General features: G+C 34.9%; 1 protein-coding gene and 1 non-coding gene across 2 annotated transcripts; one reads left to right on the top strand and one right to left on the bottom strand.

The window, feature by feature from the left end:
- The first annotated feature begins 38,192 nt into the window (after positions 1-38,192).
- Dbx (homeobox protein Dbx) lies at positions 38,193-102,535 on the top strand. Its single transcript, XM_074116672.1, has 6 exons — positions 38,193-39,169; positions 49,605-49,772; positions 61,572-61,712; positions 62,822-63,042; positions 97,168-97,387; positions 101,566-102,535. The coding sequence occupies exons 1-5, from the start codon at positions 38,953-38,955 to the stop codon at positions 97,378-97,380; spliced, it is 960 nt and encodes a 319-aa protein (XP_073972773.1). The 5' UTR covers positions 38,193-38,952; the 3' UTR covers positions 97,381-97,387; positions 101,566-102,535.
- TRNAH-GUG (transfer RNA histidin (anticodon GUG)) lies at positions 98,908-98,979 on the bottom strand. The gene has a single exon. It is a non-coding gene; the product is annotated as a tRNA-His (tRNA).
- Positions 102,536-137,603: the final 35,068 nt, after the last annotated feature.

Consider the following 137,603-nt stretch of genomic DNA (forward strand, 5'->3'; position numbering starts at 1 on the left):
ATAGAAGGGGCTAAAATAGAAATCTCTGCAGAGAATTAAATGATGCAAAAGAAAGCGAAGGACAGAGAAAAGTATATAGAGCAGATTGTAAAAATAACAAGGGGCGATAGGGTTAGACAAATTGGTTAGGTCACAAAGCTAGATGGATGAACAATTAGAGATCATGAATAGAAAAGGGATCACAGGGAACTGCATCAGCCTCGGACAGACAACGGGTTTGCCATAGAAAGGAGGTCTGTACTGTGGTCTGTTATGTTGGCAACAATGTTACACTTATGCACTAACACATGCACAGTTCTTCACTCTTATGCTAATCACCGTATCATTGGAGCAGCGCACCCTTTATAAAAACATCCCTGGACTAGGGCTCCCTCAGCCAGCCAAACCCGAAGTGCTGTGAGATATAATGTGCATGTCCCAGAGGATAACAAAAACTCATTACAGCCATTACTCTTCCCTCGAGTTTGAATAATTTCACAGTTTAAATTAACTGAAATAAATACAATTAATCAAATCATTTATGCTGGCTGTAACTGATTTTTAATCATCTTTCTCGGCCAATCAATCATCATGTGGTCTTGGAATATGAGACTGCTGTGAACACACTTTTTGAAATCCTCTTATCGCAGTTATTATTTTTCTCGTTTATTTGTGCCACAATCAGCGCGTTGGCGCTATAAGTAACAATGATAGAAGTGAATGGCAGATAGAAACGAGTGGAGAAGTTACCGCAGTGGTAACACTCCGAAACATTATATGGTTAGTCGCTCTCTTCACTTGAGATGAGACCACGAGGCCACTATCTCTTAAGGCGTCTTCTTGTCAGGTTATAAGGAAGAGTTCAAGAAGAAAGATTTAGAGTTAGAGGATTTATATGAGATTGCAGGCTGAAGTGGAGTTTTCTGTATCCTGAATCAAAAAAAGGAATGTTAAGGTCAGTGAGTATAGTCCAGGTTGGAGATATAAAATGGAGAATTCACAATAGTTTGAAGTATTCTAGATTGTAGAGATTGAATCCTTTGGAGATTGGTGCGTTTGGTAGAACCCCACAGCTCTATTCCATACACCCAGATGGGATTTTCTAAATAGAAGTATAAATCCCAGACTTTTGTTGTCTAGAAAGAGTTTAAATCTATAGAAGAATTATATGAGATTGCAGGTTGAAGTGGAGTTTCCTGTATCGTGTTTTCAGCGACTTGTGTGGCGATAAAAGGAATGTTAAGGTCAGTGTGTATAGTCCAGGTTGGAGACATAAAATGGAGCGTTTACAATACTTCGAAGTATTTTAGATTGAAGAGACTGAATCCTTTGGAGATTGGTGCGTTTGGTTGAACCCCACAGCTCTATTCTATACACCCAGATGGGATTTTCAAATAGAAGTATAAATCTTAGGCTTTTGTTGTCTAGAAAGAGTTTAAATCTATAGAGGATTTATATGAGATTGCTGGTTAAAATGAAGTTTCCTGTATCGTGTTTTCAGCGACTTGTGTGGCGATAAAAGGAATGTTAAGGTCAGTGTGTATAGTCCAGGTTGGAGACATAAAATGGAGCGTTTACAATACTTCGAAGTATTTTAGATTGAAGAGACTGAATCCTTTGGAGATTGGTGCGTTTGGTTGAACCCCACAGCTCTATTCTATACACCCAGATGGGATTTTCAAATAGAAGTATAAATCTTAGACTTTTGTTGTCTAGAAAGAGTTTAAATCTATAGAGGATTTATATGAGATTGCTGGTTAAAATGAAGTTTCCTGTATCGTGTTTTCAGCGACTTGTGTGGCGATAAAAGGAATGTTAAGGTCAGTGTGTATAGTCCAGGTTGGAGACATAAAATGGAGCGTTTACAATACTTCGAAGTATTTTAGATTGAAGAGACTGAATCCTTTGGAGATTGGTGCGTTTGGTTGAACCCCATAGCTCTATTCTATACACCCAGATGGGATTTTCAAATAGAAGTATAAATCTTAGACTTTTGTTGTCTAGAAAGAGTTTAAATCTATAGAGGATTTATATGAGATTGCTGGTTAAAATGAAGTTTCCTGTATCGTGTTTCAGCGACTTGTGTGGCGATAAAATGAATGTTAAGGTCAGTGTATATAGTCAGGGAGCGTTTACTACGGATGGAAGTATTTTAGATTGTAGCGATTGAATCCTTTGGAGATTGGAGCGTTTGGTTGGAACCCACAGCTCCATTCCTTACGCCCAGATTGGTTTTTTGAAATAGAAGAATACATTAGTCTTTTGTTGTCCAGAGAGAGTTTTGATCTATCATCTAAGAGTCTTTTAAGTAGTCGATAGCGTCTGTTTAGTTCTGTTCTTTTAAGTCTAGTGTGGGGGGTTCCAAGAAAGTCTTCGGTCTAAGTAAAGCCCAAGTTTGCTGTTATTTACCTAACTTTTTCTTGAACTTTTAATTTAAATTACAAAAAAAAGGTATCTTTAATAACATAGTTCGGTAATGCTAACTGTCCGGAAGCTGACAGTGCGCTGAAAAAGCTCTGGTCACCTCAGATGTTAACATGCTTTAAATAAACTAAAAAAAAATGAATAACCAAAAAAAATTCAGAGAAATTCGTGTGGGCGTGTCCTCAGGGCTTTGCTTTCTCAATGGTTTGAATTTAATAATATGGTTTATTAACTCAAAAGGTTCTAACCCACTTGCGTTTTTGTGTTAGAATAACAATATTTCCAGTAAACATAATTTTATTAAATATAAAATGGCTTCCAGTTGTATGTAACGAACTCTTGATATTGTATAATATCTTCATTTTCCCCAACGATATTATTTATGCAAGAAATTTATATGTATTTATATTATAAATTCCCTGTTATTATTATTATTAAATATACTTATAAAATAACAATGTTATACATTGTTAATGGGCCGTAAAGAAAACATGGATAACAATGTTGCCGGATTAACGTCAAGCTCGCAACAATAGTTACCAACAACTGCAATCTACAAACCACTTGGGAAAAAATTGTTTTCTTATTACAGGAGGGGCCTCTCCCTTTACTTGCCTGGGTACTTGATGTTATTTTAAAGGGGTTTTTTTTTTTCTTCCTATAAACCAAAGATATGTTGAAGTTCTTTTGCAAAGTAACTGCCTATTTTTCCAGGTGGACTTGGAAAAAAGTGTTGCACGACCGGTGTGATATCCAGGTATCCCCTGGGATGGAGGCGGGTTGTTAAATAAACGGTGTGATGCTCATGATTTTGTCTTACTGCAATTCTTGAAGTTCCAGTCTGTGATTTTACTGTAAACTCGTAATTTTTAAAACATATTTAACTATTATTCTTATTATGCAGTTGTAGTTGTAAAAACGGTAAATTATAATTCCTGCCCCCCCCCCAATTCTACTCCAGAATTGGGATTGAAAGTTATTATACAAAATAAAAAATTATAATAAAATTTATAGATTTGCGTGCTTGAAATTAAAATATAAAGTTTAAACTAAATCGTGTAAATCTATAAAAAGTGATGAAGTTACTCCGGCAGTGGGCGCCACGGTAGCCGAGCGGTTAAGATACTAGACCCGCAAAGCTAAGATGTATTGTTGGTTTAGTGGGTTCGACTCCCCTGGTCATGGCCTTGTATTTTATTTAATATTTAATATGAGAAATTTATAGTAAAGTATGTTTGCTAGTCGCCTCCGTCCACGACACCTAATTCGGGTAGTTGTACGTAAAGACCAGCCTGAAAAAATAGTCGATTACTTTACTTTTTTTTTACTTTACTCCGGCAGTAAATTGGTATTTCCGGTATAGGGTTTACCTTCAAATTCGGAAATTTAGCAATCCATTTAGTCGTCTTGAATAATGTATGAGTATTACTGAAATGTCACTCTAGCTAGAGGGAAACCTACCTAACCTAACCTTCCATATCCTACCCTTCCCAGCTGTGGCTCTTTATTTATACATTTTGTTTTTTTAATTATTTAGTAATTTGCAATCAGTGAAGCTAGAAAGGTAATTAGTACATCAGTACATCAGGGAAGGGATTAGCTATGAGGTTAGCATACTGGACTCCCACGCGGAGGTCCCGGGTTCGAATCCAGCAGCTGACCCTTAGATTTTCTCTTCCTAGGAGCTTCTTACAGCTCACTGTCCGGTGATGGACAGTGTTGTCTGTAACGAGAGAACACTGTCCGGAGGCCGGCAGTACACTGGAAAAAGCTCCGGGCGCTAATGACCTCAGCTGTTGATGCGCAAAAAAAAAAAAAAAAAAAGTACATCAGTAATTTGTTAGACGTGATAGTCAATTTGCTGGTCAATCCCGAAGGAGATCTCGGGCGCTTCAGTCAGCATGGAGATATTATGGTATTTCCGGTATTTTCCCTTGGCTAGCTGCTTCACGAAAAATTGTTACTAAGATTTAAAGCTTTCATTTACAATATTTTTTTTTTCTATGAAAATAAGTTTTAAAGCAGTTATGGGTTATGGTTGGGAGAGATAAGCTTCTCTCGAAATCATTTCATCGTAACCAACGAGTTTTTATCGAACCTTAATAAGATAAATTCGTGTTATTGTTCACACTAGAATTATTCCTGATAAATATTGGCAATAATAAATAATTTAATATATTGAAAACCTCTTTAAAAAATAAAAAAAGATCGCAGATAAATAACATGATTTTTTGTATTATTAGTCACATTATTATTGCTACTATTGGCTGGGATTATTTACTGCTATTGTTATTGGGTATAAAACCAGAGATAGGTTATGTTGTTAGAGCTTGTTTTGACACGTTGACAATTAGGTCCACTTGAGTTCGCCACTGTAGTGTCCGCTTTTCTAAACAGCTGTTTTACGCACACACGCGGAGAGAATACACCATTAAGTGGGTGGGGATTTGTTACAAATACAGTGGTGAAAGTTAACAAAAGAGTGAAGTTTATGTGTACGTGTATGAGTGAGAGGTAAAATACACAATTCCAGCCACCTTTACCGTGTTTATATTCCCATGGTAACAAATCGTAGAATGGTAACAAAAGTGTAAATGTACCCATTCTTAACCTTTTACAATGTTTATGCTTACAATTAACCTCTTTCTGGTTTTGTTAATAAATTAAAAAAAAAAAAAAATTACAGACCTACACACTTCCGTTTACCGTCGGTCACTGCTAATAAAATACGATAATATATTAATGATTTTTCTTTACGACGCACTTACAGACACATAGGTCTTTACTGGATAAAAAAATTAAATTAAAGCCTATTTTGGGGGGCTTTACATTCACTACTGGCCAGGTATAAAAGTAAAGTAAAGTAATTGCCTATTTTTTCAGGCGGGCTTTACGTCCAACTACCAATCCGTCATGGACGGAGGCGACTAGCAAACATATTTTACTGTAAATTTATTTTATTAACCATTAAATAAAATCCAAGCCCTGACCCCGGGAATTGAACCCACTAAACCAACAATACATCTTAGCTTTGCGGGTCTAGCCTATAACAAAGTACTTTACTGTTAAATTTCTCATATTAAACATTAAATAAAATCCAATGCCTAGAGACCAGGAGTAGAACCCACTAAACCAACAATACATCTTAGTTTTACGGGTCTAGCCTATAACCGCCTAACATACTTTACTGTAAATAAAATCTAACGCCTAGGCGCCGAGAATCGAACCCACTAAACCAACAATACATCTTAGCTTTGCGGGTCTAGTATCTTAACCTCACGGCTACCGTGGCGCCTTATCACTTTACCATTATTGTATTAAAGTTATTAATATAAACATACAATTGTTAAGTTATTGTGACAGGAAATATAACAAAATTTCGATTTTTATAAATATTGGTTCTCCGGAAGTGTAACTGTTCTCGCTGTAAGACTTTTTTTTCTGATATTTTAATTATTTTCTAGATTTACCAAAAAAGTTTAATTAGAATTTGGGCAAAATTTGTTTGTTTTTTTTAAACTTTATTATTTTTTTTTTTTAGGGAATATTGATTGGTTCTGGGAGAGATCGACCATTACAAAGAGAGTCGTGTTAATATTCTCATCAGAATCTTTTTAAAAAAATTTTATTTTCATAAGAAAATAGTGACATATTTCAAGCTTAAACCCTTAGGAAAAAATTAAATCTTCAAAGCATTTTCATATTTGGTTATATGTTTAATATTTTTTTAACAAATGACAAAATAGGAGACTAAGTTGGGCTGTAAAGTGTAACAGGTTTCTTTATCAAGGGTATCTTTAAAGCCCAGTGGAGCCAGAAGATTGGCAGGTAATCAACGGGAGAACGTCCTGGGTGTACCTTGATGAAGTTTTTCTTTATTTTTTTAAAAAAAATATATATTACAAAGTGATTTTTTCTTTTTTTTAAAGGTGGGTTGGTAATATTGGATATCCTATTTTGTTGCTATACCATAGATAGACCGGAATATAAAGAATGGTTGCTAGTATCGTCAGCAAAGGCGGGAAAAAAAATTATGTTCTCATACAATATGTGTATGTGTGTGTGTAAAAGCGAGAGAAAAAAATATCTGTGATCACGTCATAAAGGTGACGCTTGTAATTATAGAGGTGTCACCAAAACATCTGAAAACTTGTTCACACCTTCACACTAACACAACATTTTGTTCACATTTCTGTGGCTGGTAAAGGACCCCGCCCCCGCTCGGGGGTGGTGAGAGTGAGAGAGAGACTGCCCAGTCTCTCCAGAGCCCTCTGGAGGTGGACAAAACTGGAGGCAGCCTTGGGCGGAGGCGGATGGCTATCATTCATATAAGTCTGTTTGTCGGTCGGTCCGTACGCTTGGGATAGTGGATAATTTTTTTCCTAGTTTTACCAGAGACGATCCCTGGGACTTGAAGCAAAACATTCTTCAGGGTCTAATTTAGATTTTGTCAGTAAAAATGGGTAGGCCATCTTCAATTTTCCATACAAGGCGATGGGACTGCAGCATCTAGCTCTGATATGATCTTAGCAATAATACCAACCCACTATTTATTGAAATTCGAAATTCGTTCTATAAATTTATTAAAAATAAAATCCTTACCAGTTTCTCGTATCCGGTTCCTGCCCCCCCCCTCATTGCACCCAAAAATGATGGAAAACCTTTTTATGTACATACGAAACTTCCGCTTTTCAATATTCATAAAGAAAAAAGAAAAATTCAAATGAGGTTCAAACAAAACAAAAAAACAGGGAAAATATATTTCCCCAAACTACACCGTTACCTGCAGAGACTTGCCCTAGGTGGCGCTCCTATAACCTAAAAAACAAAACCTCAAACCCAATTTACCGTGTAACCTTCCTGCACTGTTTGAATTTAATTGCATGAAAATTTTGTTTTGTTTTTTTTCGCGCGCGCGGGTAGAGCGCGCTGTCTAATAAAACCAGCTGTTCTCTGTATCCTCCATTCTTCTACCCCCACCTTCTTTCTCCTGTTGAATATTTTTGCATATTTATTTTTCATTTTTTATTATTACCCCCACTCCAAATTTATTTCAATTACAACACACACACATACAAAATATTTTTTATTCAGTTGAATTTTAATCAAATATATTCCAAAAATGAAAATAAATAATTATTCATACATTTTATTTCGTAATTTATGTTCTAAATTTATTTCCTGTTCAATAAAAATTGTTGCGAGTACAGCCGACTTCCTCTTTTACAATTATCGATGTTCCAACTCAGGGGCCGCCAAACGTTTTTTGATCATGGACCCTCTATATAATTTTTCAGAAATCTCCATCGACCCCCCATAAAAGTAATGTACAGTTAATTAAAAATAAGACTAACTATTAGGTACTGTGTTTCATTTATTTTATGATGTTACACATTTTATTAAAGTAATTTTACATTGTGTAACAAATATTGTAGTTTTTATGAAAAAATATCTTAATCATGTTATTTTAATACCTTAATATTTATTAAATAATAAGTAAAGTAACTACGGTATTGGCTTCTTAATTAATGAGATGGGGGGTGCCTGGTGTTTCTTTGCAAGGTTCCGCTATATTAGGTTCGAAATTGTTTTCCCTTCGACCCCCTAGCTCATATCGACCCCCTACATTTTTTGTTAAATAGACCCCTGGGGGTCTGTCTATACAGGGTGAACAAGTAAGTATTGTCCATAGGCCTACTGCGTGTAGTACATCTAAAGTGGAGTTCAATGACGTATTGACCAACTTCATACTTTCCACTGTTCTTGAGTGACGTCACTTTAATTTTTTTTTCTAAAATCATTACTTTTTTCCAATAGAAATGTTATTACTCAGAAAGTTTTAGTCCGAATTCGATTCTAATGACACGGTTAGAAAGACAGATAAATTTTCTAAAAATTGACACCATTTTGAAGCATAAATTATTCTCCAAACTGGTTTAATCTTTCACCGGTACCTAGGAAAATAAAAATAATCGAAATTTTTAAGAAAACTCATTAGGCTCTTATGTGATCATTATCAGACCTAGGTGCTGGCACTTTTTACAAAAGTTTTCTTGTCTAATGGGCTTTCAAACGGTATATCATTTTCCAGGATTCCTTTTATCTTCGTATGAGAAATTGCGTTTGTTTTGCAAGAAAACGTGTTCACGAGCATATAGCAGTGATATTGTATTGTGTTGTTTAATTCATTAAACTCTTGTGGATGGAGCTGTAGTCAATTCTTAAAGTAGATTGTCTTAAAATAAGGTAGTCTAAGGTTACTTATTGCACATAAAAAAAAACAAAAAAAATCTAAACGGAAATATTTGACAAAATTTTAAACAAGTGCTATTTTTATAATCGAAGGCTAATTTGCTTAGTTTCAAAATCTAACATTTTGTCAAATATTTCAGTTTAGATTTTTTTTGTTTTTTTTAATGTGCAATAAGTAACGTTAGACTACTTTATTTTAAGTCAATCTACTTTAAAAATTGACTACAGCTCCATCCACAAGAGTTTAATGAATTAAACAACACAATACAATATCACTGCTATATGCTCGTGAACACGTTTTCTTGCAAAACAAACGCAATTTCTCATACGAAGATAAAAGGAATCCTGGAAAATGATATACCGTTTGAAAGCCCATTAGACAAGAAAACTTTTGTAAAAAGTGCCAGCAACTAGGTCTGATAATGATCACATAAGAGCCTAATGAGTTTTCTTACAAATTTCGATTATTTTTATTTTCCTAGGTACCAGTGAAAGATTAAACCAGTTTGGAGAATAATTTATGCTTCAAAATGGTGTCAATTTTTTTAGAAAATTTACCTGTCTTTCTAATCGTGTCATCCAGAATGGAATTCGGACTAAAACTTTCTGAGTAATAACATTTTTATTGCAAAAAAAAGGAATGTTTTTAGAAAAAATATTAAGTGACGTCACTCAAGAACAGAGGAAAATATGAAGTTGGCCAATACGTCATTGAACTCCACTTTAGATGTACTACACGCAGTAGGCCTATTGACAATACTTAATGGTTCACCCTGTATAGACCACTTTGGCGACCTCTGTTCTACGAGTAATTTATAATCTGAACGTAAAACACACGATGTAAATGACAGTTTCAAAACTATTTTTCTCCGCCCTCCTCTCCTATAAATGTCCTAAAATGAATTTTCACTAGACAAAAATTATTCAATGAAAATTTTGAAGATTTATGTACACGAAATTTAAAGAAGAAAACAATGGCAGCACTTCCGGAAAAACAAAAACAAACAAAAAATTGGAAATATTTTTTAAAGAAGCTCTAAGCTGTGAGAACCAGAACTCGGCTGTATAGTGCTAATTCAGGAAGTTGTACGACTCCAGCTTAGTTTATAAGCCAGAAATATCTAACACAAAATACGAGTAAACGGAAGTGTGATGGCACAATGTGTTGTTTTCTCGATATTTTTCTGTGATTTACGTAGTCCTCCAAAAGGGGTTATGACGTATGTTAGGTCTATCCCTCTGATTCGAAACTTTTCTTCGAGTAATTTTGTTTTCAACCAGATTCAAGGAGATTTTTAGTTTTCCTACAATAGAATCCTTTTATTATAATAAATATTTGTAGCGTTGTAATCAATAAGTTAAGTAAAAGTAAAGTAAAGTAATCGCCTATTTTTTCAGGCGGGGCTTATCGTCCAACTACCAATTAGGTGTCGTGGACGGAGGCGACTAGCAAACATATTTTACTATAAATTTCTTTTATTAACCATTAAATAAAATACAAGACCTAGAGACTGGGAATCGAACCCACTAAACCAACAATACATCTTAGCTTTGCGGGTCTAGCCTATAACCGCCTGACATACTTTATTGTAAATTTCTCATATTAACCAATAAATAAAATTTAAGGGCTAGACTAGTACCGCAATACATCTTGGCTTTGCGGGTCTAGCCTATAACCGCCTAACATACTTTACTGTAAATTTCTCATATTAACCATTAAATAAAATGCAAGGCCTAGAGACCGGGGAATAGAACCCACTAAACCAACAATACATCTTAGAGTTGCGGGTCTAGTATCTTAACCGCTCGGCTACCGTGGCGCCAATAATTTATAGTACAAATTCTGTGTTTCAAGAAAATTTAATTACCCAATTTCCGGTAGAGGAAGTCGTGTGAGGATCTTAACAGAGTTTGTGTTTTGATTTATTGAAGAAGAAGTAGAAGAAGAAAGAGTTTTAGTAAAAAGTTCAAGGAAAAAAGATTTCCCCGCAGTTTTTTTTTCCTTGAACCCCCCCCCCAAAGTGCTACTAAATGGTACAGAAAGATGGTTATGAGTTGGTGAAAAGTGCGGGGGTGTTTTCCCAGCGTGGAAAGCATTATTTAACAAAATGGATATTAGGGTCTGGGGGATAGAAAAATCAAGCTTGTGGAAAGTTACATTAAAACATATTATGGAGTGTGCTTTTTGGTTTTTTGGAGCTTGTATTAGTGTGTGTGTGTGGAAATCATGGTGATTAGAGTAACTATGGTGAGAGGGTGAGAGGCAGGGAGGAGATTTCAGTTGTGTAACGTTGGCTATTAATAACATCGGCAGTGTAAGTGACAAGATGGTGCCCGGAGGGGACGGTAAATGGAGTCAGTGGTATGGTTTTGGTTTTAGTGGAGGTGTACTAGTTTATAGGGAGAAGTATACTTAGGGATAGGAAGGGGGAAACTCCAGATCCACAGAACTAAGTGCTGCGGAAGAGCATTGCACAAAAAGGAAGAGACTGGAGCTGGAGCTCTGGCGGGTTCTCTCCGCCCCCTTTGAAGGGGAGGCGGTAATGAGTCGGCTAACAGCAGCACTAATTAATAGCAAAAACACGGCCGTTGTGGGCGGCGAACTAGGTGCGCTCTCTGGCGGTAGTTTCCAGAATGACAGCTTCCACCTTCTCCTTAGTGCTTTATAAGCACTAGAACTCACTTAGAATGTAAGCGTAGATATTTTAGGTTTGGGGCCATAATATTGGCCAGAATTATGGACTTGAAATCCAGAATGTAGTAGTAGTCTTCTACGCTCGGATAGACAATAGATAGATCCTTCCTCGGCGGGGAGGGACTCAACTGGGCAACGATACTCACCTTAGCGCTTGGTTTCCCTTGGGAACCCATTCAGGTAAACCCTCTAGGACATTATCTCCTCCTTATTCACCACATCACACAACAACAAAACCCAACAATATGTTTGGCTATGGTGCCAAGTTAGTTTTGGTCGTAGTATATGAACATTGAACGCCGGGAGACCCTCTATTGTCTTATATTACCTGGTCTTGTTAGGTACTAAAGTCCCTTTCTAACCAAGAGGGTGGTGATGGGGTCCTTAAAGCTTCTATTTAATGGGCTCCACTCAGCCAACTTAGGCTCCATCTTGCTCGTTCACCACTTCTTGGTTTATATTAACACCATCCTGTGGAGGGTGGAGCTTTATTAACAACCTAGGATTGCTCGTGGCGTCTAAAATAGCCTCCACGCTCTCTCTCTGTATTCAGAATCTGTTTGTCAACAATCACTTAGAACCATGAGTTTCTACCCTTTAAATAGCACCACTTCAACTCTAACATAGTTCATTATTTACTGGACACTATACAGTTGTCTAATACCTTCATTACATCTTATATACACACATACGAGAGTCGTTTGAAAAGTCCGTGCAAAAATAAAAACTACTTAATTTTTTGGGGTAAACCTTTTTTATTTTTCAACATAGTCTCCTTTTAGGCTTATACACTTCGTCCAACGCTGCTCTAGTTTATTGATCCCTTCCGAATAATAGGATTTGTCCAATACAGTACTCAAAATCTTCACTCAAATTTTGTTTAATAGATTGTTTAACTGGGTGGAGTGCGTGAATCTTCTACCAGAATGTCAATCTGGCTTTAGAAGTAACCGTAGCTGTTTAGATAATATTTTTACCCTCATGACAATGATACAGCAGAAACTCGCTATTAAAAAAGGTTATTTGTACGCCGTTTTTGTTGATTACAGAAAGGCGTTTGACTCGGTCAATCATCACCTTCTTTGGAAGAAACTTTTTAATTTTGGTGTCAGTTCGAAATTTATTAGAATTCTAAAGTTAATATACGATCGAGCTAATATGATTCTAAAGATTAATTCTGAACGCTCAAAGCCAATAAACATCAGTAAAGGGGTACTTCAGGGTGAAATCTTGAGCCCGTTACTTTTTAATTTATTCATTTCGGATATGGAAACCTTTTTTAGAAAGAATGGGGCTTTTGGTTTGCGGATAAACTCGAGTCTTGACATCCTCATGCTATTCTATGCTGACGATCTTGTCGTTTTTGGAGATAGCCACTGCGATTTAAGGAAGAAATTAAAACTGTTGGAAATGTATTGCCTAGAAAATTGTTTAGAGGTAAATCTCGAAAAAACCAATATTGTTAAGTTTTATAAAGGAAGACCCAAAAAAGAAAGACACTTTTTATATAATGGCCGTCCTCTAGAAGTTAAACCAGAATATAATTATTTGGAGGTAAGATTTTCTTCCTCTGGGAGTTTCCATAAAGCGCTTGAGCAAGCTTTATCAAGAGGTAATGCAACTACGGGTGCAGTTTTAAGTACTTGCTCCAAAGCGAGGCTCATGGACTGGAACTCGAGAGAGAAATTATATCAAGCAGTCGTTATACCATCTATTCTATACGGAGCCCAGATTTGGGGACTTGCTCACATAGAAGCTTTAGAAAAATGTCACTTGAACTATTATAAAAGCCTTCTGCGTCTGCACACAAATACCTCGAATTATATTGTTCGTCTCGAGACCGGCTCAGTCCACATTAGTTGGTACGTGTTAAAGTACAGTTTACTATGGTACCTCAAATTACTTAATACTAGTAGCGATAGATACCCTAGAGCATGCCTAGATAAAATGTTGTCCTGCACACAGGGAAGTGAAATTATTTGTTCCCGAAAGTCTGCTAAGTACAATTGGGTTGTACGATTGAAGGATTTATTAGATCAGTTTGACGAGTCTAGCCTGCTGGGAATATCTGACCCTGAAGTTTTCTCACGAATGATTTCTCCAACTTTGGAAAAATATAGACACTTTCTTGTGAATCAGGATTTGGATAGACTACATAGCTCCACTTGTAGTATTTTTTACCCTCAAGTATTCAACCATAGCTCGATCCCGCAACAATATCTCCTTACTCAATTACCCATTTCATACACACGTTTATTTGCTCAACTTAGGACAATTAATAAATACACATTTTCATTAAAATTAAAAAATAGCGCTTACAGGATAGATTCAAACAGTAATTGCCTTTTATGTGGTAATGTTCTAAAAGAGGATTTGTACCACATATTCATGATTTGTCCAGCATATTTTAGTATCCGAGAAAAGTATCAGGACAGAGCTTCTTTCAGTTTACCTTTTGTGTTAACTCAGTGCAGTAGAGCTGCAATGAAAACTGTATTTTGTTATCTGTGTGAATGTTTCTCTTTAAGAGAGGAGTTAATAAGTTGAAAAATTGATTTATGTTTTTTACTTTATTTCTTTTTTAATTACTTTGATTTTATTTATCTTTTTACTTATCTCCAAGGTCTTAAAAAATACCATGAAATACCACAAAGGAGCTACTCCTTAGACCTATTTCAATGACATATTCAAAGTGTTTCTTTCATTTTTTATTGTGCTTATGTTTGTATATATTTATATTAATTTATGCTGTACCCAACTGTTTTTGAGACAGGACGTGAGTCCTATAAATCAAATAAATAAATATAATAATAATATAATAGGATTTGTCCAAGTCTGAAAAATAGCCATTCGTTTCTGCAATCACCTCTTCGTTTGAATAAAATCTTTTTCCCGCCAGCCATTTCTTCATATTGGGGAACAAATAGTAGTCCGAGGGAGCCAAGTCTGGAGAATAGGGGGGATGTGAAACGAGTTGGAACCCTATTTCCATTAATTTTGCGACCACAACTGCTGAGGTGTGAGCTGGTGCGTTGTCGTGATGGAAAAGGACTTTTTTGTGGGCCAATCGTGGGCGTTTTTCTTGCAGCTCGGTTTTCAAACGGTCCAATAACGATGAATAATATGCACCTGTAATAGTTTTACCCTTCTCCAGATAGTCGATAAGGATTATTCCTTGCGAATCCCAAAAGACCTTCGCCATAATCTTTCCGGCCGAAGGAACGGTCTTCGCCTTTTTTGGCGCAGATTCCCCCTTGGTAACCCATTGTTTAGATTGTTCTTTGGTCTCAGGAGTGTAGTGATGTATTCATGTTTCATGCACAGTGACGAAACGACGCTTAAAGTCCTGCGGATTCTTCTGGAACAGCTGCAAACCGTCCTTTCAACACTTCACACGATTTCGTTTTTGGTCAAGCGTGAGCAATCGCGGCACCCATCTTGCGGATAGCTTTGTCATGTCCAAATGTTGATGTAAAATATTATGTATCCGTTCATTCGAGATGCCCACAGCACTAGCAATCTCACGCACCTTCACTCTTCTGTCATCCATCACCATATCATGGATTTTATCAATGATTTTTGGAGTAGTAACCTCAAGAGGGCGTCCAGAACGTTCAGCGTCACTTGTGCCCATATGGCCACTCCGAAAATTTTGAAACCACTTATAAACTGTTCTAATCAAAGGTGCAGAGTCACCATAATGTTTATCAAGCTTCTCTTTAGTCTCCTGAGGCGTTTTGCCTTTCATAAAGTAGTGTGTAATCAACACACGAAATTCTTTTTCGTCCATTTTTTGAAAATCACTCGACTTCCTCGATTCAAACGAATGTCAAACGAATCAAAAGAATCAGCAGATCATAAATATATAAAGCAAAAAATTCCAATAATATTGAAAGAATATAAAGAATATTTAAAATATAATGATGTATGCAGCCTGCAAACTTCTAATTTTAACGCATATTATAAAGAAATTTACAACTGCTTGGAGGATACACAAAATTACCTCACGCAGAATATATCAATAACATTTATTAAACTGATTGCTCAACTTAGAACTGCAAGTAAATATCACATTATATTAACAATAAACGCCATTTCTTATAAAATAGATCAGCAACAAGATTGTGCTCTATGTAAATCTAATTTAAAAGAGAATCTGCACCACATTATGTTTGTCTGTCCGGCTTTCACGCCATTTAGAGAACGCTACCTCGCTCATATAAACCCTGATTCCTCCTGGCCTGGTCTGGTTTTGAACCCCTCGTCGATGAAAGATTATAGAAATATTTATTATTTTTTTTCATCAGCACTAAGGTTGAGATCCTTTATAGAATAAAGAAAAAAATAAAATATAATAATAATAAATTTAGATAACATTTAAATAATTAAAAAAAAAAATTGTATCTTTGCATTGTTTGTACTACATTTGTGATATTGTTCAATATACAATTTACTTGTATTGTCGCGCCAAACTTTTTTCTCCTTTTGTATGGGGCTAGACCCCAGATGCAAATTATAATATATAAATGTAAAATGTATAATTTTAAATGTTCCAATAAAAATACTAATACTACACAAAGAAATAGACCGATCTGGCTGAAACTTGGTGTGTGTTCTTCCAAGAGATGCTACTAACTAAACATAACCTCGATACGCGCCAGTGGTGGTATCTCTCTGACTTTGCACGGACTTTTCAAACGACCCTCGTATATTATATATAACCTCAACAAGAACTTACAGTTCAAAAAGTTAAGTATAAAGGGTTGATTGAACGAAAAGATACACAAATCAGCTAGTACCAATCATTTCATTAATACATTAAGCTCGTAATTTCAATTATTAAGAAACGTAAGAAAAAGTTTATGATTTATTCAAATTTTATAACAATATCATTTAAGTTAGAATTCACTTCAATAATTTCTGGCGACTCATTTTTCTCGAAACGTATTAAATCTACGTTGTAGCTATAATTTTTGGTCTCTACTGATCTCAAAATGGATATTTCTGGTAGAATTGTAGATATAGAAAATTTGAGATGACTCCAATAGTTTTAACTAATGATAGAAAATGGAATCATTGAGTCCTTATGAGTCCCGCTGAGTTCGCAAATGTGGTGACTCAATTTTTAGCTGCTAGCTAAGTTGTATGAGTCTTAGCTACTCTTGGGCATATCAGACCCTTTCCTAAAATCTATGAATATAATGTAATGTAATTAGGCGCTACGGTAGCCGAGCGGTTAAGATACTAGACCCGCAAAGCTAATATGTATTGCTGGTTTAGTGGGATCGATTCCCCGGTCTCTAGGCCTTGGATTTTATTTAATGGTTAATATGAGAAATATATTGTGAAGAATGTTAGACGGTTATAGGCTAGACCCGCAAAGCTAAGATGTATTGTTGGTTTAGTGGGTTCTACTCCTGGTCTTAGGCCTTGGATTTTATTTAATGGTTAATAAAAGAAATTTACAGTAAAGTATGTTTACTAGTCGCCTCCGTCCACGACACCTAATTGGTAATTGGACGTTAAGCCCCGCCTGGAAAATTAGGCGATTACTTTACTTTTAATGTAATTTGATTCTAATTGCTGACCGGTTTCGCACTTTCATCCATTATCAGAGGTACAATCTGTTTGGTGTAGAGATTTCAATTTAATTTTTTTTTTTTCTTGTTATGACTGAGTCACTCAGTTTAGTGCGACAGCTAGAAAGAGAGAGCGAGTGAATGAACCGAGACGTTATATTATGCAATTGTTTACGACAAGTCGATCTTTTTTTTTATGATTGATCTGCTCACCATCCCCCCAGAGCTCTCCAGAAACAGCATCCACATGGTCCATGCTCTCAGAGTATTTTAGCTCTGTATTTAAGTGTTAGGCCATTATTATCAGGTGTCTGTACTGTTCTCGCTCTGAACATAGGCGGCTACTGTAAAAGCGGTGGAGCCGCCGGGATTATGGCATGTGACTATGATGTTTGCAAAGAGGGGAGATGAGTCTGAGAGTGTGTGCATTCGAGCTTTAGGCAGGCTCCAGTAGTAAAGAGAGAGGAGTAATGTATTGATTGTAGATTGTAGTAAGTAGTAATCTTTGATATAGTGATTGAGGCGCTACCCTGGGATGTCAACCACAGGCTTCAAAACATCATACCAAACACTTCAGGGTGTGTGTGTGTGTGTGTGTGTCTGTGTGTGCAAGCTCAATCTGGAGAAGTGTGCAGCTGGAATATGCAGAGATGGACCATACATGGAGAGCAGCCCTATGAATGACATTACAGGACACCATCAATCCCAGATTTCATCTCTCTCTCTCCCTCCGCTCCTACTCTGCAAACGATCCTTGTAAATTGTGCAATCGTCACTCTGGGTAGAACCTCTTACAATATAAATAGCTTCATCCTTATCAACTTCATGGTAAACAAAATCTTCTCATCTAATCATAACCTTCTATTCACATAACCTTCTAAACATTAGCACATCTCATTACTTATTTACATTGCCATATATATCATTTTAATACACTTAGAACACATAAATAAATACTATGATAACCTTACTGTCAAACACAAACATTTTGAATCTTCCCAAGTGTACCAACAAAACAACCAACCAATCCTGTTCGTTCCTACCAAAATCTCTCTACCATCCTTAACCGATCCTAGGCTAAGTGCTTATAACCGGTTCTTGTCATATAATAATATATGCTTTCCCATTTGATTGCCTAATTTATATTATATTATGGTATATATATTATATTATGTACTATACACTATATATTGGATACATTGAATTTTCAACTACATTTTCTTATATCTTTAGAATACGTTCTTATACGGGGAAATTATTTTATATAGATATATATGTCAGTCAATTTTCTTGAAATTTTTGGAATTCTGGTTACATACGCTAACCACTGAACTAATCCTGGGTATCAGTCTTCTCAACGAATTTCTGTATAATATTATGAGAATTACGTCATTTCTACATGCTGCTTCAAAAAGTAATCGAGAATTCTCATACATACAGGGAGAACCAGTAAGTAATGTCCATAGGCCTACTGTTGTGTGTGGTACCTACATCTATAGTGTAGTTCAATGACGTATTGGCCAACTTCATATTTTCCTTGTTGTTCATTGTTTTTGGTGACTGATTTATAGTTTCAATAGGATGAAAAATTAAATGCCATTTCAAATCGAGTAAAATTTATTTTACCTAGCTTTCGACCTAGGGACTAGGTCATCTTCAGGGCTAGTTTAGAAAGTAATACTTTTACATTTCAGGGTTGGTGTGTCTTCTGTCTTGTCTGTTCATGGACCCATCACACCAACCCTGAAATGTAAAAGTATTACTTTCTAAACTAGCCCAGAAGATGACCTAGTCCCTAGGTCGAAAGCTCGGCAAAATAAATTTTACTCGACTGAAATGGCATTTATTTTTTCATCCTATTGATTCATATTTTCCACAGTTCTTGAGTGACGTCACTTAATATTTGTTTCCCCATAACAACATTACTTTTTTTTGCAATAAAAATGTTATTACTCAGAAAGTTTTAGTCCGAATTCGATTCTGATGACTCGGTTCCTCAAGAGTGCTCATAAACACGTTTTCTTGCAAAAAAAAAAACAAACGTAATTTCTTCGTACGAAGATAAAAGGAATCCTGGAAAATGATGTACCGCGTTAGAAAGCCCACATTAGACAAGGAAACTTTTACTAGAAAAGTGCCAGCACCTAGGTCTGATAATGATCACGTAAGGGCCTAATGAGTTTTCTTCAGAAATTTCTATTACTTTTATTTTACCAGTATCCAGGAGGAAGATTGAGGATGTTTGGAGAATAACTTATGCTTCGAAATGGTGTCAATTTTTAGGAAATTTACCTGTCTTTCTAGCCGTGTCATCAGAATCGAATTCGGACTAAAACTTTCTGAGTAATAACATTTTTATTGCCAAAAAAAAAGTAATGTTTGTAGAGAAAAAATATTAAGTGACGTCACTCAAGAACAGTGGAAAATATGAAGTTGGTCAATACGTCATTGAACTCCACTTTAGATGTACTACACACATATAGGCCTATGGACAATACTTACTGGTTCACCCTGTATAAACAATACAATTTAAGGGAGCCCCTCTCTGAATAAAAACAAGATTCTGCATGATTGTTGGCTTTACAGTCACTCTTTTTGACGTAAACATTAGCACCGCCTAGAGCACTTAAAGCGACGAAACTTTTAATTAATTAAAAATTCTGATATTAACTAAAAGTCGGTTTGAAATTAGAAGTTAACGGGTCTGTAAATGGAACATAATGACAAAGTGGTCAACCCGGAAGTAGAGGAGTGTAAACATTTCAGGATTGCTTTTATCTATCCATTAATTTCTACGAAAATTAGTGGAGGGTGGTCGAGTGACAAAGAGCAAACGGAACTCAGGGAGTTAGCGAGTTAGAATGCGGCGCTTAAAGAAGGAGGAGAAGCGGAAGGAGTTAAAATTAGGGAGAGTCTCCGTTTGTGTGAAAGGAAGTTGAATTTCAAACGCCAACCGGAAATAGGAAATCTCCCTATCTCCTGTGTTATCCTGGGGGGCCTCTCAACACTGTCTTTGTTGTGCCCGGGTGACAAGCGCCAACAGAAGGCATACTCTCCACTTCTTCTTCCTCTTCCTCGCCTCACTGTAGATCGTCAATTACAGAAGGCGGGTTTCTCCAGTACCATCTTCTTCCGCGCGTAGATTCATCATTTAGGGAACAACCGCCACTTCCTCCTGGCTAGACTAAAATTCATCCATCATTGGATAGTTTGGGGCCGCTGTCAAGATTATTCGCCAGTAATTGTTCAATTTTGACGCAAATCTAACAATTTAATGAAAAACATTTGGTATCTTTAACAAAAATTGAATCAGATGCTGTATATAACTTAATTGCATTCCTGAAAATTCTGAGTGGAAAATTTTCAACTCCTTCCGGTGGGAAAATGATTTACTGTTTTAAGAGGGAGTGATGATGTCAAAGATTGTTAAATTGGGTTTTCATCGCTCCACTTATAGTAAAAAGTAAAGTAATTGCCTATTTCTTCAGGCGGGGCTTAACGTCCAACTACAGAATTAGGTGTCGTGGACGGAGGCGACTAGCAAACATACTTTATTGTAAATTTATTTTATTAACCATTAAATAAAATCCACGGTCTAAGACTGGGAAATCGAACCCACTAACCAACAATACATATTAGCTTCGTAGGTCTCTACACTTGTAGTAAATCTACACTTATCTGAAAGAAATTCAATTTCCTATAAGTCGTTGAAGTTATTTCTAATTTTATACAAGAAACAAGTCTAATATTATCCTCAAACCTATGTGGACTTACTGACTAGAGCTTTAGGATTCAGACAAACCTACAAACATACGGACTGTACAAGACATTCCAATCAAAAGCTACTCCGACAGATAAGATAAGATTCTAATAGGGCGGCCTTGAAGGTCTACGCCACTGCGACCCTTTTGGATCTATTGTGGCTCCCCCACTCTAAAGCTCGCCCTCCAGACCCGTCCGTTTAATCAGATTCTTAATTCTGGAGTGCGACTCCTGGGTAAAGCTCTCAGGACTCCGACATATAGTTGACGCTTCTTTCTACGGTAACTAACCACACTCTTCCACAACGATCTCAGCATCCCATCCCTATGTCCTCGCTCCACTTATGCTCCTCTCCTCAAATACGATCCTATTTTCGATGCCCATTCCCTTCAATCTCTCGTTGACTCTTCTGAATCTTGGAAGATAAGATACTAATAGGGCAGCCCTTAAGGCCTACACCACGCGACCCCTTTGGATCTATTGTGGCTCCCCTACTCCAGACCCGTCCGTTTAATCAGACTCTTAATTCTGGAGAGCAGGCTCCCTGGGTAAAGCTCCTCAGGCCTTGGTTTTTCTACTCCCCTGAGAAGTAACATCCTTAGCCAGACAAGCCCCTCGCACTGACACAACACGTGCAGTGCCCGTTTCTTCCTCCTCCTCCTCCTGACAGGACCTACAAAAGCTATCATCCGCCAGGCCCATGCGATGCATGTGTTTTCTGAGCCTACAGTGGCCGGGTTAATAGGCCTACAATTATCCTTATAGCCCTACGGCCCTGAATCTTGGTAACTTATAGTGTCAACGAATATAAACTTGGCACAAAGTACATCGCCTTTATCAAGAGCGGAGTGCTCTTCTTATTGTACTTCTCAGTAGTTCCTATTCCACAGCTGGCCTTGTACGGTACCTCAGACATGTACCCTAGATATTGTACTTGGAAACCCAATAAAAGACATAACTTCTGATACTCAGTTTGATTTTATCTTTTAGATAGGGTATTCCGCCCTATTCAGATTATTCAGGTTTATTGTGTCTTCTCATATTAGTGTCAGGGGAAGATTTCTGCCTAAATATTCTTGAAAGAAACTTCTTCCAAGAGGGTCTTTAAAAAGAATATATTCTGCTCACCAGAAAGCCCCCTGATAGAGCTGAAAGAGCGGCAGTTCAGTGGCTCCCCATGCCACCCCTAATGGCTCCCCAGATATCAGGATTCTAGGTTTTTCTTCTAGATGAAGAAGACCCAGACTCTTCAGGGAAGTGAGCAGAGAGTTTTACCGCACATTTCTTCCTGCAACCTTTTAAACCCAGATATTTCCAAGATACCATCCTACATTAGAATGCTACGGATGTTGTAAGAAGACTATTTGTACCCTATTCCAAGCCCAAAAACCATCAGAAGACTAACAATGACGTAATCGTTTTTTTTTTTTTTGCCCATGGCGAATTTCAGCCTTATAAGATTACTTTCTTTTCAAATTCAAGATTTGCCTTCCAAAATCTGCCATCCTCACGCACATTAAAACTTTTTCCCATCATTTTCGCATATTTACGCGAATACTTTGTGTAAAACAGGAAGAGAGATGAAAATCCATAAGGAGATGACGTGTTTAAAGATAAAGGAGATTTGTACGTTTAGAATGGAGTTGCGCGTATGGTTTGGTTACATGCATGAGTACGTTATTAATAAAGGGGGGCTAGGCAGCATGGAGGCGGGCTGGAGGCGGAAAGCGCACATGCAGTGAATAAAGAGGGAGAACTTTGGAGGTGGGCCGCTCTCTGTCGGAGGTGTCAATTGCATCTGTGACTGTCTATATGAGCTGTTTCTCCTATTCTCTGTCCCTTCGCCTAGTTCGTCACTCTTCCTCCACAGATTTTGTTCATATCCGTTTCCTGTTCGTCAAATCTCTTCATCGCTTCATTTTCTTATATCCTCATTTTTTTTGTGTGCTGGTCGAACCCTTTTTTTTTTTTTAAATCGATTATTGAAATCGTATGTAATATTAGCCTCTCGTAATTCATAGAACTCTTTTCAACTGATTCGTTTTATTTAATCGATGTTAGACAAGTCTCACTATATTAAATTACTTTAATCGAATTAAAAAAGAGCGTTAATTATGGATCGAAGTATTTTAGACTGGAGAGATTGGATTCTTTGGAGATTGGTGCTCTATTTAACACACTCAGATGTCTTTTAAAATAGAAGTTTAAATTAGTCTCTTGTGGTCCAGAGACAGTTTAGATCCAGGTTTTGAAATCGATAAATCAAAATAAACATATAAAATTCAAAATCTGATCCAAATTTTTATCTGGTAATTTATTTATTTGGCAACTGTATCCTATACAACAAGCAAAAGAGATGGGAGATAAGGACAGCGCAAATACACATGCACGTATATATATATATACCTGTATATCCATACACATGCATGTGCACCAAGGGCGTGAATGGAGTGAACGACGACCATCCAGTGATGGAAGCCGTTAGTTCGCCAGATTGGCAAGCTTACACAGCAAACCATCCTAGGAGGTCGGCATTATGTGTTGAGATGATCGCATGGTCACCGCCGCTTTAGTCTGCGCTGTGGATTTGAAGGAAGTGTTGTAGTAGACATGTTGTGGGATCAGAGGGTTGTAATGATTGTGTAGATTTGAGTGGAGTTTTGAGTGTATCGAGGTTGGGGCTATTTCCAGAAACGGGAGGAGTATCTAGATCAGAGTGTATTGTGTGATTGGAGACGTAGAAGGGAGCGTTAACTATTGTTCTTAGAAGTTTAGATTGTAAGGTTTGAAGTTTGTTGATGTTCGATTTTTTGGCACTTCCGTAGAGCTGTAGTGAGTTAATTTTAAAAAACAAGAGTGAATTTTATTTTTGATCAACAGCTGAAAAAAAAAAAAATCATAACTTGATCATTAATTCTGAGCGCAATCACAATTTGGCGACTGGATAAGGCCGCATTTGGAAGTGTATTCGGTTTTAACCGGGGTTTTAGTTTTCCGGTGTGGGTATAACCGGTTGTCAGCCCGGTTGTTAATCGAGGTTGTACTGTATTTTATTATTTTTGGAAAAAATAATTATCGATTTCAAATCTCTTGTTTAGATATATCGTCGTAAGAGTATTTTTTAAGTTGTGAATTATTGAATAAAGGCTGTGAAAACTAAACAGTTGATCGGAAAAATGTAGAAATCGAAACCGGAAATCGGTTTCAAAAATGCAATTCGTATTTGTTTTGTTTCACAGATTACTAACTCGTATATCTACTTTTCAACGTGGATGTTGAACACATTTATATGTTTTTATATGGAAGTCCAATACACCATTTAACTTTAGCTCTCCCCTCACTCCCTCTCTCTCTAGCCCCTCCAAACTCGATAGCTCTCTCACTCTAACGTACACGCGCACATCATTGCGATCTGAAACAGTAAAATGTTAGTTGAATCCTTGTGTGGCAGTTTAATTGCTTTTAATCTCGCTGAACAGTTTTTCCTTTTCAGGCTATGGGGATGCATTATATATATATATCTTGATGCTGATTGTGATGATGAAGAAGGGAGAGCAATGATGGGGATGAAGAAAGTATACGAAGAGAGATGTAGTTACCGGGATGGAGGGGAGCAATCAGGGAGTGAGGAGGGGCGATAGGGAGAGAGCTTGATATCAACTTTTTAATTAAAAAACTGTCTTTCCGTTGGAAATGACGTAGGAAAGCTGTGCGGTGTTCGCCCTGATATTCGCACACTGGGAGGCCTGGAAAAGGGCCTTCACTATGGGATAGTGTGGCCAGGGGGCGGGAATTATATAAGTTTACTGGTTTACGGGAACATATATAATATATATATATATTTTTATTCTTTGTTAGACGCAGCTACTTTGAGCTGTTGATTGACAAATTTGTCAAAAAATTGTGTTTATCCCTGGCTTTTTCCATTTTTTTTTGTTTTTCTTTTTTTTGCGGGCCTCAATTATTTTGCTATTTAAAAGGATATTTTTTGTTTTTCCCAATTTTGCTGAAGCTTTTGCAGGTGTCTGCAGGCAAAATTTTTATCTGCAGAAAGATCTGCATTGTTTATTTAATAAAGAACATCACCTTATAAATCAGTTGATGATTCTTGCAGTTGGCCCACGCGGTACGATACAAGATATCACACAATATCAGGATGCTCATCCTGTGGGATAATAAATTGGGGGATATTTTATTTATTGGGGGATATTTCGACTGTAACAGGTCGGGTGAAACTACAGAATAGGTACATTACATAATGATTTAAATGTAACATAAACAACCTGAATACAGTGTTTTGTCATTGAATACTAACTAGACATCCGCAAGATTAGAAGATCTGTAAGAGTAAACGAATCAGGCGGTAGTGGAGGTAGCTCTTGGCTTTACATGAGAAATCTAACAATAATCACATAGTTTGGGTGTGGGATTAATACGATCTCAAATTTTCTTCAGTATAATTTCCGCGGTTAGTGTTCTATCTTTTATGCATTGAGTTGGCATTTTTCTGCAGTGAATTGGAAACTGAGCCAAACTATAACAGAAAAAAAGTAAAAATAATTGGCCATCTATCCCTACTGTTTGATGGCCATCTGTCCCGAATGCTAGGGAGAGATGGCCAACATGATAAACATAACTCAACGCGTACTTTTTGACAGTTTTAGCAGTTAGGATTCATTAATGTATACTGTACTTTCCTAATATGTAGAAAACAACACTAAAATTTCGACACATACATTCGCTGCAGCACGCAATATGCAACTATCATAAAATTTTTTTTGAGACGATAATGTTTTTATTCAATGAGTTAATTAATAACGCTTTGACGCAGACCAAAATATACTCACCGTTGTCAGACATGAAGGTTCATCACTTGAGAGGTCACGCAGCGCCGTCGGACGACATTTCGGTTAAATTTCGGCTGTTGGCCATCTCTCCCGATTGGCCATCTCACCCGACTTTGTAAACTTCATTGAGCTAATTCTCTTTAAGTACTTTCTAAGTTATATTTCCTGAAATTTCGCATACCCATATACTCGAAAGATCAGATACACGTCCTTGAATGAAGCTGATCTACGAATCGTTAACAATGGAGTCATACATACATACATACAAAAATACATTTTGTTGGACTCAAGGTTCCTCAACCTCGATATTTCCAGCTGATAAACTGAAAATCTAAACTCTATACGTTTATAGAATACGTTCCCTTAGTTGAATAAGAGGAAGTGAAAATGCTCGCACTAGTTTTGATAATTTTCCGATTCACTTTTCACTCTATTAATTGAACAAATGAAATGGAAAAGGAATTAATATTATTTTTTAATTGAAAAATTAAAGCCGAGGGTTGAAAATGGGACAATAAAGGAAGCAATGATGAAAAAAAAAAAAATGGGAGGGATGGACTAGAAAGAGAGAAGGGGTGCTTTAATATTGGTAAAAGGAGAGAGAGGAGAAGAACAGAGAGCGAGGAAAGAACGAAAGCATTATCAAATAAATAACTCCGGGTTATTCTTGGCGAGTGTGGGTTTGGGGTGGGAGCGCGGTAGAAGATGATGGCATTGTAAAGTTGAAGAGAACGAACGGTGAAGTGGATATAGTAGCTCCAAAGGATAACTGGGTGTTATCGCTGAAAGAATTGTAATTCGGCTGGAGCCGCTGGAGGAGGTGGCAGAATATTAAGTTATTACGAACGCTGGGAAATTAAAAATAGAAGGATCCTGGAGAATTTGCTCTGGAGGTGTATTGCTCGCTCTTTTTTTTTAGAAGAGAACCCATAACAGTCAATTATAATTTTTGTTTTGGACGCACAGAGGGCCCTTCTTGCTATTGGGTGATATTATTGTGTTGTGAAGGGGCAATGGAGTTAAGGAATTAGTGGCGCCCTGGAGGGGGGTCTTTAGGATCAGTTGAGTGGTTGGCTGAGAGGGATTTCTTGTGATAACAATCCCTCTCCTGTGTGGCTTGAAGGAAATTAAATATAGGGAGAGCAAGAGGAGAAGATCTGGAAGCTGAAGGATAAGAAGAGAGCACGGCCAGTCAGTTTTTCTTTTTCTTTATTTCTGCAAGAAGAAGACGAAGAAGGGCTCCCCAAAAGGAAGAAAGCAGGAAAGAGGGACGCTTCAGGGTGCGTTCACGTCACTTCCAGGAAGAAGAACCCAAGGGTTTTGCCCCGTTTAACCGCTTCCCTTCTTTCCTCTTGGTTTTCTTTTTTTCTTTTTTTTTTTAATTCTTTTTTCTTCCAGCCGCCATCTTATAAAACTGAGAGGAAAAATGTCTTACCCTGAACACGGGAGAGGGAGTAAAGAAATAGATAGATTGAGAAAAAGAGGGAGAAATTGGGAATTAGGGAGGTTATAAGGAGAGAAGGAAATGCTCTTCCTTTATTTCTCCCCCACCACACACACACACACACACAGGACGCCTGTCATTACTTTTTCCTTCCCCATCCTCTCGGGGGCGGGGGCGGCCGTCTTATCCTTCCTTTTTTGGAAAAATGAGTTTTATAATACCAACACTGTGTTTTCCTTGTGCCACTTTTCTTTTTTTGAGAAGGGGTTCTCATGGTTTTGGGATGCTTGTGCTTCTTCATCTTATTTCATCCATTTGCTCCCACAATATTTTCTCTCCCATCCTTTTTAATCTTCTGCAGACCCTTTAGTCACCCACCAATATCTTCTTCTTGGGTTTTTTTTTGCTCAATTCCCTTCCTCCGTTCACAGCTTTTTCTTCCTTCAAGTTTACTCAATGGAGCTGCCCTGTCCAGATATGATGTTTTTTTTAAAAAAAGATCTCCACGAGAACTTATCTGTGATAAAGAGAGAGAGAGAGAGAGTGAAGCAGAGGATTTGCACTGTACGTCTCTAAAAAAAAAGCTCAAGCTCAGTCATTCTCAAGTATTTAAAGTACAGAAAGAAGTGAACAGCAAAGTCCTCGCGCCCTTCTGAACTTTTTTTCTCCTTCTTCTAAGAGAGAGAGAGAGAGAAAGAAAAAAATTAATTAAGATTGATGCAGCTTCCCGGCATGTTTCTGAGAGTAACCTCATTGTTGTTGCTTTCACCCCACCCTCCATCTTCCCCTACCCTCTCCACCCACCCACCCAAAAATTAAATAAACTCACCAACAGTAAGTTTGTCTGAGTAAAGCCCAGAGACCGAACTGGGGCCTTCGTAGCTGAACTTCTTACAAAATATTCACACTAAACTCACAAAAGGAACAGAAAATTGAGGATATATATATATATATATATACAACTTTTCCTTAAGAGCCACTTCTTTTCAGAAAAAAGAAAAAAGTAAAAAGTCTGGAAAATAAGTTTTCCTTTTTCCCAAACAGAAACACTGTGGTGGAAATATAATTAAAAGTTTGGTAATTAATGGTTGGCTAAACCAAATTTATCTTCCCCGTGCGCCTGGCGTTTTTCTTTTTTTTCTCTCTCTCCATTTTCCAACCTCCCACTACTGCTTACTTAGATTTCTACGGGTTTCCTTCATTAAATGTATAACCTTTTTTTTATTTCCTTTTAACCATAACTAAGTAGAAGGAACTATTGACGTGTAAGAGGGAAGAAAGCTCTCTTATAGACTGTTTTTTGCAATTTTTTAGTTTTATAAACGTATAGTTTAAAGTGCTTTAAGGCAGCTTTTCCCAACCGTGGTAGTTGCGAGATGCTGGTCCGTGGTACGTGAAAAATAATCAGTATGGCGGACTTGAAAAATGTTTTCAAACTTAAGAAACATGTTTTCCTATAATACATATAAATTATTTTAATTAATAATATTATACAGTAAAGTTGTTAATATGTACTATAAGGCTGGTCTGTCTCATGATATAAGAGAAAATATAGTAGCACATTTAACGGGATTAAAATTGTTTTTCTTGGAGTATTTTCCAAAACCCGAACAAAACACAAATGAGAATTGGATTTCAAACCCCATTCTATAAAGAAAATTTAGGAAAAGCTACAACATTATCGATAAAAGATAAAGAAAATTTAATTGAACAGAAAATTGTAAATTTAGCTCCTCTTACTTAGAAAAACTAGGTTATTAAAAAACATCTTTACGTCTATATTTGATTACTAGATATCTTTAGATTTCCAAATTTCATGCGTTTTAATAGTCATTAGTTAATAAAGTTAATAATATCAGTGATTGTGAAATAGATCAAACACTTAAACAACCAAAATAGGTAATAAGAACTATTAACCATTCTAGTAAAACGACTATAGAATACTTCAATTACCACTCAGTAAATTTGTGGTTAAAAAAGGACAAGAATAAAACTATAAAAACAAATTTAATAAAACATACCTACACTAGCACACCACTTAGTTAATTTTCTGAATTACCATAATTTTCGTTTTATTTCATATTCAAAATAAGGTCATAATTAGATAATTAGAATTATCATATGACAGAACGTAAATGATAAATATGTAAAAATCTGCTTAAAGAGACTGATTGTAATGAGTAAGCTCTATCCAAGCCACATTAAATTTAATTGGTACTTACAGGTAGTTGAAGCTTAAAAGTAAATTAATTTAGAAGATTTGGGCACAAATATAATAATCCTAAAGGAAGAACTTTGTAAATTAATTAATAATTTTGAAGAGAAAAATATGTTAGCAATTTTTGATTATTTAAAAAAAACGTTTTAAAACTAAGATCTTACATTTTACAAAGTTTATAAAGTGAACATGAACTTTGGAACTCTTTGTACAGATATACTGTATCTCTATACAAATAAAGATGATAATAATAATAAGGTAACACACTCGGAATTACAAATTTCACGAAATACATTCATATTTACGAACTGGTAGAATTTAGCATGATGTACTACCAAGTGGTACGGTGAGCCAACAAAAGGTTGGAAAAACTGCTTTAAGGTATTGGTATGAGCTTAAAACTTGAACATACCTACACTAGCACACCACTTAGTTAATTTTCTGAATTACCATAATTTTCGTTTTATTTCATATTCAAAATAAGGTCATAATTAGATAATTAGAATTATCATATGACAGAACGTAAATGATAAATATGTAAAAATCTGCTTAAAGAGACTGATTGTAATGAGTAAGCTCTAATGTACTTCTATGTACATTAATTTGTGTTTTTATTGTAAATATTGTGAAAAAAAGATCCATCTATCTAGTTCGAAAACTAACAGTAAATATTGCAGTGTTTTTTTGGTTTCGAGTTTCCACCGTATTTAGGTCGTCACCTGAGTCCAAAAAGAAAAGCGGTTCCCAGGAAATTGGTCTGTCCGTGTGTCAGTTGGGTCAGATCGACCCCCTACTTTTGTTAAATAGACCCCTAGGGGTCTATATAGACCACTTTGGCGACCTCTGATTTAAAGTACCGTTTCAATGTAATTGACTTAATGACTTTTCCATGGCATGACTTATTAAATCTTAATAGGGGTTCAATGTGAAAAACGGAAGCCAAGTTTGTATAAAAATGGCTAAGCGGAAATGCTATTTAAATGAATAGATTTTTTTGAACTTTATATTGATTTTTTTTTTTTTTGTAAATCGCAAAAAAATTCAAACTAAACATCCGATTTGGGTACCACAACGGGAAGTAGTCTCTGTTAAATCAACCCAAGCGGAAGTGCCACTTCACTGAATCAATTTTTCCAGTTTTTTTTTTTTTTTGTCTTTCGATTTTCCCGAAAACCGCTGTTACGATTCTCCTTAAAACTTGGGTATAGTTATTGCTCGCACATAGTTCTACAAACTGTTATTATAGTAAGATTTTTCCGGAAAAGTTTGTGCATTAAGGGCTTTTCTGGGGGAGTGGTTGGGTTTTCCTGGAAAGTATCGTCTCAGTGAATATTTTTAGACTAACCTAACCTAACCTTTACTCCTGCAGACGGCTATACGCCATGCATTTCCTAAGAGTATTTTTTGTTTATCTATTTATTTATTGTATTTTTCATTTAATTATAAATAAAGGTTTATTGATTGATTGATAACCTAACCTTTACAGTTCTGCCAACATAATTATGTATCCAAGTAAAACTGGGTTAGATAAACTGGTAAGAGGTAAATATAAATAAATAAGGAAATAAATAAAATAAAGTAGATTATTTTGAAAGAAAGAAAAAGTATAATAAAATAAGTAACTTTCCCCCCCCCCAATTTTTCTTTTCCTTTGATAAAAGAGGCAGTGGAGTATAATAATGTTGTCGTCATATATATGTGAGTGTGTGTGTGTGTGTGTGTGTGTGTGTGCAAAAGACAGGAAATACATTACACATGTTTAGCTGTATATAAATATTATGAGGACATGTCACTACCAATTACACATATGTACTACTTGCGCACATATATAACTTTATCCTCTCTCTATCTCGCTACTCTGGGTTCTCAATCTGAGGCAAGCTCCTGTTCCCTAGATTGAACCAACAGACTATTATTCCAAGTTACTTCTTCTTCTTCTTCTTCTTCTTCTTCTTCTTGATGGCTTGTAAAGATATCAGCTCGTAGTATTACCTGACTGTAATATGGTATATTTCAATTTAACTCACTGTGATATATCATTTTTTACTTTTTTTGCGTCCACCCTACCAAAAAAAAAAAAAAATAAGTTTTTCCTGCCATGAGGCATCAAAGTGAAGGTTATGTAGATTATGTTTTTTTTTTTGTAAAAGCTGGGGTACGAGGTGGCTGTGGGGCTACACAGTACGAGGGGCAGACAAGGGCGACCGAGGCTGCTGATACATATACTAGAAATGTAAGGAATATTTTATTTACTGTACGTATAACATAATCTCCTGTTCTTGACATCTACTGATAACAGGAGCACATTCATTATTCCAATAAAATGTTACTGTTTTTTTTTTTTGTTTTTTCTATTGTTACTTTTGTTATTATTATTATTGTTGCCACACAAAAAGAGTTGTCTTTAAAAATTAATGAACAAATAAAGCTGTTATCCTGTCTTTGAAATTTTACCCGCTTCTCACTAACAAAGCTCCTGTAGATGGCGCTTACTTCCTCTTTCTCCGCGAAGTAGGAGAAGATATTGCAATTGTTCACGTAGAGTTTCCGCCGGAATTATCTGGTTCGAGCTCCATTGTTCTCTCTCTCTCTCTCTCTCTCTCTCTCTCTCATTATGTGAACCGGTAATTCGCGTAACCCCAAAAAAATGGAAGAACATTTTTTTGATATTTCGATGTACATCGTCGAGACCCACAAAAGGCACATTTAACTAAAATTTCGAATCAAATGACACCTCATTCATTAAAATCGATCCACGCGTTTAGGCAAAAAAAAAAGGTAAGAACAACAACAATTAGTCCCACGCGGAGGACCCCGGGTTCGAATCCAGCTGCTGACCCTTAGTTTTTCTCTTCCTAGAAGCTTCTTACAGCTCACTGTCCCGGTGATGGACAGTGTAACGAGAGAACACTGTCCGGAGGCCGGCAGTGCACTGAAAAAAAGCTCTGGGCGCCAATAACCTTAGATGTTGATGCGCCTTAAATCATTAAAAAAAAAAACAAAAAACATCGATTTCTAAAAAAGCCGTTTTTGCTCATTTTCGGCAACTTTTTTCTCGAAATCTATTAGATCTGGGTGGTTGCAAAAAAATTACAGTTATAAAGGAGGGTTTGCCCTATAATTTAAAGAAAATTTGGGAATTTTATCTTTTATAGAAAAAGAGAAAAAAATTGTCAAAGTTGGGTGTTTTTCAACGTTACGCTTTTTCGTGCAGTTTTTGATGATCAACCCTTATACAGCCCCATCAGGTTCCGTTTATTCTAAAACTTTTTTCTCCTTGTTATTGGCCACTTGAGCTTAGTACGAGTATATCAGCCATTTAAATTCTTTTTTCGAAGCTTGTTTAGAATTTTGAATATTTGACTGAGTTATCTTGTTGTTTTATTATGAACTCAAAGAGCTCTGTGTAAATGCTGCCATCATCAGATGCAAGAATAGTATTTATATTGGCAGGTAAAGGGACATCCTGTCGCTAGAACAGTCTTCCATAATCAGTTCTCTTCCTTTATTTAGTATTGTTAGCACATTCCAGGATTAGGTGGTTGGCGTCTGCTATTCATCCAGAAGTACTGGAACATTTGTGCGTTGTTTCTACACCAATCCTGGCTAGATGGTCAAATGATTAGAATTTAAGATTGACTGAAACCGCTCACACTTTGATGAAAAATTTTGTGATTTAGAACTTTGAGATTAGACTTATCAGGAAGTCATGAGAGTCAAAGTCTTAAGAGGTTGTTTATTTAAAAAATGTATTACATAGAGATACAATAAATATGATGCAAATAAGTGTATTCGTTTAGTGATGAGCGTAGAACAGTTTTTAGGGCCTGAAAAGATAATAAGGGAGTGTATGGTGTAAAGAGTTCAAGTGGGAATACATTAGGATGTATGTGTACAGGATGGAAACGGAGCACGGGATGAGCGAAAAGCTAGCAATGGAAGGAGAGGAAAAGGTTGGGAAACTTTGAAGAAGGAGGTTGAGTTGGCATGGACTTGGCAAAGTCCTACTTAATGGAGTTTTATCTTTGGTATTAATTTTTTTTTTTTGGTTCCGGCGGAAGTGACAATTTGTACTCGTAATCATCTTGGTGTGTAAATAAGAGATGTGCCATTTTCCGTTGGAGATTATAGGAAAATAACCCTGGAGAAATGGAAGAAGGTTTAGTTTTTAAGAAGGTTATAAGGTGGTCTACATTTTTCTATGGTTGTATAAAGAGTAAAGGCAAGGTAACTGTGTAGTGTGCCTGTGTTCGTGTATATATATATATATATATATATATAAAAAGACTAAAGGCGGCCAGAGGGATCTTTGCCGTACAGAGGGAACAACAGAGGGAGCCACAGGATACACGGGGTGGAGGCATTGATCCTCCCTAGAATGGGTGTGGCCTAGCCCAGCCAATCATATCACTAGCTTTTAAAGCTGTACTCAGTTGGCACCACTATAACCATTCTTTTCTACGTCACACAATCAAGCCTGTGCTTTACCTTGCGCACACACGTATTCATCTACTTTGCTAGCCCTTTTTTTTGCGGCCTGCTCATATGTGTTCCTTACGCGTTGATAAGGGCTCCCACTCTCCCTTCAGGAGTCACACATAGTGGCAGAGTATGTATTATAAGACCCCCCCAGTATTAGTAAGGCAACTTTCCTCCTAAGAGCGTACAGTATGCTTCCATTGGGCCTCGTACGAATGATGACGAAAAACGATGATGTCAACTACTAGAACCTCCCTCTACCGCTCCTACGTGGAGGCTCCTAATATATGGAAAAGGTAGAGCTTGGAGTTCTAGGATAAGTGGGATTCACAAGCAGCTTTACCCTCTCTCTCTAGTCGCTTTTACAAGCGCTCTTTATTGCTTATACGCTCTCCCTTTCCTTACGATAATACGCTTCATACGCTCACAATCTATACACGAACATTATATATATATACGCTGACTCTTTATTGCTACGCTTTTCAATATATAACGTGTAATGATGTGGTCGTTTATTTTTACTTACACACGCTCATTTCTATCTCTCTATCTCTCTCTCTCTCTCTTTTACTACGTCATCACATCCACTTCGTCACTTCCTTCGCCACCAAAACTACGTCAACTATACCTTATTTCCACATTCCTGGCTTCCACACACTGGCCCATTAGCACACATTAATACTTCTAGAATCCACCACCACGTAGATCAAACGCGTATCTACGCGACTTCCTCCTTTATCGCTACAAACAAATAAATAAAAAAAAAGCAAACAACAAAATGAACAATAAGTTTTCTAAGTAAAGTAATCGCCTATTTTTTTCAGGCGGGGCTTAACGTCCAACTACCAATTAGGTGTCGAGTACAGAAACGACTAACAAACATACTTTACTATAAATTTCTCATATTAACCATTAAATAAAAATCCAAGGCCTAGACCGGGGGAATCGAACCCACTAAACCAACAATACATCTTAGCTTTGCGGGTCTAATAAGTTTTCTAATTCACCTCTATTTTACTGTTTACTTGTATCGCGCAATATACCGGAAGAGAAGATATCAAAGCTCATGCGGACTTTCGATTTTTTTTTTAGTTTACAACGGAAATGTAATATGCAATTCAGGTGAACTGGTGGCCCCGAACAGATTTTTCTTAATGTAAATGGGTAACATATACACATTATTTTTTTTGCCACCTACCAGAACTTAGGCCCTTAAGGCCTACGCCACTGCGACCCCTTTGGATCTATTGGGGCTCCCCTCACTCTAAAGCTCACCCTCCAGACCTGTCCTTTTAATCAGACTCTTAATGCTGGAGAGCGACTCATGGGTAAAGCTCCTGAGGTCTTGGTTTTTCACTTCTCCGAGAAGTAACATCCTTAGCCACACGAGCCCCTCACACTGACACAATACGCGCAGTGCCGTTTCCTCCTTTTCCTGACAGAACCTACAGAGGCTATCATATGCCCAGGCCCATGCGATGCATGTGTTTTCTGAGCCTGCAGTGTGGCCAGTTAATAGGCCCTACAATTATCCTTATAGCCCCACACGGTCTTGACGGATTAATTCTGCAGTCGCCTCGGAGAATAGCCTTTAATAAACTCCTTCGCCTGTCCCTGCCCAATGGTGGCATCAGTGAATTTCTATCTTAGTACGTGAATAGCTGCCTCATCAGTTAATTACTATTTTAGTACGTGAATAGCTGCATCATCAGTGAATTACTATCTTAGTACGTGAATAGCTGCCTCATCAGTGAATTATTATCTTAGTACGTGAATAGCTGCCTCATCAGTGAATTATTACCTTAGTACGGCTCTTGGGACCGTACATTGACAAGAGACTAACCTCGAACCCATCACGTACTCGAATTGAAACGAAAAGATGTGGACGGGCGCCTCAAAACTACTTGACCGCAGATCAAGATGAAGACTTGATCGCTTTCGTTGTTTGATGTTGTTTCCAAGGAAATTGATTGAATGCGAACTTCATGGAGAGATATTACGCTTTCCTTAGTAGCTAGCATTCAGCAATAACATGTGAAAATTAAAGAAAATCTTACGGTTGTATCTTATATGGTCTTACTTTTGTCCTTAGGTCCTAATGAGATTTAGATTTGATCTAAGATCTACACAAAATCTTAGAACCATTTTCCAAAGCCAAGAAAAGTTAAATAAATATAAAAATTCTCTTTTAAAACCTTCAAAAGGTCATTGACCAACTTCTCTTAATAATAGTTCACCAGACGTCCAACTTGTAGTTACTACTACTACAGCCCGGACAGTGGCGAACAAAGAACTGAAAGTACTATTAAGCCAGCCGTATTATAGTTGAAAGCTGTTAACAGTTCAAATTAGAGCTTTCACTTGCAGACCTGTCGTAATCTGGAGCTTTATGAGAAGGAGACAGGGGAGAAAAAGCTGTAATAAACTGTTATGATTCATCTAAGGACTTGATTTATATTGTAATTATAGTACATACTGCGCTATCTCTATTATAAAGTTATAGTAGAAGGGACTAGAGAGAACTGTGGAAGAGAATGAAGGCAACAGTTCTTGTGAAGTCCGTTTCTTGATGATCTGCTACTTTAATGACTTACACGCTTCTTCAGTAAGCTCAGAGCAAGAGGGAATAACAATAAGCCCAAAGTTCAGTGGTACTTTCTTTTGCGTCTTCGTGGTTAGAAGTAAATCCACCATGTTAATCGCTGCAAAATTCAAAACTGCTTCAATCCAATATTTTCGGCTGTGTTAGCTAGGCATGACCAATGTCTTAAATGCTGGCTATTCATAAAGTAAAGCAATGTCTATTTTAGCTGGTGGGTATTACATCCAACTACCAATTAGGTGTCGTGGACAGAGGTGACTAGCTAACATACTTTACTGTAAATTTCTTTTATTAACCATCAAATAAAATCCAATGCCTAGACTACTACCGCAATACATCTTAGCTTTGCGGGTCTAGCCTATAACGCCTGACTTACTTTACTGTAAATCTCTCATATTAACCATTAAATAAAATCCAAAGCCTAAGAACGAGAATCGAACCCACTAAACCAACAATACATCTTAGCTTTGCGGGTCTAGTATCTTAACCGCTCGGCTATCAAGTATTGTTACTAGTAGATCACTAATTATGCGTAAGATATAGGTACGGTTTTGTTTATTTGAAATACTACTTTATTGCACAGATCTTACAGCATACAGGGCATCAAAATTTTTCAATGCTCAGCCTAATCAAGTTAGAATCAAAATGCATTTAACCAGACATGTTTTAATAGCTACTGATTCAAAGATATTGATATATTTTGAGTTAGAAGGGGATATACAGGTTTAATAACTGATTATTAAAAGAAATTGAATACAAATAAAAATTATTGCGTAATGGAGGTAGAGCCTAACGGAAATGCAATCGTTAAAAATGCTTTTCGAGTTTTTCCGAAAATTTCTAGTCAGTCGCGAAGAGAACTTAATTTGTACTTCGATTTAAGGTATACTTTGGACTTGAAATCTTTTTCAAGTGGAATATAGATTTTTAAGTAGTGCTCTGGTAGAACTATGACGTCACCCTTCCTTCAACCATATCAACTTATTTTTGTGAAGATTTTTGCCTCAAGAGCAGGTGATGTGGGAGCTGAGACTAGAGTTACTTTAATACAGCAATATGGTTGCATGATGTCATTATTTAGAAATGAAATAGAAGAGAGAGAAATAATCCAAGAATAAAATAATCTCCTATTTTCGGGTTTTTGATATATTGAAAGGAAATAAATAACATTTGGGACCCGAGTGGGAGAAATAAGGTGGTGAAGGGCGGAACCATGTAATAAGAGACGATGTTTCCAGACGTTTAGTTGGGAATAATAAGTGTGGGGGTAGGGAGAGAAAATCTGGGTTTCTGGATAGAATTGATAGTGAAGCAGGATACCAAGGAAGGAGGATGGTGGTCCAGAGCTCTCCCTAGATCGAATGTCGGCAAGTAAAGAATCACGAACGATGGACGAAGGGAAAGGAGAAGGCACAATATAAATGAAGTTCCCTCAACGCCGCGCAGATTCCAGGGTGTGGAAGCGAAAGAGAGCGATTCTCCCTCTTTGTCCTGGAAAAAGGCAAGACGGGGGAGGGGAAAAAAAGGAAAAAGTTAGCTTTCAGAAACACTCTCCTGTTAGGGAAACACCCTTCAGGACGAGAAGGAGAGGTACCTTTTTTTTGGCGGGGTAAAAAAAAAAAGAGGAGACCTGGGAATGGACTGAACTCAAACCACGACTTGGGGGGGGGGGAGGCCTTACATCCAAGGGAATATAAACCCGGGATCTCCTCCCCCCCACTTTAGCTGGGAAGAACACACGCACCCAGAATCCAGGCCGACGGAGAATGGCAAGCCGTGCACGCGCGTGAGAGAGAGCGCCAGCCAGCCAGCCCCTATTAGGCACTGGTGGGGGAAATTGTGGGGCGGAGCTTACAGGGCAAAAATCCAACCCCCTTTTTCGGGGCGAGCTGAGAAGGAGAACCAGCATCGGGGTAACTCAGCCGTGGCCCCAATGAGTGTGTGGAGGGGGAGAACTTCTCTACAATATTACACCCCCCCTGGACTGTGTATGATTACATTGGATATTATTATTAGATTATTCCGTTAGGAGGTTTTTCTACTTCCAGGGTGCGCACCCGGTCTTTCTCTTTTGCACTCCAACTCTCTCAGTAAATCTCTTCACCATCATCTCTTTTTATTTTAACTAGTGTTAGCGTTAAACCAACCATCCCGAAGTGCCCCTCGCTACACCAGAACGATACCACCTCTTTACCCAAAAATTTTTTTTTTTTATTTTCCCCCCCAAAAAAGCTTGATTTTCTTTCTTCACAGGCTAAGCTGGTCCCCCCACCCTCTCTGTTTCTCTCACCTCCCGTCCCACCCACAGGAAGCACCCCTCCTAGACCCTGGTTCAACAGTGTAAGGGGTAGTGATTGCTATGTATTCAGTATGAAGCATGTTCAGTGACAGTGCGATGCTAAATATCATTCGATGAACACAAACTTTAAGACAGTTTCAATTTAGTTTAGTTTAATTTTATTTTATTGTATTAAAACATTTTTCAAATAAAAACAATAAGTGCCAAATCAATTAATGAACAATTAACGATGCTTATTAAGTAAAAATGCCAAAAACAAAAACAATACGTGGTGTAACTAATAATTGAAAAAGACAAAACTCCTTAATTCAACTAATTACAAGAAACAAAAATGGTGTAGTGTTTCCGGGAAATCCGGAAAAAAGTATAATAATGATGTTACCGAACGTTTTAGTGCCAACCGCTGTAATCGGTCGTCATAATTCTGACGAAGGACTGCGTAAAGGTATACTGTCTTCTTCGCAATTCTTAGTGGAAAATCTACTATCAGAAAGAAGTCTTTCACCGCCGGATTCAGTTGGTACGGAAAGTCCTCCTCGCCGACAAGTTTCACCAACACCGTCTGAACATGATGAAAAAGAATGGACAGGTAAGTTCCGGGAAAACTGACTTTATTTTAGGTTTTAACGTAGTTAATTTAGAAGAATTAGTTTCCGGAGAGCGTTACCGTAACTACTTAATCAACAATACCCTTTATGACTTTTCCATTTTCAATTTTCCTCCTTTAAGTGGTAAGATCTATAACGGAAACTCACATAACTTTTTCTGAACCCAAATAAATTCTCTAAAACTTAGAAAATACTTGGAAAATAAACAAAAAAAAAATTATACCATCAAAATCGAGACAAGTGACGTCACAGAACCCCACCAAAATAAATATTGAAATTCATAGTCACTACCGCAGTGCTGGAAACCCATCATTGTTTTCCTGACCGGATTCGGACTTCCTTCCATCATCAGAGGTAAATTAAGATCAGTGATTTCCGACTTCCACTTCCGTTTCCCACACACATACACTCGCAATACACATGCTGACATAGTGATTGAGGTAAAATAGAGGTTACGTGGTGTGTTATTCAAAAAAGCTATTGAATCATAAAACATTTCTTTTGTGAAAATAATTAAACAAAAATTTGATTAAAACCTTAAATTTAAGGGTTCTGAAATGTTTCAGAATTGTAAAGTTTGGAGTTGAATTTTGTAAGGAGGGGTCGCCAAGCAGAAAACACGAAATTATACTTAGTTTCTTTCGTATTGGGAAATAATTATTGCTAAATGAAATATTTGATTCGAATCACTTCACCAAGTAAAGTGTAAATAAGTAAAATTTTAAAAAGAAATCTAGAAAACGTGCTTGCTATGGCGGATAACATAAACAAAAATTAATATCTTCAAGAAAAAATATGTGCAAAAACACAAACAGAAACTCAAACTCTCAAATAAAGTCTACATCTAAAGTACCTTGTTGTGAGGCGCCTTGATTGGGGTACATGTTTTCCGCTAACGGTCCATGATTGTGTTTCCTGGAGAGAGTTCTTTCAATTCCAAATTATTTGAAATTTGCAACCATATATGGTGGTGTAACAAGGGAATATGATTACAAAAGGGAACGATTTGAGTGGTGGTCATCCGGTGTTACGGTAGCCGAGCGGTTAAGATACTAGACCCGCAATGCTAAGATGTATTGTTGGTTTAGTGGGTTCGATTCCCCTGTCTCTAGGCCTTGGATTTTTTTAATGGTTAATTTGAGAAATTTACAGTAAAGTATGTTAGGCGGTTATAGGCAAGACCCGCAAAGCTAAGATGTATTGTTGGTTTAGTGGGTTCGACTCCCCCGGCCTAGACCTTGCATTTTATTTAATAGTTAATAAAAGAAATTTAGCAAAGTATATCAGACGGTTGTATGCTAGACCCGCAAAGCTATGATGTTTTGTTGGTTTAGTGGGTTCGATTCCCTGTCTCTAGATCTTGGATTTTTTTAATGGTTAATTTGAGAAATTTACAGTAAAGTATGTTAGGTGGTTATAGGCAAGACCCGCAAAGCTAAGATGTATTGTTGGTTTAGTGGGTTCGATTCCCCCGGCCTAGACCTTGCATTTTATTTAATAGTTAATAAAAGAAATTTACAGTAAAGTATGTTTGCTAGTCGCCTCCGTCCACGACACCTAATTGGTAGTTGGATGTAAAGCTGGCCTGAAAAAATAGGCAATTACTTTTCTTTACTACTTTACTTCTTGCAATTCCAAATTATTCGAAATTAGCCACCACATATGTGGTGTAACAAGTGAATATGATTACAAAAGGGAACGTAACGGGATTGGTGGATTTGAGTGGTAGTCATTCGGTGATATTACACCACTAAACGTACCTATTTATTAATTTTGAAATCTCAAAGAAGGCCATCTTCGTATCAGCCGCTTTGACTGGATTACCTGGAATGATATAGAGAAATTATGATGTTGGCTTGATTATAGAATTAGGGTGGGACTAAACGGGAGAAAAAAAGGGGATTTCGCTATGTCGCGGATGATGGGGGGGGGGAAATTTGAGGTCATGGACCAATGTTGCTGGTACACATTCTAAAGAAAATCTTAGGGTCCACTGGCAGTGGGTGTACGGTATTTTGTCTTGGCGATTTGTTGTACGCCAGGAATGTTGAGTTCAGAATGAAGAGAATTGTCGGTGATGTAAAAAGGAGCATCTGACTATCTGTCGGACTAACCTAGACTGGAATGTCCCTATGTTTGTCTGGAACCCCCAAGGAATAATTGTATTCTATATTGGTTCCTTCAGTAGTCTAGAACGTCTTCCCCAGAAGTCGGAAGTGAAGTTGGTCACGTTTAGTTATTGCTTGTCCACTTAGGTCTTGTGAGTGAGTTCCAAGTGAGTCGCATGTCCATGGATGAGCGGAGAATAGCGCACCGTACAAGGAAGAGAAGATTGTTATTAGAGCAAAACAGCAGGGCAGAAGCTATAACCGGCAATGTACGTAATTTATGTTGTCAAAACTTACGTACAAAAAGATTTGTGTTCACTGTGTACGTATTATATTTAGACGATTAAAATGAAAATAAATTAAAACAGAAAACTAATCAAGGAGTTCTTTGTATTTGATAAAACAGCTGATTTTAATTATGTCACAATGAATGTCGCCATGTGTCCACCTCAGAAGGTAATAAATTTAAATACAATAAAATGTAATGAAATAATACTGCTTTTATCTTATCTCTTTGGAAACTGGGTGGATGGTCATTTAACTGAAATTAATCTTCAGACAGATGAGAGAGATTTGTAAATACATTATATTTAAACTCCTTAACAAAAACTTACAGTTTTAAAAGTTAAGTATAAGGGTTGATTAAACGCCAAAAGGTACACAAATCAGCAGTTCCCAACATTTCATTAATACTTCATTGATATAATTTAAGTAATTTTACTGCATTAACTTTTCCTTCACATTTTTTAGAATTTATTAGATGTCACAGACCCTTATGCTGGCCATTTTCGTCTACAAAATATTTACTCAAGTAGCACACCATTTAACTTAGATTGACTGTAATATCTATTTATCTATAATAATCAAACTATTAATCACAGGTGAAAAAAAAAACGTTATAAAAAATATAAAAAAAATAAGAGGCTAAAAAATTCTTAAACTTTTTTTACATCAATGATTTTATGCATTTATTTTTATTTTTAAATAAAAATCATTGGTTTAAGTTCATTCTTCGATTAAAGTAATTGTTATTTTATGTTGTAGTCAAACGTTTGTAATAATAAGTAATAAATAATCTGGCTTTATCGCAAATAATATAGTTTTCTTCAATTACATTCTCAATCTAGGTGTTCTTCCCACAATGTTATATATATGTAATATAAAATAAAGAAAATAAAGATATGCATATTTTTAGGACAGCTAATCATTCCAGTATTTTACCATAAGTAAAATTAGGTGGACTAAATTAAATTACAATTGAGAAATGAGTAAATATTGTTGAATAATCTACTTGTTATTAACTGTATGTTATTTGTGCTCACGAATATTTCGGTAAGACGAATTCAAGACTGAAATATTGTTTTGAATCTTCCGTGATTGAAATTTAAAAAGTGGCCGACTCTAACTTTGTTTTTTTCTACTTTAACATGCATGTATATGTGACTACTCAGAATAATTCATCACTCATTTTATCATAATTATAATAAAAAAATATTATGAATGAACTGGCCAGCATAAGGGTCTGTGACATCTAATAAATTCTAAAAAATGTGAAGGAAAAGTTAATGCAGTAAAATTACTTAAATTATATCAATGAAGTATTAATGAAATGTTGGGAACTGCTGATTTGTGTACCTTTTGGCGTTTAATCAACCCTTATACTTAACTTTTAAAACTGTAAGTTTTTGTTAAGGAGATTTTTGTACCTTTTGGATAGATTTTCCTTTTTGTCTATTTGCAAAGTTACGTCTGCTTTACAGATTTTTTAAAATTTGGAATAAGCTATTCTATCATTATAACCTGATAAGGTGTTAAATCGGAACCGTAACTACCACTGGAGAGATCTTTTTAAAGAATGATTATAGTTGCGGTCCCCAAACCATCCTCAATAACCATTTTTTTGAGAAAGCGTTTTGAATAAAATAGGAAGGTATTTGTACGTAAATAGCAAAATTAAACTGCGATTTCAGTACTTCCTTTTAAGAGGAGCAAGAAAAATAAACTGCGATTACAGTACTTCTCCCTAAAAGGCAAAGATTTTGAATCGAACGACAATTCATTGATGTAAATCGGTTCACTCATTGATAATTTTAACGATTGCAGTACTTCCTCCTAGTAGGTGTAAGAGCATGATGGCACTTCACAGCCACGTAGAGGAGCTTTAATCACTTCTTCGTGCTAAATTTTATCAAAATCGGACTAAGCTTTGTAGAAATATTGGTAATAATAGTTTTAGAAAGGGCCTTATTTGGGTGGGGCGAACTCCCCTCCTTATGAGGCATAGCGTCGAGACTTTTAAAGTACAAATCTGTACAAAATTTCGATTCGAATGACACTTCATTCATGAAAATCGGTTCACGTGTCGATAATTTGAAACGATTGCTATACTTCCCCTTAACAAGTGTAAGAGCAGATCGTCGCTTTATTGTTAGGTAGGGGAGCCCTAACCCTATCATCCTACCAAATTTTATCAAAATCGGGCCAAGATTTACAGAGTAATTAGTAATAATAATTTTGGAGGGGGCCTTACATAAAGGGGGCTAACTCCTCTCCCATTCGATGCACAGGGCCGAGACCCCCAAAAGGCACATCTACATAAAATTCCCAATCGAATGACACCTCATTCATGAAAATCGGTTCACGCGTTTAGGCGCTACGTTGTTTACAAAAAAGGTAACAACAAGAACAACAAGAACAACAAGAAGAAGAACAAGAACAAGAACATTTTTTGAAAAAGCGGTTTTTGCTCATTTTCGGCAACTTTTTTCTCGAAACCTATTAGATCTGGGTGGTTGCCAAAAAATTACAGTTATGAAGGAGGGTTTGGAGTAAGATTTAAAGAAAATTTGGGAATTTTATCTTTTATAGAAAAAGAGAAAAAAATTGTCAAAGTTGGGTGTTTTTCAACGTTACGCTTTTTCGTGCAGTTTTTGATGGTCAACCCTTATACAACTGTCCTACCGGACAGTTTTAATAAAACTGAAAATATTTTAGTAAATTTGAAGGTTAATCTATGGCTAGAATAAATGGACACTACGCTTAATAGATAATTAGTAGTGAAATTGATTTTAAAACAAGATCTAGTTGGTTTTATTAAAGAATACCTCTTGATGCAGCATCTCTTGAAGTAAATATGAATAGAGCGTTTGAGTTTCAAGGGTATTAATTGATGGAAAAATCTTTTAAGAGATTTGATTGGTTATTTGTCAAAAAGGAACAGTTAGTGTGGAATAAAATTATTTCAATTATGCATTTTCATTTGTTGTGAATGAATGAAAATATTTATTTCTATGAGTACAGATACATAAAATAAATACAGAAGTATAATATGTATAATACATTTCAATCTTCTTAACAAGTGAGGAACGTGAAAGGTTAAATAAGTAGGATAGAAATGCAGGGACAAAAGGAGAGGAAAAACCTGCAGCTAAATTTGTTGTGAATTGTTAGGGATGACTTTTGAGAGCGGGCAGTGACTGTACGAAAGGATTAGAGCATATTCTGAGAGCAGTTTGGGAACTTGAGATATTTCGTCTTGGCGAGTCATAGGGATGGGATGCTGAGGTCGTTGTAGAAGAGTGTGGTTAGTCACCGTAGAAAGGAGCGCCAACTATCTGTCGCGAGTCCTGTGAGCTTTACCCAGGAGTCGCTTTCCAGAATTAAGAGTCTGGTTTAACGGACGGGTCTGGAGGGCTAGCTCTAGAGTGGGGGGAGCTACAATAAATCCAAAAGGGTCGCAGTGGCGTAGGCCTTAAGGGCCGCCCTGTTAGAATCTTATCTTATCTGTCGGAGTAGTTTTTGATTGGAATTTCTTGGTACTGTCCGTTTGTTTGTAGGTATGTCAGAATCTCAAAGCTCTAGTCTGTAAGTCCAAATAGGTTTGAGGATAATATTAGACTTTTTTCTTGTCTAAAATTAGAAATAATTTCCACAACTTATGGGAAATTGAATTTCCTTTAGATTAGTATAGATTTACTACAAGTGAAACCGCTAATGGATAATAGGCGTGATGGATTACCCAAATTACAAAATAGCCGCTTTCTCGAAAACGGTCCAGAATCTAACCATACTCTGTACTAACTTTTTTTTCTTCTCACAAATAATCTGTAAAAACATCTCTTCTTTCAACTTCAGCACTTCAACGTGTTGCACCATGTATTTAGTGATGCCTGGAGGCAAATTCCTGTCTCCGGGATGTGTTCTTTCGTGACAGACTGTCCATTACCGGACAGTGAGCTGTAAGAAGCTCCTACGAAGAGATAATCTAAGGGCCAGCAGCTGGATTTGAACTCAAGACCTCCCCAACGATAACCAGTTTGCTAAACACTGACCTAAATCTCTCCTAAATCCAGATTAGTGGCTCAGAACCATTTTTTTTTTTCGGATCCAAAACCTGTGTGCTGAAAACTCAATATAACCACAATCGCTCACAAAAAAAAAAAGTTACATAAACGAAATCTTTGTATTCTCTTTCAATAAACCTTCGCTAAAAATTTAATCGATTGTGCCTTAAAACTAGAACTCCCGGTCTGCTGAAAGCAATAAAAGAAATATTTAATCGATATAAATGTACTAAAGGCTTATATGACCCTATAAACCATGAAATGCATATGTTACTAATCTTTGTACAGATCGCAATAAAATTCCTCTTTAGTTATTTTTAAGGATGTAATAAATAAATTAATGATGGCAATTAATTAGGTCATTAAACATTATTTTAATTACAATCATAATAATAAATTTTATGATAATGATAAGGAAAAATGTTTTTTCAACTATTTTTTGGAGGGCCATTAAATTCAAAAAGTTTCTGTACCCTAACAATCCAAGGAATAATCGTTTACAATTTTTTTTTATTTTTTTTTTTATATTATACTTTTCAAACAAAATATACCATTTAAAGAGATAGTTCCTTTGAAAGGGTTAAATTCAAATTTAAAAAAGGTATTATTACCAAGTGGTTACAATCTTTTTTAGTTATACTATAATTCATGAAAGAAATACAGGAACGCATTGCGGGTCAAGTAAACAGTGGAGAAACGCAAAGCTAAGGTGTATTGTTGGTTTAGTGGGTTCGATTCCCCTGTTCTAGGCCTTGGATTGTATTTAATGGTTAATATGAGAAATTTATAGTAAAGTATGTTAGGCGGTTATAGGCTAGACCCGCAAAGCTAAGATGTATTGTTGGTTTAGTGGGTTCGATTCCCCGTATACTAGGCGTTGGATTTTATTTAATGGTTAATATGAGATATTTACAGTAAAGTATGTTTGCTAGTCGCCTCCGTCCACGACACCTAATTTGGTAGTTGGACGTAAAGCTCGCCTGAAAAAATAGGCATTAATTTACTTTTACTTTCGTTCAATTATACAGTGGAACCTCTTATTTGAACGAGAAGTCTTTCTAATTTTGAAAACTCCTATAATGCCAAATTATTTTGGGCGGTTATAAAACCAAATTAAAATAAAGTATTCTCAAAATGTAGTTCTTAATTAACTGTTCGTCCATTAGGTAGAATCATGTGTAGATCCCAGTTTAAACAACAACAACAACAATCCATTTTAAATGTGCGTGTAGATTTTTTTTACAAAACTTTTGTTAGGGCTTGAAGGTGTTTCGAATTTTGGGCAGCATTTCGATCACAGTAAAGTAAAGTAATTGCCTACTTTTTCAGGCGGTCTTTACGTCCAACTGCTAAATTAGATGTCGTGGACGGAGGCGACTAGCAAACATACTTTACTATAAAGTTCTCATATTAAATATTAAATAAAATCCATGACCTAGACTAGGAGACTCGGACCCACTAAACCAACAATACATCTTAGCTTTGCGGGTCTAGTCTCTTAACCGCTCGGCTACCGTGGCGCCTCCGCATTCCCATTACAGTGGTTCCAATTATCATTGTAAATCACAGTAAATAGGATGTCATAAGTTCCACTCAAATTTGCATTGATATACCTTTAGGAGGCGCTAATAAAATTACTTGTAGTGGGTTTTGTCATAAATGAACCACTCTTAACGGGAGAAGATATTGTACAATTTTTCAGAAAAGTTGCAGTGGACCGCTTTTCTCAAGTTAACACCCAATGTACGATTCATTAAACATGACGATAATCGTCTTAACTCGATTCTTAAGCGAACATTCCCCAGGCGCCTTCATGTACGCGGGGATGATCTTAGTAAGACATTCCTCCAGATTGTCATTTCAGGGATTCTAACGGTTCTAACATCTGTATAAAATTCTATTAAGCAAATTCCTAACCAACATTCCGAGTAGGCAGAATATCGGTACACCAGAAGTGCGATTTTACAGAAAGACTCTTCTAGCGTTGTCTGCAAATTTCCTAGGCAGCTCTCTATCAGTTCAGCTTAAAAAAGCCTAGAATTCTGGAGGGCGGGTGCCCCTACAAACAATAGCAATAGTGAAATATAGAATGCAACTATATTTTTTAACTACAAATGCCAAGTATTGAGAAAATTATATAAATTTTTTAAGAATTGCCCATCATTTTATTTAAAGAACGGCTATTTTTTGAGGCCAGTTTTAGGTCGAACTACCAAATTAGGTGTAGCGGACGGATGTGACTAGCAAACATACTTTATAAATTTCTCATATTAACCATTAATAAAATCCAAGACGTAGAGACAGGGGAATCGCACCCACTAAACCAACAATACATCTTAGCTTTACGGGTCTAGCCTATAACAGCCTAACATACTTTATTATAAAGTTCTCATATTAACCATTAAATACTCGTAAAATCCAAAGCCTCTAGACCGGGAATCGAACCCACTAAACCAACAATACATCTTAGCATTGCGGGTCTAGCCTATAACCTCCTAACATACTTTACTATAAAATTTCTCATATTAACCATTAAATAAAATCCAAGATCTAGACAGGGGAATCGCACCCACTAAACCAACAATACATCTTAGCTTTACGGGTCTAGCCTATAACAGCCTAACATACTTTATTATAAAGTTCTCATATTAACCATTAAATACTCGTAAAATCCAAAGCCTCTAGACCGGGAATCGAACCCACTAAACCAACAATACATCTTAGCATTGCGGGTCTAGCCTATAACCTCCTAACATACTTTACTATAAAATTTCTCATATTAACCATTAAATAAAATCCAAGGCCTCTAGACCGGGAATCGAACCCACTAAACCAACAATACATCTTAGCATTGCTGGTCTACCATCAGTTTCTTTATATTCTCATTCAAATTACACAGCTGCTACACTTTTGGCTTGAATATTGAACTTGTACATTGTATTATAAAGACGCGAAAGACTTTATTCCAGGTTTAGGAATATATAATATAATATGAATACACCACAAAACTTTTCGTTATAAATAATTATTTATTTATTTGCCAAAACAAAAAACAAACAAAAAATCTATCTCAAAATATTTAAATATATTCAAAACAATATATCTGGCGGACGGTTTTTTGTGCAGCAACTTCCGGGCTAAAGAGAACGGTTCCGGAGAGGGGGCGACTAAATTGGTGACAAGTATTAGTTCGGGAAACTTCAAGGTCGAAATGTGTTGGCATCATTAATGTCACTGCTTATTAATAAATTATTGTTAATTAATAAAGTTTGATGATATGTTGATGATTATCGCCATAATCATTATAATTTATTTATTAATAAAAATAAATGTCAATTTTTATAATTAGTCTTTATTGATTGCGTATTTAAAAATTTATTCTTAAATTCGTATTGTTAAATTGTTACTTATAATTTTGGAATAATCTATTTTTCTTCCTCTAATTTAAGCGGAAGTTTAAAAAGGAAAAATAACAGGAAGTTAATTTAGCTACAATCGGATCGGAAATCATTCCTCCGGAAAGAGCACTTTACTGAATCGATTGTTCAGTCTTTCGAGATTTTCTTGAAAACTCCTACGATTTTCACAAAATATACCAGATATCTAGTTTCACAACTTTAATTTGAAAGATTACCCGGGGAAAATTGAATTACGGCCTTTTTATAGGAGGGGGAAGAGAGGATTAGTTGGGTTTCCCTCTAAAGCGCTGTTTCAGAGTTATGCGCGGACTCGCCACCTATTAAACATTAAGTATTGAACATGATTTATTCTTTTGTTAGGCAATTTTCTAAATTGGAAGTTTAAATTTCAAAATCATTAAATAAGACCGGAAGAACCGTACTTCCGGAAGTTAGTTTTTAGTGAGCTATGTTGGACAACTCTTCAAGAGACTTCTTTCTTCAGATGGGTGGAAGATCAAACTACTTGAACTGACCTACATTTACCCGTGCTTTTTTCCATTTCAGAACGTGAAGTCATATGGAGACCCGGTCCTTCGCATCTTTCACCAGAGCCGGCCGCCTATAGGACAACCACGGATACACCTACCCAATCAGGGCCGCATAAACCACCGCTTAAATTCAGCGTGAGTGCAATTTTAGGACCTGATCATGCTAAACAGCAGCCTACGCAAGGTGAGTCATGATTTTTGTTCTACATCAATAGGAAATAATGGACTATCCCAAATTGTGGGGGGAGGGGGACAAACATAGCAGTATTTCCGCATTTAGTGAATACACTATAACCATTTCCTGTTAAATCTCAAACGCACTTCCTCAGTCCACTTCCTCTTACTCCATTTTTTTTTTTCGATTTAAGGCGAGTCAATATTTGACGAGCTTTCCCAGAGCACAGCCAGCCTCCGGACATTGTTCTCTCGTTACAGACTACACTGTCCATACTATTAGAAGTTCCTAAGGAAAAGAATTTACTGCCGCTCCAAAATTCTTAAAATTTTAATTATATATCTTCCCATTTACAAAATTTTTATGTTTTATACTAAATTTCACTGCAAGTATTTAATTATCTATGTAACGGAAATAGACAAAGTACTGTGGCAAGAACGGAAATCACTCTAACCAACACCGTACTGTGCCACCGTCGAAATCTGAAATATCCCTAATGCCTTCGTAACACAAGAAAATTAAGTTATTTCGGAGAATAGTTCTACATAAATAAAAAAGTGAATGTGAAGCCCGAAATCCCTAACTCCAGGAGGTCGCCAAACTTTTTTTGATCATGGACCCCCCTTATAATTTTTCAGAAAACTCCATCGACCCCCCCATAAAAGTAATTTTCAGTTAATTAAAAATAAAACTATCTATTAGGTAGGTACTTGTGTTTGTACAATTTATTTTATTATTTGTTAAACATTTATTTATTTGTTTAAATCTTTTATTGCAATTTGCCACTGCAACAGTTGTTGCAACAAGCAAATATGGTGAAAGAAAAAAGAAATAGAAGAAAATCATGAGTGGAGAAGGCACCAAGTGGTGCCACTCCAGTAACGTGCTTTGCTCTCACGGTAAGAGTAGATCACGAGGCCATCTTCTCTTCAATCTCCTTAGAGGATTACCTGGCGTAATGTGGAGGCAGATAGGTGTTCTATGAGAGGGTTCGGATGAGCTACTGTACGTAGAGGAATGAAATTTGAAGAAACGAGTGTTAGCAAGATCTGTAATGAAAGGGATTTTGAGGTCATTATGGATAGTGAGGTTAGATACGTAGAACGGAGCGTTAAGAAGTTTTCGAAGTATTTTTGACTGTAATACCTGGAGGCGTAGTGCGTTGGAACGCTTAGTCGATCCCCCGTACTTCGATGCCGTATGACCAAATAGGGTCGCAGTAACAGTAGATATAAGAGTCTTTTGTTATGTAGGTTAAGTTTCGAACGTTTATCAAGTAGTCTGGCCGAGAAGTTTTGTAGCGTTGGTTAGTTTCTTGTCTTTTCAGTCTAGTATGGGGGATTCCATGTCAACCGTTTGCTTCTAGGTACAGTCCAAGGTAGCGTACTTTGTCCTCAGTTGGTACATGGGTTTGGTTCAAGATGATGGGAGGTAGGATTTTCCGTCTGAGAGTAAATACTATAAACTTTGACTTCGTAACGTTGGTTTTGATTCTCCATTTGAAAAGCCAGTCCTTGTAAGTGGTTGATGTGTGTTTGTAGAGTTCGTGTAGCGATAAGAGGATCGGAATGAGGAGATAAGATTGCAGCACCGAAACATTTATTAAAGTAATTTTTACATTGTGTAACAAATAGTTTTATGAAAAATATCTTAATGTTGAAAGTTAAATACCTTAATATTTATTAAATAATACCTAAGTAATTATAAATAAATAAAGTAACTACAGTATTGCTTCTTAATTAATGAGATGGGCGAGTACCTGGTGTTTCTTTGCAAGGTTCGCTATATATTGGGTTCGAAATTGTTTTTCCTTCGACCCCCCTGGCTCAAATCGACCCCCCTACTTTTTTTGTTATATAGACCCCTTTGGGTTTATATAGACCACTTGGGCGACCTCTGCTCTACACTAAACTCATCATTCTACATCTGATTAATGATTAAAAGACCGAAACCGTTCTGGGATGCCATAAATGTGGCTACTTCGAAACCCTGAACCATCTTAACCCGGCCAGTCTTCCAATACGCTGGAATCAAAGATACTAGTCACTGGTACCAGAAGCTGCTCCCCAGCTAGGTACCATCAACTAACCACAGATTTGACCGTTAAAGTCTCTGTGATAAGTAAACATTTAACTCAAAATTATCACTTAAGTTTGGACTGTTTTGAGTTCAAAGGAAATGAAAGTCTTTTTTGGTACTATTTAAAAAGGGTTTCTAATTTTTGATAATGTCGTCATTCAGTAATTATTTTACTTAAATAAGACTAAGACTGACTTCCGCCTCCTGCAAAAAAAAAGAAGACTGTGTTTGCATTGTTTGGGCCTGCTGTTCTGGAGGAGAGGAAATAATAAGAAAATAGGAGGGTTCATAATTCTGGAGGAGGTATTAAAGTGGAGGATAAGTGGCGATGGAGCTGGAGAAGTAACGGCCAGGGACAAAATGATTTAGTATAAAGCAATTAATGTGGACCCGGAGGCGGTTTATACACTGGCTGGTGGCAGGCCTGCCTCTCCCACTCTCAATGTCTGCCTCCAGCACAACAAACAACACACACACACACCATCGCCTTCCCACCACCATCTCCTCTCTGGAGGCGTCAACTGCCTCCGGCAACAAAGCTGAAATTTCTATTATTTCTGCTTTCACGCTTATACACAGAGTATAACTTCCCTCGCCCGCCAAGTTCATTCCACCTCCACTTAGTCGAGCATTTACTGCCGCTTCCGCCTCCCACTGCTGAAATCTCTCAGTTCCTTCATCACGTCACCGAGCGTAAAGGTGGTGGTGTTCATCCGGATTTCTTTATATGAGTGAGAGAGAACGAGTGGATAAAATCATGCCTCTCAACGAGTTGCTTTCCGACAAAACGAATCCTCTCCCCCACACATAAGCGGAAGTTACTCCCTCGTGTCACCTTCAACAAAATAGTATTCAACCATCACAATAAAACAACTGGAATCTTTTATATAATCCTTTCTAATCAACAGACAATAAAATCTTATATTTAAATCGGGTAATGAGATTCCATTACTCTATTATTGTTTTGTTATTATATTATTATTATTATTATTAACGATTTAAGGCGCGTCAACATCGAAGGTTATTGGCGCCCGGAGCTTTTTCCAGTGCACTGCCGGCCTTCGGACAGTGTTCTCTCGTTATAGACAACACTGTCCATCACCGGACAGTGAGCTGTAAGAAGCTCCTAGGAAGAGAAAATCTAAGGGTCAGCAGCTGGATTCGAACCCGGTACCTCCGTGTGGGAATTCAATACGCTAATCGCATAGCTAATCCCAATTATTATATTATTATTATTATTACTATTAAGTAAGTAATTGCCTATTTTTTTCAGGCGGGCTTTACGTGCAACTTGCACAATTAGTTATCGCGGACGGAGGCGACTAGCAAACATACTTTACTGTAACTTTCTCATATTAACCATTAAATAAAAATCCAAGATCTAGAGACCGGGGAATCGAACCCACTAAACCAGCAATACATATTAGCTTTGCGGGTCTAGTATCTTAACCGCTCGGCTACCGTGGCGCCTTTATTATTACTATTATTATTATTATTTCAATTTAAGGCGCCCAGAACTTTTTTCAGTATACTGCCAGCCTCGGACAGTATTCTCTCGTTACAGACAACACTGTATATCGCCGGACAGTGAGCTATAAGATGCTCCCAATGAAGAGAAAATTAAGATTTACTTAAGAGTCTAGCGACTGGTTTCGAACCCGGAATCTCCCCGCTTAGGAATCCTGTACGCTAAGAGCCCTGGAGCTAATTCTCTCCTAAAAGCCAGTTCATTGTCTCAAAACCATTTTTTTCGGATTCAAAACGTGTAAATGTAAATGAAATCTCAATATTGAAAAAAGAGGTTACAAAAAACGATATCGTCGTATTCTCTTACGATAAACCTTCGCCGGAAAATTTACCGGAAATGCTCATTTTCAGGAGTCCTGAATCCCTCCCTTCAAAAAAATAAATTGGTTATTTACTAATTGGTCTGTATCTGTGTCTGTTAGTTGGTGGTCAGCAATTAGCAGGACAAATCGCAGGAAGTTCATAGCTGCTAACACCGGAACTGACAGTGAGCTTTTAGACCAGAATGGCCACTTCACTCAAACGATTTTTCTCAAGAACGACTCCAACGACTTCCCCCAAAAAAAAACTTGGGCTAGTTATTGCTTATAAAAGGATCTACAAAATTTTTATGAGGACCATATCCTCATGGCCCAAATTTGATTAAGGAGAGACTTCCTGCGTTATGGTTGGGCTTTGCCCTGAAGTGCCACTTCCCGGAAAAGTATGGGTTAATCATTGTAACGAATACAATTAATGGATTCAATTAAGTAACCGAAATTTCAAATTTTAGAAAAATTAGCTGTCCAGGATTCAACCACTGCTTCGAAAAATTAAAATATATGCAGTTTTTTTTTTTATTCTTTTCGAAAAATAGAAATTCATTTTTTGTTTACTACAAACTGAAATTGATTGCGAAAATGGAAAAATCGGGTGAGTTTTTCCCGCAAGTGTTTTTTTTTATTTTCTAACTTTTCACGCGGGAGGAAGGGGACGCGTATTTTCTTTACAGACTCTAAAGAGTCTGTGAGATCTGGTTTTAATGCTTGTGCGTTGGTATGTGCAAGTGTGCAAGTGGGAGAGAGATGCTGGAGGATCTGATAGTGTGACTGCTCTATATATATATATATAGGGTTATGCCATGCGTCATATGTTGGGCCTCTTAGTAATGGCAGGAGGAAGTGTCTAGTGTAGTCTCGTCGTTCTGCACGGCAAGATAGCAGCACATATGCTTTCTTGCTTGTACTTCCGCTCTCTGTCAAAGCTCCTCTCTGGGCGGCTCGTACGTTCGGCTCGATCGTGCTTATATGCCATGTTTATAACACTGTTGGCTAACTCATTCTCTCTCTCTGTCTCTCTCTCTCTCTCCGTTTACAACTTTGCGGAAGCAATATGGCAGGATATAACTAGCAAGATGCTGCCATCTACCCGACCATTTCCGCGCCCGTACTCCACTGTGCACGCCTAGCCTCCTGGCTCAACATCACATTCTCCTTTTATACGAAACACGTCGCCATAGACTCCTCGTCTCGTTGCCATACTATTCTATAAGTGGGAGGAACTTACAACAGCACACATAATCTCCCTAAACACCCTTCCTTGCATATCCATCTATCCTTATCTTCCCCTCAGATCTACAGAAAGACCTCCTACCACCACCACCCCCACTTCCACTCCCATCTTTGAAAACCCCTTCTGCAATCTGATGTTCAACTCTCAACATGTTCATACATGCATTAATACTTGATAAATATCTCCCACCCTTAAAACTTTTCAACTCACTTCCTGTAGATTTAGTTTATATTATTTTCAGTGGGAATGATCTCTTATTCACGCCTTAGCTGTTATAACCATCTGTGACGTCACATCTATAACCACATTGTCTTGTATTAGTTTTAATGGTTGCCAATGCGGTGAATAATGTTAGGCGATAGTTATTTGATCTCTTACAGGTATTAGATCGGTATTTAGCAACCAGGTACAAGAAAACCAATCAAAGCTCCTTAACCAGTTAAGCGCGTTTGACGTGTATGCACGTCAAACCAAATCTCTGTTACGGACGTGTATACTCGTTGTGAAAAATATAAAATTGTCATTAACTATAAAAACTCGAAATTTTAATAAAATACAATAAGAATATTATTTGGTGGGATGTTTCCTTCATCTTACCTAATAGAACTGCGGTGGGAGCCAGCCAAATGATAAGTGGTTGGTACATGTTTGGTCTCCGCATTAGAGATTGGGGAATTACGCACACAAATAGAAGCTCTCAATCCTTGTGTAATGCCGTGTTTACCTTAGTTTGAGATTCAGATCTAAGTACGAGCATGATTTCATTTTGCACAGAATTCGAAAAGCTCTTTTCGTCCTCGTAAAAGCTCTTGTGCGTCCCTAGTTAACTAGAGCAATGCTGCTATACGTGAAGAAGCGGTGCAAGATTTTTGAAAGAGCACAGAATGCTCTGGTAATCTCCAGCCAGAAAAATTGCAGAAAAAGTCGCTTGGATTGACTATTATGACGTTGTAAACTTTTGGTTGTTTTACCCTTGGTTCGACACGTGTACACACGTCATTGTCATGATTTTAATTCCGCACACTGTGGGGGGGGGGGGGTTAAACTAAATTCCACGCTTAACTGGTTAATAATAATAGGTAAAGTAATTGCCTATTATTTCAGGCGGGCTTCACGTCCAACTACCAATTAGGTGCTGTGGACGAAGGTGACTAGCAAGCATACTTTACTAAAAATTTCATTTATTAACCATTAAATGAAATCTAAGGACTAGAAAACGGGAATCGAACCCACTAAACCAACAATACATCTTAGCTTTGCGGGTCTAGTATCTTAACCGCTCGGCTACCGTGGCGCCTCTCAAATCATTGAGTATTTTACGTAGTTACTAATTGGGGCCAACTTGACCAATTAAATGTGGGGCTATAAACTTTGACCTTAATTGAGTTAATTAATCACAAAAAAAAAGACTGTAATTGAATTTGTATAGGAATCATCTAATTAAAGAATTCCTTTTAATTAGAAATCATCGTGTTAAGAGGTCGATTGTAATAATTGTACAAACAATTGTTTTACTCTTAATTAAATACGTGCCAATTCGGTAAAAATTCCTGCAGGCTTTAAATAATTACAAGAGAATAGCCGCGGGGGGTGTGGCGATGGAAACTGAGTTTGGTAACTTTGGTAAATTGTAAAGTTTAAACTTTCTTCTCCATCAGCAAAGTCAAAGAAGTGGTAGTAAGTAGAGACACTCTTGCCAACTTTATCCAAAACTTGGGTGCAAACACTTCCGGCGGCCTCCACCCCCGGGTCCCATATTATCTTCGTTCATTGGATAGAACCAGATTCCATTATCTTCTAATTTATATAGACGCCGATCTAATAGTTGTTTTCCTTCTTATTTTGGAATTTAACTACATTGTCAGCAAAGAAAAAAAGTCTCTCGTTTTAATTAATCGAATTAAGTCCTTATTTACAGGTAAATACTCACAATTTCTACCTTTTACATACTGTACTGATAACAGGTGGTACTGAGATCATGCACATTTTGATATCTCGAATTATGATTACATTTCTTTCAGCATATTGTTAAAAAAAAACTGTTATTTTTCCAGATATTTTCTGGAGAAGAGGATAGAAACCCTAAATCCTCCCTGACTATGACAGTATCAGCTACTTAGCATAAAGAATGTGCTTAGCAAAGATTAGGGATGTCTACAAGTACATAGCGCTTTATGATACAGCCTAGCTCTAGCCAGTTTCGGAGACCTAAAGATTATCGATGCTCTACAGCTTCATGATTAGAACGCTTCCTTCAAAAAAAAAATTCTTAAATTTCAACGACATTTAATGACCTCAAGAGAGGAAGTCGTGTTAGTCAGATTTGGTTGATTCACCCGGGAAGGAATTTTTAACTTCAGCAACCTTGAGTTGTTATTGCAATCTATAGAACACATAGTGCGCAGATCTTTCCCACTCTATCTCCACTGAGCACACAATGTTGTTTGTATGTCTGTTGACGATTGATTGAATCGTGCAGACATGTTGTCGACAATTCGTGCAAGTGTCACACATTGGCTGCAAATCACCGCCGTACTCCACAATGTGTGCTACAAATCTCTTCTAGTTCTGTCTCTCTCTCTCTCTCTCTCTCTCTCTCTCTCTCTCTCTCTTCCCTTTACAAACTGATTGCAGCTCCCCTCCACCACCCTTCACGAAGAAAAGCAAAAACTAGTTCAAGCTTATTTTGTATCCCTTACTTGCAGCGTATCATCCCTTCTGCTTATATTCTGTCTACAGCACTATCTTTTTTTGTCCAACGTAATTTTCAACAATATTGCTTTTCCCAACAATTTTCCGCAAAAAAGTGTTTCAAATTGAAGTTCTTGATCTAAATGTGTACAGGGTGACCAGAGTTGTATGCTCCACCCACTTTTTTTTTTAACGGCGGGAAATTTCGAAAAAATAAAATACACGTATTTAATCAATTTTAGTCTAGTTTATTTTCAGTGATTGACCCATTTTTTTAAACCCCTGTATCTCGAGATACAGCATCCAACTTTTGTTTTTCAAATGGAACGTTATATTTTTTGTTGCATATTTTTGTAGTATTTGAGCTCCTAAAAACAACAAAAAAAATTTTTTTGAAATCGGTTAGGTTTTTCAAAAGTTATGGTAATTTAAAATATGAAAAACAAATTTCAGTTTACTGTCAAAATTACTTTATTTTTTTAAAGAATCTATTCAAACTGGGCACAATCAACGGATAGGCAAGCCAAAGCTCTGGACTCCCACGCTTTGCTTGTAGCAGCACTTATGGTGGCAAAGTCCAAGATCTAGGGAGGCTAGAATTATTCGACGTTCAAGTTGTTTATTCAACAAACGTTTGGTGTGGAGTTTTAGGAAATCAACTAATCGGTCCATACTTCTACAAAGAGAACTTAACTGGTGCAAGGTAACTTACTTTTTTTAACAGACATTTTGCCAGTTCTGCTTGAAGATGTTCATCTACAACGTCGGCTAGATATGTATTTTCAACAAGATGGTTGCCCGACACATAATGCGAGAGTTGTTTTACGTTACCTGGACAGAATTTTCCATGAAAAGTGCTTAGGGACTCATTGTCCCATCCAATGGCCACCTCGATCTCTGGAGTTAACCCCAATGAACTATTTTTTGTGGGGATATCTAAAAAATAAAGTGTACAGTAACCTTAATCCCGTGGCTTCAGTCGATGACCTGAAACGTCGAATAACTCTAGCCTGCCCAGGTCTTGACTTCGCCACCATAAGTGCTGCTACAAGCAAAGCGTGGGAGTCCAGAGTTTTGGCTTGCCTATCCGTTAATTGCGCCCAGTTTGAACAGAATCTTTAAACAAAATAAGGTAATTTTGTCAATAAACTGTTTGTTTTTCATATTTTAAATTACCATAACTTTTGAAATACCTAACCGATTTAAAAAAAAAAAAATTATTTTTTTAGGAGCTCAAATACTATAAAAATATGCAAAAAAAAAATATAACGTTCCATTTGAAAAACAAAAGTTGGATGCTGTATCTCGAGATACAGGGTTTTAAAAAAATGGGTCAATCACTGAAAATAAACTAGACTAAAAATGATTAAATACGTGTTTTTTAATTTTTTTTCGAAATTTCCCGCCGTTTAAAAAAAAAAATGGGTGTAGCATATAACTCTGGTCACCCTGTATAATTAATACATCAAGTTCGGAGGAAATCATTGAAATACGATAATCGATCGCGTAATGTGGTACATCCGGTTAACCAATTTGGCCAAAACTTTATCGTAACATCCACTAAAGAAAAATATCAAAAAAATCTACCAAAATCTAGTAAAAATCACATTTTCCTCCACTGAGGAGCTAAATACGAGCTGTTAAAGAATTATTAAACGGAAGCGGTCGCTACAAAACATTTGTGCCGAGTGATTACAATGCACGAATGGACAGGCGGCCGTTCATGTCGAGCCCTAGGTACTGTCATGTTGGCAACAGTTTTTCCTACCCCGCGCCACCTCCTTTCTCTCTCCGCACAAACTGAAATAACATCGCTACACTATTGTTGTAATTGTGTTACAGTTTGTGTAACTACTTAGTGTAGTTATTTATTTTTTATTTTTTAAGTTTCACCAATAATCCTTCGTCTTTTTTGGGGGTACAACTATTATTTTATTGTTCTCTCTCTTTTTTGCTTCCTTCGTAATCCCTAAACTGGCCGGGCGGTTGTTATTCCAGGATGTCCGATAATCCTTTTCAAGTGGTTTGTTTCCATTTCTACTTTATCAAATTCTTCTAACTATTTGTGGTAGGTCATTACTGACGGCTCAATGGGTTTGTTTATCTTCAATATAGGAGCCATTCGCAATTGGCCATTCATGCATTAGAAACATAATGCTCAATGAATGGCCAATTAAATGTTATTTTAAGAAATTTTATTGAGAAGCTTTATTTATATCCAGATGTATTTTTATACTAGTTTATCCTCAAATAGAACAGAGTTCAACCAAAATCTGCTGTAAAAACTTTATTTTTATGTTTTCTTACACTTCTATGGAGGGAGGAGCTGCAGTCGTGCAGATTTGGGATTTTCCACCGGAAGCACCTGATTTGAGGTTTCCAGAGTTAAAAAAAAAAAAAGGTTTCGAAACATTTTATTGAAGACTTCAACAATGTTTCCGTCTCACACAGCATCGGCTAAAGATCAGCGTTTCCCCGAATCTTTCTTCGGCTCACGTTTTTATACAAACTTGGCTTCCGTGTTTCACATTTAATAAGTCCTACCATGGAAAAGTCATTAAGTCAATTACATTGAAGCGTTACTTTAAATCAGAGGTCGCCAAAGTGGTCTATATAGACCCCCAGGGAGGACTATTTAACAAAAGTAGGGGGTCGATCTGACCCAACTGACACACGGACAGACCAATTTCCTGGAAACCACTTTTCTTTTGGATTCAGGGGACACCTAAATACGGTGGAAACTCGACACAAAATAAACTGCAATATTTACTGTTAGTTTTCGAACTAGGTAGATGGATTTTTATTCACAATACTTACAATAAATACACAAATTAATGTACATAGAAGTATGAGCTCAAGTTTTAAGCTCATACTAATACCTTAAAGCAGCGTTTCCCAACCTTTTGTTGGCTCACCGTACCACCTGGTGAGTACAATCATGCTAAATTGTACCACTTCGTAAAAATGATTGTATTTCGTGAACTTTGTTATTCCCAGTGTGTTATTCTATTATTATTATCATCTTTATTTGTATAGAGATACAATGTATCTGTTTCAAAGGAGTTTCAAGTTCATGTGCACTTTATAAACTTTGTGAAGTGTAGGATCTTAGTTTTAAAACTTTTTTTAAATAATCCAAAAATTGCGCACATATTTTTCTCTACAAAAATTATTAATTAATTTACAAAGTTCTTCTTTAGGATTACTTATATTTGTGCCCAAAATCTTCTAAATTAATTTCTTTTAAGCACTCAACTACCTGTAAGTACCAATTAAATTTACTGTTGCTTGGATAGAGCTTACTCATTACAATCCAGCCTCTTTAAGCAGATCTTTACATAGTTATCATTTAAGTTCTTTCACGTGATAATTCTCTTAAATTTTCTTTATCTTTTATTGATAATGATGTAGCTTTTCCTAAATTTTCTTTATAGAAGGAGTTTGAAATCCAATTATCATTTGTGTTTTCAGGGTTTTGGGAAAATACTCCATGAAAGAGAATTTTAATCCTGTTAAATGTGGATTATATTTTCTCGTATATCTTGAGACAGACTAACCTTATTACTGTGTACATATTAACAACTTTACTGTATAATATTATTAATTAATATAATTTTTATGAAATAGGTAAAAACGTTTCTATGATATATTTATGATTTTTTAAATTTTTTGTGCAGTATTAATTATTTTTCGTGTACCACCAACGCACCAACCAGCAACTCGCAACTACCAAAGGTTGGGAAACGCTGGGCTAAATGAATGAAATTCAGCGAATACTCAACACCAAACTGACTTAATCTACCTCTAATGGTGGATGATATACCGAAATCAGTGAAAAGATGCCCATAAACATGCTCTCGCCATAAAATCAATGATAAATTTTACAGTACTCCATTACAATAGCGTGTACATTTTCAGTTCAGGTACAAAAAAAAATACTGATCAATTTTTTGTTAACAGGTGGACTGCTGATGAGTAGTGGTCACTACCTTGGGTTCAATGGGTACATCGCTAAACCCATACCCAGGCCGACTCCTGGGTTTACAACGGCCGCCCACCTACATCACAGTCTGCTGGCATGTCGGCAACCTTATCTTACAGGTAAATTGGGCAAGATTTTGTTTTTTCTTTTAATTTTTAAGAATCAGGTAGTAATAAAGGAATAAAATTCAATTTTTTTTTTAAGGCGCATCAAAATCTAAGATCTTTGAGGAAGGGAGCGCTCTTTTTGCAGTGCACTTCCGGTCTCCGGACACGCTGCCGGTGGATTCGAATCTGCAATTTCCGGAATCCAATATACGGCTAACCTCTTTCCTTTCAGTTTGTTAAACAGAGAAGTTCATGTTTTGCTTTTGTATGAACTTGTAATTGAATCTAAGAACATGAGAATGGTGACCATTCTTGACTGATTGTCAAATCTGTCTTGGACGAGGCCTTCAAAAAGGAAGAACTGCACTTGGCAAAGATATTCCCACTCTCCAAGATAAACTACTCAAATTAGCCCTAGATTATTAAAGAACGTCCTGAGTAGAAACAATCAAGAAATTCTATCCAAGAATAACGACAGATTATAGTCTTTTGCTGATATAAATTCCTTTGATTGATTCCCAACAGATAATGATTCATTATCTGCCATAAAAGCATTGATTTGATTATTTTTTTAACATGAATTCCTAATTTAAAAGATTGTTTTAATATAAATGAGCATAAATTTTAATAAATAATAACTCATTTTGAGTTATGCACTGACAAACAAAGCAACATTCGGACCGGTTTTTACATAGAAATCCACTCCATTAATTACAGTGCGCGCTGGAGAGAGAGAGAGAGACAGAGCGATGAAGGGTGGGGCGAGTAGATAGATAGAAAAGGATCCATCCCATAATACACTTCATCAATGAATAATTGAAAATGTAAATCAAATGGAAACAGAATTGTTATCGAATCCTAAATATCGATTGATGCCACAATACCCCCATAAATATCCGGCTAGATAAGTTCCAATCACAATATCAGCCACCACCGCAAAATCCAACTCAGCCATTGTATCTATGATTATACTCGTATCTTTCCGGTTTTAAAAAACAACTACGTCATAAATCATCAACTTCGCAAACAGGATTATTTCCTATCATCTTCATTTTTCTACCATTTTTCATTGATTGTATATCCAAAAAAAATAAAAAACAGTTTTTCTTAAATTTTTACAGGAAGTGGCCACGGACTTGGCGGTACAACGGTGTTCCCATTGCCGGGAACATTCCCTTGGGCACAAAGTCAAAGAGGGAAACCCAGAAGAGGGATGATGCGAAGGGCTGTGTTTTCAGATTTACAAAGAAAGGGACTGGAGAAAAGATTCCAAATACAGAAATATATTTCGAAACCGGATAGAAAGAAGTTAGCGGAAAAACTTGGACTGAAAGATTCACAGGTAAGGGTCTTATTTTGAAAGGTATTTCTTCTAGATACAATGATTCTCAACCCTTTTTTTTTTTTTGTCGCGGCGGCACACTTTTAACAATTTCAAAATTTGGGGCGCTACACTAACAATAAGATAAGTTTAAAAGTATTTTTTCTGCAACCGCTGTGTAATGCCAAACATTACCTCACTAGTGGGGAAAAATTCCCATTAGTGTCACTTTCCTCACTAGTGAGTGAAAAAATTTTAAAATAAATGAAAATGAAAAAATTGAAAAACGAATATTAAAAAAATAAAATAAAAATTGAAAGGAATATAGAAATAAAAATAATATTTTAATAAATAATTAGATATTTTTAATTATAACAGTTAAAAAGGTTATAGTGTTACCTTATAGAAATTTAAAATGGATTCTAGTGATTCCTGTTTAGTTTTTTTTTTTTTTTAGTTAATAACCCTAATGGTTGCAGAAAAAATATAATATTTAACTCGAGTGTAAAGTATTTTCCACACTTGTTAAATAAATAACTATTACTTACCCATCATAATACACTGTGTAAAATAGTTTTTTGTTTATTTTCAATATAAAATAAAATAATATTGTACTACAAAAAACAACAGTATATGTTTATTAAGGGATTAATTACAAGTTAATAATAAGAATACTTTTAATGAGAAATAATGCATTTCTAAAATTTGGGCGGCACACTTCAAAACTTTCACGGCACAGTGGTTGAGAATCACTGTCCTAGAATATAGAAAGTTAGTTTAATTTAATAGTTAAGTTGAAAACACGTTTGAGACCTAAAGCACGCACCGACTGGCCTCTGGAGTTTTAGATGATATTAGGAAGGAAAAAACCTAAGAGTAGTAATGCCAAGATTTGAACCCAGAACCTTCACCTTATTAGTCCATTACGCAACCAACTGAGCTAATCCTACCCGCTGCTTTATTATTATTATTTTGCAGTGAAGAACCTTCTTTTTTTTTCTTTCTTTTTTTGGTGGAAGGTTAGCACCAGTAACTTTTTAATTTAACAATATCTGCTGAACAAAACTGTCTCCCTAAATCTAATCGAAGTTACCAAATCGAAACAAAAGTTATTATGATCACCCTCTTTATTGTGAAAGACCTCCGTAATTATTTCTGGATAGAATTGATTAGCCCCCTAACTTGCAAATCAAGTTTAATCTGAAAAAGGGATTTATTCCAGAGATTTATTTTTTTTTTAAAAAAAAAAAAAAGTTAAAAGAAATGAAAAGCCAATCAGAGAGTTTGTTGCTGGACAATGAACATAATTGGTTAATGGAAAACCCGTAATCGAGAAGGCCATGTTATTTATTTCATTCTTACTTCCTTTTTTAAAACGAAATCTCATATAAGGGAATGAGTTGATGCGGAGGAAGCTGTGAGAGGGGGCGGGGGCTATAATAGATTGAAAATTCAAAAGCATCACTTACAGATAAACCGGTTTGTCATTAGCAGAAACAGGCCTGTCATCTAGCCAACCCCTTTCTTGTAACAGGGATGCTGGTTGGTTCCCCTTTTTTCCCATTTTTTTACAGTTTTGATTGGGATAGCCTTAGATCTATTTATCATCAAAAGATGAAATGTGAATTTGAAGGAGATATATATATATATATATTAAATGCTTCCTTCCAGTCAACTGGAAGCATTGATGCTTGATTTGTGAACGGGGGCAAGGAGGGGAATGAGCTGTGGTTTTACTGCTGGAGAAATAGGGGAAGGATTTAGCTGGTCGCATGTGTAGGGGATTGCGAAGGGAGGCGAAGAGGTAGTGGTAAAAAAAAAAAGAAGGAAGGGCAATCCTAGGAGATGCAGGTTTTATCAGGAAAAATGATTTTACAAACTTTCAATTCTGAGTCCTTCGCCAAAGGGGTCTACTGGAGGATCTGTTTTTTTTCTAGGACGTGCGGCAGAAACCACCTCCAGGGTTTTGTGAATGTCTTTGAAACGCCAATCTAGCCACTTTTCTGTTCATGACATAACCCCTTGGTGGCTTGGTGGTACATGTCTAGAGATTCCCTTGCCCTATTTTGACCTGCTCTAAAAAGCCCCCGGGTGGACTTCTGGACACTCCTGAGTTCTGTCTCTTTCTCTCTCTACACTTCTCCTACACGCACACCCCCTCTACGGTTTCTAGTTATTGAACTAAATGGTATAAATCTTAGTTTACAAAACTAAGGCTCTTGAAAATTTCTCTCCCTCCTAATATATCCCGTTACCAACAGATTGACCAAAACAAAGCGAAGAGAAATGGGGGGAAACAAGAGAATATATTGATAACTGACCATAAACTTGGTGGTGGAGGTGGTGGTGGGGGGATTGATGGGCGGTTTTAGCTTTAGGGGTGAACTGGCCCAGCATACACTCTACCATACTACTACTAACCCCTTTTATCAAACAAGCAAATAACTTAAAATAAACGTTGTTTATCGCTTTGTAACAAGCTACAAACAAACAATAACACAGGGTTAACCTTTTACCTCGTTTTGTAACAAAATATTACAGAACACTATTTAGTGACGTCATCAACAGCAGCTATTACTTCACTACTATAACGCCATTAAATCTTCTAAATAATATCAAATTGTGGGCAACAAAATTCTGTTTTTGAAAGTGCCAAGGTAAGGCAGGGGGATCAGTGATCAGTAAATCAGGGTGATGTAAAAACCACTTTAGCCACTTCTAGTGAAGTAAATTGAAATGAAATGTAGCCTTTAATTTTGCTGAATTAATTGGCACTTTACTGAGCTTTTACAATTGTAAAATGTTCACTTATTTAAATAAGCAAAATCTGGCTCTTATCAGTTTATATACTAGGTAACTGTTGGGATTTAAGAGAAGGCCGCGCTGCTGGACGAAGCTCTAAATCCAGATGCTTTAATAAATTAAAGCACTCTTTACAATACCATGACTTTAACAAATCTCAACAGTTGAGGAAAATGGCTTTCGCAGAATTATATGTTTTCCTAGGCTTAAAGAAAACGATTACAAACTAAGTCTAAGACATCTGAGGACCATTCACGATTTCGTCAATAACTTTAAACAGCCAGAATTCAGACAACCAGATCGTCCATTACCTTATCACCTCACTTATCAAACAATTGGACATGAATGAATACATGTTCTACTTTATGCCGGAACCCCTCCAAAAGGAGTCTTGTAAACAGTGGCGTAGTTGGCAACATTAAAAAGAAATAACATGATATCTATCTCTTAGGAACTGGGGAAGAAACTAATTCCGGTATTGACTAATTAATTGCGTAACATGTAACCTAACGTTGGACTTTTGGGACTGCACCCCCTTACAATAAGCCTTGGAAACGATTGTAAAGTAGAAGCGGGTGTTGGTCTAGTGGTCAAGAGCTTGGCTTTGTGTGTGTGAGATCGCTGGTTCGAATCCCGCGTATGAATACTTTTTATTTGTTAAAAAAAATTGTTTACAGTAAAGTATGAGCTCCTGTCCCCGTTCACCGACATCTAATTGGTAGTTGGATGTCCCCACCTGCAAAAATAGGCGATTTCTTTACTGTAGTTAAGTAAGAGAAAGTCGTGTGAGTGTTAAATCACAATTTCCTTGATCTTGAATAGAAACTACACCCCGGCAAAAAAAAGGAAAATGGCAGAAGAAAAGCTGAAGGAAAACCCATGGTTGGCCGATGTGGTAGCTGCTGCTGTTTGAGGAGGGCAAAACTTGGTGTGGAAAAATGAATATTTCACGCACCAGTTTTGAATTATGCATTGGCTATTTAAAGGAAAAACTAGGATGGGAGAGAAAAAACCCAGAGTTTTCCCAACAACTTCAGCTTTTACCAGCCACCATCTTCTACCGTGGAAAAACCCATCTGGGAAACCTACCACGGTCAGCTCTTTCATACCATTTTCCTTAGTACTCGTGCTTGAGTGTTCTAGCCAATAATTTTGTTGGAAAATTCAAGCCCTGAGATCTATGTGGTTGTAGTTAGGAAAGTTTTCCCCAGTTCAATGTTACATTATGTATTTCTAGTGAGTTATCTCTCCCTTCCACAACCCAATGGCGCTTTCTGTTTTCCCAGTTAGGTTATCATGTTTCCAGGTGGAATAATGCATATATTCATGTCCATGTTCAGGATTGTGCGCGGCGCCCAAAAAGATGCCTAGATTAAAGGTCTGACCTAAAGTTACAAATTGTAAAGGTTATGATTGTAAAGCCTCTTCATTCTTGAGCTTCTCCTTAAAGAGATTGCCGCTTATCCCACTGAAGGGTATAGGGAGGGAGATGCAGCGCCTTACCTCATTTCCCGGTACGATAACATGTCCTGCTCTCTCTCAAAATATGGTGACTTTATTTTTCTTGCCTAGGCTTTATGGAAGCTTGCTAAGGCTTTCCATTTTTTTCTTGTTCAAGCTGAACCTAGCGTTTTAATGATAATGGAAAGGATACCCCAAGAAATCCAACTCTGGATCCAGTAAGAGGACCTTATAAAAAATTTGGATAGCCCCAAAGAGGCTTTGGATGCAGTTACAGCAGGGGTCGCCAAACTACGGCCCGCGGGCCACATGCGGCCCCCTGAGGCCATTTATCCGGCCCTCGCCGCACTTCCGGAAGAAGCATCTCTTTCATTGGCGGTCAGTGAGAGGAGGAGCACTATAAGTGGCGCCGCCTCAAAGCGCTGTATCGCTCATGTTCAGTACTACTTCCGGTGACGCGGGACGGACACGTAGAAAGCCAGAAGTAGGAAGAAAGGCAAATCACTATAACTAAACCGGATATTGATCATCTCATTAGCCAAAAGCAGGTTCATAATTCCCACAGAAATACTGGGCAGTTTGATGATTTAAATTTACTTGTTCTTTATTTGTTCCCGTTTTGTTTCTTTTTTTACTTTAAAATAGTTTGTTTTATAGTGCGGCCCTCCAACGGTCTGAGGGACAGTGAACTCTGGCCCCCTGTGTAAAAAGTTTGGGGACCCCTGCAGTACAGCTTTAGACGCTGCAATCTTGAGCTAACATAAATGAGCTCATCGTCTAGACTAGGAATTATTTGGTAAATTAAAACTCGGTTTAAGTTCTAAAATTGCTCTAGATTCCTCATCGGATATGGCAACATTTGTCGCCATAAGGCAGGACCATAAATGATTTAGAATTATATGAATTAAATTGCCAGCAAAGGATGCTACGAAGATTATTGCTATAAATTATTAGTAGCCATATTGCTCGTTCCAATTTGACCATGCTATAATTTCATTAATAGCCTAAAGTTATTAGAGAAAAATTAATAATTTCTAGTGAAAGAAATCTAAATGAATCATTTTTGATTTATAGCTTGCTTCTGTTTAGCAAATCAGCTGATTTATTTTATTCTTTACTGTATCAGTGTTGCCAACACATTCGTTATTATGAAAAACATTCGTATGAATGGACTTGCCGCTCTAAGCGGCTGCTACTTCTTCTTCATCCATCCATCCCTCACCTCCTTCACAAAACTCAATATGCCTTATATATAATAATGTTATAAGAGAAGTGTGACGACATTGGAAATCTGTTATTATACCGTCATACTGTGTGTGTGTGTGTGTGAGTGACTAAAAGAGGGAAAGCCAACACGAAAGGGGAAGGGGAGAGGAAGTAGCAGACCTTGCTGACTGCCACAGTCCGGCCCCGGAACGGAAGAGAATAAGCGACGGGCGTCATATGTTGCTGACAAATCGAGAGTATATTTCAGTAATACCAACCTTCCAACATTTCTCCAATACACTCTCTCAACTCATTCTTCAACACTGAGTGCAATTTATATTGCTTTCTTCTTCTAATAATAATAATAATTTATTTATTTATTAATATCGCTGTCCAAAAGATTTAAAAATCAAAATCAGTTGTCATTTATTTATTACTCACACACAACTTTTTAGTATCTCTATTTTTATTTATTTTTGTCAACGGAAGTTCAGCGATTTTGACAAAAGTTCAACGGAAGTGAGTTTTTTTTTAAAAAGAGACAATTTTACAAGCAAAATTCATATTACGTGTACTAGCAGGAAGGGGTTAGAGGTTGCTGCTCGCAAAGTGGTCGATTCCGTGATCGATTACAATGTTTTCCGATAAATTGAGGATTTATTGATCATTTCTTTTTTCTAACGGTAAAACAATTTCGTGATATTTTATAGTATTGTTTGACCAATAAATTGAAAGTTTGATAGAAAAGATGAGGCGATATTTCATTGTTTAAAACAGTGGTTCCCAAACTTTTTTGTCCCATGGACCCCTTTTTATAGTCAAAACTTGCACATGGACCCCTTTTTATAGTCAAAACTTGCCCATGGACCCCTTTTTATAGTCAAAACTTGCCCACGGACCCCCAAGTGAAAAAGCTACATAAATGCATAGTATAAAAATAACAAATTTAAAAAAGCATTTTGTTAAAGAAGTTTTTATTGAAATTATAACTTTTGTTTGAAATAAAATTTTAAAAAATTAATAATTTTGATGAACGTGATGAGATGTTGTGAGTTTATTTATATCCGGCACAATGTTAGTGAGTAGCAACCGCAAATCCCCACGAGTAATCTCTGGTTCAGGTCTGCATGAAGAGCCGTTAAGTGAGCAAGCAAATCTTCCATCTCTATTTTACAATTTCGAAAGATTTGGAAACTGTGAACATTCTCCTCTTCCCAAGTTTTGTATTTACAGAAAACGTTTTGCAACAAACGCAGATTTTACGCTTTTAGTTTTGATTAAATTTAATTGGTCACCCGTGTCAGTTTCTAATTTCCATAATAATAAAAATGGATCACAGTTTTATTATTTTATATTGAACCTTGCGCGGACCCCCTGACGTTGTTCAGGGACCCCCAAATCAATTTTAATTTTCCACGGACCCCCTGAATGATACCGGGGACCCCTGGGGGGGGGTCCGTGGGGACCACTTTGGGCACCACTGGTTTAGAAGATGAAGAATACCTTGTGAAGTGGATATTTAAAAGAGGGTTTATATACCCCCGACAATCCCTAACAGAATTGCCCTAACAATAATTTTCCTCAAATTATTAAAATTAAATTTTTAACGAAAATCTTGAAAAAGTGAAACATCCCTTGTGTAAAATGGGTACTTCCGGTTGTAGATCATTTAAATGCGTTAATCAAATTTTCTTGGAATAATGTTTCAAATAAAAGAAGTTGGAAACCTATATGAACACAATTAGGACGCCATCTTTAAAGAAAATCTTTAAAAAAAAGGGGAAATTTATTCAGTGAAGTTATACTACCGGTACACCGATATTGATTAAAAACATTATTGTGGCATCCATTGTTAAGCACCTAAATAATAACAATAAATAATAAATTTTTATTTATCGTGATTTTGGATTTTTCATTGGAAAACACGCTAAAACTCACACTATTTCGTGACAAAGAAAATTGCACGATTACAATACTTTTTTTTTATATAAAAGTAAAAAACAAAAATAGTAACAATGAATTTCAAAAATTAATTCTGAAGGAAAGTTCGTTCAGAGTAGCTCAGTGGTTTAAGTAAGCTGTATTTCAATGCTAAGATCACGGGTTCGAATCCAGCTGTTGCCCTTTATATTTTCTCTTGGTAAAAAAAAAAGTTCAACAATTTAAAATAAAGGGTTGATTAAATTATTATTAAAAAAAAAAAATGAATTGGATATATTTGTTAATAGTAGAGTAGCACTAGAGCAATTTATATACATATATATATTATAAATAAATTTGAATGGGAGCCGCCATTGTCCATTGTTACTGAATAAATCAATCAGAACGTTTATTTAATAGTCTATATATGTATATAGGTACGGGCCTAAATGGAGTAAAGAGTGATTCTAAATGTATTTTGAAATAGGTTTGCGATTGAGTTGCATCCATCAGTGCACTTTACAAACATCATCTGTATGTGACACTGCCTCCCCCACTGCACACACTCACAGTCCCCTCCCAATGATTTATATATCTATATATATATATATATATATAGAAGCCCCAAACAAATTCACAAATCTATATACAACATATATTGTTACATATACGACCCCAGTTTTCTTTATTTTGTTCTACAATATGTGACATTTAATACACTTTTATTAATATTTATACATATACTCATTTATTTATTTCACTTTAGATATTTTTATTATCTCTTACTAATAGTAAAAATCCAGCTAGGATCTTCTAGGAGCTTCTTACTGTTGACAGTCCAGTGATCTAAGGCGAGAGTACACTATCCGGAGAAAAAAAGCTCCCGGCGCCAGTAAGCTCAGATGTTAAAGCGCCTCAAATTAAAAACAGAAATAAACAGCTTTTCTTGGACGAACTTTCAACTAATTAGTAGAATGGAGGAAATGTCATTGCAGAGGTTAAATTTCTGACTGAACGGGGTATGCTAAAGGAAGAATCAATAAAGCCCGTTGAAAGAAAATGGAGGAATGTTATATCTTCCAGAATATTGAATAAATAGAATAAAAGCAGAAGAGAAAAAGATTCATGAATGCAAGGAGAGTATGAGACGTGTGAGTAGCAGCAATAGGTGGGAAGTCAGACTGGAAAGGAATACAAGAACATAAAGGATAACCACCAGTCAGCCCAGTAGGGAAATAAGGGACATTCTGGGATCATCCAACAGAAGATTTAATATTTTTGGCCCCGTATGGCGGCGCCAACGGTGGTGAGCTCTTTACGATTCTAAGGTGAACGGCAGGCGACGTAGAAGTAGTAGAGTGTAGAGGATATGATCGTTTTTATTGGGGCTCTGTTATGAACCTCTCCACCACTGAGCGTCTCCTATCTACACTGCTGGAAGGAGGCTGAGTTACACTCAATATATATATATATCGCCCTCATTCCAATTCCCGCCCCTTTCTCTTTCTCTGCGAAGAAGCCGCGCGCGCGGTGAATATGGCAATAAAACAGTTTATCGAGTGAACAGCAGCGCTGCCTATACTGTTGGGGACTGAATTAAACATGCGCTCCTGTGGCTGACAGGCCTGATTGAGGTAGCAGAAGAGTGAGGTATGGTGAGAGGGCTGGGGGAAATAGAGAGAGATTAGGAGACGACAACGGCTGCTGTCGTCTGGGTGCGGGTGCGGGTGAGAGGGGACACCTCCCCCCGATGGGGGAGGAATCCGCCCCGAAGATGAATTGACGCTTGGTCGCATAAAATCCTGCTCTGGCGTTCTTCGCCCTTCTCTTCTTGCTCGTTAAATTCTACTCCCTTTTGTCTCCTTGGACCGTTTCATTCAATTGCCACCTTGATTAGCTTAGTTTATATCGCAGGACCTCACATTAAAGTCCTCTTTCATCACCCCACCATATCCATTGCTCTTACTGTACACAGCAAACATAGCCCCATTTATTATATGACTTTCAGGAGATCTAAACAACTTCTTGGCGTGCTGCGCGCGTATATGTGCAGTATTTTGCAAGCTCTCTGTTCGGTATAATAATAAGCATTATGAGGAGCCCTCAGCCTTCTCTCTCCCCTCATCGGCCCTTTATTTCAGCCCTTAATTACTACTAAATGCCCTGCTTAATTAATGTTCTCATCCATTGTCCCTTAGTTTTGTTGGTAAATTCACTAAAACGTCCAATAGACGGCAATTTACTTGAAAACTTGATCATTTCCAAGAATAACTATTGCATTTTATTGTTTCGTATAATTGTGTGGGTGGGGTAAAGATCCGTAAAATTGTCGGCTTTCCGCCTTCAACACTTCGCACAGCTTTTGATATGCTCCCCGCTATGTCGGGGAGGCAAATAGGAGCATTGCCACAGCTCTAGCTATGTCTCGGATATAGATATGAAGAATTTTCAAGGCCGACCGTGCGTGCTCAAACAAGCATTTGAACGCTGCTGATTGCTTTGACCAGAAGTAATCGCCTAATTTTTTCAGGCGGAACTTAATGTCCACCTAGATGAATTAGATGTCGCGGATGGAGGCGGAAGCACATACTTCACTACTGATAGTTTTTCTATCAAATAAAAAGTAGCTTCACGCGGGATTCGAACCTAGGATCTCCCACTTACCAAATCCTTGCTTTAGATCCAGCAGACTAACATCCGCCCCATTTGACCAGAAGCAGGTGCATCGTAACTAAAATGCTGAAATATTCCATGAAAGACACTTCGCTCCAGCGATGGTTTTACTTTCTCTCAACTTTAAAGAGTTTTAGCGTCATTTCCTATCTATTGATTTCACTTAATTTATTCATTCATATTGATGGTGCAGATCCAATTGCATTTCTGTATTCTCTTGTGGGCGATTGAGTCGCCATGTTCCCTAGTGTCCTGTCACTACTTCATTAGTTCATGTACTGTTAATCTTTAGCCGGATTTGTTGGTCTTGGTGTTTCTTATGAGATGATTGGGTGGGCGGGGAACAATTTCGGGGGCATTTTGGATTGCCTGCGTTCCTTACCCCATTTTTGGGGGAACCACCATTTTAAATACAATACAATTCTCTTCTGATCCCTTTACTGCGGAATACCCTTGCGGGATTGTAGATGACAATGAAGCAAGTCTTGACGCAACGAGAAGGTGGTGCTGTTCACGAAAGATGGAGATAGTACTGATTTTTAGTGCTGAGTAATATCGGTAAATAATAGGAGAGTTAGAATATATCCTCATAAAACGCCTAACTCCCTTCGTCCAAATTGAAGATGTTCTCCAGGTCCCTCTAGAAAGTATGACAAGATGGCTTACTTGCTTAGGCGTCTACTTTATTAGGAACTTCTTCTCCGGACAGTTAGTAGAAGGAGGCAAGGATGTTTAGTTGACTTCTTCAGGGGTAAGGGATTCCTCGACTCTATTAAGAAAAGCTTGGGAAGGTGGAGACAGTGATGAAGATCAAGGAAGAAAGCTAGCCGAAAAAATATCGTTAAAAATGATTTAATACAGAGGCATTACTTTTTGCTTCCAAGATATTAAGGAACGAAGCAGATGTTGCAGCTTTGGTTTACCGTCCGTTAGTGCGTTTTGATTGAACTCCCGTTGAACATAGCATCCATAACTGTTCATACTTTTCTTCACAAAACCCATTCCCGGAACAACCCAACCACAATCGCTGTTAATACACGCCCACAAAATTTCCAATTATTTCAATATAATGCTTTATTGATACCACTGCTCTGACAAAATGACAGATTGCCCATTAATGGGTCCAGTGATTTCGTCATGTTTTCAAGCTTTGTTTTTGGGACTAGGAGAAATACCGATTCGGCGTGTGGGTGGACATTTGGAACATGGGAATGGTGCTATAGGAAAAAAAAGAACCCTGTGGAACAACCCTGGTAACATTGGTATTTTGTTCACAGAACTCCACCCTTTCCAGAGGCATTCATACTGTACCAACTTGGTGAGGAGGGGGAACATAGGATGACAACCATTTTGTGCATATATTTTAATAGTTACAGTTGATTTTGTTGTTTTTTTTATCAGCAGATCCGGTTTTTTCCATCTTGATTCTTTCCTTCTCCTGTTCGCTCTCTCTATCTATCAATATCCTTTCTTTCTTCAGGAATCCTGGTTCGATAACCCTATCGATGTTTTTTTTGCTCTCCCAATTTCTGCCTGCTGCTTGAAAGGATTTTGAAAGTTTCAGCCATTGTAATTTTCTTAAACCCTCATCTTTCTACGTATCGATTACGCGATAAAATCAGAAATCTTGTTGTAAACTATAGACTAAAATGCTACAGCTGAAGATCTAGGGCATATACTGTGAAGTTGACGCTAGCGAAGACAAGCGATGAAAATAAAAAAAAAAATAAACACAAGCGATACACAAATTTTTGTAACCGTGTAAACCGTAATCGTTTTACAACAACCAAGTCTTCTTCACTTAGGTCTTCACTATACTTCTTCTGATTCGCTAACTGCTATAAACCTGAAGACTGGCCAAGAACATCGCATGTTGATTCAAATTAGATAGAATGCTCTCCGAACAAGAATACGCTTAATACTAGTAACAGCTACTTCTTCGTCACCACATTATGAAGGGAGAGTTTCGGCCCGCAGGGATAAGAAGACACGCTTAAAGAAAATTACAAAAAAAAATTCAGATAATTTTATTAAATAACCACTGGACTGAGATCAATTTTAGATTGAGATTCTGATGCAGACTAATAAAGAAAAGTTAAAAAAAGATGGAGGACCATATTTAGGAATTTATTAACAAAAATTACAATTTTTCAAACTAAATAAAAAAGAAGATAAAGAAAATTCAACAAAAACCCACTAGAATTTTAAATGAAATGGATGTGTAAAAGAGATAAATCTACAGAGAAGTCTGACCGAGGAGGTGGGAGATATGGGTATAATTTGTATATTATGATATGAGTACGTGCGGGACGCAATGTAAATATGAGTGTGTGGGATTGGTGGGGGGCTCGGTCCACGAGAAGTAGGGGAAAGAGAGCTGGCCGTAGTGGTGGGTGTTATTTAGCATGCACCCCTCCCACAGCAGGGGTTTATGGTACACACAGTGTGGCACTCATTACCACTGACCAACCCGCACCCAAGGGTTTACTGGTGGTGGGGGTTATGAGGACCCAGACTGCTTCCCCCCACCACCCACCCAAGGCTTTCGAGTACCTACCCACCCACCGCACACGGCACCGCCTATCTACAATCTGACCACCCTTATGCACACCCAACATTACATACTTAACATTATTAAAGCACAATTACTCCCGCCACAATGGCCAGTTTACACTCACCTCTAATGAGCGTCACGACCTCATAAATATACACTCATATATATATATATATAGATAGATAGATATATGCACATAATATATACAAAACACTGCATTTAACAGGTACTTAACTTCTCTCATTGTTGGCATAAATTTGATAATAGTTTGCAGTGATCTTACTACAAGTTGGAGTGTATTAAGTTCTGTTCCTAATATTTACATAGTAAATCTTTTAAATAGGTTTTTCCTCTTCCGCCACCAATCTTGTAATCGCCATCTTTGAAGCTCACATTACACGCCATTAAATAAATGCATTTGATTAAATAAAACTTTTATTCAACTTTCAAAATACAGCCCAATCAAACTGATTCCATAAATACAACAAATTTAAGAACAACCAAAAACACTGATAATTCAAAAAGGAAGGTTCCCTTATAATACATCCACGTTAACTGTTCAATTAGCCCATCAAATAAAAAACATATCCGTAACCTAGTAACCTTAAAAAACAACCATCCGTAACCCAGCAACCTTAAAAAACAACAATGCGTAACCTAGCAACCTTGAAAAACAACAATTCGTAACCTAGCAACCTTAAATAAACAAACTCCTTTAAACAGTTGTGTACTACTTAAATCAAAAGAACGGCTCCAACTGGTACAACTCGATAACAACTGCCTAACTCAAACGCATTTCTTACTTCTTTTCTTCCTCCCCCTTCTTCTACTATCGCATCCTTTTCTTTCTCTTTTCTCACATATATTGGGTGAAATCTGTTCAATTAGCCAATCAAAAAGTAAACTAAAATTAAAAAATATCTGTAACCTAGCAACATTAAATAAACAAATTCCTACTACTTAAATCAAAAGAACGTCTCCAACTGGTACAACTCGATAACAACTGCCGAACTCAAACGAATTTCTCACTTCCTTTCTTCCTCCCCTTCTTCTCCTATCCCATCCTCCTCTTTCTCTTTTCCCACTTATATATATATTTTGACTCAGAAATATGTCTTATACTAGATATTTTACTTATTTTTGATTGGATGAGGAGGTTACAAAAAAAGAGCGGGCTATAACAAGATTTGTGTTTGGAGTTAAATGTAAGAGAAGAAGAAGCATTTAAGTGAATATAATTGGGAAGTAAACGAAGGGTTGTTACTATGCTAAAGTTAATGAGTAACCAGCCTCAACACACACAAATGAACTTCTAGGGTCCTCAGAAACCACCAATAAGGTGGTGTGGTTTTAACGCAGTGAATAAGTGAATGTGAATTGACCAGTTGGTGTATTGGAGAGTGGAGAGTGGACAAAGAAGGAGGGTGTTCCTGGAGCGCACAGAGGGCGCTGTTCCCACGAAGGACTGCTGGTCAAGTAGGCAACCATCATTCCACTGCCTACTGATGACCTAACCTCTTGTTTACCAGGAAATTCTACACCAAAATGAAAGATTTCTATCTCTTGACAGAACAAGCATCAACTAAGCAAACATTCGTCCCAAATTGTAAATCTGATAGTCTCTTCTCGGACAAGGTTTATTGCGAATGACATCAGAGCACAATCTACATCTTTGATTGATTAAGTAGATTTTGATGACTTTGTATTTTAACCTCTAAAAATACAAAAATATCTATTATTATTTTCACGCAAAAAAAGTATTGGCAGTCGTTCAGTTTTCTGGTATTAACTATTCACCACAAATATCTGATTACAGGAAAAAGTGGTATCCAAAAAAATTGGAGTTTGTGTGCCCACCACAACTCAGTGAGTATAAGTTGATATTACGCTCAGGTGTTTACAGAGGACGCCATAATAAGATTTTTGTCAAAATCGGTTTGGAATCGATTTTTCAGTTTTTGTTGGTGGGGGCTAATTCTTTATCTGCAACTCTAAAATTCCAAGTTTGAAGTAAATTTCTTATCCGGAAGTTAATGGTGTGTACGTCACATTAAGATTTAAGAGTTTCTGGGCTGAAGACAGGCTTACGCCGATAAAATCTGATCTTATCCATTTCGGAAGGCTCAATAAACAGGAATACTACTGCCTGATAGTGTGCGCGTCCAGCCAATGACAGGGTGTGGAGAGCAAAATGTCTGTTACATCCTGTTTACTCGTAGGAGACATTAACATCCATCACTTAGGATTACAAAGAGAACCACAAAAATATAAGAAATATATCAGAGACGGTAAGAGGATCTACCTCAATTGACTATAAAACAGGCCACGAATAACTTTACCCATATTTAAAACTCCATTAGGAAGGCAGTAGCAACAGCCCTATCTGATTATAACCACAAGTTAGGCGCCACGGTAGCAGTTAGAGGCGAGATCTGCGAAGCTAATATGTATTGTGGTACTGGGTTCGATTCCCGGTCTAGGCCTTGGATTTTATTTAATGGTTAATAAAAGAAATTTACAGTAAAGTATGTTTGCTAGCCGCCTCCGTCCACCGACACCTAATTTGGTAGTTGGGCGTTAAGCCCCGCCTGAAAAAATAGGCGATTACTTTACTTTTACTTTTTTTTATAACCACAAATGAGTTTTTAAACCCCACATGGTTCCGTTACTTCTTTTGAACAGCCACTGATGGGAACACATATTCTTGTTCGAGAACGTTTTGCAAATAAAGAAAGAGGAGTTTTTTAAGAACTTAACTCAATTAACCAGAATTTTTATTTGTTCGGGCGCATCTCTTTTCTTAAACTAAAAAGAAGAAAAAGAAATGGTGAACATTGACTTGACACAATCAATATTGTTAACAACGTTTAGCTCGTTACAGCCGATTAGAATGAATGGGAGAAAATGATTAGAGAAGGATTACGGTGATTTTAATTTTGGTTAAGCTATAAGGATGGCAGGAATATAGGAGTACTGATCCATCCATTAGTTGTAAGTTTGTATGTAAATAGTTGTATATAGTAGAGAAGCGAATGTATTTATAAGTAAGAATGGGGAGTGAGTGACATTCTAGTGATAAGCACCTAGACGATGCTGGCTGTATGGCGAAAGCCAATGCCCAAAAAAAAAAACATTTAGCTTTGAAAAAAGGACGATAGTCTGGTTCCAATCAATATACGAAATCAACGGGCACGATTAGACTATATGCATACGATACAATTTTAGAAATGCATACAATAACATACATCATTAATCACTCTGAAGACAACGGCGTATACTGCAATCAATTATTGCGCTTCGTTAAAACTAGTAACCTGGTGTATTAAAACTGTCCTGTAGGACAGTTGTTATAAAGGGTTGATCATCAAAAACTGCACGTAAAAGCGTAACGTTGAAAAACACCCAACTTTGACAATTTTTTTCTCTTTTTCTATAAAAGATAAAATTCCCAAATTTTCTTTTAAATATAGGGCAAATCCTCCTTTATGACCCTTAATTTTTTGGCAACAACATAGATTAAATATTTGATGAGATTTGTTTTTGTTATTTTAACAAAGTAGTGAGTGAAATCCGAAATGAACTAGTGATTATTTTAGGGTGAAAAGGCGTTGATACGAATGCAGAATCCCTTGCATAGTTAGAGAAACTAAAAACAAATGAAAATGAGAGATTTCAATTTTACTCTTTGTAATTATTGTCCATCATATACATTGTTTATGTAAGTGTGAATTGGGTAAAAGTCAAAAAACTAGACACTACGTTATACAGTTATGTTTTAACCTGGATGACAAGAGGTTGATTACAAAAATGGTCATTGTACCGCTCATTACACACACGTACGCTCTGAGCCGAGCGGTTTGTATTAACTCTGGACCCAAAAAAAACAAAAAAAAACCGCTGATTCTGTAAGCAGCGTATTTTAGTGCGTGATGAAGCACCCATTCAAGCGATGTATGTTTTTAACACCGAAACCCCACCATACGATCTGCGTGCATACTCTCTCTGGAAAACCCTATCCCATCCATGTTACATACAATTGTTACAGAAGTTTTAAAACAACCACAAGCCAAAGTACCACAAAATGGAAAAACATGGAACCCCATGTTCAAAACCAGACCATTAAATACACAGCCAGCGAGGTGCCACTACAGTGGATATGCTATATTACCCCCTCTCCCTTTAGATAAAAATAAAACCATGTCATATACATCACACATCTCCTGCCACATTACATGAGTCTGTTTTTCCTACCTATCATCACTTGACTGGAAACCGTTTCCCTTTATTACATTTACAGTACTGTTATTTTCCATTTGAGCTTTAAATGAAAAGTATTTAACAATATCCAGTTAAAATATTCAAGAATATATACTGACTTTAAACCGCAAAGAAACCTCTTCTGTTAAATTCTCAAGTCGTATCGGAGAGGGGCCTCATTGACAGTGTTGCCTTTAGTTAACGCTTTGGGGAAATTTGGTCTTAGGAAACGAGAGTCATTTGAGTGACTGTTATCTTCTGCGCTGAGTTCATGTTTTGAGTTTGTAACAAGTGTTAGTTAGACCAATAAGTCTATAAATATCAATATTAATGATTATTTCCTTGGCTAAAAGAAGCTATCGAGTGAATAAAGCGCGACTGGATATTGATGTAAGTCTAACAATATCTTTGTCTAATTGAGTCTATGCCTTATTGAGTTTTTGTCAGATTACATTATGTTAATTAAGACTTATGTTTTTTTGGAGGGTCGATTTGAAACCTTTCTGAGTTATATCGTCTTAGAATTACCTCTCATATTGCCCTCCTTAATTTCCAACACTCTTTTGCTTTCCTTATCTTGCTCTCAGACATTCAGCTCTCTATTTACTCAAGGCAATAAAGAGCATCTCAGAAGGAGTCCTAACCAAAGTGGTACAAAGTGGGTGAAAATTCATTGTTGACGATGAAGTTCAGAAAGACCTAGAAACTGATGATATTCTAGCTGAAGAAATAAGTTTTTCTTGAGCATGAAAATCGTTGATAACAGTTTTTAGCAGAGTTGGGCAAAAATTTAATCAATTAAAAAACAATTGAATTAAAGAAATTTAATTTTAATCATGATTAAAATTAAAAAATTTAATCGGCCAAAATTAGTTGATTAAAATTAAAATCACTTTTAATTTAATCGGAATTTAATCAATTAAAATTTTTAATCATAACTAAAAATTAAGATTAAAATTAAAATTAAATAATCGTAATTTTAATTGATTGAATTAAATTCCAAATTTAGTTTTAATCACTTTGGACGATTAAATTTTTTAATTTAATCAAAATATGAGAGATTAAATTTTTAAAACCAAACATTGCCAATGGTTAAACCAGAATCGGACCAATGCATCTTTATTCCGCCTAGGTGGTGCCTCTTCTCTATCAATATTATCACCTTTTCCAAACTACTTCATTCTACCAGTCTGGTTTCTCATCTATACCATGTTGGTGACTCTCAAGACTTATATAGGACCACCTTACACTCACATTTAACCAAGTTGGCAACCCACTACACTTTATATCTTCTAAAATTATAGATCTGTGCACAAAATAACTTTAGTTTGTAATTCAGAAAAACGAAGTGTATAAGAGAACAAAATTCCATACCAAAACGTTGTTCACAGTGGGAGATATAAAACGGCCATAATTTTACAGAATTATATCGTCTACATTTATAGATCTGTGCACAAAATAACTATAGTTTTTAATTGAGAAAAACAAAGTGTATAAGAGAACAAAATTCCATACCAATACGTGGTTCACAGTGGGAGATATAGAACGGCCATAATTTTACAGAATTTCATGACCCAAAAAATTTTCAACCCTTTATATCTTCTACATTTATAGATCTGTGCACAAAATAACTATAGTTTTTAATTGAGAAAAACAAAGTGTATAAGAAAACAAAATTCCATACAAATACGTGGTTCACAGTGGGAGATATAAAACGGCCATAATTTTACAGAATTTCATGACCCAAAAAATTTTCAACCCTTTATATCTTCTACATTTATAGATCTGTGCACAAAATAACTATAGTTTTTAATTGAGAAAAACAAAGTGTATAAGAGAACAAAATTCCATACCAATACGTGGTTCACAGTGGGAGATATAGAACGGCCATAATTTTACAGAATTTCATGACCCAAAAAATTTTCAACCCTTTATATCTTCTACATTTATAGATCTGTGCACAAAATAACTATAGTTTTTAATTGAGAAAAAAAAAGTGTATAAGAGAACAAAATTCCATACAAATACGTGGTTCACAGTGGGAGATATAAAACGGCCATAATTTTACAGAATTTCATGACCCAAAAAATTTTCAACCCTTTATATCTTCTACATTTATAGATCTGTGCACAAAATAACTATAGTTTTTAATTAAGAAAAACAAAGTGTATAAGAGAACAAAATTCAATACCAATACGTTGTTCACAGTGGGAGATATAGAACGGCCATAATTTTACAAAATTTCATGACCCAAAAATTTTTCAACCCTTTATATCTTCTACATTTATAAATCTGTGCACAAAATAACTATAGTTTATAATTGAGAAAAACAAAGTGTATAAGAGAAAAAAATTCATACGAATACGTGGTTCACAGTGGGAGATATAGAACGGCCATAATTTTACAGAATTTCATGACCCAAAAAATTTTCAACCCTTTATATCTTCTACATTTATAAATCTGTGCACAAAATAACTATAGTTTTTAATTGAGAAAACAAAGTGTATAAGAGAACAAAATTCCATACCAATACGTGGTTCACAGTGGGAGATATAAAACGGCCATAATTTTACAGAATTTCATGACCCAAAAAATTTTCAACCCTTTATATTTTCTACATTTATAAATCTGTGCACAAAATAACTAAAGTTTTTAATTGAGAAAAACAAAGTGTATAAGAGAACAAAATTCGATACCAATACGTGGTTCACAGTGGGAGATATAAAACGGCCATAATTTTACAGAATTTCATGACCCAAAAAATTTTCAACCCTTTATATCTTCTACATTTATAGATCTGTGCACAAAATAACTATAGTTTTTAATTGAGAAAAACAAAGTGTATAAGAAAACAAAATTCCATACAAATACGTTGTTCACAGTGGGAGATATAAAACGGCCATAATTTTACAGAATTTCATGACCCAAAAAATTTTCTACCCTTTATATCTTCTACATTTATAAATCTGTGCACAAAATAACTATAGTTTTTAATTGAGAAAAACAAAGTGTATAAGAGAACAAAATTCCATACCAATACGTGGTTCACAGTGGGAGATATAGAACGGCCATAATTTTACAGAATTTCATGACCCAAAAAATTTTCAACCCTTTATATCTTCTACATTTATAGATCTGTGCACAAAATAACTATAGTTTTTAATTGAGAAAAACAAAGTGTATAAGAGAACAAAATTCCATACAAATACGTGGTTCACAGTGGGAGATATAAAACGGCCATAATTTTACAGAATTTCATGACCCAAAAAATTTTCAACCCTTTATATTTTCTACATTTATAAATCTGTGCACAAAATAACTAAAGTTTTTAATTGAGAAAAACAAAGTGTATAAGAGAACAAAATTCGATACCAATACGTGGTTCACAGTGGGAGATATAAAACGGCCATAATTTTACAGAATTTCATGACCCAAAAAATTTTCAACCCTTTATATCTTTTACATTTATAGATCTGTGCACAAAATAACTATAGTTTTTAATTGAGAAAAACAAAGTGTATAAGAAAACAAAATTCCATACAAATACGTTGTTCACAGTGGGAGATATAAAACGGCCATAATTTTACAGAATTTCATGACCCAAAAAATTTTCTACCCTTTATATCTTCTACATTTATAAATCTGTGCACAAAATAACTATAGTTTTTAATTGAGAAAAACAAAGTGTATAAGAGAACAAAATTCCATACCAATACGTGGTTCACAGTGGGAGATATAGAACGGCCATAATTTTACAGAATTTCATGACCCAAAAAATTTTCAACCCTTTATATCTTCTACATTTATAGATCTGTGCACAAAATAACTATAGTTTTTAATTGAGAAAAACAAAGTGTATAAGAGAACAAAATTCCATACAAATACGTGGTTCACAGTGGGAGATATAAAACGGCCATAATTTTACAGAATTTCATGACCCAAAAAATTTTCAACCCTTTATATCTTCTACATTTATAGATATGTGCACAAAATAACTATAGTTTTTAATTGAGAAAAACAAAGTGTATAAGAGAACAAAATTCCATACCAATACGTGGTTCACAGTGGGTGATATAGAACGGCCATAATTTTACAGAATTTCATGACCCAAAAAATTTTCAACCCTTTATATCTTCTACATTTATAGATCTGTGCACAAAATAACTATAGTTTTTAATTGAGAAAAACAAAGTGTATAAGAGAACAAAATTCCATACAAATACGTGGTTCACAGTGGGAGATATAAAACGGCCATAATTTTACAGAATTTCATGACCCAAAAAATTTTCAACCCTTTATATCGTCTACATTTATAGATCTGTGCACAAAATAACTATAGTTTTTAATTGAGAAAAACAAAGTGTATAAGAGAACAAAATTCCATACCAATACGTTGTTCACTGTGGGAGATATAAAACGGCCATAATTTTACAGAATTTCATGACCCAAAAATTTTTCAACCCATTATATCTTCTACATTTATAAATCTGTGCACAAAATAACTATAGTTTATAATTGAGAAAAACAAAGTGTATAAGAGAACAAAATTCCATACAAATACGTGGTTCACAGTGGGAGATATAAAACGGCCATAATTTTACAGAATTTCATGACCCAAAAAATTTTCAACCCTTTATATCGTCTACATTTATAGATCTGTGCACAAAATAACTATAGTTTTTAATTGAGAAAAACAAAGTGTATAAGAGAACAAAATTCCATACAAATACGTGGTTCACAGTGGGAGATATAAAACGGCCATAATTTTACAGAATTTCATGACCCAAAAAATTTTCAACCCTTTATATCTTCTACATTTATAGATCTGTGCACAAAATAACTATAGTTTTTAATTGAGAAAAACAAAGTGTATAAGAGAACAAAATTCCATACCAATACGTGGTTCACAGTGGGTGATATAGAACGGCCATAATTTTACAGAATTTCATGACCCAAAAAATTTTCAACCCTTATATCTTCTACATTTATAGATCTGTGCACAGAATAACTATAGTTTTTAATTGAGAAAAACAAAGTGTATAAGAGAACAAAATTCCATACCAATACGTTGTTCACAGTGGGAGATATAAAACGGCCATAATTTTACAGAATTTAATGACCCAAAAATTTTTCAACCCTTTGTATCTTCTACATTTATAAATCTGTGCACAAAATAACTATAGTTTATAATTGAGAAAAACAAAGTGTATAAGAGAACAAAATTCCATACAAATACGTGGTTCACAGTGGGAGATATAAAACGGCCATAATTTTACAGAATTTCATGACCCAAAAAATTTTCAACCCTTTATATCGTCTACATTTATAGATCTGTGCACAAAATAACTATAGTTTTTAATTGAGAAAAACAAAGTGTATAAGAGAACAAAATTCCATACCATTACGTGGTTCACAGTGGGAGATATAAAATGGCCATAATTTTACAGAATTTCGTGACCCAAAAAGTTTTCAACCCTTTATATCGTCTACATTTATAGATCTGTGCACAAAATAACTATAGTTTTTAATTGAGAAAAACAAAGTGTATAAGAGAACAAAATTCGATACCAATACGTGGTTCACAGTGGGAGATATAAAACGGCCATAATTTTACAGAATTTCATGACCCAAAAAATTTTCAACCCTTTATATCTTCTACATTTATAGATCTGTGCACAAAATAACTATAGTTTTTAATTGAGAAAAACAAAGTGTATAAGAAAACAAAATTCCATACAAATACGTTGTTCACAGTGGGAGATATAAAACGGCCATAATTTTACAGAATTTCATGACCCAAAAAATTTTCTACCCTTTATATCTTCTACATTTATAAATCTGTGCACAAAATAACTATAGTTTTTAATTGAGAAAAACAAAGTGTATAAGAGAACAAAATTCCATACCAATACGTGGTTCACAGTGGGAGATATAGAACGGCCATAATTTTACAGAATTTCATGACCCAAAAAATTTTCAACCCTTTATATCTTCTACATTTATAGATCTGTGCACAAAATAACTATAGTTTTTAATTGAGAAAAACAAAGTGTATAAGAGAACAAAATTCCATACAAATACGTGGTTCACAGTGGGAGATATAAAACGGCCATAATTTTACAGAATTTCATGACCCAAAAAATTTTCAACCCTTTATATTTTCTACATTTATAAATCTGTGCACAAAATAACTAAAGTTTTTAATTGAGAAAAACAAAGTGTATAAGAGAACAAAATTCGATACCAATACGTGGTTCACAGTGGGAGATATAAAACGGCCATAATTTTACAGAATTTCATGACCCAAAAAATTTTCAACCCTTTATATCTTCTACATTTATAGATCTGTGCACAAAATAACTATAGTTTTTAATTGAGAAAAACAAAGTGTATAAGAAAACAAAATTCCATACAAATACGTTGTTCACAGTGGGAGATATAAAACGGCCATAATTTTACAGAATTTCATGACCCAAAAAATTTTCTACCCTTTATATCTTCTACATTTATAAATCTGTGCACAAAATAACTATAGTTTTTAATTGAGAAAAACAAAGTGTATAAGAGAACAAAATTCCATACCAATACGTGGTTCACAGTGGGAGATATAGAACGGCCATAATTTTACAGAATTTCATGACCCAAAAAATTTTCAACCCTTTATATCTTCTACATTTATAGATCTGTGCACAAAATAACTATAGTTTTTAATTGAGAAAAACAAAGTGTATAAGAGAACAAAATTCCATACAAATACGTGGTTCACAGTGGGAGATATAAAACGGCCATAATTTTACAGAATTTCATGACCCAAAAAATTTTCAACCCTTTATATCTTCTACATTTATAGATATGTGCACAAAATAACTATAGTTTTTAATTGAGAAAAACAAAGTGTATAAGAGAACAAAATTCCATACCAATACGTGGTTCACAGTGGGTGATATAGAACGGCCATAATTTTACAGAATTTCATGACCCAAAAAATTTTCAACCCTTTATATCTTCTACATTTATAGATCTGTGCACAAAATAACTATAGTTTTTAATTGAGAAAAACAAAGTGTATAAGAGAACAAAATTCCATACAAATACGTGGTTCACAGTGGGAGATATAAAACGGCCATAATTTTACAGAATTTCATGACCCAAAAAATTTTCAACCCTTTATATCGTCTACATTTATAGATCTGTGCACAAAATAACTATAGTTTTTAATTGAGAAAAACAAAGTGTATAAGAGAACAAAATTCCATACCAATACGTTGTTCACTGTGGGAGATATAAAACGGCCATAATTTTACAGAATTTCATGACCCAAAAATTTTTCAACCCATTATATCTTCTACATTTATAAATCTGTGCACAAAATAACTATAGTTTATAATTGAGAAAAACAAAGTGTATAAGAGAACAAAATTCCATACAAATACGTGGTTCACAGTGGGAGATATAAAACGGCCATAATTTTACAGAATTTCATGACCCAAAAAATTTTCAACCCTTTATATCGTCTACATTTATAGATCTGTGCACAAAATAACTATAGTTTTTAATTGAGAAAAACAAAGTGTATAAGAGAACAAAATTCCATACAAATACGTGGTTCACAGTGGGAGATATAAAACGGCCATAATTTTACAGAATTTCATGACCCAAAAAATTTTCAACCCTTTATATCTTCTACATTTATAGATCTGTGCACAAAATAACTATAGTTTTTAATTGAGAAAAACAAAGTGTATAAGAGAACAAAATTCCATACCAATACGTGGTTCACAGTGGGTGATATAGAACGGCCATAATTTTACAGAATTTCATGACCCAAAAAATTTTCAACCCTTATATCTTCTACATTTATAGATCTGTGCACAGAATAACTATAGTTTTTAATTGAGAAAAACAAAGTGTATAAGAGAACAAAATTCCATACCAATACGTTGTTCACAGTGGGAGATATAAAACGGCCATAATTTTACAGAATTTAATGACCCAAAAATTTTTCAACCCTTTGTATCTTCTACATTTATAAATCTGTGCACAAAATAACTATAGTTTATAATTGAGAAAAACAAAGTGTATAAGAGAACAAAATTCCATACAAATACGTGGTTCACAGTGGGAGATATAAAACGGCCATAATTTTACAGAATTTCATGACCCAAAAAATTTTCAACCCTTTATATCGTCTACATTTATAGATCTGTGCACAAAATAACTATAGTTTTTAATTGAGAAAAACAAAGTGTATAAGAGAACAAAATTCCATACCATTACGTGGTTCACAGTGGGAGATATAAAATGGCCATAATTTTACAGAATTTCGTGACCCAAAAAGTTTTCAACCCTTTATATCGTCTACATTTATAGATCTGTGCACAAAATAACTATAGTTTTTAATTGAGAAAAACAAAGTGTATAAGGGAACAAAATTCCATACCAATACGTGGTTTACAGTGGGAGATATAAAACGGCCATAATTTTACAGAATTTCATGACCCAAAAAGTTTTCAACCCCTTATATCGTCTACATTTATAGATCTGTGCACAAAATAACTATAGTTTTTAATTGAGAAAAACAAAGTGTATAAGAGAACAAAATTCCATACCAATACGTGGTTTACAGTGGGAGATATAAAACGGCCATAATTTTACAGAATTTCATGACCCAAAAATTTTTCAACCCTTTATATCTTCTACATTTATAAATCTGTGCACAAAATAACTATAGTTTATAATTGAGAAAAACAAAGTGTATAAGAGAACAAAATTCCATACAAATACGTGGTTCACAGTGGGAGATATAAAACGGCCATAATTTTACAGAATTTCATGACCCAAAAAATTTTCAACCCTTTATATCGTCTACATTTATAGATCTGTGCACAAAATAACTATAGTTTTTAATTGAGAAAAACAAAGTGTATAAGAGAACAAAATTCCATACAAATACGTGGTTCACAGTGGGAGATATAAAACGGCCATAATTTTACAGAATTTCATGACCCAAAAAATTTTCAACCCTTTATATCTTCTACATTTATAGATCTGTGCACAAAATAACTATAGTTTTTAATTGAGAAAAACAAAGTGTATAAGAGAACAAAATTCCATACCAATACGTGGTTCACAGTGGGTGATATAGAACGGCCATAATTTTACAGAATTTCATGACCCAAAAAATTTTCAACCCTTATATCTTCTACATTTATAGATCTGTGCACAAAATAACTATAGTTTTTAATTGAGAAAAACAAAGTGTATAAGAGAACAAAATTCCATACCAATACGTTGTTCACAGTGGGAGATATAAAACGGCCATAATTTTACAGAATTTCATGACCCAAAAATTTTTCAACCCTTTGTATCTTCTACATTTATAAATCTGTGCACAAAATAACTATAGTTTATAATTGAGAAAAACAAAGTGTATAAGGGAACAAAATTCCATACCAATACGTGGTTTACAGTGGGAGATATAGAACGGCCATAATTTTACAAAATTTCATGACCCAAAAATTTTTCAACCCTTTATATCTTCTACATTTATAAATCTGTGCACAAAATAACTATAGTTTATAATTGAGAAAAACAAAGTGTATAAGAGAAAAAAATTCATACGAATACGTGGTTCACAGTGGGAGATATAGAACGGCCATAATTTTACAGAATTTCATGACCCAAAAAATTTTCAACCCTTTATATCTTCTACATTTATAAATCTGTGCACAAAATAACTATAGTTTTTAATTGAGAAAACAAAGTGTATAAGAGAACAAAATTCCATACCAATACGTGGTTCACAGTGGGAGATATAAAACGGCCATAATTTTATAGAATTTCATGACCCAAAAAATTTTCAACCCTTTATATTTTCTACATTTATAAATCTGTGCACAAAATAACTAAAGTTTTTAATTGAGAAAAACAAAGTGTATAAGAGAACAAAATTCGATACCAATACGTGGTTCACAGTGGGAGATATAAAACGGCCATAATTTTACAGAATTTCATGACCCAAAAAATTTTCAACCCTTTATATCTTCTACATTTATAGATCTGTGCACAAAATAACTATAGTTTTTAATTGAGAAAAACAAAGTGTATAAGAAAACAAAATTCCATACAAATACGTTGTTCACAGTGGGAGATATAAAACGGCCATAAATTTACAGAATTTCATGACCCAAAAAATTTTCTACCCTTTATATCTTCTACATTTATAAATCTGTGCACAAAATAACTATAGTTTTTAATTGAGAAAAACAAAGTGTATAAGAGAACAAAATTCCATACCAATACGTGGTTCACAGTGGGAGATATAGAACGGCCATAATTTTACAGAATTTCATGACCCAAAAAATTTTCAACCCTTTATATCTTCTACATTTATAGATCTGTGCACAAAATAACTATAGTTTTTAATTGAGAAAAACAAAGTGTATAAGAGAACAAAATTCCATACAAATACGTGGTTCACAGTGGGAGATATAAAACGGCCATAATTTTACAGAATTTCATGACCCAAAAAATTTTCAACCCTTTATATCGTCTACATTTATAGATCTGTGCACAAAATAACTATAGTTTTTAATTGAGAAAAACAAAGTGTATAAGAGAACAAAATTCCATACCAATACGTTGTTCACTGTGGGAGATATAAAACGGCTATAATTTTACAGAATTTCATGACCCAAAAATTTTTCAACCCATTATATCTTCTACATTTATAAATCTGTGCACAAAATAACTATAGTTTATAATTGAGAAAAACAAAGTGTATAAGAGAACAAAATTCCATACAAATACGTGGTTCACAGTGGGAGATATAAAACGGCCATAATTTTACAGAATTTCATGACCCAAAAAATTTTCAACCCTTTATATCGTCTACATTTATAGATCTGTGCACAAAATAACTATAGTTTTTAATTGAGAAAAACAAAGTGTATAAGAGAACAAAATTCCATACAAATACGTGGTTCACAGTGGGAGATATAAAACGGCCATAATTTTACAGAATTTCATGACCCAAAAAATTTTCAACCCTTTATATCTTCTACATTTATAGATCTGTGCACAAAATAACTATAGTTTTTAATTGAGAAAAACAAAGTGTATAAGAGAACAAAATTCCATACCAATACGTGGTTCACAGTGGGTGATATAGAACGGCCATAATTTTACAGAATTTCATGACCCAAAAAATTTTCAACCCTTATATCTTCTACATTTATAGATCTGTGCACAAAATAACTATAGTTTTTAATTGAGAAAAACAAAGTGTATAAGAGAACAAAATTCCATACCAATACGTTGTTCACAGTGGGAGATATAAAACGGCCATAATTTTACAGAATTTCATGACCCAAAAATTTTTCAACCCTTTGTATCTTCTACATTTATAAATCTGTGCACAAAATAACTATAGTTTATAATTGAGAAAAACAAAGTGTATAAGAGAACAAAATTCCATACAAATACGTGGTTCACAGTGGGAGATATAAAACGGCCATAATTTTACAGAATTTCATGACCCAAAAAATTTTCAACCCTTTATATCGTCTACATTTATAGATCTGTGCACAAAATAACTATAGTTTTTAATTGAGAAAAACAAAGTGTATAAGAGAACAAAATTCCATACCATTACGTGGTTCACAGTGGGAGATATAAAATGGCCATAATTTTACAGAATTTCGTGACCTAAAAAATTTTCAGCCCTTTATATCTTCTACATTTATAGATCTGTGCACAAAATAACTATAGTTTTTAATTGAGAAAAACAAAGTGTATAAGGGAACAAAATTCCATACCAATACGTGGTTTACAGTGGGAGATATAAAACGGCCATAATTTTACAGAATTTCATGACCCAAAAAGTTTTCAACCCCTTATATCGTCTACATTTATAGATCTGTGCACAAAATAACTATAGTTTTTAATTGAGAAAAACAAAGTGTATAAGAGAACAAAATTCCATACCAATACGTGGTTTACAGTGGGAGATATAAAACGGCCATAATTTTACAGAATTTCATGACCCAAAAATTTTTCAACCCTTTATATCTTCAACATTTATAAATCTGTGCACAAAATAACTATAGTTTATAATTGAGAAAAACAAAGTGTATAAGAGAACAAAATTCCATACAAATACGTGGTTCACAGTGGGAGATATAAAACGGCCATAACTTTACAGAATTTCATGACCCAAAAAATTTTCAACCCTTTATATCGTCTACATTTATAGGTCTGTGCACAAAATAACTATAGTTTTTAATTGAGAAAAACAAAGTGTATAAGAGAACAAAATTCCATACAAATACGTGGTTCACAGTGGGAGATTTAAAACGGCCATAATTTTACAGAATTTCATGACCCAAAAAATTTTCAACCCTTTATATCTTCTACATTTATAGATCTGTGCACAAAATAACTATAGTTTTTAATTGAGAAAAACAAAGTGTATAAGAGAACAAAATTCCATACCAATACGTGGTTCACAGTGGGTGATATAGAACGGCCATAATTTTACAGAATTTCATGACCCAAAAAATTTTCAACCCTTATATCTTCTACATTTATAGATCTGTGCACAAAATAACTATAGTTTTTAATTGAGAAAAACAAAGTGTATAAGAGAACAAAATTCCATACCAATACGTTGTTCACAGTGGGAGATATAAAACGGCCATAATTTTACAGAATTTCATGACCCAAAAATTTTTCAACCCTTTGTATCTTCTACATTTATAAATCTGTGCACAAAATAACTATAGTTTATAATTGAGAAAAACAAAGTGTATAAGAGAACAAAATTCCATACAAATACGTGGTTCACAGTGGGAGATATAAAACGGCCATAATTTTACAGAATTTCATGACCCAAAAAATTTTCAACCCTTTATATCGTCTACATTTATAGATCTGTGCACAAAATAACTATAGTTTTTAATTGAGAAAGACAAAGTGTATAAGAGAACAAAATTCCATACCATTACGTGGTTCACAGTGGGAGATATAAAATGGCCATAATTTTACAGAATTTCGTGACCCAAAAAGTTTTCAACCCTTTATATCGTCTACATTTATAGATCTGTGCACAAAATAACTATAGTTTTTAATTGAGAAAAACAAAGTGTATAAGGGAACAAAATTCCATACCAATACGTGGTTTACAGTGGGAGATATAAAACGGCCATAATTTTACAGAATTTCATGACCCAAAAAGTTTTCAACCCCTTATATCGTCTACATTTATAGATCTGTGCACAAAATAACTATAGTTTTTAATTGAGAAAAACAAAGTGTATAAGGGAACAAAATTCCATACCAATACGTGGTTTACAGTGGGAGATATAAAACGGCCATAATTTTACAGAATTTCATGACCCAAATATTTTTCAACCCTTTATATCTTCTACATTTATAGATCTGTGCACAAAATAACTGTAGTTTGTAATTGAGAAAAACAAAATGTACAAGGGAAAAAAAATCCATACCAATACGTTGTTCACAGTGGGAGATATAGAACGGCCATAATTTTACAGAATTTCATGACCCAAATATTTTTCAACCCTTTATATCTTCTACATTTATAGATCTGTGCACAAAATAACTGTAGTTTGTAATTGAGAAAAACAAAATGTACAAGGGGAAAAAAATCCATACCAATACGTTGTTCACAGTGGGAGATATAAAACGGCCATAATTTTACAGAATTTCATGACCCAAAAAATTTTCAACCCTTTATATCTTCTACATTTATAAATCTGTGCTTAAAATAACTGTAGTTTGTAATTGAGAAAAACAAAGTGTATAAGAGAAAAAAATCCATACAAATACGTGGTTCACAGTGGGAGATATAGAACGGCCATAATTTTACAGAATTTCATGACCCAAAAAATTTTCAACCCTTTATATCGTCTACATTTATAGATCTGTGCACAAAAAAACTATAGTTTTTAATTGAGAAAAACAAAGTGTATAAGAGAACAAAATTCCATACAAATACGTGGTTCACAGTGGGAGATATAAAACGGCTATAATTTTACAGAATTTCATGACCCAAAAAATTTTCAACCCTTTATATCTTCTACATTTATAAATCTTTGCACAAAATAACTGTAGTTTGTAATTGAAAAAAACAAAGTGTATAAGATAAAAAAATTCCATACCAATACGTGGTTCACAGTGGGAGATATAGAACGGCCATAATTTTACAGAATTTCATGACCTAAAAAATTTTCAGCCCTTTATATCTTCTACATTTATAGATCTGTGCACAAAATAACTATAGTTTTTAATTGAGAAAAACTAAGTGTATAAGAGAACAAAATTCCATACCAATACGTGGTTCACAGTGGGAGATATAAAACGGCCATAATTTTACAGAATTTCATGACCCAAAAAGTTTTCAACCCTTTATATCGTCTACATTTATAGATCTGTGCACAAAATAACTATGGTTTTTAATTGAGAAAAACAAAGTGTATAAGAGAACAAAATTCCATACCAATACGTGGTTCACAGTGGGAGATATAAAACGGCCATAATTTTACAGAATTTCATGACCCAAAAAGTTTTCAACCCTTTATATCGTCTACATTTATAGATCTGTGCACAAAATAGCTATAGTTTTTAATTGAGAAAAACTAAGTGTATAAGAGAACAAAATTCCATACCAATACGTGGTTCACAGTGGGAGATATAAAACGGCCATAATTTTACAGAATTTCATGACCCAAAAAATTTTCAACCCTTTATATCTTCTACATTTATAAATCTTTGCACAAAATAACTGTAGTTTGTAATTGAAAAAACAAAGTGTATAAGATAAAAAAATTCCATACCAATACGTGGTTCACAGTGGGAGATATAGAACGGCCATAATTTTACAGAATTTCATGACCCAAAAAATTTTCAGCCCTTTATATCTTCTACATTTATAGATCTGTGCACAAAATAACTATAGTTTTTAATTGAGAAAAACTAAGTGTATAAGAGAACAAAATTCCATACCAATACGTGGTTCACAGTGGGAGATATAAAACGGCCATAATTTTACAGAATTTCATGACCCAAAAAGTTTTCAACCCTTTATATCGTCTACATTTATAGATCTGTGCACAAAATAACTATGGTTTTTAATTGAGAAAAACAAAGTGTACATGAGTACAAAATTCCATACCAATACGTGGTTCACAGTGGGAGATATAGAACGGCCATAATTTTACAGAATTTCATGACCCAAAAAATTTTCAACCCTTTATATCTTCTACCTTTTTAGGTCTGTGCACAAAATAACTATGGTTTTTAATTGAGAAAAACAAAGTGTACATGAGTACAAAATTCCATACCAATACGTGGTTCACAGTGGGAGATATAGAACGGCCATAATTTTACAGAATTTCATGACCCAAAAAATTTTCATCCCTTTATATCTTCTACCCTTTTAGGTCTGTGCACAAAATAACTATGGTTTTTAATTGAGAAAAACAAAGTGTACATGAGTACAAAATTCCATACCAATACGTGGTTCACAGTGGGAGATATAGAATGGCCATAATTTTACAGAATTTCATGACCCAAAAAATTTTCAACCCTTTATATCTTCTACCTTTTTAGGTCTGTGCACAAAATAACTATGGTTTTTAATTGAGAAAAACAAAGTGTACATGAGTACAAAATTCCATACCAATACGTGGTTCACAGTGGGAGATATAGAACGGCCATAATTTTACAGAATTTCATGACCCAAAAAATTTTCAACCCTTTATATCTTCTACCTTTTTAGGTCTGTGCACAAAATAACTATGGTTTTTAATTGAGAAAAACAAAGTGTATAAGAGAAGAAAATTCCATACCAATACGTGGTTCACAGTGGGAGATATAGAACGGCCATAATTTTACAGAATTTCATGACCCAAAAAATTTTCAACCCTTTATATCTTCTACCTTTTTAGGTCTGTGCACAAAATAACTATGGTTTTTAATTGAGAAAAACAAAGTGTACATGAGTACAAAATTCCATACCAATACGTGGTTCACAGTGGGAGATATAGAACGGCCATAATTTTACAGAATTTCATGACCCAAAAAATTTTCAACCCTTTATATCTTCTACCTTTTTAGGTCTGTGCACAAAATAACTATACTTTATAATTGAGTAAAACAAAGTATATAAGAGAACAAAATTCCATACCTGGTTCGCAGTGGGAGATATAGAACGGCCATAATTTTACAGAATTTCATGACCCAAAAAATTTTCAACCCTTTATATCTTCTACCTTTTTAGGTCTGTGCACAAAATAACTATACTTTATAATTGAGTAAAACAAAGTATATAAGAGAACAAAATTCCATACCTGGTTCGCAGTGGGAGATATAGAACGGCCATAATTTTACAGAATTTCATGACCCAAAAAATTTTCAAATTTTTATTCAGTGGTTCTTAACCTTTTCATAGACCCGGAACACAATTATATTTATATATTTTTCTCGCGGAACACTAACATTAAATAATTTGAAATTCGGTATTTAGCAAGAACTTAAAATTAAATTCAAATTAAAAAAAAGGAACAATTCTTTGTTTTCGTGTCTTTCCTATTTTCTAAATTTCAATACATTTAAAATTGAAATTTCTCGGAACACTTGGACCATATTCGCGGAACACCGGTTAAGAACCGCTGGTCTAGAGACTCGTGAAGAAGTTCAAGTCTACAAAAATTAACCGAAAAGTATTTATTGAAGACGCTTAGAAAAAGGGCCTCGCCAAAACGTGGTTCGAACCATTGGTTGAAAAGCCATAAAAGTGGATGATTAAATTAGTTTGATTAACGATTAAATCTGTTTAATTGATTAAATAATATGATTAAAATTACGATTAAATTCGCCGATTAAATTCTGATTAAAATTAAAAATAAATTCAATCAATTAAAAAATTTAATCAATTTTTAGAATTTAATTTTTTTTTTAATCAGTGCCCAACTCTGGTTTTTAGAGAACTTCTAAGGAATATATTAGTTTAAATGGGTTAACTAATACCAGAATCTCAGAAGAAAGGCACCAAAACTTTGGAAAAATATTGTGTGACCACGATAATGCATTCCATGTTTGTTCAAACTGAAACTGAACTTTTTAAACTGAAATCCACAATAAATGAATTTGATTGAATTCCAAGTTTAACAGCAACTAATGGTTCTTTAAAACTTAAAAGTTAGTAAACCAATTTGGATACTTATTTTTCCTTGTTTCTATTGTTTTTTTAGGTTAAAATCTGGTTTCAAAATCGACGAATGAAGTGGCGAAATTCTAAAGAACGAGAACTGTTGGCTAGCGGGGGTTCTCGCGAACAGACATTACCCAACAAGAACAATCCACATCCGGATCTGAGCGATCCGGGAGGAGGAGGTGGACTACGGCAGCCTGACACTGAAGAGGAGGGATCTCCGGAAGAAGATGAAGAGATAAATGTCACGTGACTGATAGGTGAGTGTTGTTTTAAAATGGATTTTCAAGGAAATGAAGTCGCGAACTTGGATTTGATGGAGGTGCTTCTGAACTTAATACCGCCCTCTTTAAATTTGAATTCTTTGATTACTTTCCATCTTAGGCAGCAGCCATGGATGCAGCGCGAGAGATGTTCAAGATCATGTTCATTACTCTCTCCTCCTAGTTTCTGTAGTTAGCTGCCCAGATTTCTGTTAGTAATAAGTCAATGAAAGAGGAGCAATCGGCTATCCCTACTTTAATAGTGTTACAGATCTTTCAGCTAAGATTTTGCAACACATAATGCTCGGCCACTTGCCTTAAATTCTCCAGCGCTTGAAAACAAGGCCCTAAACAATTAATTTGTTGTTAATTCTGAGATATTAATTTTTTGATAATAAAACTCAATATTTTTTGCAACATGCTTGTTGAAGAACGTGTTGCTGATGTCAAGCAAGTCGTTTCGCTTACCGCTCTTTCCCAGTCGAGCGGGGCCGAGTGCACGAGTTATGAATTACAAGAGCGAAAGGGCGTGAGTAAGTGAGAGAGAGCAAGGAAAACAGAAGAGGGGAAGAGGTTTCAGTGGCGTAATACACCCCGCACACTCACAACTCCCTTAAACTCAATATGGCGTCTTCAACAGCTGATGACTATGAAATAATGGCCCTCGATTTGCATGTTGAGTTCCGCGCGCATAGACTTCCGCCCGTGTACCCTTGCTGGCCTCCCCTTGGTCCTCCAATCCTACTCTCCTTACTATCACAAAGAAGAACTCCTCCGTCGGCGGCACCTCTCCTCCAGCTGCTCCTTCATCTGGAGACGAGCGGGCTGGTTATTCCAGCTGACGTCAAGAAGCCATTTTTATTATTCCTTCTCGCCCACCTCTGCCAGGCCCTAAGCTCTGGGCACCTCCAACCAGTTGTCTTCATCGGTCCCGTCTACACAGAATTCCTTTAGCAGCTTACTCCTATCCCTGGCTTCCGCTACGGCTATATAAGCTTCTTGATTTCCAGCCTCCAATTTTTCCTCCTTCTTAATTCATATCCACCAAACACGTCGCCGACACATTTGTTGTGCTGCCCTCCGTTAGTTCCCCTCTGTTATGTTTTACTCTACAGTATTTAAGAATTCTAAATTTTTAATATCCTACTTGCTGCATATTGTTTATCCAATCCATTCTGTCGCTCCAATAACTCCATATCCGGTTTATTCATAAATACTTTCACTTCACACGTAAGAGGAAGGATTTGAATTGTGCTGGTTTTCGCGATAACGGAAGACACCGGAAAATTTGGACCAAAGAACCGTCTAAAAGCTTTCGGTTAGTTGTTCCACCAAATTGCGAAATACCATAATTTTAACGAATCTAGTTTTTTCAGTTGGTTTCTCTTAATTTATGAGAAGCTTGCAGATTTATATTATAATTAAATATAATTTTTAAACAGTTATAATATAATATTTTTACTATTTTATTTATTATATTATAATATAATTTAGTTTAAGAAAAAAAAAAAAAATTGTGCCGTGACCAGGATTCGAACCTGGGTTATTGCGGCCACAACGCAATGTCCTAACCACTAGACGATCACGGCTATCCCGGCTGGGTGGTGCCCGTGAGATTAACTACTGTATTCAGTGTAGTCCACATAACTGACTAAATTTATAATTGGTTAAAATCGTTGATGTTCAGCTTCACTTATAAAATTTTTCAGTTTTTTAAGAATTACCCAAAATTTGTTCCTACGATATTTTTAAATTCACCAGTAAACGAGTTGAATTTATTTAGTCCTAAAACGTTTCTCTGTTTCCAGTAAAATATTTGATTAAGGGGATTGGTCAATTTTTGGCGATATTGCCTTCTTAAACGATTGCCTCCGATCGTCTTTAAATTTACATGCAGGATTTTGGGATCAGTACTTTTTCTTTCTTTTTTTTTGGGTGGGGGATGCTGAGTAAGCTGCGATGACAAGCATTTTTCTAGAGTATCGCACACGTATAGAGTAGTACCTTTTAGTAAAAGTTTCAGGAAAATGTTTTTTTCTTTTTGAGAAAACCCCCAAATCTGACAGGCATAACACATTACTGATCTAGTGGTGGCATTAAAAATTTCATATTTATTATCTAAACTAATTTTATTGTTATAAACAATTTCAGACCATGAGCTATTAATGCTAAATTTAGAGAGAGCAAGTTTTTCCTTTAAATGAACATTCAGTGCAAGACTCGGGGTTAAATTCATTCCTAAATACTTATAATTGCGTACAACCTCTATAGTGCTATTTCTAAATTTCCAAGTTTCATTTTTTGCTCTTTTCCCACCTCCAGGCTTACGAATCATGATTTTAGACTTGGACAAATTTACTTCAAAATTAAAGGTATCACAATAATTTTCCAGATCTTTTATCATTCTTTACAAAGAGACAGGATCCTCAGCCAAAAACACTACATCGTCCGCAAAGAGAAGCATTTTTACTGTCTGCCGACCCACCCTGACTCCACCCCAATCAATGGAGTCATTATGATCGTTAAGGAAAAGCGAAAAAAGGAGTGGGGATAACATACAACCTTGCTTTACTCCCATATTGGTTTCAAAACTCATTGAGAGACTTTCCTTAGTCCATATCGATGCTCTTGTTTTCTCGTAAAGCTTTCGAATAACTTTAACAAACTTACTAGATACTCCATAATTTAAAAGTTTATACATAAGTACACGCCGATCAATACAGTCAAATGCTGCGCGAAAATCTATAAAAAATAAATAAACTTTCTTTTTTTCCTGGAATTTACAATGGATAATGCTGCAAAGATTAAAAAGGTTATCGTTTGTGGAATACCCTTTTCGGTATTCATTTAATATATGATTCTTTCCTACCCACATTTCAAGTCTGCGCTGTAATATAGAAGCAAATAATTTGGCGATACTATCGATGAGTGAAATGCTGCGATAATTATTTACGATATTTATGTCGCCTTTTTTGTGGAGAGGAAAAATAATAGCCTCCTTAAAAGTATCAGGAATTTCACATGAATTCCACATTTTATTGAAAATATATCTCAGTCTCTTAATGCACTCCGGTGGAGCGTACTTATAAAATTCATTAGGGACTCTATCTTGGCCCGGAGCCTTATTATCTTTGAACAAAATTGCACTAAGGGGGGGGGGATTAGAAAGACAAAAGGGCATTAAAATCAGAAATTGGGAGAGCAGACTGGAAAAGGAGAATTATGATAAACTAATATTAAAGGTTGGGAAGGGTGGGGGACGCCACCAACACTCAGAATACCTTTGACACAAATACCACAATATATTATTTTATTAAAAAAGATTATTGTTTTACAGTCATTTACAAGGTAATACCAATTGAGGTACAAGAAAACAGACAGATACAACGCAAAAGTAATAAAGGGCAATGTCTCTTTATAATCAAATATAATGCTCAAAGGGACTCCTGACTTAATTGTTTTAATACACCAGACAGTATAATACAGGAACAAATGTCCATCATTAGTTACAATAAAGAAATATATATATATATATATCTTACAGGTGGATGAAAAACAACATAATCATGGGCATGACCAATTCAGTATTGAGTTTTAACATAAAAAAAAGTGCACGAGGTTTTTAAGACCTGACCGGAAAGAAGCCAACATGGCGGCACAGTCACACTTATACACTACTGCCCATAAAGTCATTCGACACTCCTGGCTCAGTTGAGTGCCCATGGGCAACTGGCTAGAGCTCCCAGGCACACGCTGGAGCCCCTCTCCTTCCTCTTCTCCAGTTCTGCCAACTGGGCAATGATACGCTATTAGTACCAACAGATAAATTCTAGGCCGGGGGGGCCGCACATCCCTTCGAGGATCGAACAATCTTTATTAACTTTTTAACCACTTCCAAAATTTCCGCGCTCGAAAACTCTTTGTCCAAATCTAAATCTATAGTAAATACTTCAGCATATGAAAAAGCACTAGCATTCAAAGGAGGATTTAGTAAGTTTTCAAAATAGTTGGCCCAAGGAAAATGTAATGACTTTAATTTTAAGAGAAGGTCAAGTGAATTTTAACATCGCACTTTTTCTTTTTTCCCATATTATACCATTCTTGTTGATGTACATAAAATTTGAATCAGTAATTAGATTCAGTTAAGTAAAGTCTCTATTTTTTTGAATTTACAGATGGCTGACCGAGACATACATTGTCCAAGTACTTCTTGGAGTCCTTGCACTTCATGGGAAGATTTCTTTGTGGAAATACAAAAAATATTATTAATAAGGTGAAAAAGCAGCAAAAACAAAGATATATATTCTGTTTATTGTTACCAAAGAAGAGAGACAAAAATGAAATGCTTTTATTAAATTTGAAAAATGCGCCATTTGAAATTGGCCACAGTTTATTAACGTTAAATTCAGTATTTAGTTTCATTTCTGACCACCAAAGCGTGCAGGTCAACATACAGTTGCATAGACAGGCAGTAAACCTATATTTGTCAGTTTTTTCAAATAAATAATAATTATTATCAATTCGGCTGGGATAACTAAAACTAAAAAAACCTTTTACTTAATAAATTACCAAAGAATAACAAAAAATATATTTACCTATACACGCAATTGTTTTATTTAATAACCAGTAAATTCTGTCAGTGTGTATATATTGAAATGATACATATGTATAAATACAAATACGTTATATATATGTTTATGTATTTATTGTAAACAAACATTTAAAAAAAAAGAAGAATTAATTTAGTGTTATGTAATAATAATAAAAAAAAAGAAACAAAATGTGAAAAAATGAGAGATAACAATCTGTTAACCTTCTTTTTATCCTCATTTCAGGGTTTCTCCTTGTCCAGATCTTCCTTGGATTCCAGGTGAAACAGAATTAAAGCGAACGATGATCTTAACCATAGGCTTGCATCTCATTAGCTGCTAACAGATGGCCATCAAATTTTGCTCTACCTCTTATAATTCTAGCCACCCAGTAACTGTCAATACGACATTCAATACAATTACAATTATTTCGCTCACAAAGCAATGCAAACACTGGCAAATACAAAACCAAAGTAACGTTACAAATTTCTCAAAAAAAATGTAGCACTGTTCCTGGCACATGACTTCATCAAAATTAGCACGCTTGTTGCCAAGATGCAGATCTACAACATTATAGATCATTGTTGTTCATTCATTTTGGTGACTGATTCATTAGTTCCAATAGGATGGAAAAATAATTACCATTTCAGTCGAGTTTTTTTTTTTTTTTTTTATTGTATATATTTATTTATTTACAACCTGTATACATATAACATTCATCAAGTAAATGTGTTCATCAATTTGTTAGGCACAGATTGTAGGCTGAACCCGAGGATCCAGCCCCACAATCGGGAAGGCATGGTGAGAGGGGCCAGCCAATGCTGGAACTCTCTAGGGGTTGGAAGGAAGTTCAGGAAATAGGTAAAAGGTCACGGGGCCAACGTCGTTTCAGGCGTCGTGGAGGACTGTCGGGATGGGTTGTTGTGGATAAGGCTTGTGCTGTGGGATTAGGATGTATGGTTATGCTATTATGGAAATTAAGGAAGCAAGAATGGATTAGGTCATTGACAAAAGGGATATTGAGGTCTGTGTGGAGGGTTAAATTGGATACATAATAAGGAGCGTTGACGATATGCCGAAGGACTTTAGATTGAAAGGATTGGATTCTTTGAATGTTGGAAGGTTTCGCAGAGCCCCACAGTTCAGCTCCGTAGGTCCAGAGGGGTCTTAGTAGTGTCTTGTATAGAGTCAGTTTGTTATGTACGTTCATGGCTGATCTCCGGCCTAGCAGTCTTCGTAGTTGTCCGTATCGTCTATTGAGTTCTTGTCTTTTCAGTCTAGTGTGCGGGTTCCATGTAAGTCGACTGTCTAAATACAGTCCTAGGTAGCGTACTTGTGTGGAGGTCGGTATTTCTCTGTTGTGTATGAGTAGTGGGGGGCAAGTTTGTCTACGTAAGGTGAATGTTATCTGTTGGCATTTGTCTTCATTCAGTCTCATTTTCCATTTTTTGCACCAAGAGGAAATGAGATCAAGGTGTTCTTGGATATATGTGGAGGCTTCAGATGGATTGGGATTTGAGGATAATATTGCGGTATCGTCTGCGTAGGTTGTAATTAAGGTATGTGGGTGCGTGGGGATATCAGCAGTGTACACTAGATATAGGACTGGGCCAAGGATGCTTCCTTGCGGGACGCCGGCTAGGATACGCTTAGCATCAGAGAATTCAATGCCACATCTAACCTTGAAGTAGCGACCTGTCAAATAGGATTGAAGGATTTGGTAATAAGGAGTGGGAAGGAACTGCTTCAGCTTGTACAACAGTCCTGGGTGCCACACCCTGTCAAAAGCCTGTGCTACGTCCAGGAAGGCACCTAGACAGAAATCTTTCAGTCGAGTAAAATTTATTTTGCCGAGCTTTCGAGACCTAGGGACTAGGTCATCTTCAGGACTGTGGAACATGTTTACAGATTGTTAACAAAATAGAAATGATATACATATCTAAGACAGAAAACAGACACGAACAATTTAAACAACATATAGTTACGCAAACTTACTACAAAATACTTGACAATTGGCAACACTGACTTCCACACAATCTAACACATATCACACACAGACCGATCACACTCAGTCCATGAACAGACAAGACAGAAGACACACCAACCCTGAAATGTAAAAGTATTACTTTATAAACTAGGTAAATAATTTTTTGTAAATTTCATTATATTATACATATTCAATTTAATAGAATCATTGTTAACAATCTGTAAATATGTTCCACAGCCCTGAAGATGTGCCCTAGTACCTAGGTCGAAAGCTCCGGCAGAATAAATTTTACTCGACTGAAATGGCAATTATTTTTTCATCCTATTATAGATCACAATGTTCCACATTATAGGATACAGGAAACAAGGTAATTCCAGTAAAAATAATTAAGATAACGCAATTTTTCTATTTTTTAAAAAATAAAACCTTTACATCCAAAACTAAGCGACCAAAATGTGTACAATCTAATACTAGGGCATAAGAATACTAAGTTATAAATTGGAAACAAGGTAATTCAAGTAACGCTAACAATGATTTTTGTATTTTTCTCTACTTGTAGAAGCTCTACATCCAAAACTAGCCAACAAAAAAGGTGTAGAACGCATGGCTAGCTTAAATATGTGCAATGTTAGCAAATGGAAACAACGAAATTGCAGTAAAGCTGAAGATTTCCCTAAAGTTCTCTTTATTTCAAAACCCATACATCCAAATCTAGCTGACCAGACATAACATGAACAATATTTTGCAAAGCTGAAGAATACAAAGTTTGAAACAGGAAATAAGTGAACTGAGGTAAAATAAATGATCATTTCTCTAGATTGCTCATTTTAGAGAAAACTTCTACAAACAAAACTAGCCGACTTAAGTTCAATAATGTTAGCCAGGCTTAAAAAAAAAAAAAGACACGATTAGAAATTGTAAGCCAAGAAATTGCAGTAAAGCTAACAATGGATCTTTGTATTTTTCTATAATTTGAGAACCTCTAAATCCCATAACTAACAGGCCTTATTTGTACAATGTGTTCCTCGAGTTTAATGTACGAAATAGAAATGGAAAACAAGGTAATTCTAGTAAATCTATGTAAGATTTTTGAGAAACACTATATCCAAAATTAGCCTACCAAATAATGTGTATAATGTATGCCTGGCTTAAAAATACAATGTTAGAAACAGAAAACATGGTAATTCAAATAAAACTAAGAAAGATTTCGGTTGCTAGCTGGTTGTGCTAAAGTGAACACGTTAAAAAACTGCTCTGTGTTTTAGTGGTGACTTATGCGGTTATACATATTTTTCGTGAATGAAAGTTGGTATAATTATTGATCAATAATATTTAAAGATTTGTGTGAAATATTAAAAAAATCTAACGATTAGTTTTCGCTTAATTAATTAAAACTCGTAATTATATTTCATTAAAATAGTGTATGTTGGTGCAAAGTTTATTGCAGTGGGCATATTTTTGTTATTAAGTGAAGTATAGAAGAGAAGAGAAAAAGATTATTCTCTTTGCTGTCCCACTCTGCATAGAGTTCTCTATTCTGCTGTCCCCCACCACCATTAGTCAGACACATGCACACACTCACGCTGACAGATCCGATATTCTACTTAATATACTGAACAGCTAAGTATTTGTACAATATAAGGAGTACTGAATAAGTAATTATATTTTACTGTTGTGTTTTCTGATTATTTGGCTATAATGGAAGCACATTTTAAAGAATTAATTCAAAAACTAGAGGAGGTGAAGGATAGTTTACAAAAACAAATACAGGGCGTAGATGAAAAAATGTGTGGCATGCAAAGCCAAATTAACGTATTTGTAAACAGAATTGAGAAAGTGGAAGCTGACTATAAATTAATAAACAAAGAAGTTGAATTATTTAAAACTAGGATTGATGGCTTACAAAGTTATAACAGAGCAAATAATGTTATACTAAATAATATGATGGAATGCAATAATTTAAATACTCAGGAATTAGAAATTAAAGTCTTGAATTTTTTAAAAGATATCATTAAAGTTGATGTATCATTAAATGATATAAATTTTATCAGAAGAATTGGGCGTAACTCATTGGAGAAAAAACCTATATTGATAAAATTTGTGTCATTTCGTAAAAAGATTGAAGTATTGAGACTTGCGAAAAATTTGAAGGGCTCAAGTGTGAGTTTATCTGAGAATTATTCGAATGAAATTCGACAATCGAGAAGGTTATTACTGCCTTTTTTGTATAAAGCAAGAAGTATACAATGCAAAGCTTTCTTAAGGCAAGATAAACTCATAATAAACGACAAGAGATTTTATATAGAGCAATTGCAACAATTGGAACAAGAAGACAAATTATCCACATTGACCTCAGGTGCCTCGGGAACTTCGGAAGTGGGGGAATCTGATGCTGAGGTGAGGGCCAGTCAAAAGAGTAACAGGGTGTTAAGACAAAGAACAGGACAGGGAAGAATAGATGGGAAGAACAAATGTGACCCAATCCTGAAATGGCTTGGCAAGGAGGAATCAAAGAGGGCCACAAGTAGTGGAAAAAATAAAGGAGAAACTAGTTCTAAGCAAAAATAGCGTCAACTTATTCAATATGAAACTGCTTCCAATTTGACACTGGCAACTACAACTGGACTCATCGAAGGCGTACATGCAAATGTAATTGGTGAATCTGATAACGAAGGTATTGGTGCTCATGATGGTATGTTACCTTTAGTAAACCCTAACAAAAATAAATTAAAATCATTACGCATTTTATCCTATAATATCGCGGGTTTTAGAAATAAAGTGCATAATTCTGAGTTTATTGATTATGTAAGTAGTTTCGATGTATTTTTTCTGTTCGAATCATTTTTATTAAACAACGATGCTTATTTAGTTACGAAATGTTTTCCTGAGTTTAAAATTATTTTTATTCCAGCTGAAAAATCAAAAATATTTGGTAGAGCAAGTGGGGGGCATATTTATGGAGTTAAAAACACAAAATTTTTACTGAAAATAAGTAAGGTTGTTAAATTAAATGAATTTCATGTAATACAACTGTTAATTGGTAATAGCAATCTGTATATATTACCGGTATATTTAAACTGCAATAAATGGTATGAGGATTATGAAAAACTGTGTACATTTCTATATGACTCAATATTTCAGTTTTATGTTAATAGGTGATTTTAATGCTAGAATTGGCAGTTTACAGAATATACCATCTAAAATGTTTTTTGAAGAAAGAAATGTAATATTTCCAAAAAGAAAGTCAAAAGATTTAATTGTAAATAAGAGTGGATGTCGCCTGTTAGAATGCTTTAGTGATTATGACTTGCTGATATTAAATGGTAGAACGATTAAAGATTGTAATGGAGAATTCACATTTGTCAGTGCTGTGGGATGTTCCGTAATTGATCTTTGTGTGGCTTCTAAAGAATGTATTCCATTGATAGATAATTTTGAAGTAGATACTCAGTCTTTTTCGGACCATATGCCAATTGTTGTTTCTTTTGAAATTCGTGGTTACGGTGTTTCGGATGGTAATGTTCTCTCTCTACTCCCTAAATTCAACTGGAATATGCAAAATAAAGTTAATTTTCAAAATAAATTACGGATAAACACAGAAGATTGTAGAGCTAGATTTGGATCATATCTACAACCTGATATCGGATTCCTCCAATTTGCAGCTAAATTATAATGCAAAGGGTAGTTATAGAGCGCGGAAAAATCAGAAATGGTTTGATAAGGATTGTAAAAAATTGCGTACATTGTCGCTTAAGGAACTAAAAAAGTTTAGGAAAACAAATAATGATGAGGATAGAAGTTTGTACCAAAAATTTAATAAAGATTATAAAGCTCTATGTGATCAAAAGAGAAAGGATTATTACACAGATTTAGTAAATCAGTTTAAAACTATTAAGGATACCAAAGGGTTTTGGGATTTAGTGAATAATTTTAAGAATAAGGTATTTATAGTTGGAGGGGATATAGATTTAATAGAATGGATAAATTACTTCAGGGCTCTCTATAATCCGCCGCTACTGACTGTCCGTATTTCTTATGCTTCACCCTTTGTGATAAATGAATTTCTGGATAAACCGTTCACAATGTCTGAATTAAAAGTAGTACCTTAACAAAAACTTACAGTTTAAAATGTTAAGTAGAAGGGTTGATTAAACGCCAAAAGGTACACAAATCAGCGAGTTCCCAACATTTCATTAATACTTCATTAATAGTCAAGTAATTCTACTGCATTAATTTTCATTAATAAGTTATTTTTTAGAATTTATTAGATGTCACAGACCCTTATGCTGGCCATTTTCGTCTACAAAATATATGTTCAAGTAGCACTGTAGATTGACTGTAATATCTAGTTATTTATAATAATCAAACTATTAATTACAGGTTAAAAAGAAAAAAAAATATAAGGCTAAAAAATTCAAAACTTTTTTTTATAAAAAATTTACATCAATGATTTTATTTTATTTATTTATTTTTATTTTTAAATAAAAATCGTCGGTTTAAGTTCATTCTTCGATTAAAGTAATTGTTATTTTATGTAGTAGTCAAACGTTTATAATAATAGGTAATAATTATCTGGCTTTATCGCAAATAATATAGTTTTCTTCAAATACATTCTCAATCTAGGTATTCATCCCACAATGTTGTATATATGTAATATAAAGTAAATAAGATATGCATATTTTAGGACAGCTAATTATTCCAGGATTTTACTATAAGTAAAATTAGGGGGACTAAATTAAATTACAATTGAGAAATGAATAATTGTTGTTAAATAATCTACTTGTTATTATCTGTGTATTATTTGTGCTCACGAATATTTCGGTAAGACGAATTCAAGACAGTAGCCGATTCTAACTTTGTCTTTTTCTACTTTAACATGCATGTACGTATATATATGATTTATCATAATTATAACAAAAAAATATTATAAATGAAGTGGCCAGCATAAGGGTCTGTGACATCTAATAAATTCTAAAAAATAACTTATTAATGAAAATTAATGCAGTAGAATTACTTGACTATTAATGAAGTATTAATGAAATGTTGGGAACTCGCTGATTTGTGTACCTTTTGGCGTTTAATCAACCCTTATACTTAACATTTTAAACTGTAAGTTTTTGTTAAGGAGATTTTTGTACCTTTTGGATAGATTTTTCTTTTTGTCTATTTTGCAAAGTTACGTCTGCTTTACAGATTTGATTTTTTTCAAATTCGGAATAAGCAATTCTATCATTATAACCTGATAAGGTGTTAAGTCGGAACCGTAACTACCACTGGAGAGATCTTTTTATAGAATGATTATAGTTGCGTTCCCCCAAACCATCCTCAATAACAATTTTTTTGAAAAAGCGTTTTGAATAACATAGGAAGGTATTTGTACGTAAATAGCAAAATTAAACTGCGATTTCAGTACTTCCTTTTAAGAGGAGTAAGAAAAATAAACTACGATTGCAGTACTTCTCCCTAAAAGGCAAAGAGGAAAGATTTTTTAATCGAACGACAATTCATTGATTTAAATCGGTTCACTCATTGATAATTTAAACGATTGCAGTACTTCCTCTTAGTAGGTGTAAGAGCACGATGGCACTTGACAGCCACGTAGAGGAGCTTTAACCACTTATTCGGGCTGAATTTTATCAAAATCGGACTAAGCGTTATAGAAATATTGGTAATAATAGTTTTAGAAAGGGTCTTATTTGGGTGGGGCAAACTCCCCTCCTTATGAGGCACGGCGTCGAGACTTTTAAAGTGCAAATCTGTACAAAATTTCGATTCGAATGACACTTCATTCATGAAAATCGGTTCACGTGTCGATAATTTGCAACGATTGCTATACTTCCCTTTAAAAAGTGTAAGAGCTGATCGTCGCTTTAATGTTACGTAGGGGAGCCCTAACCCTATCACCCTACCAAATTTTATCAAAATCGGGCCAAGATTTACAGAGTAATTAGTAATAATAATTTTGGAGGGGGCCTTACATAAAGGGGGCTAACTCCTCTCCCATTCGATGTACAGCATCGAGACCCCCAAAAGGCACATCTACATAAAATTCCGAATCGAATGACACCTCATTCATGAAAATCGGTTCACGCGTTTAGGCGCTACGTTGTTTACAAAAAAGGTAACAACAACAAGAACAACAACAAGAACAACAACAAGAACAACAACAAGAACAAGAACATTTTTTGAAAAAGCCGTTTTTGCTCATTTTCGGCAACTTTTTTCTCGAAACCTATTAGATCTGGGTGGTTGCAAAAAAATTACAGTTATAAAGGAGGGTTTGGAGTAAGATTTAAAGAAAATTTGGGAATTTTATCTTTTATAGAAAAAGAGAAAAAAATTGTCAAAGTTGGGTGTTTTTCAACGTTACGCTTTTTCGTGCAGTTTTTGATGGTCAACCCTTATACAACTGTCCTACCGGACAGTTTTAATTAGATAACTCTAAAATAAATAAAGCACCGGGGACTGACCAAATTCCATATGAGTTTTACAAATATGCGCCTGAAAATTTCCATGAAATCCTTTTGAGCTATTTTAATAATATTTTTGAAAAGGGATTGGTACCACTGGAATTTAAAAAATCAGTGATATATCCAATACACAAAAATGGGGATACAAACTATAGAGGAATTGCATTTGAAAATACCATTGGGAAAATTTTTTCAGGTTTATTATTGCGAAGATTGACGCAGTGGGTGCAGGATAATGACATTCTGAGTGAATTTCAAGCAGGTTTTAGACCAGGGTATTCCTCTGTCGATAATCTATTTACCTTATCAAATATTATAAATATTAAGTTGGCGGAAAAAAGACGGAAAGTTTATATATTTTTTCTAGACCTCTCTGCGGCTTTTGATCGAGTGGATCGTCACGCTCTAATCTATAAATTACAAGAAATCGGAATTTCCACAAAAATAGTGCGTATTATAAAGGAACTTTTCGAGAATACAGAAGCAATGGTATGGTATAGAAATGAATATTCTGATAAATTTGAGACAACAATGGGTGTAAAACAGGGGGCATTGTTGAGCCCTTTATTGTTTACTCTTTATATAAATGATATTGAAGATGATCTTATAGGAGGATATTAACCGAAATAAAATTAAATTGTTAGCCTTTGCTGACGACATAGCGGTGATTGCATTGGATCCTGTTGAGTTACAACATAATATTCATGCTTTAGAAAAGTATTGCCTCAAATGGAACCTAAAGATTAACACAAATAAATCAAAAGTGATGGTATGTCGAAACGGCGGAAGACCGTCTAATAAAGAGCGTTGGTCTTTAGGTAATGAAAATATAGAAATAGTCAATTGTTACAAATATCTTGGATTGCGCATAACTCCTCAGTTAAATTTAAATAAACATTTAAATGATAAATTATTAAAGGCAAAAATAGGTCTAAATTCTGTTTGGAAATCATTTATAGCAAATAGCAAAATTCCTGTTTCGGCCAAGCTAGAAATGTTCAACGCTGTTTCTCGTGCAATCATGTGCTATAGCGCGCAAGTTTGGGGTGGAAAGTCTTATAGGCAAGGAGAACAGTTATTCACGTACTTTATTAAAAAGTTATTAAGATTGCCTAGGAACACCCCAAATTACATTATCACCTTGGAAACAAATATGCCTCCATTGTACATCCATACATTGCAGTTACACCATAATTACATTATAAAAGTACTGAGTATGCCAAATTATAGGTACCCTAAGATAGTAGCATTAGAGACAATTAAAAGACAAATTTATTGGTATAAGGATCTTTGTAATGTAAATTCTGAAAATGGCTCAATAATAAAAATCAATTTTGATAATGTAGGTGATTGTAAGAAGGAGTTAAATTTATTAAGAGAACAAATCCACAGAAATCATATAGAAGCATGCATAATTAGAGCACAAAATTCTCAGTTTAGTATAATTTATAAATATCTAAATTTCAGTTTCGGTGATGAATCATTCTATGTCTGCGATAAATATACAACTGACAATATTAGTTGGATAATTAAAATAAGAGGAGAACTATTGAATCTAAATTATAAAAGATACAATAGTAATGAAAGACACAAGTCTGTTCGCTATGCAGTAGGGAAGAAATAGAAAATATCATTCACTTCATTTGTATTTGCCCTGCTTATAGAGATCTCCGATTGAAGTTTTTAAATAAGATTATATTGTCCCAACAAGAATTAATACAGTATCTAAATGGTGATTGGATTTCTTTATTGAATTACACCAAGCGTGCTTGGATCTTACGATATGAAAAGATACATAATTAATCTATTTGTGTAAAATAAAGAATTTATTTTATTTAATATAAAAAGTATTTCTTTTAGTTTATTATCGATTTACTAAAATACATATTATTTACTCGTATACAATGTTTTGCATACTTATTTAGTTAAGAATATTTATTTATATATATGATTTATTATTGATATATTGAGTATATTTACATATTATTTATTTATTATTTGTCCTTTATTGGGAATGGTATATTATCAAAGAACATTTATTTTGTATTTGCTAGCTAGCACCCCCGCTGATGGTTTTGTACCAAGCGTATGTCCTTTATTTGATAATTATTGAATAAGTTGATCTGTTAATTTTGAAATTTATGTACATATTTAAATAAAAGACTTTATCTATCTATCTAAGAAAGATTTCTCAATTTCTGTTTTTTTTTAAACCTCTAATTCCAAAACTAGCCGACCTAAGGTGTAAAATGTATTTAGTTTTTTTTTTAATTTTAAATCGCCATAGTTTTTTAAAGGCACGTTTGGTATTTTGTTTGAGTTTTTATTATTTTTATTTTGTTTTAAGAAGGATTTCAATTGAATATTGGGAAGAGTAGATTTTAAAAAATAATTTAAATATGCTTTTAATTCCAAAGAAGTTGAGATGTGGTGGGGTAGTTTGTAGAGTCGCCTGTAGAATGCGCTAGCCAACAGTAGTTATGTCCGCCATGATTTGTCTTTTCTTCTATCAGCTGCAATTTGATTTTTAAAGTTGGACATAATTATGCAAAAAGGAACCAACCCACATGTATGCTGAAATTGAGTTTATGATGAATATAGGTTGCTAAAAGCCTATTTTAAATTTAGCAAAAAAGAACCAAGCCACTACTATCGTTTTTATGATATAAATGACATTGTGAACCAAACCACAAATTATATTTGAAGATTTAAAGTTTAACGAAACAGAACCAAGTTACTTGGCTCTTCTTTGCAAAATAATATGGAAGTTATATAAAACAGAACCAAACAGCTTGGATCTATTTTGCAAACTAGTGAATTACTGCATGTGGGTTGGTTCTGTTCAATATACAATGAGAACCAATGCACGTTTTAACATTTTAACATAGGATCTCTACGAAACGCGTTAATATTGCACTAAGATGAGATCACAGTTTCTATGGTTTGCTAAAATAGTGAATTTACAGAAAATATTTTCTTAGCGTTCAATATTTAATTTAATCATTTCAATCGTTTTTGGTGCTAATTTTGAGCTTAAAACATTTATTCTTAGACTGGGTGTATCTGCGGTTGATTGCGGAGGATCAAAGTTGGTCGTGAGTGATATTGTCCGTGCGCTGTGGTTTTATTTGTGTTTGTATATAGTTATTTTCCGAGGGTGTTACATTGCCTCCGAATTCTCCCCATAAATCTTAGTAAGTTTCATCGATAGAGTGAAATGTTCGGCAGACAGCGGGGGGCCAGGGCCCCCGGATAATACCAGTTTAAACTTAGATAAGTCATCTTTAACTAACAGTTATCAATCAATGAATTAAAATAGTACTAACTTATTTGCAAACATGTTGGAAATGCTACGAGGGGGTACCCAAAAAAAACCGGAATTATTTTTTAAAAGCTATTTATTTACAAATTTTTTTACAGAACAACCTTATCCCCTTCAAAATACTCTCCATTACAACTAATACATTTGTCCCACCGGTGCTTCCACTGTTCGAAACATTTTTTGTAGTCATCTTTAGAAATGGCTGACAGCTCCTTCTTCGTTTTTTTTCTTGACCTCTTCAATGTTGTCAAATCGGTGACCTTTCAAGCCCTTTTTCATGCGTGGAAATAAGAAAAAGTCGCACGGAGCCAGGTCAGGCGAGTAAGGTGCGTGGGGCAGCGGAACCATGCCATTTTTAGCCAAAAACTGTGTAACAGAGATGGCTGTGTGTGCAGGTGCATTGTCGTGGTGGAAGAACCAGTCTCCTGTTTGCCACAAATCGGGTCTTTTTTGGCGAACACTATTGCGCAATCTTTTCAAAACTTCCAAATACAAGGTTTGATTGACGGTCTGACCTGGGGGGACAAACTCTGAATGGACTACGCCTTTGGCATCAAAAAAGCAAATCAGCATTGTTTTGATGTTTGACTTGACTTGACGACATTTTTTTGGTCGGGGTGAAGATGACGTCTTCCATTGGCTCGACTGTTGCTTTGTTTCTGGGTCATAACAATAGCACCATGACTCATCACCAGTAATGACCTTTGACAGAAAGTCTGGATCAGTTTCAAGCTGTTGTTTCAAAGCACGACATGTTTCAACTCGATGTTCTTTTTGATTGTCAGTCAGAACTCGAGGAACAAACTTGGCAGCAACCCTTTTCATCCCCAAATCTTCCGTTAAAATTCGCTGAACCGAGCTCCAAGATAACCCACTACTCTCTGACAGTTGATCAATTGTCTGTCGACGGTCTGTGAACACCAGCTCTCGAATTTTTTCAACATTTTCGTCGATTCGGGCAGTTGATGGACGTCCAGAAAGAGGTTTGTCATCAATCGACATGTCGCCATTTTTAAACCGAGTAAACCACTCGTATACTTGAGTTTTTCCCATAGCGTCATCTTTGTAAGCTGTTTTCAACATTAAAACACTTTCAGCAGCATTTTTGCCGAGTATAAAACAAAATTTCAGAGCTGCACGTTGTTCACTTAAACTTGCCATCATAAAAAACGAAAAAAGAACAAAACAGCGCTGGTAAAAACAATCACCGCAGATGAACAGAACAAGCCAGGCAGACAACACAGGCAGGACTGAACTGGCAAGGAATTGCGCTATACACGTCTAGCGGCAGAAATGCGTACTACATAAGCTCCATGCGCGGCAACGCAATTCCGGTTATTTTTGGGTACCCCCTCGTAAGTACTAATACTTTGGATAAGGATAATAATACAAACAAAAGTATTCTAAAGGCAAATGAACGCCCTAATGAAGAAAATATTGCATATTGAAAGTCTAAAGTTCATGTACTAACTCAGCTAACTAAGGTCCTAAAATAAATTCAGCACCTAAAATAAATGATATAAAATCTATTTTGCATTTTATTCCGAATGATTGTCTTCCTTTTTACCGCGATTTATTTGCTGATAAGTACGAAAAAGATTATATAGATGGATTTGGCGCTAACCTAGATTTCACACCAGAAGATGATTAAAATAATATATTTTACATGATTTTTTAATTTTAAAATTTAATTTAGTTTGGAAAGATGGAATTCTGTTCAGTTTTACAAAAAATTATATGAAAATTTCGATAGACTTTTATTTTTCTCCCTATATTGTGTTCTGCAAAAAAGAACCAAGTAACATTTTCAGAAAATTTAAGAAATAAACTGATAGTAACTGAAAATGATTGCACTCTTTAAATAAGTTATAATTATTGCTCAAAAAATGAATTAACTGTAAAGAACCAAAAGTTAGCTAGAATTAATTATTGCAGTTAAACTTTAAACCTCATTTACTCGAAAATGAGTTTTTGTTGGTTGGTTCTTTTTTGCATAACTATGTCCAATTGATACTTAAAACTATTGTAAACCTTATCTGTCAAACATTATTGTTTTACAAGAAATAAAAAGAAGTATTTTCGCAAAATGGGAAGATGAAACAGGCAATTTTTTTTGTTAAATATTTCAATAAAATTCTTAAACGTCTTCGGTTCTTCACATTAAAAGTATTATTTTAAATGTGATATTTTAATTTTATTGATGCATTAAAAGAAGCCAAGCAAGAAATATCTTTTTTTCTAAACCTCTTTATGTAATTAAATCAACAATGCATTCGTAGCAACGTTATTAATTGCTAATTTTCACAACTAAAGATACCACCAATAAATTTTAACGTTTGTACTATAAATATTGCTATAATGTTCTCTATTATAAGCCTAAAATAAGCAGGTAAGCTTAGTTACTTTTTCCTATTTTATAAATTGTGTTTCTTTTTTTTTATCTTTTGATAGCCTTTTCTTTTTGCTAATATTTCCTATATTATTATTTCCATGTCATTACCCTACTTGTACAACTGCATTAGTTTCATCTTGATTTGTTTTTTACATTTCTCTTTTTTACTCGTATTTCTTATCATCTTTTAACTCCTTTCTTTTTTACAATTCCACAAAAAGATTAGCTTCTTTATCATTTAATTTTATTCATTTGCTATGTCTTCTTTCTTCAGTACTGTATTTTTGTAATTAGAATGCTATTTTATCCAGTTTATTTCTTATTAATTCTTTAGTTTTAGAAAGTTTTTAAAATTGTATTTTTGTTAGTTGCAATTTTGTTAAGTATCTCTTTTTATTCTTATTTTTTCTTATTCTAATATCATCACTATCTCATTGTTTTCTGCTATTGAAGGTCAGCTTACTAATTTCATTAAATCATATTCGTTTAGATTTATATATATACTCGTATATAATTATTACTCATTATATATTTTTCTTGTTTTTATTAAAGAACAGCTTCAATTAAAGACTCAAGTGAAGAACGGCCCAAATTAAAATAAAATAGTGTTTTAATTCATATTTTAGGGAAGCAAAAGGATCAGGTAGTTTGTAGAAACATCACTAGAGTGTGTTAGAGTGCAGTAGTGCTGTTCTCCGCCATTACTGATTTTTCATTTCTGTTTTAAGTTTATTTAATAAAAAAAGACACAGTTAACATTCTAATAGCTATATAATCATTTCTTATCAACTGCAATAGATTTTACAAAAAAAAAAAAAAGTTTTGATTCAGTAGAAAAGTTACAGGTAATATTTTATTCTACTGTTTTAAAATAAGTTCATGCATTAGTTGGATTGGCTAACAACAATTTAAATTTATTGGTGATATGATTATTTCATACTAAAATTTGTATTCAATAATAAATTCCAATGTTTATAACATAATTTTGTATTGATCAGCTATTTAATCAATTTTATTAGATTTTTAATAAGATTAACTTCTGATTTAATAAGATTTCACTGTTTCAAACAAAACCAAAATTCAACTTTAAATATCTCGTTTCCTACTCGACAGATTTTTACTACATTTTACACAATTATAGACAATAGTAGTCTCCATATACAGGTAAAATATAAAAAATTTTATCGAGTAGTTTTCGAGATATTGAAAGTTAAAGTTTTCACTTTATAAAACTGAAGCAAACTTTAACTAGAAAAATCTCGAAAACAACTCGATAGATTTTTACTACATTTTACACAATTATAGACAATAGGAGTCTCCATATACAGGTAAAATATAAACAAATTTTATCGAGTAGTTTTCGAGATATTGAAAGTTAAAGTTTTCACTTTATAAAACTGAAACAAATTTTAACTAGAAAAATCTCAAAAACAACTCCATAGATTTTTACTACATTTTACACAATTATAGACAAAAGTAATCTCCATATACAGGTAAAATAAAAACAAATTTTATCGAGTAGTTTTCGAGATATATGAAGTTAAAGATTTCACTGTCTTCAATGAAACCAAAATTTAACTCAAAATATCTCGAAACTATTCGATTGATTTTGTTTATATTTTACCACTATATGGAGACCACTATTGTCTACAATTGTGTAAAATTTCGTAAAAATCTGTCGAGTAGGAAACGAGATATTTAAAGTTGAATTATGGTTTCGTATGAAATAGTGAAATATTTAATTTGAAATATCTCGAAAACTACTCGATAGATTTTCTTTATATTTTACGTCTAAACAGACAATAGTAGTCTCCATATACTAGCAAAATATAAACCTATTCTATAGAGTAGTTTTCGAGATATTTGTAGTTAAAGTTTTCACTTTATTGAACGGAAGCAAACTTTAACTCTAAAAATCTCGAAAACTGCTCAATAGATTTTTACTATATTTTACACAATTATAGACAATAGTAGTCTCCATATACTGGTAAAATATAAACCTATTCTATAGAGTAGTTTTCGAGATATTTGTAGTTAAAGTTTTCACTTTATTGAACGGAAGCAAACTTTAACTCTAAAAATCTCGAAAACTGCTCAATAGATTTTTACTACATTTTACACATTTATAGACAATAGTAGTCTCCATATACTGGTAAAATATAAACCTATTCTATAGAGTAGTTTTCGAGATATTTGTAGTTAAAGTTTTCACTTTATTGAACGGAAGCAAACTTTAACTCTAAAAATCTCGAAAACTGCTCAATAGATTTTTACTATATTTTACACAATTATAGACAATAGTAGTCTCCATATACTGGCAAAATATAAACCTATTCTATAGAGTAGTTTTCGAGATATTTGTAGTTAAAGTTTTCACTTTATTGAACGTAAGCAAACTTTAACTCAAAAAATCTCGAAAACGGCGCAATAGATTTTTACTATATTTTACACAATTTTAGACAATAATAATCTCCATATACATGTAAAATATAAACCAATTCTATCGTGTAGTTTTCGAAATATTTGTAGTTAAAATTTTCAGTTTATTGAACGGATGCAAACTTTAACTCAAAAAATCTCGAAAACTACTCGATAGATCTTTACTACATTTTACACATTTATAGACAATAAAATTCTTCATGTACAGATAAAATATAAACAAAATCTATCGAGTACTTTTCGAGATATTTGAAGTTAAAATGTTCACTTTACAAAACAGAAACAAACTTTAACTCAAGAAATCTCGAAAACTACTCGATTGATTTTTACTACATTTTACACAATTATAGACAATAGTAGTCTTCATGTACAGATAAAATATAAACAAAATCTATCGAGTACTTTTCGAGATATTTGAAGTTAAAATGTTCACTTTACAAAACAGAAACAAACTTTAACTCAAGAAATCTCGAAAACTACTCGATTGATTTTTACTACATTTTACACAATTATAGACAATAGTAATCTCCATATACAGGTAAAATATAAACTAATTCTATCGAGTAGTTTTCGAGATATTTGAAGTTAAAATTTTCTCTTTATAAAACTGAAGCAAACTTTAACTCAAAAAATCTCGAAAACTACTCGATAGATCTTTACTACATTTTACACATTTATAGACAATAAAATTCTTCATGTACAGATAAAATATAAACAAAATCTATCGAGTACTTTTCGAGATATTTGAAGTTAAAATGTTCACTTTACAAAACAGAAACAAACTTTAACTCAAGAAATCTCGAAAACTACTCGATTGATTTTTACTACATTTTACACAATTATAGACAATAGTAGTCTTCATGTACAGATAAAATATAAACAAAATCTATCGAGTACTTTTCGAGATATTTGAAGTTAAAATGTTCACTTTACAAAACAGAAACAAACTTTAACTCAAGAAATCTCGAAAACTACTCGATTGATTTTTACTACATTTTACACAATTATAGACAATAGTAGTCTTCATGTACAGATAAAATATAAACAAAATCTATCGAGTACTTTTCGAGATATTTGAAGTTAAAATGTTCACTTTACAAAACAGAAACAAACTTTAACTCAAGAAATCTCGAAAACTACTCGATTGATTTTTACTACATTTTACACAATTATAGACAATAGTAATCTCCATATACAGGTAAAATATAAACTAATTCTATCGAGTAGTTTTCGAGATATTTGAAGTTAAAATTTTCTCTTTATAAAACTGAAGCAAACTTTAACTCAAAAAATCTCGAAAACTACTCGATAGATCTTTACTACATTTTACACATTTATAGACAATAAAATTCTTCATGTACAGATAAAATATAAACAAAATCTATCGAGTACTTTTCGAGATATTTGAAGTTAAAATGTTCACTTTACAAAACAGAAACAAACTTTAACTCAAGAAATCTCGAAAACTACTCGATTGATTTTTACTACATTTTACACAATTATAGACAATAGTAGTCTTCATGTACAGATAAAATATAAACAAAATCTATCGAGTACTTTTCGAGATATTTGAAGTTAAAATGTTCACTTTACAAAACAGAAACAAACTTTAACTCAAGAAATCTCGAAAACTACTCGATTGATTTTTACTACATTTTACACAATTATAGACAATAGTAGTCTCCATATACAGGTAAAATATAAACTAATTCTATCGAGTAGTTTTCGAGATATTTGAAGTTAAAATTTTCTCTTTATAAAACTGAAGCAAACTTTAACTCAAAAAATCTCGAAAACTACTCGATAGATTTTTACTACATTTTACCCAATTATAGACAATGGTAATCTCCATTTACAGGTAAAATATAAACAAAATCTATCGAGTAGTTTTTGAGATATTTGATGTTAAAATTTTCTCTATATAAAACGGAAGCAAATTTAAACTCAAAAAATTTCATTGAATAAAGTTAACAAGTTCTATTAAAAAACGAATTGTTGGGGAGATTTTATCATTTTTTTTCTTTATTAATATTTTCAGTTTTGTGAGTGTACCTAAATTTGGAATACTACTATAAGGAAAAAGTCTTCTGTTCTAGAGAAATTAAGTCCTATATCTTCAATTTGTACTACTCTATGGACACACCTAAACCTAGTATAATGAATGTTAGCTACTTATGAACAGAAAGCCATTCACAAAAGAAGAAGACAACGCAGACATCCAAATCCATCACAAAAAACAACGTAAGAAAACTATGAATGCTAATTTTAGAACTTATAGTCAATTAAAAAGAAAATTAGGTATATTGTTTTTGTAATGGATTTGTAAACCTTTTTTTTATGTATTTTTTATTCTGTTCTTTTTAATCGAGTATAAGTTCAAAATCAATTTTGGTTTCCCACAATTCATTTCTAAATCTTTTTGTAATCTTTTCTTTTTTTGTAATTGCCTATAAGTTCTGAACTAGCGTTTATGGTTACCTTATATTGTTTTTGTAATGGATATTTATTTTACCTTTTTTATGTATATTTCTAAATCTTTTTGATGTAATATACTTTTTTTCTGCAACCATGTAGGAATGTTCTCATTACTCAATTAAAATCAGCTGTGTAATTCCCAACTTTACCTCACTAGTGGGGAAAAATTCTCATTAGTATCACTTTCCTCACTAGTGAGTGGAAAAACTTTATTGTTCTTCCTTGATATAAGAAGTTTTGTTATTAAATATTTTCTGTAAAACTCTAATAAGCTTATTTAACGTAACTAAATAATTAAAAAACGAATATTAAAAAATAAAATAAAAATTGAAAGGAATATAGAAATAAAAATAATACTTTAATAAATAATTAGATATTTTTAATTATAACAGTTAAAAAGGTTATAGTGTTACCTTATAGAAATTTAAAATGGATTCTAGTGATTCCTGTTTAGTTTTTTTTAAGTTAATAACCCTAATGGTTGCAGAAAAAATATAATATTTAACTCGAGTGTAAAGTATTTTCCTCACACTCGGCAATTTGCACTTGCACTCGCCTCGCTTCGCTCGCTCGTACGTGCAATACCTGCCTGGTGTGAGGAAAAGTACTACTTTCCACATTTGTTAAATAAATAACTATAATCTTTTCTTTCTTTGTAATTGTCTATAAGTTCAGAAGTAGCGTTCATGGTTATCTTATAAATGCCGTTTTTACTCATTTTTGGCAACTTTTTTCTCGAAACCTATTAGGTCTGGGTTGTTGCAAAAAACAAAATTACAGTCATAAAGGAGGATTTGCCATATATTTCAAAGAAAATTTGGGAATTTTATCTTTTATAGAAAAAGAAAAAAAAAATAATTGTCAAAGTTGGGTGTTGTTTTTCAACGTTACGCTTTTCCGTGCGTAGTTTTTGACGATCAACCAATCCTATCGGACATTTGAATCATTTCTGTTAAGTTTAGGAGTTATTTTGTTTGTGTTTTTGGTTTTCCTTTTATTTTTTCCTATTTTCCACTTCATTTTCTCATTAGCACTATCGCTTCTTTTGACACTTTTTTGTTCCAATTGGAGAATATTTCATTTAACCTGGTTTATGAATAAAACGACTAAAATGAATGGTTGGTTCTGTCACCAGGCGCCAGCTGTACCAATTCCAGTGTTCCATCTATCTACTAAGCCAATAATATTGATTGAGAATGTTTAGGAGGGTCATTTTCCGGTAGGTTTCTTGGTATAATGGATAGCATTTAGTTAGGGTAGTTCTATAAGAAGAGTGAGAGGTGGTGAGGGGGGGGTTAGAGGAACTGCCTCTATGATCTACCCAGTGTTACCAGTTCCGTCTCTATTGTTACACACACACACACACACACGTACCTTTCACTTTCATTTCTGTCGTCTACACACTCACCTTATTACCTTCCCTTTTTCTATAGACAGCATCCCATTGTCCATCTAGACACCTCCACGTTTTATTGACATCATGATCTTCTTCTATACAACACGTGGCACCTTTCAAAAGTCATAATCATAACTTGGAAGTGATTTCTTTTTCCATGACTTGAAATAGTGAAAATGGATGTTGAAAATCATCTATCTATCCGGCCCTCCCGAACAATTTTTTTTTTTTCTTTCGCTACAGAGACAACACTGTCCATCACCGGAAGTGGTATAATTATTTATTATTATTTTCGCCACATTGCCCACTTATCTTAAGTCAAAAAATCTTTATTCTAGCCTTACTTGTGCCCCCTTTAATAAGGTCAACATTTACTCTGATCATATTCTAAATAAATCTTTATATCTGAAACTTGTAAGTCGTCTATGTGAACGATCTTTACTTCAAGATGAGGTGATGATGCTAGATAAGCTGTAATTATGTTTTCATTATGGATGCTGGAACTATTTCATCATACTGAGATTACGCTTCCAGCGAATTTCTTCTGACAAAATAATTTTTATTCATATATTATTATTTTGTTGATGCATCTTCAACATAATTTAAACTTCGAATTCATAATTGGTTAAATAACCTTGGAACAAAACTATTTCGAAACAAAATTTTTACGCTTAAAACTTTGAACAGCTTCTTTTATTTTTTTTAGTTTTTACCGGAAGTAAACGTTTCAAGGTCACCTGAACCCAAAGGAAGTGGGTTTTTTTCCGATCCAAGGCTCCCAACCGGATGTTTACCACTTCAAGAATTGCATTTTCCATTTATTTCGAACATTATCTTTCTGGAAAATTCCAAAAGAGGGTACTTCCGGGGAGAGTGGGGTGTATGCTTTCTTTAAAAGTGCATTGTCAGTGTTGTGTGGTGTTAACCAAGAATCGGTATTACCAATTTATTGAATGTATTTTTTCAGCTATTTATAAAGATTGATTTTTGAAATGGCTCCACTGATTCCCCCCCTCTATTCCCCCTTATAATGAAAGTTCCCGGGGGTTATATAAGGGGACGAATTTGCCAATTTTCTTTTGAATTTTCTTTGAGATTCCACAGCCTCAAAAAAGTGCCATTACGTAGTAATGTGAGGGTTTTTTTTATTGCCTAGAGAATGTTTAGCAATAATTGGTAGTTTGGAAAATGTGGAATTTAGAGACAGGCGGAAAAATGTTTGTTCACTTTTTGGGAGTTCTGCTTTTCTGCTTCTGCGGAAAGATTGATGACGTGTTGAAGTTTTCCCTGGATAACTACTGTGGAGCGCTGTCTTGAAAACTCTATTTCTGACCACTAGATTAGATTAGATTAGATTAGATTATCGAGGTGGGACCCATTGACCTACGGCACTGCAGCCAAAAGAGGCTTATTGTGCCAGCTCCCCTTTGGATCTAGTAAACGAAACCTCTCCTACTAAAAAGGTTGAGGACTTTCCCTACTAGTTATTTTTGCGCTACTATCTCCTTGGTCTCAAACAAACAGCAGGTGAGAGGCCGTTTCCTTCTCATCCTGACACAATCTGCACAACAGTTCCGGGCTAATAAGCCCCCTCCTTGGACACAGATGACTGGGCCCTATGTAGTACACTGTGTAAATGTATTGGCGTGTAACAGTATACGAGTATGTAGCTCATGTTCATGCTGTTAGACTAGTATACCCGCAGGGAGCCAAGTACCCTGAAGATTTGGCTAATCCACTTCCCCCCTACGGGGTTCTGACCACAAATAACCTCTATGACTCTATTTCCACTTTGACCACTAAATCTCTTTGGGAGCTAGTTTCTTCATGATCCAACTTACCAAAAGCTATTGTCAACTTATCACACTGTTCAGAAATTAGGCTACCATAAATTTGCTCAATAATATATTTTTTTTTGACCAACATTGCGGATCCAATGATGCCATTTCCTTCCGGATTCAAACATCTAGTTAAGGGGTCCCCCAAACTACGGTTTGCGGGCCACATACGGCTCCTTGAGGCCACTTATCCGGCCCCCGCCACACTTCCGGAAGGGACATCTCTTTCATTGGTGGTATGTGGCGGCGTCGCTCACGTACATTACTACTTCCGATGACGCGCGGGACGCACGCTTCAAGGCTCCGGAAGCAGTGTAAAGTAACAGCAGAAGTAGAGGAAGAAAGGCAAAGCACTCATAACTAAACCGGACATTGGACCATCTCATTAGCTAAAAGCAGGCCCATAGTTCCCACAGAAATACTGGCCAGTTTGGTGATTTAAATTAACTTGTTCTTTATTTGAAATATTCTATTTGTTCCCGTTTTGTTATTTTACTTTAAAATGAGATATGTGCAGTGTGCATAGAGAGATTAGTTCATAGTTTTTATTTTTATAGTTCGGCCCTCCAACGGTCTGAGGGACAGTGAACTGGCCCCCTGTGTAAAAAGTTTGGGGAACCCCTGATCTAGTTCATTTTGATTAGATCATTTTTTGGGTTACAAGTTCTGTTAACGGCTTAACCGTACGCCTGAAACTGTGGAAGTCAACAAGCCCATTGTGGATTGGTTTCAATTCCAAGACAAAGTTGAATAGTTGTGAGCAAATCGTTCGCGGGAATAGTTTTTGTGTTATAAGTTATCCAGATAAGAGAATCGAAATGTCCCTTTTTCTGTTTCTATTGATCGAAAAATGAGAACGAAAAATAGAAAAGAAAGTTATTTTCTGGACAAAAAGGAGAGAGAAAGGAAATACAGTTGGTATTGGCTACTACTCGGCTGAACCGGAAGCTACAGTCCTCAGCATCAACTCCCACTCTACCCTTCGTTCCCTTTTTCTTTCCTCTTCTTCCTGTCTTTCTTCTTTTTTTTTGGAGTTTTAGTTGAACAATTGTAGAAAAGACAATGGGAAACAGGAACTAATTAACGATCTGGCAGCTGAGGCGTTGCGAACTTTAATTATGTTAACTTCAGCTTGATTGTGTTACAAAGTTTCACAAGTTAAGGGCCTAGGAGACGGGGAACTTGTGTACTTAACTTTTCTTCTTCGCCAATTTAAATGCAAAAATTGTCCTTTTATTTTATCACTATTCCTTACCCCAACCATCCCATTTATTTATTAAACTTTTAGGTGGAAAGAAAGTTTAGGGTTAAAATATTAGGTGGGGGTTTATCATTCTCTCTCTCTCTCTCTCTCTTCCGGAAGCTCGGAAAAAAAGTATCGCGATTATTTTAAACCCAAAATTAATCAAATAAATTAAATAATTTTACTGAATTGGTTTTTCATTATTTTTTGAGATTTTTCTCATTCTACGTCTGTTGGACTTTTCTTTTTATATTTTGGAAAAATAGAAAAAGAAAAAAAACCATTTTATTACGATATTTGCAGATGAGGAAAACTATTCATTTTCTTTTCGTAAAGAATCAGATAGATGTGGCGCTGCCGTATTTACTTTACAACACGTGGATTGAATGAGTCCACGTGGATTTGGAAAAAAATTTCCACCACCGGAAGTAACAATTTGCTGACAAAGTTTCTGAGATAAAAGTTCCCCCCCCCCAAAAAAAAAGAAATTTAGAAGTTAAACTTCCAGAATCGTGGTTGACAGGAAATGGCGGAAGAGGAAGTGTTCACCATTATGTTCTCTTTTTATATTATTTACGTCTTAACATTTTGCAAACAAAATAACCGTACCCATTTCCGCTTTGTACTCATCCCTAATATTCCATTGTTTTTACTTCGGGGGGGGGGGGCACAAGTTTCGAAATTTTTTGAACGTGACCTTCTTCAAAATTTTTTTTTTATTTTATTAGTTTACTAAATTTAAGGCATGATCGCTTACAAAATGAAAACATATTGCAACATGAGCGGTAATTCTATGATGGTAAATGAGTGAGAATAGGCCTTGTTAATATAATTTACTTTAATCAATAATATGTATGATAATTTAGGACCCCGCTCACCACCAAAAAAAATCCATAATTGGTTCTAATAACCGGAAATAGGGTAGAAGAAGGAAATTGGAGCTATTGGTGCGAGTAAAATTGTAATCAAAAACATTTTTTGGCGCATGACACTCAGTTGAATTATATTTATTATAATATAAACAATATAGGTCCTCGCTCCTCTTTGCGTAGATTGCAATGAGGAGGAGGATTTCAAGACAATATAATAATGGATATGTCCACGTTATGTGGTAGAAAGAAAACGAATGTTTGACGACTTATACAGGTATTTAGATGCACCATTTCGTTACGAAGACGGTAATATTCTCCAGCAACATCTATGCGCTTAAATCTTGAGCAGAGCTAGCTAAGAAATATGAATGTATTTAAAAGTTATAGCTGGTTAGAATGAATGGAAGAAAATGATTAGAGAAGGATTACGGTGATTTTAATTTCGGTTAAGCTATAAAGATGGCAAGGAATATAGAGAACTGATCCATCCATTAGTTGTAAGTTTGTATGTAAATAGTTGTATGTAGTAGAGGGATGAATGTGTGAAGCGAATGTATTTATAAGTAAGAATGGAGCACTCTCCATTACTCACTAGTGATATTCTAGTGATAAGCAGCTAGACGATGCTGGCTGTACACATAGACGATGCTGGCTGTATACATAGACGATGCTGGCTGTATACATAGACGATGCTGCCTGTGTACATAGACGATGCTGGCTGTATACATAGACGATGCTGGCTGTGTACATAGGCGATGCTGGCTGTAAAAAGTAAAAGTAAAGTAAAGTAATCGCCTATTTTTTCAGTCGGGGCTTTAGGTCCAACTACCAATTAGGTGTCGTGTACGGAGGCGACTAACAAACATACTTTACTGTAAATTTCTTTTTATTAACCATTAAATAAAATCCAAGGCCTAAAGACCGGGAATCGAACCCAGTACCACAATACATATTAGCTTTGCAGGTCTCGCCTCTAACCGCTCGGCTACCGTGGCGCCTCGATGCTGGCTGTATACATAGACGATGCTGGCTGTATACATAGGCGATGCTGGCTGCATACATAGGCGATGCTGGCTGTGAACATAGACGATTTTCTTTGTGTTAACAGGAAGTCATGTAGCGTACTTAAATTTTTTGTACATACCAGCGGGGGGTTACCTTGATAAACATTATGTGGAATTATTCGATTTTTGGGTACGGAAAATTTCCTTCTCCTCCTGGTAAGTGCGATTACAGAGGAAGTACAAGTGCATTCTAGATGTTCATTTGAACACATCGAGTTAGTATAATGAAGGAGCGGAGATGACGTAATTTGTCGTTAAAGTCTTATGAATATTTTTCGTCACCTTGGTTTATATTTCCGTTGCTTTTACCGAGATTCTCCATTATGAACCCATTGGTGGTACCTAGCGCTCAATCCTGAACCAAGGATACCACCCACCGTCAGTTGTCATCCAAAACAAAAGGACAATTATGAAGTCCCTGTTCCCTGTTTATAAATTCTTTAGCCTTAATTCCTTGAAGGAATTTCCAAATGTGGGGGCCACCACCTTGAATAGCTGTGAGATCTAGTTCACATTCAGGTACCAAAAAAACCTGGTAACTTCCTTTTTATCTGGGTATACCACTCTATTAATGCTCTTCGACAGCTACATAAATATCTACAAACATTTACATGACAAACCTTAGTGATTATTGTTCCTTCATTCTTGTCAAGATGATGATTGTGTGTGTGTGTGTGTGTCACATTCTTTGAAATAGGTAATTCTTTTGTTTTTTCTAAACACTTCTAATGCTGCAGCACATCCGGTTGGAATTGTAAGTGTTCAGTATTTTTTAGGAGGTATTCATTATTAGAGCGGCTAGAATTCATTGGTCTTCTTTACTTTTTTTTCTGTCTCTCTCTCTCTCCTTCTTGTACATACGGAATGTAAGGAAAAATTACGGAATGTAAGAAAAAATTGTAAACATGCGCTTTATGCAGATGATTTGCAAATATATTTACACTGTCTACCGTCAGAATTAGAAGATGGATTAGAAAAAGTCAAGGTGGATGTAGAAGCTATCTATAACTGGACAAAGTGTAATTTTATTTCATTTAATATTTCTAAATCTAAAGCAATGATAATTGGCAGTAACAGATATATAAGTTCTATTAAGCTGGATATAGTACCGAAAATTATTGTAAATGATAGCATTGCAATACCTTATGTGGAGTCTGCTAGATGTTTAGGAGTGACCATTTCAAATTACACTGTCCTGGAATAGTCATGTCAGTAATATTTCAAACAGTATTTACAAGTCACTGTACCAGCTAAGACTCCACAAAGACTTGCTACCTGTACCGCTCCGTAGACAGCTGGTCAGTACACTGATATTCCCTTATTTAGATTATTGCTGCCTAGTGTATGCTGATTTGACTGCGGAACTCAACTTAAAGCTAAAAAACGATCACTAAACTCATGTGTCCGTTTTATATTAAATGTGCGAAAAGACGAACACATAACAGCACATTACCATGAGTTGGGGGTGGCTTAATGTTGAAAGTTCCGCAGGAAATATTTTAAGGGCAATTTTCTGTACCAGTTGTTTAGGACGCAGACTCCCACGATATCTGTTTGACATGTTTACTGCTAAGGGTGTACTGGACTTACGGACTACAAGGACTGTCCACACCAGACTGTACATACCAACTTACAGGACTGCTACCTATCAGAATTCTTTTTTCGTTACTGCCTGTAGACTGTGGAACGACCTACCAACGGACCTTACGAACAGGAAAACAATTTTTAATCTCAGATTTTTATTTTATGACTACTTATTACAGGAATTTAGGAGGAAATAGTTTATTTATTTATTCATTATTCTAGTTGTGAAAGTTATCTATAATTTTTTCTTATTAGTTTATATTTATTGTAAATAATTTTTTGCGAACAGCTGTTTGGATTTTATTTTGTACTTTATTATTTTAACCGAGAGTTTTTTGTGTTTATCATGTAAATTTTATTTATTTTTGTTGCTCTTAAGGGACCTGAGTCCCAGGGCATAATAAACGTATCTTTCTTTCTTTCTTTCTTCTTAAAAAGGTAGTATTGCAATCGCAATACTTGTTCGGCAGTAATCTGTGGAAATATTTTATCAAAAAACTTTTATTGGTACTCCTATTTATTCAAGTTCCCCATTATTCTACTTAAACAAGACCCAAACAGTAATTCTAAACCAGAAATGTCAAACTGGGGCGGCCCCTGAGGTAATTTCTTGTGGCCCCTCGATTTACTGAAATAAAATGAAAATAGAAAAAGTTTTCTATGAAGGAAATAGCGCTTAGGGGGAGATCGAGGCAATATTATCGGTACACACAATTCCCCAGTTTCCGTTAACTACTGAAGAAGACGAGTACACACGTGGCCCCAGGGCCTTTCCTGTGAGAGCCAGTGGACTGGTATAAACGCGCTGACTTAATTCCAGCGACGTTTAGAAGCAATATGTCTGCCAATCTCAGTGTAATTCCAGAATGATTCGTTTTTCTTTTTAAAGACGAAGTAGGAATTCCCCAAAATTTTATTCTTATTGACGTAAGATATATCCAAAAATGTTTGCTCTTCAAATTTTTGAGTTATTTTTGAAGTACTTTTCTTGTATGAGCAACTATTTCCGTCTGGAAAATTAAATAAAACGGCATACAGATCAAGATTGACTGGCTAAACATCTATTTGGAAATGTCTACGTGTTTTTCATGGAATAATTTCCCTACTGACATTGTTGGGTGCACCCTCGAAATCCCCCTTTTTGTCCTTATTAGTGCTTTTCCACTATAACGTAAAAGGGTCCCAAATCCGTACTTTGGTATTCCATCTTTATTTGGTGCGCATTTGTACTTTTGTTCGGCACATTTGTGTCGAAATTGGATCATCACTTACCTTGTTTCCTTCTTGGTTGGAGCTTACCCGAGTCAGTTCCGTCTTATCTTACCTTCATATCCGGCGGTTTGCCCAACATGCTTCCACTGGTAGAAACCAAATCGGCTCTCCGTCCCTTTACGTTTTCCCAGTCTTGTTCACCACCTTCTTGACTGACTTAGTAGGCATATTTATGATTTTTAATAATATTTTTTGGAATTTTCAAAAAATGCTTTGTTATTGTTGCTAGTGTTACCACACAGTAACTGAGTGAGATCGTCTGTTCTCAGTCTCTGAATCCAGATATTTCGGAAAACGGAATCTTGCCTGTGGCACCAAGTGGTCCATGGTTTAATTGAGTTTGACACCTTTGCTCTAATCTAAACCATCAAACTCTTTACATTATCTAGAGATCTGCTGTTTTCTTGAAAAAAAATCTCATCAGGCCAATCAAAGACGACGTATCTTTGAACTTCTTTCTTCCCGGTTCATCTGTATACCGGATATCCTCAATTTTTATCCTAATCTTTCTATTCAGCATTGCTTCCCTGAGCCAAGTATTTCCTTGATTTAGATTGAGTTTAACCAGGGCACCATCCACGATTTATCTCATCTAACCCACAACCAATTAATTTTGGTGTTCCAAAATTTTTCTACAATGGTTATCGCCCAGTACGGTTACCATACACTCATCGACATCCACAATTACATTACCGGAAATTATCTGTATGTTCAGCAACCCAAAATGGTTTCGAAATTCTTTCCGGCTCTATTTCGACAAAATCTTCTTCTGCATTCTCTTACAGTATATTTAATAAACCAACCGGAACACATCTTCACTTGCAATCGTCATCCCTATCCGGTGTAATCGTAAAAACTAATTAACTTCAAAAAAAAAAGAGCTAAATTATTCTTTCTAGCTTTTATAAAAATATAAAAAACACAAAATCGCCATTTTTTTAATTTTTTTTTGTCCATCACACTTAATAAAAATATAGTTGACGAGCTTTTAGAGGAAAAAATAGCTGGGAAAGCGGAAATGATTGTTTGTAAGAGACGTTCTAACGTCATAATTCCTTTTATTTAACCCCCATTTTTTTTTGTCTCCATTAGTACGTCTGTTTCCTGTACTCAAAATTACAGTTATCGTAAATTCAATTTTTAAGGTTTAAATATACTTTTTAAATTTTAGTTTTTTGACGAGAATACGTCTTTAAATTTGCTATCCTGCTGTCAACGTAGTCCGCTACCTTGGGCTTTACCTTGACAGAAGACTCACATGGAACCCTCATACTCGACTTAAGAGAACAGAACTTAACAGACGCTTCCGACAACTGAAAAGACTACTCGACAACAGATCAAAACTCACTCTGGACAACAAAAGACTAATATATGTAAGTATACTAAAGCCAGTCTGGGCTTACGGCATCGAACTGTGGGGTTCAACCAAACGCTCAAATCTGCAAAGGATCCAGTCCTTGCAATCTAAAATTCTTCGCTCTATAGTAAACGCTCCTTTCTACGTCACCAATCAAACCATTCACACAGACTTGAACATTCCTTTCGTCACACAAGTTGCAAAAACACGTTACAGAAATTTCCATCTTAACATACAAACACATCACAATCCACTGGTACAACATCTTTCTTCAAGAACATTTCCAGACAACACTTCCAGACGTCTTAAAAGACAGTGGCCTCGCGATCTCCTCTCTGATGAAGAGAGTCAGTAGAAAGTAAATTGTTTTTTGGAGTGTTACCGCTGGGTAACTTCTCCACTCTTTTATTCTGTTATTTATAGTTATCATTGTTGCTTATAACGCAAAATGCGTTGATTGTAACTAAATAAATGATTAAAAAAAAAAAAAAAATTTGCTATCATGTGGAGGCAATCCAAAAAACCTAATGACAAACAAAATCGGGGGATACAGTTTGGCATTATAGTTTCGAATCTATCGGCTACATCCAAAATTAAATTAGACCACTGGATAGCTAAAGGATCAAAGAATTCATTACGATAAGCGGTGGAGGGGGAAGCGTCGCCATTTTGAGATAATTTTGCTGCGTATCGAGATTTGCAATTAGTATAACTTTTGACTCAGAGATGCTACGAAGTTTGTTTAAGTTTTAATCGACAGCTGTCGTCACAATCTATCGATTGTATATAAAACATTAGTGCAAAATAGTGACAGTGAATATAATAAGGTGTTAGAATAAAACAATATTATCAAAAATATATAATGTCGGCCTATACGCGTCGAAAAGCCAAAACCAAATACAGAGATCGTATACGGTTGGAAAGAGCTTCTCAAGAACAATCGAATGGTAATAATAAAACACCATATGACCGAGTCAAGTTGTGCCGGGAACGTAAAAGAATGAATGCGGCCGAGTGGATCAACGACGGTGTCCAGTACATCTGCAGCTGGGGCCGGTTGAAATTATGCAAGTGGATGATGAAAGCGCTTCTACATCGACCACGGATTGTATAGGCATAGATTGTGTTCGATCGTTGATTATAAAGACACATTGGGCAGCAGCTAGTGCACGCTTCACTACGACGTTTGTCAACAATCCATTCGGACGTTAAGTGTGATTTGTGTGATCGTCTATGGTTTCTGCGCTCATTGAAGCTAACAAAAGAAAAAACCACTTACCGCTGCTTAATAATACTTTCCCTGAAGAGCCAGTAGCGTATTCACGTACGACACAATGGCCGTGTCCATGACACAGCCACAGTTTTTTTTCTTTTTGAGAAATTGTTGGGTTCGAACCTTGAGCATTGTAGTAAGAGTCAGTCATGTATTGTGTTGGCACCTGATTTTAGATTTTTTAAATGTACTCGTATTTAGCTTCAGATTTACGACATCGTAAAACAATAGAATCGTAAGTTTCCATTGATTATTATTATAACCAATAGAACTCCAATTGTTGATGACAGCGAATTCCATGAATTCCAATTAGTTGCCACCATCCCTTTTAATTATATTAATTAATTAATAATTAAGCCCTACAGAGGGACGTCATCAGCTAGAACAATAGATTTGTGGAAGCAAATCACCACGTCATCAATCTAATTAATTATAACAGCTACAAAAGTTTCTTTTATATTTTTGTTCCTCTACACGTAATGTCGTAATTTTGTTCACCTTCATTTTAATATGTATTGCCGACAGAATTAACTGAGTTATGACATACTATTTACACTATTCATTCATGTAGATGACGTACTTCTTTGGAGAACTATCTTATATTAACTCTAAAATATTCAGTTTTCAAAACCGAACATTTCAATTACTAAGTTACAAGAGAATTTAATTAAGGAAGTTACAATTATCGGAACTTACAATTACCGGAAGACCTGAAAAAGTTCATCTCCAAAAATGTTTTATTTCTCTTCAATTTTGTTTTTTGTTTTTTTTTTCATTATTACTCTAGTCCAGTGATGGCGAACCTATGACCCGCGGGTCAGAGACACTGACCCCTCGCAAGCTTTTTCACTGACCCACAATTGCTAGGCAACCATTGTTTGTTTACTCGTACGTGGGTTGATTTAGATTTTCTAATTGTTGTGGATAATTTATATTCTATTTGTATTTTTTTCAATCACGCATTGACACAAAAGCAATTTAAATGCTATCCTATAACCTTTAGTTTGATCATCACAGTTCTAAAACGCAAATGATGACAAATGCTTTTGTAGTATTTGAAATAAAGCAAAAGGGTTTACAAAATATCAAATAAAATGTATAATTTTACTCATATTTTGTTTGTTAAAAAAAAAATCGACAACCCAAAGCAAATAACCATATTTAGATTTTTTGTTCAGATAAAACACACTTTTGTAAGGTTTTGTTCAGTTATGTTTGTAAAAAGAGACTTCCATAGCCACTTGTTTCGTCCCCCTTTTACCCATTAAGCCAACTGAATTTTAAAGATGTTTAGTTTTGAAAATATTCAGTTAAAAATTTTAAAACTCAACTCTTGTGCAAATGGGCATTAGTGACCTAAGAGCTAGTACTAAAAAAAAAAATGAACAAAATTTGGCCCACGTCTTAAAAAGGTTCGCCATCCCTACTCTAGTCTATAAAATAGAAATCATTTTTCCCCAAGGTTCCAATTTTAGATTCATAAATCTCAGAGCGCAGCACAGGCGCCCCCTCACGTGAAAGAATTGGTAATGGAATCCACCAGACTAGAGTTATGGAGGTAGAAGGCTCCACTTCATCACCCATTCAGCCGTTTCCTCCTGTTCTTATTCAATTGTAGTGAAAAAAAAGGGAAGAACGCATAACACTTCCGGCTAGCGAAGAATAAACATTATGACAGTTACTGGATTTGTGTTAAGATTTGTGACGTCTACCAACCCCCTTTCAGAAATTCAAACATATGAATATAACGTCATTTCCCATCCCCTCCCTTATATAGATCTATTTTATGACCGTAATAAAAATTTTAATAGCTACTGGGTTGTAAATTCATTGAAAGAGATTTTTATTTTTATAGTGACAAGTGAAAATAAAATTCTAGTCGAAATCAAACTGACAAACAAACTTAAGCATTGATGTTATTTAGTAGTGATAAGCAAACTTTTTTGGTCAGGGCTACCAACTTTCTTGAAAACAACAAAAAAATTGTTCGACTTTTGAGTTTAAAGGAGGAAATCCATGAACAGGAAATACTCATTACTCAACGAGTTGTTTTGCTTTTTCGAGATTTTCTACAAAATTACACTATACTGAAAAATACTATTTAATTTTTTTTTACTAATTTTTCCCCCATAGGTATTTGATAAATTATCGAATAATGTAATAAAAAAAGATATTGTAAAAATATCCAAAATAAACATGTTTTGAACATTATATTTCTAGTTTCATACTTCTAATGTACTGCAGAATCAAAAAAGTTAACAAAATATTTTCCTGAAGTAAAAGAAAGTAAAATCTAGATTATTGAATGAAAGTGAAAGAGCACCATTTTATGTACTGGATAGCTGTGCTTTTATTGGTGAGGGAGTGGCTTACGGTGTAATACGTCATCAGCTACTGACCGCCTACTACACACATCCCGTTCGCCAATGAGATTAGCCAATCGTTTTTGGTAATTATTTCTAAGAAAAATACGATTTAAATTTTTTTTACTAATTTTTCCCCCATAGGTATTTGATAAATTATCGAATAATGCAGTAAAAATTGATAATTTAAAAATGTCCAAAAAAAAAATTTTTTGAACTTTATATTTCTAGTTTCATACTTCTAGTGTACTGCAGAATCAAAAAAGTTAACAAAATATTTTCCTGAAGTAAAAGAAAGTAAAATCTAGATCATTGAATGAAAGTGAAAGAGCACCATTTTATGTACTGGATAGCTGTGCTTTTATTGGTGAGGGAGTGGCTTACGGTGTAATACGTCATCAGCTACTGACCGCCTACTACACTCATCCTGTTCGCCAATGAGATTAGCCAATCGTTTTTGGTAATTATTTCTAAGAAAAATACGATTTAAATTTTTTTTACTAATTTTTCCCCCATAGGTATTTGATAAATTATCGAATAATGCAGTAAAAATTGATAATTTAAAAATGCCCAAAAAAAAAATTTTTTGAACTTTATATTTCTAGTTTCATACTTCTAGTGTACTGCAGAATCAAAAAAGTTAACAAAATATTTTCCTGAAGTAAAAGAAAGTAAAATCTAGATCATTGAATGAAAGTGAAAGAGCACCATTTTATGTACTGGATAGCTGTGCTTTTATTGGTGAGGGAGTGGCTTACGGTGTAATACGTCATCAGCTACTGACCGCCTACTACACTCATCCTGTTCGCCAATGAGATTAGCCAATCGTTTTTGGTAATTATTTCTAGAAAAAATACGATTTAAATTTTTTTTACTAATTTTTCCCCCATAGGTATTTGATAAATTATCGAATAATGCAGTAAAAATTGATAATTTAAAAATGTCCAAAATAAACATGTTTTGAACATTATATTTCCGGTTTCATACTTCTAGTGTACTGCAGAATAAAAAAAGTTAACAAAATATTTTCCTGAAGTAAAAGAAAGTAAAATCTAGATCATTGAATGAAAGTGAATGAGCACCATTTTATGTACTACATAGCTGTGCTTTTATTGGTGAGGGAGTGGCTTACGGTGTAATACGTCATCAGCTACTGACCGCCTACTACTCACATCCCGTTCGCCAATGAGATTAGCCAATCGTTTTTGGTAATTATTTCTAGGAAAAATACGATTAAAATTTTTTTTACCAATTTTTCCCCCACAGGTATTTGATAAATTATCGAATAATACAATAAAAATTGATATTGTAAAAATGACCAAAATAAACACGTTTTAAACATTATATTTCTAGTTTCATACTTCTAGTGTACTGCAGAATCAAAAAAGTTAATGAAATATTTTCCTGAAGTAAAAGAAAGTAAAATTTAGATCATTGAATGAAAGTGAAAGGGCACCATTTTATGTACTGGATAGCTGTGTTTTTATTGGTGAGGGAGTGGCTTACGGTGTAATACGTCATCAGCTACTAACCGCCTACTACACTCAACCCGTTCGCCAATGAGATTAGCCAATCGTTTTTGGTAATTATTTCTAGGAAATGTACGATTAAAATTTTTTTTACCAATTTTTCCCCCATAGGTATTTGATAAATTATCGAATAATGCAATAAAAATTGATGTTGTAAAAACGTCCAAAATAAACACGTTTTGAACATTATATTTCTAGTTTCATACTTCTAGTGTACTGCAGAATCAAAAAAGTTAATGAAATATTTTCCTGAAGTAAAATAAAGTAAAATCTAGATCGTTGAATGAAAGTGAAAGAGCACCATTTTATGTACTGGATCGCTGTGTTTTTATTGGTGAGGGAGTGGCTTACGGTGTAATACGTCATCAGCTACTGACCGCCTACTACTCACATCCCATTCGCCAATGAGATTAGCCAATCGTTTTTGGTAATTATTTCTAAGAAAAATACGATTTAAATTTTTTTTACCAATTTTTCCCCCATAGGTATTGGATAAATTATCGAATAATGCAATAAAAATTGATATTGTAAAAACGTCCAAAATAAACACGTTTTGAACATTGTATTTCTAGTTTCATACTTCTAGTGTACTGCAGAATCAAAAACAATTAATGAAATATTTTCCTGAAGTAAAAGAAAGTAAAATTTAGATCATTGAATGAAAGTGAAAGGGCACCATTTTATGTACTGGATAGCTGTGCTTTTATTGGTGAGGGAGTGGCTTACGGTGTAATACGTCACCAGCTAC

The sequence above is a fragment of the Rhodnius prolixus genome, unplaced genomic scaffold (genome assembly GCF_049639745.1).
Source record: "Rhodnius prolixus isolate KJV_2025 unplaced genomic scaffold, Rpr scaffold_19, whole genome shotgun sequence".
NCBI lineage: Eukaryota > Metazoa > Arthropoda > Insecta > Hemiptera > Reduviidae > Rhodnius > Rhodnius prolixus.

Excerpts from the sequence above, each read along its gene's own strand:
- Dbx (XM_074116672.1), top strand. The coding sequence starts at position 38,953 with ATGATGTTACCGAACGTTTTAGTGCCAACCGCTGTAATCGGTCGTCAT. Across the intron at positions 49,773-61,571 it reads TAAACAGCAGCCTACGCAAG|GTGGACTGCTGATGAGTAGT; the intron begins GTGAGTCATGAT and ends TTTTGTTAACAG. Across the intron at positions 61,713-62,821 it reads TCGGCAACCTTATCTTACAG|GAAGTGGCCACGGACTTGGC; the intron begins GTAAATTGGGCA and ends AAATTTTTACAG.